The sequence below is a fragment of the Rhopalosiphum padi genome, chromosome 4 (assembly GCF_020882245.1).
Source record: "Rhopalosiphum padi isolate XX-2018 chromosome 4, ASM2088224v1, whole genome shotgun sequence".
In the NCBI taxonomy this organism is placed as follows: domain Eukaryota; kingdom Metazoa; phylum Arthropoda; class Insecta; order Hemiptera; family Aphididae; genus Rhopalosiphum; species Rhopalosiphum padi.
Genome location: NC_083600.1, coordinates 46,031,247 through 46,149,944, shown reverse-complemented (window position 1 = coordinate 46,149,944; position 118,698 = coordinate 46,031,247). Strand labels below are relative to the sequence as shown.

The 118,698-nt window shown below is 27.2% G+C and overlaps 16 protein-coding genes and 1 long non-coding RNA gene across 25 annotated transcripts; 8 read left to right on the top strand and 9 right to left on the bottom strand.

Annotated features, from left to right (window-relative positions):
* Positions 1-22,981: 22,981 nt before the first annotated feature.
* On the top strand, positions 22,982-27,527 carry LOC132929961 (uncharacterized). Its single transcript, XR_009662180.1, has 2 exons — positions 22,982-23,143; positions 26,345-27,527. It is a non-coding gene; the product is annotated as an uncharacterized LOC132929961 (long non-coding RNA).
* Positions 27,528-35,433: 7,906 nt separating this feature from the next.
* On the bottom strand, positions 35,434-36,269 carry LOC132929959 (acyl-CoA-binding domain-containing protein 6). The gene has a single exon (XM_060995617.1). It carries the CDS (start codon positions 36,267-36,269, stop codon positions 35,580-35,582), a length of 690 nt encoding a protein of 229 aa, XP_060851600.1. The 3' UTR covers positions 35,434-35,579.
* A 22-nt stretch (positions 36,270-36,291) lies between these two features.
* On the bottom strand, positions 36,292-36,720 carry LOC132929960 (SRA stem-loop-interacting RNA-binding protein, mitochondrial-like). Its single transcript, XM_060995618.1, has one exon. It carries the CDS (start codon positions 36,595-36,597, stop codon positions 36,346-36,348), a length of 252 nt encoding a protein of 83 aa, XP_060851601.1. The 5' UTR covers positions 36,598-36,720; the 3' UTR covers positions 36,292-36,345.
* Positions 36,721-43,509: 6,789 nt separating this feature from the next.
* Positions 43,510-47,262, bottom strand: LOC132929958 (ras suppressor protein 1). Its single transcript, XM_060995615.1, has 7 exons — positions 47,071-47,262; positions 45,780-45,830; positions 45,399-45,519; positions 45,199-45,317; positions 45,036-45,118; positions 44,604-44,851; positions 43,510-44,226 (listed from the first exon to the last, which is right to left on the bottom strand). The coding sequence occupies exons 1-7, from the start codon at positions 47,216-47,218 to the stop codon at positions 44,133-44,135; spliced, it is 864 nt and encodes a 287-aa protein (XP_060851598.1). The 5' UTR covers positions 47,219-47,262; the 3' UTR covers positions 43,510-44,132.
* A 3,266-nt stretch (positions 47,263-50,528) lies between these two features.
* On the top strand, positions 50,529-53,534 carry LOC132930544 (cytoplasmic polyadenylation element-binding protein 1). 2 transcript variants are annotated; one of them, XM_060996476.1, is made up of 9 exons: positions 50,529-50,827; positions 50,956-51,085; positions 51,161-51,267; positions 51,486-51,803; positions 51,876-52,182; positions 52,371-52,862; positions 52,926-53,053; positions 53,113-53,366; positions 53,431-53,534. In XM_060996476.1, the coding sequence occupies exons 1-9, from the start codon at positions 50,810-50,812 to the stop codon at positions 53,447-53,449; spliced, it is 1,773 nt and encodes a 590-aa protein (XP_060852459.1). In that variant the 5' UTR covers positions 50,529-50,809; the 3' UTR covers positions 53,450-53,534. The 2 variants fall into 2 exon arrangements, with proteins under 2 accessions (XP_060852459.1, XP_060852458.1); XM_060996475.1 differs by having other exon boundaries at positions 50,543-50,827; positions 51,480-51,803.
* A 706-nt stretch (positions 53,535-54,240) lies between these two features.
* Positions 54,241-59,500, bottom strand: LOC132930260 (cell division cycle protein 16 homolog). The gene is made up of 10 exons (XM_060996028.1): positions 59,316-59,500; positions 59,094-59,246; positions 58,842-59,003; positions 58,615-58,774; positions 56,607-56,918; positions 56,451-56,540; positions 56,224-56,380; positions 55,983-56,135; positions 55,013-55,172; positions 54,241-54,942 (listed from the first exon to the last, which is right to left on the bottom strand). Exons 1-10 carry the CDS (start codon positions 59,379-59,381, stop codon positions 54,367-54,369), a joined length of 1,989 nt encoding a protein of 662 aa, XP_060852011.1. The 5' UTR covers positions 59,382-59,500; the 3' UTR covers positions 54,241-54,366.
* Positions 59,501-61,931: 2,431 nt separating this feature from the next.
* On the top strand, positions 61,932-65,639 carry LOC132929921 (DCN1-like protein 1). Its single transcript, XM_060995563.1, has 5 exons — positions 61,932-62,172; positions 62,364-62,592; positions 62,818-62,986; positions 64,117-64,330; positions 64,445-65,639. Exons 1-5 carry the CDS (start codon positions 62,170-62,172, stop codon positions 64,640-64,642), a joined length of 813 nt encoding a protein of 270 aa, XP_060851546.1. The 5' UTR covers positions 61,932-62,169; the 3' UTR covers positions 64,643-65,639.
* A 4,262-nt stretch (positions 65,640-69,901) lies between these two features.
* On the top strand, positions 69,902-80,158 carry LOC132931069 (AN1-type zinc finger protein 6). 2 transcript variants are annotated; one of them, XM_060997270.1, is made up of 6 exons: positions 69,902-70,414; positions 72,076-72,132; positions 74,580-74,702; positions 77,488-77,814; positions 77,900-78,035; positions 79,010-80,158. In XM_060997270.1, exons 4-6 carry the CDS (start codon positions 77,557-77,559, stop codon positions 79,156-79,158), a joined length of 543 nt encoding a protein of 180 aa, XP_060853253.1. In that variant the 5' UTR covers positions 69,902-70,414; positions 72,076-72,132; positions 74,580-74,702; positions 77,488-77,556; the 3' UTR covers positions 79,159-80,158. The 2 variants fall into 2 exon arrangements, with proteins under 2 accessions (XP_060853253.1, XP_060853254.1); XM_060997271.1 differs by lacking the exon at positions 72,076-72,132.
* Positions 80,159-80,223: 65 nt separating this feature from the next.
* On the bottom strand, positions 80,224-81,730 carry LOC132930014 (uncharacterized). The gene is made up of 3 exons (XM_060995673.1): positions 81,014-81,730; positions 80,669-80,914; positions 80,224-80,254 (listed from the first exon to the last, which is right to left on the bottom strand). The coding sequence occupies exons 1-3, from the start codon at positions 81,634-81,636 to the stop codon at positions 80,224-80,226; spliced, it is 900 nt and encodes a 299-aa protein (XP_060851656.1). The 5' UTR covers positions 81,637-81,730.
* A 1,819-nt stretch (positions 81,731-83,549) lies between these two features.
* Positions 83,550-87,576, bottom strand: LOC132931068 (uncharacterized). Its single transcript, XM_060997269.1, has 8 exons — positions 87,068-87,576; positions 86,792-86,992; positions 86,522-86,721; positions 86,318-86,429; positions 86,013-86,240; positions 85,803-85,935; positions 84,087-84,951; positions 83,550-84,023 (listed from the first exon to the last, which is right to left on the bottom strand). Exons 1-8 carry the CDS (start codon positions 87,128-87,130, stop codon positions 83,825-83,827), a joined length of 2,001 nt encoding a protein of 666 aa, XP_060853252.1. The 5' UTR covers positions 87,131-87,576; the 3' UTR covers positions 83,550-83,824.
* Positions 87,577-87,738: 162 nt separating this feature from the next.
* LOC132931070 (transmembrane protein 256-like) lies at positions 87,739-90,063 on the top strand. Of its 4 annotated transcripts, none has more exons than XM_060997273.1 (5): positions 87,741-88,001; positions 88,111-88,184; positions 88,934-89,093; positions 89,627-89,742; positions 89,811-90,063. In XM_060997273.1, exons 2-5 carry the CDS (start codon positions 88,182-88,184, stop codon positions 89,952-89,954), a joined length of 423 nt encoding a protein of 140 aa, XP_060853256.1. In that variant the 5' UTR covers positions 87,741-88,001; positions 88,111-88,181; the 3' UTR covers positions 89,955-90,063. The 4 variants fall into 4 exon arrangements, with proteins under 4 accessions (XP_060853258.1, XP_060853257.1, XP_060853256.1 ...); XM_060997272.1 differs by having other exon boundaries at positions 88,085-88,184; XM_060997275.1 differs by lacking the exon at positions 88,111-88,184 and having other exon boundaries at positions 87,739-87,921.
* A 1,796-nt stretch (positions 90,064-91,859) lies between these two features.
* On the top strand, positions 91,860-93,665 carry LOC132928488 (uncharacterized). Its single transcript, XM_060993189.1, has 4 exons — positions 91,860-92,155; positions 92,498-92,751; positions 92,978-93,148; positions 93,465-93,665. The coding sequence occupies exons 1-4, from the start codon at positions 92,026-92,028 to the stop codon at positions 93,654-93,656; spliced, it is 747 nt and encodes a 248-aa protein (XP_060849172.1). The 5' UTR covers positions 91,860-92,025; the 3' UTR covers positions 93,657-93,665.
* LOC132928485 (FAST kinase domain-containing protein 4) lies at positions 93,652-99,068 on the bottom strand. 2 transcript variants are annotated; one of them, XM_060993185.1, is made up of 9 exons: positions 98,784-99,068; positions 96,754-97,055; positions 96,253-96,471; positions 95,927-96,191; positions 95,562-95,692; positions 95,323-95,476; positions 95,007-95,075; positions 94,636-94,797; positions 93,652-94,010 (listed from the first exon to the last, which is right to left on the bottom strand). In XM_060993185.1, exons 2-9 carry the CDS (start codon positions 97,027-97,029, stop codon positions 93,721-93,723), a joined length of 1,566 nt encoding a protein of 521 aa, XP_060849168.1. In that variant the 5' UTR covers positions 97,030-97,055; positions 98,784-99,068; the 3' UTR covers positions 93,652-93,720. The 2 variants fall into 2 exon arrangements, with proteins under 2 accessions (XP_060849168.1, XP_060849167.1); XM_060993184.1 differs by lacking the exon at positions 98,784-99,068 and adding an exon at positions 97,393-97,599.
* A 38-nt stretch (positions 99,069-99,106) lies between these two features.
* LOC132928487 (MICOS complex subunit Mic27) lies at positions 99,107-102,518 on the top strand. Its single transcript, XM_060993187.1, has 6 exons — positions 99,107-99,267; positions 99,344-99,483; positions 99,560-99,705; positions 100,857-101,090; positions 101,802-101,980; positions 102,039-102,518. Exons 1-6 carry the CDS (start codon positions 99,238-99,240, stop codon positions 102,060-102,062), a joined length of 753 nt encoding a protein of 250 aa, XP_060849170.1. The 5' UTR covers positions 99,107-99,237; the 3' UTR covers positions 102,063-102,518.
* On the bottom strand, positions 102,076-104,611 carry LOC132928486 (probable glutamate--tRNA ligase, mitochondrial). Its single transcript, XM_060993186.1, has 9 exons — positions 104,310-104,611; positions 103,912-104,146; positions 103,664-103,853; positions 103,385-103,599; positions 103,075-103,300; positions 102,855-103,015; positions 102,541-102,701; positions 102,305-102,456; positions 102,076-102,236 (listed from the first exon to the last, which is right to left on the bottom strand). Exons 1-9 carry the CDS (start codon positions 104,428-104,430, stop codon positions 102,150-102,152), a joined length of 1,548 nt encoding a protein of 515 aa, XP_060849169.1. The 5' UTR covers positions 104,431-104,611; the 3' UTR covers positions 102,076-102,149.
* A 1,802-nt stretch (positions 104,612-106,413) lies between these two features.
* Positions 106,414-108,699, bottom strand: LOC132930753 (nudC domain-containing protein 2-like). Of its 2 annotated transcripts, XM_060996786.1 has the most exons (4): positions 108,261-108,699; positions 107,987-108,196; positions 107,430-107,479; positions 106,414-106,595 (listed from the first exon to the last, which is right to left on the bottom strand). In XM_060996786.1, the coding sequence occupies exons 1-3, from the start codon at positions 108,450-108,452 to the stop codon at positions 107,471-107,473; spliced, it is 411 nt and encodes a 136-aa protein (XP_060852769.1). In that variant the 5' UTR covers positions 108,453-108,699; the 3' UTR covers positions 106,414-106,595; positions 107,430-107,470. The 2 variants fall into 2 exon arrangements, with proteins under 2 accessions (XP_060852769.1, XP_060852768.1); XM_060996785.1 differs by lacking the exon at positions 107,430-107,479 and having other exon boundaries at positions 108,261-108,691.
* Positions 108,700-108,817: 118 nt separating this feature from the next.
* On the top strand, positions 108,818-114,533 carry LOC132928484 (protein zwilch homolog). Of its 2 annotated transcripts, none has more exons than XM_060993183.1 (13): positions 108,818-109,079; positions 109,581-109,757; positions 109,830-109,914; positions 109,984-110,098; positions 110,343-110,574; positions 110,655-110,810; positions 111,912-112,061; positions 112,120-112,327; positions 112,387-112,466; positions 112,536-112,738; positions 112,799-113,071; positions 113,158-113,276; positions 114,171-114,533. In XM_060993183.1, exons 2-13 carry the CDS (start codon positions 109,608-109,610, stop codon positions 114,275-114,277), a joined length of 1,878 nt encoding a protein of 625 aa, XP_060849166.1. In that variant the 5' UTR covers positions 108,818-109,079; positions 109,581-109,607; the 3' UTR covers positions 114,278-114,533. The 2 variants fall into 2 exon arrangements, with proteins under 2 accessions (XP_060849166.1, XP_060849165.1); XM_060993182.1 differs by having other exon boundaries at positions 109,578-109,757.
* The last annotated feature ends 4,165 nt before the right edge of the window (positions 114,534-118,698 follow it).

The following is a 118,698-nucleotide window of genomic DNA, read 5'->3' as shown; positions in this document are numbered from 1 at the left end:
AAACTGACCACGACGACTACGTTGCCGCGTTGACCTCGTGACCGTGTTGTGCACATTAAACGCACCCGGATATACGCGTGCACCCTCGGCTGTAAATAATATTATATAGTGCTATGTACCGCGATATACTTAGGTATATAACGCGCGTACGATGTACCTGTGTAACACGTACGTCTGCAGATCTCGTACGCGTGCATAATATGCATATAATGTTATAATATATATACCATACTGATGCATTGAACGAGTGTGTGTGTGACGTGTATACAGGGTGATTCTTTTATCGTGAACCACTCATTATTTCAAAAAGTATTTATGTTTTTGAAAACAATTTTCTACATTGTTTCAAGTTGTTAAAAAATCAAAGTTTTTATTAAAAAATTATATTTTTAAATATTTTTTATCCTTATATTTTTTTTAAGTTTTTTACTTTTTTGAATGACACCATAGTTTTAATTTCATATTCCAAAGCATAATAATTTTTTGAGTATTTTGATACATACAAATCGAATTTAGGGCGAGTAGTTTATGAGTTATTTAAAGTTTAGACAACAAGAGTAGTGATGGACAAACATTTTGTGGGGTAACCCCCGTACCACTCCACTCCGCTCAACAAAACTTTAAATACTTATAACTTATAAATAGGGCTATGAGTTTGTAGAAAAGTGCATTTCTTTTTGGTAATTGTTAAATGTAGCTTTGTTAGTCCATAATTTGAATTATGTAATAACAAATCCATTTATGAAACTTTTATTTTGCATTTTTTTTGCCTTTTTAGATCATATTTTCCTTTTTAAGTTCATTTTTCAGTATTTTTAATTAAATTTCGTCAATTAACAACTTTAAAAACCTTTAAAAAAAATGTTTAGCTGTTTCAGGCGAATAGCATTATTAAAGAATCAATCAACTTCAAACTCAAAATTATAATTTTTTTTTTCTATTAATAAATACATTTTTATGCATATAATACACTAATCACTATAAATTTTAAATTCAAAACCATCTTAAATACATTTTATACCATAATTTTTGGCATTTTTTGCATTTTAAGTGCATTAAATTCACAGCTCTACTTATAAACTACTCGCCCTAAATTAAATTTTTATGTATCAAAATATTTTGCTTTGGAATATAAAATTAAAACTATGTTGTCATTCAAAAAAGTAAAAAACTTAAAAAAAATATAAGGATAAAAAATATTTAAAAATATAATTTTTTAAAGAAACGTTGATTTTTTAACAACTTGAAACAATGTAAAAAAATATTTTCAAAAACATGAATATTTTTTGAAATAATGAGTAATTACTGATTCATGATAAAAGAATCACCCTGTATTTATATTATTATGTGCAGTATTGTGTGGGTATTGGGGGTACACGACGATTATATTATTATCGTTTATGTGCCGCGTTTTGCTGATAATTATTTATTATTATTATTAGGTGCATACCTATTACGATGATATATATTATTACGCGTGCGGTGTTCGTTCCAGAGCGATAAAAAGAACCGACAAAATATGTGCGCGCATACTTCATAATATATTATTATAGAGACGTCGCAAGCACAGCTGTCTGCGAGCGCGTACCAATTTGAATGTGGGTAACGCATATAGCACACAACAGCAGCCGTATCGTATTTTAGCAAATTATCGTAATATATACAGGTACTATCTTACTTTAATTATACTGGATATTTTAGTGTTTTTTTTTTCGTTTTTGCGCGGAGCCTGCACCTCCGTCGCACACCGTGCCTAAAATAGGAACACGACTTGAGCAGATAGAATAGATTTTATTGATAATTAATAACGGGATCATCGTTATTATTGCACATCGTATATTAATATTCAATTTAATTTCGCTGTTGAGTTGTTGTATGTATACACACTTCCGTACACCGAAAAATAGTTAGCATTCGTTATACTTCATACACAATTAGGTATAGGTACATTATCTCCTTTGTCTGTACAACTGATTATTACTTATATATTATATATTATTTAGATACTTTTTCGTAAGTTAAATTATTTGAAAATACTTTTAGAGGTAAAATCATGAGATTACGAAAAATTTAAATACGATATCTTTAAGGTTAACATTTAATAAACTTGAAACTATGCGAGGTGCCGAGGTACAAAGTTATTTTTCTGCACACTTGTATGACTTAAATGAACCCAAAAGAAAGCTTATAATAATATATTTAGGTTAAACTTACACACTCTGTACATAAATAATATAATATATGTAAAGAAACAAATAAACAACTGTAAAAATGTTAATACTGACTGAGAAGCGTTTTGAACATTATATAATATATAGGTACTCCGGTACTCGAACATCTATTCTATTCTATGGAAAACAAAGCATATGTATGTATGTTAAACATAATATCTGTTTTCATGTAATAATGTATAGTACCAAGCTTTGAACAGTTTGAACATTGCAATATTCTAACATTTATAAACAGGTAATCATTACATTTATCTATGACACATTTCTTTAACATATCTAAAAGTATAACTGTAATCTGCATTTAATATTGTCGATAATTGTCATTTGTACCTACATAATATAAAAAATGTTTAAGGATAAAAATGTAAAATAATTTAAACAAATAAATTAATTGTAATGTATAATTTGTATAAGTAATTGATTTAACATTTTTTAAATTATATAATATACAAATGACAAATTATAATTATTTTAAATTATTTTATCAATATATTATAAATCATAACAGGTGAGCGAAGACGTAAAAAATTATAAATATTCTAATCGTTTTAATTTAATTATGTCTAATAAATCTACAACCTACACAATATATAATAAGCTATATAGAAAATACTTTAAGTACTATATACATTATACATTATAATTTATATACATAATATTACGAACGCGTGTGTTGTGTACGTCATAAAAAATAGATAATCATACGCGTGTAATTCTAGATCTGCGCAAATGCGTAATGTGTGTAGTACGTCCATACATACATACATATAATTTAGATCATTTTATATATACGCGGATTTAACATCGAAATACGTAGAAAAACTGACCGAATTACCGTGATTTAACGCGATTTCGTTTTGAAGCGCGCATTAGTTGGACATTTTTTTTCTCCTCTAAATTCCGCCCGACAGGTTTTGCCGCAGCGGAGCCTCATGACCAGTAGTATATATTTTTATAATATATAAGCCGAGGTGTAGGTATAATATATTATGGTGTGCGTAGTAGCCTAGCGACCTTGACCCACAAACTCCTGCCAAAAAATCGTCATCCTTCTCGTGCGGTGTACACACTAACACACTGTCGACAAACACAATAATAACAAAAATAATAATATTATTATTATTGTAAATACGACGAATGACAAGTGACGACGACCCCGTGACATTTGTCAGAATGTCAGCTGTATATGATGTAAATATATAATACAATGTTTATGTCGGTAAATTAATTGGTTGAGATGACTTGTGTGTCGAGTGTCTTAGTTAGTTGCCGTATAACTGCGAGTTACTTTGCAAGTTTCGTAAAAATCATCAACAAATGCAATACGTAAATTCAAATGTTTGGTAATAGTATTGACAATTATTGACATTGTGATTATGATTAATTGTTTCTTGCACTATTTGCTATATAACGATCGTTTTTCTTTTTTTTTTTTATTTTACAGCATCGACGAGGGTAATCGATTTATTATTATTTATACGAGCCACTGCTGCAGCATTTATCTAATATCCACCACACGCCCACACACATAGTGACACAGAAAAAAAAATAATTAATGACAATTTAACAATATTATATGTATACACTGGTATTACTGCCTTCATTTCAGATATTATTCGCCACAACTATAATTGCCGATTTGCATGAAAAAATGGTTAATTTTATGGTTCACTAACATTTAATAGACACAGAAATCATTTTTATTAAGAGGATGTCAGCGCTCTATTTGTTTTCAATCTTGCGCAAAAAAATCCAAAGTAAGATTTACCCCATCACAAGCATTGCTTAAAGGGACAAAATGGATAAATTAATTCTAATACATTGTAAATTATAATTTTTTATAATTTGTTATATATATTTGAGTAAGACAATAAAAAAAAAAAAGATCACAGATAATATCTTAATTTTAAGTTTGATAATAATTCAATTCTCTCTAATATTATAAACTATAATTGTAACAACAGAGTTGGTTTTGCTGAACCACAAATCTGCTGTATGCCCGTGGGTCAGAGAAAGACAACAAACAGTACATTGAAATTTTCTTAAGTACATCACCTCACTATTACAAATTTATTAAATGTTTAGTGAATGCTCGTGCAACCCGTATACATATACTGTGTAGGTACTATGTACCCGGGGTTGATTTGAAAATAACAATTAATGCTTACCCGAGTTTCATAAATAATCAGCATTTACTTTTTATTATTATTTTAAAAATAATTTTAAATTTAATTAGAATAATGCGTATTACAGTAAAATATGTTGACAGTCCAATTTTCTGTCTTCCATGACAAAGGCACAACTAGGGGGGATTCAAAATTAACAAAAATCCAAGCCATAATTCTTATTTTCTTATTTTTCAAAATCGTTTTTTATCATTTATATTCTAAAATATTTTTTTTTTTTTTTTAGATTAGGTAATTGTAAAATAGTTTGATAACAATTACCTATCACCAAGGTGGATATATATATATCCACCTTACCTACCACAGTTAATAATATCATATCATTGGTATTGTGTTTGGGAATACCATACAAAAAGAGCCTTTTCCTGACTTGTATAAATTGTTATCGTAATTCCACTAAATTTTGCAACACTCAACCACAGTTTTTCAATGATAATATCTAAATTAATTTGTAATATAGGGAAAAATATACCAAAAATGTATAAAAATAAATAATAGTCATTCAACTTCATATATAATTTAAACATTACCAAAAAGAACTTTAGGGCTGAGATGATGATTAATTGATTGGATATAAGTTTATTTAATTGATTGATTGCTATATTTGAGTGTGTTCACAATTTTCATAACCCCTCCACCTCCTCCAAAAAAATATATATAGGTCTACGCGTATAGGATTGCGCCTATAATATGTTCTGTGGTCCGCCAATTGTCAACTCCAATAATTTAAATATTTAACCCAATAACTCAAGACAGTCGTTTTAAGAATTAAGTAACTTGAAGAGCCAAAGCACATTATTAAGCGTTCCTTATATAGAAACTGAAAATGTATAGTCAATAAACTATATTCACCACTAAAATGTTTCTACTTTTAAACATTTCGGTAGGGAGGGGGTCTGGATGACTGGATCCCTTGACCCTCCCCCCGTTACGGTCTTGCAAATATATTCTTGTTTAAATAAACGAATTTATCGGTTCATCGTTCATAAGTATTAGTCATATATTTTAGGTTTTTTAGCGTCGGTTCAACAATTTGTAGGAAGTGTGAAATTAATTATGTAAAATACTAAAGCAATTATTAAATATAATTAAATCTTCAAATATTTAAGTATTTTATCATTTCACTTGTATATGTGTTTTCTCTAGTTTTATTTATGTATAAATACTTATTATTTTTTATTACGATGAAATATTATCGGCTATATAGTGTCCATTGGAGCAACAATAATATTATTTAACAAATTTTAAGCTTAAACTAAAATATATAAAAATAAAGTGGTATTTGACTATTGACTGAAGAAGATAGGTAGGGATTAAGAATTTTTAGTTTTCTAATTTCTCTTTCTATTTGGAAATTTTTAGTATTTATAAGAATTGTAGTACAAAATATATTAGTTTAATAATATCGAAATGGTATACGTTAAATAAATGTGTCACCGTTACAAGGAAAATAAAAATTTTAATTTCGAAATTTGATGTACAGACAAAACACAATTAATTAATTCAAATTTTCTTTCTTATGTTATTCTTATCCCCGTTATTTTTTAATGAAATATTATATCTTTCGATATCAAAAAATAACTGTTATAATAAATTTAAATAAGCGTCTAAGGATAGTAATTTAATGGTACAAATTAATTCAATAATTGTATTTTAATAATAATAATTATTATTTTTTATTGATGGTTAATACGTGACTATTTTCTTTTTTTCGTAGAAACAATGTTAGTTACAGCCCACCGGCATAAAGATCTGTATTAAAAAAAAAATAATCTGATTTACAGATCACTAGGTCATGCTACTCATGCTGTATATTATTTCGTAAGATTTTAACAGTTTGTGCGTCCAGAAGGCAGAAAGCATTATTTTCTGTGTACAGACCTAATATATATATATATATATGTATATTATATATCTACAAATTACAATGCCTGCGCGTGTATATATACCTTAAGAATTAATATATTTTTGTCGGTGCACGCCTATAATAATGTACCACAGATGCATATGAAATAGTTTCTAGTGAAACTGTATCCTTAATGTTATCTTTTTTAGAAAATTGTACACATTTATATATTATATCTGTCGAGGGCGCTGACCTCTTCAAACCGTACACGAGAACAAAACATGTGGCTAGGTCCGGTCAATTAAAGTACACGATTCCAAAAGTAAGAGTTGTCGAGACTAGTTTTGTACGGAGTCCCGAGGAATGTGAAAATCCAATAAGCCACAACCTTCGAAAAAAAATTTAAAAAAAAAACCGTAAACACTTAATAATTGAGTTTCGATATAACAACGGCCGAATTCCGACAAAGGTCAGACGCGTGCCGCGTATTTTACCTGTACGCGTTTATACAGCTCATGTACACTAATCTATTTTTAGAACCGTTCATATCCCGACGATCGTTATGAACCGTCTACAATTTCTTCGTATTATGTGTTTCGTACTTTCGTGAATGTAATCCTTTTTAATTTTAATACATGTATTATTAATATGTACAATTACTGTACACACCGACACAACACACTAGTACAGTTTACGGGACTATATAGAAAAAAAATGACATGGATATATTATGACATATACGTATTTTAGTTGTATGTATACTGGCTGCTGGCTGTAATAATATTATGTTTGCGAAAATTATTATACATATATTTGTATGTAAAATACTACAGTTCTAAAAACCGTTGTGGGGTCCGCTATTTTTGTCTCGTATTTTATGTACATTATTTAATATTTTTTGTATAACTACGTGTAGGTACCTTTATACCGTTCACGTGTTGTACATACCATACGCACCTCGTGGTCACCTCGCTAAGGGTCATTTCAAAAAAATTATCGTGTTATAATACATATATGTATATCATATATGATAAAATATGGACGGTGGTAAAAAATAAAACCGTCTAGACTTGTGTGAAGTACGCGTGCATGACGACGGTGCTGATCGTGGTTTTGGGGGTGTCGGCGTGGGGAGGAGGTCGGTTATTGTACCCGAAATACTTGGACCGGCAAAATATCCTTGGGCGAAAAAACGTCCAACAACTGCAGTTGCTGTCTACATGTAAATATGTAATATTGATATATTGTGTTATGTACACGTGTTTGTGTGTGCAAGTACTTTCAGTAAACTCCATAATAATATGACTTGGCCACTTAGGGCATTTGTAGGGTATAACGTATTTAATATTTATATACTTATTAGCCAAACATAAATATAGATGATAAACGGAGTAGTCGTTAAACGTGGTATGCCAGCAAATTTAATAATGTTAAATATAACATATATAATATAAATATTGTATTATAAACGAGTGTCCAATATTTATGTCATAAATAATATGAAATAATATATGTTTCGTCTAACTTACTCAGAATGTATTTTATTTATTTTTTTACTTGAACGTGTCATTGTTTTTAAGAGGTTTAAATACATCGTTTGGTTTAATGATGCGACCCACACAATATTATATTGTACAGTAATTAAACGTCGACATTTTATTTATGGAAAAACTAATTTGCCTTTTTTTCGATTATCAAAAATGCAAATTTTCATGATAAATTTAAACGCCCGAGTGTATATAAAATATAATAGTGTCAAATCACAATGCCACATTCTATACTGGTACCTAATTGATTAGTTACAACTTGAACATTTGTGGCAGTTTGTTACACTATTTGAGCCTTGGCTCTTGGGGTAAGTATACTTTATGCAGCTTGGTGAATCACTGTACAATGTACATGCATGTTATATGCATATATAATGCATATTATATATTTATATGATATATACATATTACATATATATAAATGATCACTTTATCAGCTTATTTAACTATCGTCAAAAAAATAATATATTTATAATATATGTGTATTTACTTATATAACAATAATTAAAATAATATATTTAAAAAAAAATCAATAATTATAATTTTTATCTCAGTTTGATTTAATATTATGACCAACCTTTTCTAAAAATTCTTTAATGGTAATTTAATTTTTATCTAGTCTTAGGCATAAATTAAGCAGTCGGATATATGTTGAATTTTGTTTTTTTTTTGTACCGACTCACCCCCGGGATAGAAGGTCTGAAGAATGAAATAAACACCGATATAGTCTTATAAGTTATAATACTTGTTTTCCATTTTAGTTTCTCTCAATTTTATAAATAAAATTGATTTATTATAGTATATGGGACGAACAAGATAAAAAATAAATGAGGTATAGTCATAGTAATAATAAAACAAAATTTGATCGGATTTTCATAATTAGAAAACATTATTATAATAATAATAATTAAATCTAGTTTTAATTTACTGTTGAAATATAAAAACTAAGGTATTAAATGACGAATAATGGGAAAAAATGGAATGTAGGTGAAATAATGTATTAAAATACCTATCTAAAGAATGGTCTAAAAAAAAAAATACAGGATTCTCGGAATGAACAGGTACATATAGAATTCATAAATCACTCATCTTAAACAGGTCCTTATATTATAATAACGTTGGTTTATAACTGAATTAATTTCTATATATTACTATATTCAGTTTGTTTTGAATAACTTCAATAATTTTACTCTACACCGATTAAATCTAAATACCTAATTGTTTTGTGTATTTCTTTTGTCTTCTGTCTTAAAACATATACGATATAATTTTATAGTAGTTTAAATTCTATAAACTGTTTATTGTTTTATTTATAAACCGCTTATACATCAATATAAATGCTATTTATTATTACTATATATGAAATATCTAAACATTCAAAACATGCATGAATACATCAAAGTTCTAATTTTATTTTATAAATTATTTATGTCAATTGTAACCAATCTGAAAAACTGGAATTACAGATTATTTATTATTATTACGATGGAATAAGTTATCTTGTCTTATGAATTAATTTATTTATTTTAAAAGAATACCTAGTAATAAAATATTATATTATAAAGAAAAAGCAACCTCACAGGTGAATTCTGCCAATACTCGAAAATATGAATATAAAAATATGAAACAGTACCTGAATTATATGATTTATGAACTTTTTTTTACCTTATGATTTGAAATCGATGTCCATTTTCAGATTTTGGTGAACCTTTCACTAGTACACAAATGTTTCACCTGAAAAAACAGCATCCTTTCATGTTTGAAAATTACAAATCTGAGAACTGAGACTTATTTCTTTAAACTAACTGCTAAGTTACAGATTTTTACTACTATAACTATATCACTCCTATATAAAATTTCAGAGATTGAATTTATTAAGGATGATTATGTGGATTTTAAGATATTTATTAAATTGCACTTAAGTTTTTCTTAAATTTATTTAAAGTGTCGTTTATATATAATTATAAATATCAAAAGTTAAGAGTTATTTTTGATAAAATATAATTACTTAGGCAGATATTTTTAAGTAAATAATAATTATCATAACTCATAAGTCTGATTAATAAATAATAAATATATATTTTAGTATATATTCAAATTTTACTAAGGTTTTTTTTTTAAGTATTTTCTATAAATTACAGTGATATGGAACATTTTCCACATAATAAATACAGTGTTATGAAAATGTAATTAAATCGAATTATTAAAGTATAGAAAAAAATAAATTGCAAAATAAAAAGAAAATATAAGACAAATGTTCTATAAATATATCTAGCCGAATGTATTAAGAAATGTCAAGAAATATACATTTGTCATCCACTCATACGTTATACGCTGCAGACTGCCGCGCACGGAGAAGTGTGCATTTTTCACACGAATATTACATGTAATTTTATTGTGTTATTTCTATAGTGAAATGGCATCGTACAATTATTTCATAAATAGAGTATAAACAATAGTGTAATGTTTATTGTGTAAATGCGTTACGGTTAGGCTAGTCAGTCGTGTGTAATCTACGCAAATACATACAATACTCAAGCACGCGTGGTTCCAGGGTTCCAGCCGTTCCAAGGGAAGGTAAGAAATCCATAAATTAAAAATATAAATAAAATGTTTTATATTGTTATCAAATCTTATCGATAATGATATATTAGATCTATAATCTATTGCGTTCTAAAATTAAATTTGTATTTTTCAGAAAAAAATATAGGCCTTCACCCTCTATTTCAAATTTCTTAATCCACACCTGCAGACAATACCTGTATAGTGTATTGTGTATACCTACGTATATAACCGTATAACTGATGTTCGAATATTTTCAATAATTCCATATAAAATGGCAATTTACCAATGGCATATATTCATCATTTATTATCATATTTATATTGTATTATATCATGACAACTGTATACACACACCAAAACACTATAACAAGCATAACACACCCATCATCCGGTGAAAGGCTTCGTGATAAATAAAAGTTCTATACACTCTTAAACAGTCGTATAAAATAATCTATATACTATATTAAATCTCTTTAATTCTTAAACAAAATTTAATTTTTATAAATCAAAATACTCCGTTAAATATTCTGCTTCGGAATATTAAATTGAAAAAGTGTGTTGTTTTTCAAAAAAGTAACAAATGATAAGTGGTAGCGATAAAACAATATTTTCTGCAACGACTTAAAATGATGTAAAATAAATATTTTCAAAAATGTTGTTTTTTTTAGAAATATTATGGGTATCATGGGTTAAATGGATCACTCGATTTAATATGACGATGCCTTCCGCTATTATAGTAAGTTTAACATAATATTATTATTATAAAAACACTATTTATTTCTATTATAATATTATATTTCTGTGGTAAAGTACAAATTTCAATATACATGCTTATAATAATATAATGTATTATTTATTATTTATAAATTATTATAATAATATCATATGCTTTTCCTCGGCATCGGTTTCAATTGTTTCAAAACCAATTATTGCCTACCGCAAACAGAAAACGAACGTACCTATCGAGCGCCATAATCCATATCATAATATACGTGTATAAAATAATACACTTTTAATTTATATACACTATACAGTATACACACACGTGCGTGTGTGAATTTTTTTTTCTTCGAAACCCGTTTGCTGGCGTGCTTGGCCCACTTCCGGCACGACACCCGTTCAGTTCGCGTCACACCGAAAACGAACAAATGAACGAAACGTACCAATATGTACCTAAAGGCTATATTATTATAATAATACATCAATACATATATTTAATATTCACCGACTCGAGATTGCCGATTATTGACACGAACGTGATATATATATATATATACATATATATATTATATACATAGGTACTTGAACCGACGGATGAGGTAAATAATACACGCATTGATTTATAATATAAATTTTATATGATACACTCCTGGACACCTGTATTTATACATATTGTACGACATACGTATCTGTAGTATATCACATAAACTATATATACATACTGCCGATTATACTTAGTGTAGTCGTTGTATAAATGCCGATCGCCAGCGGAGGTACTCGGTCGCAGCTAAGATCCGACATCTGAATTTCTCGAAAAATTCCGATACATTTTAAACGTTCTAATATCTTTACTTGTATACTACGTAATTTATACATACCTATATCCGACTATATACAGTAAATGCTAGCAAATTACTATAGTATTTTATTATAATAAACCGCTGCGTAAGAGTATAATGTATTATTATTTATTATATACTATAGTATAATATCTTTGCAGCAGTATAGGTGGAAAATTATTAAAATACATTATAATAACACGAAATGTCGTTATCGCTAAACTAGTACATAATATACTTTTTTCGGTCCACTATCGGAGTTTAAAAGTATAACGTCCGTTGATAATATATATGTAGCATTTATAATGGCGTGTAACACAATGTCCTGCGAGAAATTATATTTATTCCACGAGCGTTATTTTCGAAGGGAAACATTTTCCGCAACCGTCTGCCACAGCCCAATAAATCGTTTGCGCGTGAGTTTCATTTTGTTTTTCTCTTTCTCTTACTCACTCACCACTCTCTTTCTCTCTCTTACTCTCTTTTAACCAGTAGTGACCGCGACCTCCCTTCACTATAGGACCCTTTCCCCGCGCACGCTGTCTCTCAAAGTACGTCCACGCGGCCTAACCTTGACTCCTCCTCTCTCTGATTCTGTCTCTCTCACCGATCCGATCAGATCCGTCGGAACTGGTTTACTCGCGATATATACAACGGACGCACACACAACTCGTACTTCTTCGAGGCATATATATTTTTTATATATTAATGTGTCAACTGTCAAATATATATATATATATTATATATTACAATATACCTAACATAACACCATAACGTAGGCATAAATTGGTACCCACAGGCCACAAGTACAATGTTGTGGTACGCATACATGAAATAAACTGTTTAAATGTATAGATGATATACGGCTGGTTCCTGCACGTATAAAATATAATATTATAAAAAATAATACGAAATAATATTATTAAAATATGTGTATCTAATAACTATTCAAGAGAAATAAATTTTGGTGTATAATTCATAAATTATTTAAGTATATTAGATAATAGCTGATATCGGCGATATTGCTAATATTTGACTACTCAAAAACGATTAATACCCTATTTTTTAAGTCAGATTAAACTTTCTATACATTATTATTTATTAATTATGTATGTAATATCATAGGCGTAAATTTGCCTTGTTAGAAAGGGGGCTAAAGTTATAAACATAGAACAGGTCCATGGAGGGTTTCACCCCGTACCCCTACATATAAATTTTACAATTTTATTGTAACTTTTATTATATAAGATGTATATAAAAACTTCAAAATTATTTACTTAATGGCGCGTAATACATAACTTTTTATCGTTGTCATTATAAAATATTATAACGTATAGCTCAATCATTTTAATTTTATTATAAATTTACAATTCAAAATTCATACATGAAGCTTAAATGTTCACATATAACACATACCTATCGGATATCCTGATTAGGAATTACGTTTTACATTTTATAATTTTCTCTAATAAATAACCTTAAATTTCTTGAAAAACTTTAAAAAATGTAGGAGGACTAAGCCCCCCTAAGTCCCCCCAAATTTACGCCTATCTATAATATTACACCGGCTAGTGCACGTACTGTATTATGACTTATGAACAATGAAAAAAATATTATATAAACATTAAACAGATGAGTTGAAGAACTCTGTCATATGTATAAATATTATTATATACATATTATATCGCTGCTCTGTATAATATATACACCGCTATGCCGCCAACATTGTTCAGTTTTTTTTCGTTCTTCTTTGAATTTAATTTCCGGCGTGTTTGACTTTTTTTCTCGACCCGGTCAAAATAATTCGTGAACGTTTCTTTCTTTCTAACTCGTCATCGTATAACATTATACTGTACATACTATACATATACACACACGGACATTATATTATAATAATATTGTATTCCGGACGAGTGGTACCACGGCAGTGTTATATTCTAATGGACCGCGTCTAGTTTGGCCCACTAGCCCACTGATCCACTTACCTAATGACTCGGACTTGCACTGCACCGGCCCAAACTTAAACCATAGGTACAAATAACATCACAATTTATTTAGAACATGATATATTTCTTTCTCTCTCGTTCACTCTACATTTATATTTATATATATATATTATACATGCATACTGATATATACGCTTTGTGAGAAACTCAAGACGATTGTATCGTCTGTATCGAAAAATAATAGTGGACAATAATAATAATAATGATCACTAAAGTAAAAAATAGGTTTTCCGATAGTATTCGAATCACGTTGTGTCCGTTTCGGCGAAACGATATTATACATCCATGTTATAAACATTATTATGCGCACAGCTATAGGCTGCAACAACAGGTTGATATATAGAATACGTATACACACAAATGCACGACAATATTCGAACGTGCTTAAGGATACGGAAAGAAAGAAAAAATACCATAATATCGTCGACGAACAAAAGTGAAAATTCATACATAAATCTTATAATAGCCTGGAACTATGCGTGTGTGTGTGATGTGTTAGGTATAATAATAACGCATAGGTAGGATTTGTGAGTGTGTGTGAATGTGAATGGAATCGTGTCATCAACTTCACTTTTACTCTTGAAACTATGAAATAATTGAAGATATATATATTATAAAGACTTCGTGTGCAGTATGTTTATATGGTCATAAAATGTTTGATGCTTTGGCAGTCCATTGTTTACAGCGTATATGTTCAATAATCTACTGTGAGACATTCAGTATAACATGTTTTCATAAATATTGAAATACAATCAATAATAATAAATAGTATAATATTATGATTCATAAGGTTATGTAAAAACGGATAACGAGTATGCAAAACTACAAGTGAAACGATATAAAGTACGAGATATTTCAGAATAAAGTTCTGTCGGAATCGTCTAGGTTATTCAGAATGAATCAAGAATTATATTTGAATAAAGAAAAATAATTGAATGAAAGCTTATTTTATGTTGTATCCACGACTCTATATTTTATTTGAGTGAGAGTCGACCCCGATAACTCAGTAGCCGAGTGCTCTAACTGTTCGTACTTGAACAAATATACATATTCGTTCAAAAAAAATATATTCGTATAAAACTAACAATGTCATGCGATGTATACCATATATATATTATGTAAGTATAGTAATGTCTTAAAAATTACTACTTCACGAGTAGTATAAAAGAGGTCACACATCTTATAATATTATAATTTTTTTTTTAAACAAATGAATAATGATTAATAATTCATTAGTAAAAAAAAAAAAAGTACACATTATGTATATAATAATAATTTCAAATACAAAATTGGGTCAATAGGTATACATGATAAAAACATAATAATGTATAGTGTTTTAAACGTTATAATTTCGTTATATTTATATTTAAGTATGTTTCTTTTGCTCGAACAAGGTTGGTGTATAATTATTACAAGATGCATTCTATATATTAGTTAATTACACATGTATGTTCATTTATTGCATTTTTGACCGAAGGTCGACTCAAGTTATAATAATACAATTCAATTATTTAACTAAAATCGTGCTAAGTAAAGGAAGTGTTGTAAGAAGTAGATAACGTAATTTATTAAAATTTGAAACGAAAAAATATTTTCATAAGAATACTATAGTAATTCTATAATATGTTATTCAAACAAAACAATAACCAATTATTCCGGGGCTAGGCAGTATAATTTATGAACACACGCAATATTATATTATAATTATCTTAGCTTATCTGAATTATGTAATTTGGAAGACGAAAAGATCTTTAGCATTTTTAATTAGATATAACTATTTGTAAATTGTAAATCATATAAATTACGATATTTTATAAGGTATACGAGTAGGTACAATGATAATAAATTATAACACAATCTCCCATGGTATAATATAGAAACAATTTTAAACAAGAAGCGATTTGCGTATTTCATCATATCGTTTACATGAATACGTCGCATAATAAACGTCATAAACTCGTAAATCACACATTTGTTTCGTGGTGAACCGTGAACATGATATATACATGCACAGTACCATGATTGACCGCAGAAATTTTATCAAAGAAAGGCATAATAAAATCAAACACCAAAAAGTGAATAAAAAAAAAAAAAAATTTATACTAAGTCAAAGTATTAATGAAATATTTATTTAAACAATATAATAAAGATTACAATTTTCAAAATTATATTAGGTTAGGTTCATTGGGAAAGATAGTAGAGGAGCACAGATACTTTCAAATCGCGCGTGTATATGTAGATCGAAAGTTGTGAATGCGTTTTCCTCGTGAGTTCGTATACAGAGCTGATTAATATTATAATTTATTCGGGGATGTGATGTCAACCGACAACGGCGATTTAGAGTTCAAACTTGCCGGTCGATTATTACATACATTTACATTTGTTAAATACAGTATGATATGTACAAGCGTATAAAATTTATCGTTTGCAACATTGTTAGTTGTTACACTTACTCGGCATAATAGAATATAATTGTATTGTTAAAGTTCAGCAAATAAATTCGCAAGTTCAGAACATTGTAAATTTATATTATGTATTATTATTATTGTTGGTTTCTTCAATTATTTTTCTAGTGTTAAATCCTAACTATTTTGGGGTTTTTGCATATTAAAATAAAATTCGAACAACTATTAATTCTCAGGAACCATCGGGAAAAAAACAAGTCGTTTATACGTCTTTAATTATTCATTTAGAACTTATAATGTAACGTTAAACTATGTACCTATTAATTATTATATACTTTTCATTCGACTGCAATATAATATTTTATCGGTGCGTAATCTTTTGTATAATAATAATAATAATAATAATGTGTTAGACATATATTCCGGCCAAATTACTAATCACGCCGATAGTCTGGAAAATATAGCTCGCGATAATATAATAGTATTTATACATACCGAACGGCGAACACACACACACACACACACACACACACACATATATAATATTTAGTAGTAGATAATACAAGTATACCCGTTTCCGCAACGGCTTGTTGATTGGTATTTACTATTTTTTTTTTTATACTACGAACGGTTTCGGCTCCCGACCTAGTAAAAACAGACATACTATAATACGACTCCCCAGCCTACACCACGTCACCATGTGTATATTTAATAAGTAATTTGTATGCGGCGCGATGATGTGCTTATCTATACTCATCTAAGCGTACGTATACATTATGTGTAAGTAATTTAAGTTTATTGTAACTTATAAGTATTCTAACTATATAATAACGAGCATAGCTCGAACTGTCGAATAGGCGAGGGTGTGAGACTGAGAATTTATAGGTGTGTATACTGTATAGTGTATACCCGGTATACATACCTCATCTTAACTATAATATCTATATAAATAACGTTTAAAACTCATCAGGTCTTAAAACGTTTTGTATAAGTTTCTGATGTTTTCATTTGGCGCTTCTAATATCATACATATCTCGTATATTATACTATTTATACTCGCATGTGTATATACATTACATCTATAATATCAGTACCCGTTTTTCAATTTCCCACCCCTATATAACGGGGGCACTAATTAGTAATATATGTACTGCGCAATTATATTTCTAATATTAAGTGTAATATATTACCAATTCAATGATATTTTTCATATACTCCTATTATTTTGCTGTACCTACATAACAGACTAACGCGATGAGTGTGGCAGTCCTTCCATTGTTCAACGTTAGCTACAGCGATGTATATAAATCAAAATTTGAACGAGTAATTTCTGAGTTATTAAAATGTTTATACTACATAAACATAAGGATAATAGTCTTTAAAATTGAATTTAGAAAATTATCAAACATAGATATCCATATCTTTTAAACCAATAATTATCATGGATCAACTATTATCCTTAGTATAGATACACAATACACAAAGTTAAATAGCTCAAAAATAGTCAAAATTACTCTCTCAATCTCAAATATCGATTTATGTACATGAAATTTTTTTTTTAAAAAGTCGTCTGATCAACTATTTACTGCAAGGAAAACAGGGTAATTATTAAAGTTGAAAACGTGGTCCTCGAGTACACTAAATAATTCCGGTAATCAGAGTATGAATAAATTCATTATTAAACGAAAAAAAAGGTATTGAACTGTGAATCACACTTGCTCCGTGAATCACCCCGCATGATATTTTTATTATTCTCATTACGAGTTTCGTATAGTACCGCGATTTTTGAGTTCCTACCTACCTATATAATAATGCGTATAGCAAGTTTAATTGCCGCCGAAATGCCGAATTATGTGGAACGGCAAGAGTCTGCCTGCAGCCAGCAACATACAGCAATAATAGGTACACGCATTAATATTATACTTTATAATAATAATAATATGACGTGTGTATTATAATATATATATTATTATTATCGTTCGCGCGTGTCCCGTCACCGCAGGACAGTGACCCTTGAGTCGCGCGACTCCCCCTTATATTATATACCTCTATTTTTAAAACATCGCGGCCCGGAAGTGACGGCGGCGGCGACGGACTTCCGATATCTCGACGCACTATCTATTTCGTTTCGACGACGACCTCTCCTGTGCACCTATATATATATATACTCGCGTATATTATAGATGTATAATATTATAATATCTATTATACATAATACGTAGGTATAACATTATTGTTGTTGTTCTATAGTGAAATCTCTACGCGCGGTGCGGAGGTGCCCTGGCCGTGGTGCGTGAGGTGCCTATAGCCGTGCAGAGGAGGTGGAGGAGTAGGCGTCCTCGTGAGACACGTTTTCGCTGGCTCGCGCCGAGAGACGATTACGATCGCATGTGTGCACAACGCAGTGGATACATATATATATATGTATAACAACAATATAATATACGCGACGAACCACCGTCCACCGTCCACCGTCGTCGTCGTCGTGACTGTCGATCGCGCGCGCGCTCCGGTGTCCTCTCTCTTTCTCATTAGCACACATATCGCGCGCAGTGGCCGCGGGGCAGAGGGCCTCGATACGTTTTCGCGATTTCGGTAGCGGACGGCCCCCGCGCTGGACGCCCGCCCCCACCCGGCGCGTTATGTAGGCGCCTCCGGCCCGCCGCGCGCCGTCCACCGTCATATTATATTAATATTATACGGGTATATATGTGCTATATATAATATGCGTTCACTCGCTCTCCTCATCTTCGTCGTAGCCGTCCCACTCTTTATCGCCACCGCCGCCGCCGTTAACGGAGCCGAGAAGATTTTTTTTTTATTATTATTTTCGTGGTCCGCGTACACCGCTCTTACACACATTACACGCGCGTCAGCTAACGCACAAACACGCGCGCGCGCACCGCTCACCGGCCAGCCACTATAGATCTCTCGATCGCTCGCTGCCGCCCTCCAGATCGTCGTCGTCGTCGTCGTATAAGACCGCGGTACTCGCGCGCGACATGCCAATACGGCCGACCGCCTGCACTGCTACCGTCGTCGACCACCATCACAGACACAACTGTACCGTTGTCGTTGAGTCGAAAATATTATAATAATTTAATATATTTTATTGTAAAATATATAAGAGGTCCGAGTGTTGCCGAATCAAATAAAAAAAAAAGGCGCAAATCGGTTTTGTGTGTATAATTTAAATACTACAAACGAAACGACCGGGGTACATCATCATCTCTAAGCGACTGCAGCAACACCGGATCTGGTCACGCGTATGTACAACTGGGTCACGTGCACGACAAACAAAAAAAAAATCGTCTGTACACAATAACATCGTTTTGTGTCCGCGCGTTTCCCGTCACGTAACGCCCGAAAACGTTGATTGCAACCGTTCGTGGTGGTATATTTTCCGTTTTTAGACGCGAGCGCGCGCGCATCTACACCACTGTATCGTACAAGCCGTCGTCACCGCGCGATTCGGAACTGGTTCATCACCGATGACAACGGTTTGACGTCACCCGATCCAATAACACTCATCCACACAACGCGTCCTGCACGATCGTACAAATGGTGAGTAAAAACCAAGAACTGCGAATATCACAAAATAAATAAGAATTATATTTAATGTATATATATTAGCGTATTTATATAAAATCCAATGTTAATGTGATTAGGCCACATCTTCTATTGTTCTTAAATTTGTCGGCCCGAAAATCCGATAAATTCTAGACAAGGTTTGTGATTTGTGGCCTACGCATAAAATTAATCGTACAAAGTTCAACAAAATTGAAAATAATGCTCAATAAATAGTTATAAGTATTTGGCCTAATTCTTTAATGTTTTTGTTTTGATTTTCTAATGCGTGACAAAAATTAAATAATGTAATTTCGGCGTGAAATTGCCAAATCAAAAATCAAAAATTAAAATTAAAATTGTTATCGGTTCTGGTATTTTGTTTTCAGTACTTATGTGCGCACTATAATTCTCTATAGTTAATTGCTTTAAAAACGTTTTAATGTTATAATTTCTACATTATTCTGAGAATATAATAATAATTAAACGTGTATTAATAAAAGCCTTGTCACTTAAACACGACTGATGCGGATTACGCGCATTAAACTTTACACGTAAACGCGTATTATATACGGATACGCGTTAAAAACTGATGAAAAACATAGGCTGTGCATGAGGAAAGTAGATATAGGCAGGTGAGTAAGCACTTTCGTAGTCTCGTTTAAAATCCTTGGCCCGATTCGTGCTGTTGCTCTGACGGTGTAAACGAATAACTTGTCGCACGTTTATATAATTATTTATCGAAACCGTCATAATATTTAATAAAATATTATAATATTATGTAGAATCAAGGAATGAAAATATGGTTTAGATATGATATATATATATCACAACCGTAAACCACATAATAATAGTAGGCATCGTAGCATAATAATTAAAAACATCGTATAGGTACGCTCAAAACGTTTTACGATGACCTTATTCGTCATACGTGTATACCTACATTATATATTATAATATATGCTCTGAACGATTTGCGTCGGGTGATTTTCGTTTGTGTATTATATGGTGCATGTTATAATAGAATTAGATACAGTATGATTAAGCATGCTCACCCCCAATTTTTCTATATAATAATGAATTTATTCAAATTCTGGCTTAGATATTTCAAGTATAATAATTAAGAAGTAGGGACCTTGTCCTTATCAATTGTTATATAATTTTTATACCCAGCGATACAAACTTCGTTTTGTCAAATATAAACCAATCTCTTTAACAGAAAATTGTTAAAGTATGTTTTCTTTGAAAATGTTAATGAATCTAAATCAAAATTTGAATAAGTATATGTTATATTACTATAGGATTCTTATGAAATAGTATAAAAATCTGAATAGTCTTAAAACATATTAGGCATATTCCTTAAGGTAAGAAGATATATACCTACTTAAAAATCTTCAAACATCAAAATTTGAATCAATTAATTGGTAAAATTAAAAAGGGGGGGGGAGGGTGATCGCATTTGTTAAATCACCTTTTATACACTTATAATATATATATAGTATAACGCACTCAATACCGACTACCCATAAAACGGTTTCTACGGCCAATCGTAAAGAAAGCCGTTTTTTTTTTAAATTTATTGCTTAAATCCTGTTTGGAATACAGTTTGGACCACGTTGTTGTTACCTACCAAAATATCTGTCACTAGACGCTAGAGTGTTTATCCGTTGATTATTAACAAAACGAAAATTATTATTACTTATTGTTCGTGAACGCGTGTCTCGGTCACTGCGCGGCGATTATAAATACTCGGTAAAATATAATAATAATATACTAATAATATACCTTTCCGGTCGTCCCCGCGTGTCGGTCGCGAGCTGTACAAATAGACGCACACGCACACACTTCTACGCACACATACCTATATACTTAAACGTGTACAGGACGACGAGATTTATAAACGCCCCAGGGGCGTTTGATCGTGCCGTTTATATATATATCGTATATTGTATTTATACGTTGTGTACCGCGATGATGGCTTTCTCCGTCGCGCGGGGTCAAAAACACTGTTTTGTATTTGAGCAAAAACAAACGGGTCGGCTTTCGTTTGCGGCACATTCGCGCCCATAGGTTCGTGATATATAAATTATTATAATACTACTATGCTGATTGGCCGAAATGTGCGTCCGAAAAAAACTACGCTTCTTTTAATGGTGTGCAGAGATTATTATCATATTCGGGTAAGGTTTTTCTGTGTTTCGTCGTATATTTTAATGTACCATTTTTTTTTTATCGAAGATAAGAAAAACAATCTGTATACGCGTGTACAATAAGTTATTATGATATTATAAAAGTATTATACATTCGTAGAATCGTTTTATAGGGAAAATCACCCTCAAGGATACAATTTAATGGTATAGTATTCGATGTAAGTTTTGTATGAAATTCTTATAGGTTTAACGTAGTTTTGCAGTTTTTATTTGTAGGCGGAGTGTGAAGGCGACTTGTTAGTCACATTATATTATACCAGAGGGCACAAGTAATAGTATAAGTACGAAACGTCGAAACGTTATATTTTGAAACGTTTGAATAATGTTAGAGGGTTTAGCCGGTTGCACATCTGAATACTATAGGACCGATATTATGATATCCCAACGTAGGATAATTCAATGTAACAGTAAAGTCCTGATAATATTATGATATAATAATATGCACACCGCGCACGAATTCGATCGAGTTAGTATATATAGTAACTATACCTATTATACGCTGGTTTGCAGCGCGATATACATACATAGGCGTTTCATTAGCCACGTTTATTGATTGTTTTCGTTATGTCTTGTTTGCGAATATAGATATCCAAAGGTTCGCCCAAGACCAGGGTGCCGGACGGTTCGCCGACCCGGTCGACGGGTGGTGACGTGAACAACAACGGTCCCACCAAGTGCCTGAATGGTGCGTGCGGCGGTTACGGTCCGTCGTCGGCCGGCAGCGGGGGCGGAGGTGCTGGCGACGGTCCGGCAGCGCAGCCACGACGAGTCCAGGTCACCGCCAAAATACTGTTCGGCTCGGTGAACGCCATATCGACGATGAAGCAGAACGACAAGCTGCACAGGAAGAAATCGCAATGACCGTCGTGCGCGCCGCTGCGGCATGAGCAGCGACGACGACGACGACGACCTGTAGCGCACCATCACCGTCCGCCGCCACAGCCGCCGACTTGGGTCCAACGACGGAGGCAGCACACCACAGCGGCCCGCGACGCGGTTTCCGGCGGCGGGGCGACCATGAGGTTTGATATTTTCGTTTGTCTATATAAAAAAAAAAAAATCATGCCATAACCCTAGATGTACTATATGTATATTAATATATTTTATACAATTTATTTTAATAATTTTTCATATGCAATAATAATATGGAAAAACCTCTAGCTTATATTATTGCTACCGTTGATTTATTATTTTAACGTGGTTCCGATCAGTCTCAGTCGACTGCGTTGTTGTGTGCGGGTACCTACGTGTTCTATGCTCCCAAAAACATATAAGACGGCGTTTTGTATAGGCATTTTATGTACATCTGTGAGTTCCAATGACTCATACTAGTATCAATGATGATAATACTTACAGTGCTCTGAGAAACCGAATTGATTCAAAAATATTAGATTTTTTAGCGTTAGGTTAGGTTAGGCAGTACAAGGAACTTATTAATATTGATATATATATATTTTTTTTTAGTTCATGAATTTGTTTTTAGAAAATAAATAGATTTCATCAGTACGTACTCGTCGTGTATAATATGTTCGTTCTATAAATATTATAGATTTTTCCACCGTCAAAAATTTGTTGAAACTAAAAAAAGTCTCACGCCAAATTAAATCTGAAACAATACAATGGTGAAAAATAAACATTTCTTTTTCTAACCAATTAAATATACATTTCTTTTCGGGTTATTTCACAACAAATAGTATAAAACATTTACTATAGTTTTGACTTTTTGAGTGTTTAAATTTCTATGTATGTATTATTTGGTTTTCACACATTAAATGAATATCGTAAAGATATTATTGTTAATTGCGAAAAACTCAATGGCGAGTAGGTACCTACACCTAATGACGTTATGTATAATGCACACACACACACACACACACACACACAAATACAAATATTATTTGGTATAATATGCTTTAATGAGTATTTATATATATTGAATAACGACGGTCGTTAAGAGAAAAAGAAAAAATTGTTTCTACGGGTTAATATTACGAGTGAAAGGCAATTACAACCGTCTTTTCTATATTGACGGGAAAATCCAACACGGAAAACCGACAGAAAATTCGTCGTTGTCTACAACAGCAGTCGCACGTTTACAATATATATATATATATATATAATATTATCCCGAACAACCGGATGATGGTGGCCGTCTATATAAATAACACGCGTGCACGCGTATAATAGAAAGTTACGATATAATAATGTCACCGTTAAATGATTTTTAGATCATTTATATTTCGTGCATGCATCCGCCACCCGTCGTCATCAAAACGATTTGAACGCGCGCTGGTTAACGATTTCAACTTTCACGGCTCATTTGAATATCAATTAAAAATCTCGCGAATGTCACGCCTCGAGAGCGCATATCGCGCGCGGCGCCGGTACGTTTGCCGTTTGGCTGCTGCAGTGTCTATACAATATATAATAGTATGCATGTATATATAAAACGTATATATACGGTTATTATTTATTCGTCAACTGGAGCGTATATCATATAGACACATGCGTACCTGCCTGCCTACCAATACGTAAACACAGTTGCGGTGAGAGAAAGTCCGCCATCGTTATCGGGCAAGTTTAAAAAATAAATAAAATTCCCACAGTAATAATATGCGCAGGTACATGACATAATCCGTAGAGGATGCAATGCTGCTTGGCCGTTTTTCTTTTTCCTTTTTTTTATTTGAAATCGTTTCTCTTTCGTCTTCAACTCGAGGAGAGAATATAATACAAATATAGATGTGTATTATACGTAGGTATTAACGCGTATTATATATAAGTATATATACTTAGTACTATAAAGTACTTAAGTACATAACTACATAAGTACCTATATCTACTATCTGTTAAATTCTTTAATATAAGGACACCCCTGCACCCTAAATATAAGTAGTCCATAACACTGTGTCACTGTCTATATTCAAACCTCATATGCGTGATGGGAAATTAATAATATTCACATAATAGAAAGATGTGTATTAAGATAATATAACTGAAGTTACATATGTATACATATAAAAAATCGGATTATTCGGAATATCATTCGAATAAGAGTATATTATAGTTCTATAAACATCATCATTATGCGTATTGCGTATAGACATTGTACACGCTGTTTTTTTTTTAGTTAAGCACATTAATGGTGTATTTCGAATGACATAAACAATAACTGAACATTTAATGAATGAATAGTAAATTCACATATAGTCCATTAGGTATCTAAAACATGAATTAGTGGCCCATGATTGGTCCATTAAGTTTAAGTGAACCGTTTTAAGTTAACCAATTTTTTATGCAACTGCATAACATTATATTTAAAAATACAAGTACATCATATATGTGAAACCGTTTCAAATCGTCAAAATCTGTAGTTTCCATAGAATTCTGCGTCTCTATTTACATAGTATCATTGTTATTATAGTGCTGCAGTATTATACTCGATATAAAACCATAGTTCTAAGAAAACGTATAAAAGGTATTAGATTTTCATCTCGGCCGCGTTCTATTGACTTTCTCTGCCAACTATATTTCTACCTGCACAATATTATATTTAAAACACTACGTCAACGTGCTACGTATTTTGTGTGATCTGTTCCGTGGGTAGGCAGTACGCGTGTGTGTGCGTGCAGTATTTGTCTTAAGTTCTTTGGGTTCGCATTTACCATATATATCAGATTATCATAGTGAAATCAGAAGCGCGCACTTTTTTCAATGTTTACGCATTGGTGTGCACTATGTGATATAATGTATCCATTAATTTTCTTTCTTGTCTCTCCCTCTCTCTCTCTCCTCTCTTCTTTTCGTGTCTTGACGGGTGTGAAATTTGACGTTTCACGATTTCTCTGCTTTCTTCCGTCATCGCTCGTTAAAACGAAAGACGACAAATAAGAAAATAATGAGGAAAAAAATGCGTATACAAAATTAGCATGTATATAAAACACCAGCGGGTGGGTTTGCCATCGCATTCAGTCGTCATCATTCATCGACGCTGCGGCGGTTACGGCAGCTGCTCAGTCGAGATTAGTATATATTGTCCTAATTATCATTTATAATAATAACAATAAATGGTTATTGGACGAAAATACTAATTAAACTAAATAATAATATATTGTCTACTGCAGATACTGGTCGCGAACTCACGGTGTGAATTTTTTATAGTCATTATAAAAAAAGTGTTTTGAGTTTTATGTGTGTTGTTAAATGTTGATTTTGTTTTACAGTTTTGAAACGCCCTGAAAATCGCAACAGTCTCGCTAAGTCCTTTCGCTGTACACTACTACATGGACCAAATGGGATTTTCATATATTTTCAAAAACAAACATAACTCATTTTATTTCTTAATAAATTGTTCAAATAATATAATATATATATGATGTATATAATATGGACATCATATGAAGGTATGTAACATTTCGCTCTTATATCGATTATCATCGATTTATATATGACGAGGTACTGCAGTTCAACATTACTTCGTACAAAAAAAAAATAGTCAGCAACTACGATCTTTTCGATAGCTAATTCTACGATATTGTAAATAACTTATTTATTCGGTTAATATTTTTAGTTAATCAATTAATTACGAATTTAAAAATATAAAAATAAATTATTTTAAATTATGTAACGAAATTTTACTATATTTAAACATAATATATAATTTATATCAAAAACGCGTAGCTATATTGTATCTTACATCACTTTCTAAGGTGCACATGTAGATAAATTATTGTTTTTTTTTTTTTAAACATGGCTGTGATAAAATAATTTTTTGCGATCCCTATACTTTTTCCCCTCGGTTTTTATCTAAAATGTTGTCAACAAATACCGTGGGACTTAAAACTACAGGGCCAGCAATTAACTTTTTATTGGAAAAAATGCATAGTTGAAATATAAATTTATTGTTTTTCAATATACTATAATTATTTCCTATTTATACTATTAAACTACTACAGCATATTATGCAAACATTCAACTTAACTTTACTAACAAAAATGAATTTTCTTTGAAACTGTACTAAAATATTATAGTGAACTATAAATATACAATAAATAACTTTTACGTGTGCTTAATACATGAACTTATACTATGATAATACATGAACCATACGGATTTTTAGTTTAGAAAAACGTATCTATTAACATAACTGGACATAGCAGATACATTAATTTACTTTACACGTACTTGCTGTATAAATCACTATATGTTTTTTTAAATTGTTGTGTTGACAATTTTTAATACTTACTGTTACTGAAAATTGTCTATATAGATTAATTTATACAAATAAACTCAATTTTTTATACATATACAACTTATATGACTATACGTGACTTTATGACTATTATATTATATACTATTATTACTACTGTACTACTGTAAAATATATTATCAATATACATACTATAATTTATTATATTTTACTTCTATACATATTGTATGACAATTGACGATGTCAATAGTTTTACATGACTATAGTATTAGATTTAAAACCATATTGTACCTACCAATTTAACTCTAAATACAACAATTCAAATGTAAGTCTCAATTTAAACATATAGGTAATATGGTGACAATCTATATATAAACACAAACTTGAGTACTCGACATATACCTACGCTCGAATTAAATTGAAAAATATAACTTCACATATCACATTACCTAGGTACTGCTAATATACGTTATATAAAATAGCCATAATAATTGATCACAACAATTATTTTATGGATATTTATTTATATTCTATTTATATTCAACGTTTAACCTTTAACCTGTACACAGAATCAACGACTACGTTCAGAACTCTTTTGAAAATGATTTATAACGTACATTTACTAAACTAACGATGAAATGTATACAATTTACTACATAATTTACATGCACTTCTACGTATACCTATACAAATATGGATGATCTGTATGACGGCTACACTTAACAAGTTTACATTAATATAATTTATATTTATAATCACTATGTAATCATATATATTTGTTATAATTAGTATAAGATATGACCACGATAAATTGTAATAGCATTATTGCACACTTTTACAGTAAGTTTATTCTATATGTACGTGCGATTTGTCCCGAAAAGGATGATTCATCAAGCAATAAGCATGAATGCATGATCATCTCCATTTACTATCTTTCCTTATAGTAATTCATTTATTTAAATATTCTACTATAATATGTCTATATTTATCTATAACATTATGGCTTTACATATAGTAATGTAGAATTCGGTAGTTCATATACACACGCATCAATGTTAATTTACTGACTTTGAAATTTCACTTTGGGCTTTCACTTAGATCCCAGTTCCCCCTTCCGACCGGGTACAGAACGCAAAAATGAAAACTTAGATAGAAAGTGGGTCGCAAGGTCATTAACATGTGCAAGTAAATTTCCACATAAGCCATTTTTATCAATTTAAAACATGCCTATATACTATATGGTATAATACATACCTATATTGCATATATAAAAATTAATATACATTTCGCGTATCTAACCTATTATAATATTTCAATGAGTCGATTTTTCAACTCATTGTACCTAATATTATATTGTCTGATCGGACTTTCCCGTCATAGTAAGTATCATATATAGTCGGGCGTTATTCATAAGTTCACTCAGACAATGTGTTATTAAGTTTATTGATTATTCGTTGTCTATAATATAAATTTCGCTTAAACAATTTGTAATTTTAGGAATTTCGTACAAATGAAAACCACCCTAATATGCGCATATATTATAAATATTATAATCTTTAAAAAATAATATTATATTATGCTGTACCTAGGGTTGGAATACGTCTCGATTTGGCGGGACATTCCGATTTCAATTTTTAGAGGGACGCGTATGTCACGATACATAATTTATTATTTTTTAGTGTCCCATTATCCCGATTTTTTTACAATATTACATTTCAAAAAATTGTGTCCCGCGAGTTAAAAAAAAAAAAAAATCCTGTAGCATAATTAATAAAACAATATTGCTTGAACAACATTTACAAGAAAATTGCCAAATCAACAATGTTCATTAATTTATTCAATATTATTCGAAGTTGCAAAGATACTATCGTCAAATTGGTACAAAATTACAAAAATCTTGTTGGCTCTATATCAACAAGATTATTTTAAATCCAACATAGTTTTTTATCAATATGATTGTGTTTTTTCGGTGTAACCTGTTTTAGACATTCACCACGCAGACACCGAACGGAAGAATACAAACGCGTATACCAGGTACATTATACTTATATACGACTTAACTATGCAAGTTCTTTGACTATTGCACAGCAACATAAACTGAACGAAATAAACGCACATATCACATCCAATTATTTCTAGTTTTAACATTTACAACTGATTTTACGACTAACGGCGATTACCTATGTTACATTTATGTAAATCATAAAATACAAATATATACAGGAACATTTTGACTCGTTCGACATTAAACACTCATTTCACATTTGTGTCGAAAATATATTGTTTTTGGCAATAATATTCTTCACAAATTTGAGGTAATTTCAAAACTGTTGATAGTTTTCAAGCTAATGAATGTTTACTGATAAAATAATTTATGCATCACCCTGTAAATTATTATATTTATATATATATTATATTTGTATATCACACGTCGTACTGGACACGCAAACACGGCTACATATATAACTTACATTTAAACATTTTATAACATAAACAAAAAACAAAACATTACTATTTACTAATAAATAATGATATATCAATAGGTATATTATGATATAATTTATATAGTTGAATAAATAGATACTTACATAATTTTTATTTTATATACCTATAGACACTATAATTATACTTATAAATCTGGATATTTACTATCTGACAGTGAGATCTGAATAATACCACTAAAACTGCTACTGTTACTAAATTAAATCAAAAACAATCTAGGTACATAATATTGTGTCTAATATTGAAAAAATTATATCGATTAATTTTTTAATTATTATTGTTATTGGTAGGTACCTACATAGTTACTACATTTTTAAGTTTTCTATAAATTATTTTTATTTTATAATATATAATTACTATAATTTAACTTGACTACTCAACGATAATTTGACATATATAAATAAAAAACATACGACACTCAACTATATTTAAATACTTTACAACAAACTTTTTACTTTACAAAAATACAACAATTTATTGTTTATTACTTTACAAACTGTTAAGTAGGTATTCTACAAGACTATAAATTAACAACCTGAAAAAATAAACACAATAAAACACATATCTTTAATATACGTATAGGTACTTATTAACTTATTATAATATTACTTATATTAGGTATCTAAAGTCTAAACATAACATTTTAACTTTAATCGACTAACGAGGACAAACGGTTCAACATGCTATATTACCCTTTAGTCATTATAATAGTATCTTTCTAAAAGCAATTTTTAAATTAAATTGTTTTTCCTTTTTGTATTTTCAAATCAATACAATATGCCTAATGCAAAATATTATGTAGGTACTTAGTACCTATGCATATAAAATATAAATACCTATAAAAAATCTATAAAGCACTTTTAATTGTGTTTACAATTCGTGAAAATGTATAAATGATTTGGTAACTATTGAACTATTTAAACTACTAATACTAGTACCTACTTAATTGCTCCAGACAAGTGAAACGTCTGTATACTGTTAGAAGTAGTCAAGTAGGTACTAACTACTAACAAGTAACAACAAACATCATCATTTATTATTTGGAATTTAGATACATATATGATTATACTATACCAGACAATTATAAATTATTAAGTTGACACCTACTACTACCTAGTGCCTACCTAACAACCAACATAATATTAACTATACTATTGACTAACCAACCCATGCAGCTAAAAGTTATAGTACTTACCTGCGTTCAATTTATAGTAGGTACCTACTACACTTATGCAAATGGGCAGTATCGAATTATTTAGAAACGCTTAAGAATAAAATCAAATACAAAAATCATAACATATTTTTAAACAATACTCATGTATGATGTATTGAAGTATGACAGAAATTTCGTCTATTACAGTTATATAGGTAGGTACTTAGCTATATGTACCTACAGATTTTAGAGTCGGAATCTTTTAATGGCAACCCAAATTGAATTCTTATTAATACAGTCGATTCAAAGTAAGACATAAAATATACTCAACAACTAAATTTACAGCTGCAACATAGAAACATAACATTAAAAAAACGGTTACTGATTTTAATAATTATAAGTTACCTACCTGTTATGTTATAAAATGTAAATGTATGTAGGTAGGTTATAACTGGTAACGGTTATAGAATAATTAGTGTTAATCTAAGTCCAAAGATAATACTTAATTACACAACAGATGTTTTATCTTGTACAAGAATATACGTTCTATTATATATGTAAATACAAGACATACCTTCCTAATATTACCATACCTAAATACTACAGTCTACACTTATACTATGCCTATTACCTATACCTACCTAATAAACGGCTAAAATGCTAAATTATACGTGTAAAACAAATATTTTAACTATCTGTACCTACCTATGGTACAATTATTACACTTTATATTTATACTTGAATTAACAAATAAACATAACACAATTTGTATAAGTATCTACTGACTACAGTAATATATTACAGAACTTACAACAGACATTTTTATTTTAACTGGAAATTAAATACAATTTAGGTATAGATGCAAATAAGAATAATACACTTTTAATGAGTAATTTACCTACTACCTATGTTTGCTGAATTCACATAAGTACAAACACTACAAACTACAAAATAGTATTGACTAGTCCTAAAAGGAAATAAAGGAAGTATTGGGTTCTAAAAAAATAAAACATACAACTTGACTATTAAACGCATTCACAATTAACAGACACTCAACTCAACTGAAAAACTAACAAATTCATACTTTTTATGTTTCTATCTACCAAGTCTATTAATAAGTAAATTAGTTGAGTAGCATAGACTAAGTACATACCTACTTCAGCCTACAAATTAAACTTAACATTTAACGATAACTATAAACAATATAAATCAAATATAACTTACTATAAACAATTTTTTTTAAATTAAATTTAGCAATTTAATTAAAATTGTTTATTTGTTATATAAGTTAGTAAATAATACAAATCACAAATAGCTACTTAAAAAGTATACCATAAGCATCAAATAGTTAATATTATTTATTATATTTTTGTTTAAATAATAACTTAAATAAATAGGAATAATAATGAGTTAACAATGACTAGATAGATATTAAGATAGTAAGATACCAAGTATAGCATACATTGCTACAAACAAACAAGCATATATTATTATATAATATATACACATACTTACAAACAAATATAAACATACATAGACAAACAATATATACATACAAATAAATATATATAATATATAATATATAATTATTAAGTACATATGTATATTTGAAGAATTTATACCTATAAATATCCATACATACACACAAGCAAACATAATATATATATTATATTATATCTACATAATACATACATAACTACTTACAACCATATTTACTACAAAAATACATACATACATACATACATACATACATACATACAAACAAGCAAACATAAATACATACATATATACTTATATATTTTATATATATTTATATAATAAGAAAATACATTAATTCATATATAACTACTTACAAGTTACAACCATATATACATACATACATACATACATAATATATACATTAGTAAAAATAAAGATACTTATATACATAGTACATACATGCAAATTCTACGTATTATAATTTATTATATAATACAAGTAGGTGCTTATAACCTAACTAAAAAAAGATAGGAACTCTTAACTTGACTACTTATGTATAATGAGATAATAATATTTACAATGAAACTACTTTAATACTTAGTTTATACTATATACAAGATACAATAACTAACATGCCTACTGAGTCAAAAATATATTTTGATTAATATGTCTATGCTATAACCTTAGTCAGTATATATTTCTATAATGCAAATACCATTATAAATAATACAATTGTAAGAATTTGTAATATTTTAACAAACTTTGACGGTAGTAAAAAAAAATTTACATAAACTATATATATATTGTTTGATAGAATATTTTACATTACAAATCTAAAAAACAAATTTCTAGTTCTGTCAAACAATATTACTTTAACAATGTCTATTGACTATACATACCTTTACGATATCATTATTTCAGAATCATTTATTGACGTAAAAAAAAACATAATAGGCACAAACATACAAGGTTTGTAATACAACGTTACTTTTTTTCATTTTAAACTGACAGCAAGGAAATCTATGTTTAATCCCTACAACTCGATCTTGACAACCTAACTTCATAAAACAACTAACAATACTATTATTACTTATATTTTATTGAAAACTATGTACATTGGATACATTGATAGGTATATACCTAATATACTTTGACTAAATACATATACATTAGTACAACTGTACAATTACTACATTACAATACATCAAGATAGGTACTTGAATAACTAAAACATTACATTGGAAAGAAACACGGTGATTGTATAATATATTTTAATATCAATCACAACTTGTACTTTTTTATATAACTATAAAATATTATTCAAAACATCTGAAATAATAAAAATTATAAAAAACAAAATATTAAAACCTACTTACCATTATTATTTACAAAATTAATATTGTGACCTCTAAATCATAACAAACACTGCCTTGTGACTATAATACCTACCCATTGACATTTAAACACGAATTCCCTACATTATTAACATTAATAATATTATTTCAGATTTAAATATTTAATACATCATTTTAAATTAACTATCACAACACATAATTTTAAATTTAATTTATTTCAAACAGTCATGTACCTACTACCTACCTAACATAACTTTATTTCACATTGTTGTATGAAACAATCCCAAGTTGTAGGTACTCGATAATTTAGTACATATTTTGTTTTATGTCCAATATTAAAATATATTATACTATGTGGTTTATTATAAATTTAATTAAAGCTTTAATAAATATTTTTGGTTAGGTAAAACCACAGAGTAATAATATAAAACAAATACAGTTTATATTTAATAGTTGTAATCATTGGACATGGCTATTTTACTGAAACACAATTCATATTTAATTGAACAATAACTAACTTTTACCGTATACAGACTTATTAAATAAGGAATTTTATTTTGTAATTATATCAAACAGATAAAAATGTATATAATTCTAACAAAAATAATCCAGATAACAAACAATACAAAACAATGACCACAACACTTCATTTCACAAAGTTAGTGATTTAACTCAACTTGGTAGGTACATTTCTCAGAGCCGTGCAAAGCGGGGGCAATTAGGGCAAATGCCCTAGGGCAGCAAAAAGCCCTTAAGCCCCCCATACCGCCTATGATTAGGGGCACCAAATATAATTGCCCTGCAGATCACTAATGGTTAGCACGGCACTGACACTTCTATATATTTTTTGCCAATTTATATTGGATAATTTAATACCACCTATAATCTATATGATATATCCAATCCAATTACAACCTACCTATGTATTACAATTAACAAATTTACAAATAAAAGTTAAAATGCTGGCCATTAATATAGAACAATTAATTTTTTTGTTAACAAAAATTTTGTTTGTAAATGTTTAACTAGTTTTAAACATTAACTTGATTGATTAGCAAAATACTAACAAATATACCTACTTAATATTACTCAATGTAAATGTTTATATTTATTTAGATTATAATATAATATTTGCCTAAATTTTTACTGCCTATTTTATATAAACTTTTTTTTTTTTTAAACAGAAAATGGAAAAATTATTTTTAAGTTTAATTTGTAAGCAAATACATACTTACTGATTCAAACAAAATTAAGATTTAAACAATAAGATTTTAGTTTATTGTCTATTGTAAACCTATATAATAAATTGTGAATTTTTATAAGTATTATTCATATAATTTTTTTTTTAATCTCACTTTCAGGATATTATTGTCAAATAAAAACATTGAAACCTAATATTATAATCATTTAAAATATAGGTAATAATGTAAAATACCTAAAAAATGGAAAGTGGTGTGGTTTGTACCAACATTGTGTATTTTAACTAATTTTTTTATTATTATATGAAAGGTCAATTAACCTTTTTATATATTCTTATATTGAGGTTATCATTTTTTGAAATTATTTATTATGTATTGTTATTTATTTGATGAAAATAAAAAAAAACATTTAAAATATAAATAAAATTATTTTAATTTATTTATTTTAAAAAACATTATACAGTACACACTACATTTTATTCTTACTTGACATTATTTTTAACTTGATTTTAACATTTTGAAATATAATTATATACAATAATTCGTGTATAAACATAAGATTTAATTTATTTTTAATAGTAATTTTAATTTTTCATCCGTACACATTTCTAGTGGAGTAATTCCATCCTCATCTTCAATATTTATTCTTGCGCCCTTACTAACCAAATATTTGCAAATCTCTTCATGTCCACAAGAAGCAGCATAATGTAAAGCTGTTTGGCGTGTATTGTCTTGAAAATTAACATCAGCTGAATGATTTTCCACCAAAAATTTCAAAATATCAAAATCTCCACGATCTGCAGCCCAATGGATTGGTGCCATTCCCATACTATCATTAACATTTATGTTACCTATAAAAGCCTTTATTTTGTTTAAGTCTCCATCTTTAACCCAATCACTAATGGTTTTTTCGTTTTCTGAAAGTGGTTTTTCATCATTGGCAAATGTACTAACTGTTACCCATCCAGTTTTTTCTGTTTCAAAGTTTGGATTAATAGATGTTACTAAATTTATGTATGATGTCATAGCTTCTTCTTTGGTCATCGTACCCAATTCAGACCAAGCATACCATTTTTTACGACCTTTTAGGTCAAATATCGAAGGTTTTGGTTGTGTACATGTACCTACCAATGCTTGCTTATAAAACCCATACAATTTAAGCTGCATGTCAACATCAGATAAATTAGATCCGGAAATATATGAGACAGCTTTATCAAACCGAGTAGATAAATTTTCAGAATTAAAATCCATTACTTAAACTATATTATATTCTAATAGGTCTATTATACAAAAAAAAAAAAAACAGGAATTTTACTTTAGACAACAATTATTGAGAACCAGCTGTTTTGAGAACCAATGTTTGCCCGTCTAATTCATGTTTATTATTGTTTAAAACATTCTCGTATCCACCTGGTGTAGAAAACTGAACAAATCCGTAACCCTTTGACAAACCAGTAGAATGATCGAACAAGACGTCTGCGGAAGCAACGTGGCCGAATGATGCAAAATATTTACGGAGTTCTCGGCTACTAACTGTCCACGGCAAATTTCCAACGAAAAATTTGGTCAATTTTGACATTTTATGTAAAAAAATTAACTTAAAACGATGAATAAGCTTTGCAAAAACTGTTTTTGCTAAAAAGAGCACGTTTTTTTTACCTCAAGGTAATCAAGCGATACGCCGATGCGATAGTGCAGTAAATAATAGCCATACTTCGGCGATAAAATCTAGTCTTTGATGATAACAAAATAATAACATCTGTTTCTGAAACGCAAAGAGGTTACATAAAAAAAAAAATGTATAATTCAAATTCACATTCACAACATAACATAAAACGTTTATAGAGGTACCTAAAGTCCTAAAATCACGTATTTAGACTTGTAAACACTATACCAAGCCCGTATACGGTGGTGGGGAGTTCAAACCCTCACCAGAAAATTTTAAAGGAATCATTTTTTATCATTAAAATAATAATAAAATAATGTATTTTTAATTCATGTACCTATTATAAATATTTTAACCCTCCTCGAAAATTGATCTTAAATACGTGCTTACACTAGTTTCACTATCATCTCATAGAGTAATACTCTATGTCTCTACGATACATCTATATAGTATTAGTATAGGTTAATATAATCGTCCTATTAACTGAATTAACTCTTGTCAGTGGTCTCTTTGTATTTAATAACATATTATATTTTACTGACATTGTAAACTAGTACTAATGTCTAATACTGACATACTGTACTAATTATTAGAATCATTAGGTCACGAATTAAGATTTATATAACTTGAAAATCAAAAGTTAAGATATAATTAAATCCTGCTCTAAGTTTTATATCTATGAAAATAGTACGCTTTTAAATTATTACTTATTAGTATTACACTAAATCTTCAGTTATTAATAGCAGTATATATTGTACTCTAATTTCAGATGAAAAGTCTGAACTTATTTAACTTTTTTATGATCAAGAGTAATACAATATAAAAATACAAATCATTTTTGATCTACTTATATTAAGAGATTTTAAATCCTCATGATCAAAAATGATTATCTAACCTGTTTAATATTAACGATTTTTATTATTTTAATATGGACGATATCGATATGGTTCAAAAAAATATTAGTTGTAGACATTTGAAACATTCCAGTATTCCACTATTACTTAAATTATTATTATTTAAATTTAAAACAAGATTCCTCGTGTTGTACTTAATAGGCAATTTAAAATGGTCCAAAAACATCATTTTTTTTTTTTATAAACGTTTGAAGTTCAAATTATGACATTTTTCTTTGGTTTTAATTTCATATTTTTTATCATCACCTTGGAATTTCCCAGACCTTTATATAGAATAATTTTGAATAAATATTTTTAATGAATTCGCATTATATTTTGTAACATAATTTGTCATTTATAAGTGATAAATGACAATATGAGTATAATATGAAATATGAAATATTTACCAATAAGATAATTAGTATTCAACAATCCTTATATTATCAGTGCTTTTATAAAAACTACTTAGTTATTACAAATCCTATAATTATTATTTATTACATTTAGGTACGAGTACGACACAACATCGATGATTGTATAATATTATTTACAAAATTGCACCTGCGGAAATTTAACAAAATTAATTATACATGTGCAATTAAATAATATATACCTACTATTTGCTTGATATATTATAATATAGGTTATAGGTATATTGTATAATTCGGTTAATGGATCATCTTTTCATTTGAACAATTACTTTAATGATTATGATATCTCAGAAAACCATGTTTAATATTTGTTATTTAATAAGATATAGTAGATTAGTAGATATACCGTCTACACTACAATATAGATAATACAATATATACCTAAATACCTACTTATACATAATATTATGATCAACGGTTTATTCCTGGAAACGTCGTACACAACGGGTACAGTAATGCAGTGGTTAGATTGTATTGTAGATATCTCTCTTTGGCCACCAGAAACAACAGTTCCAGGCGCGTTTACTCGTTTACATTGTTTAAAAGAATTGAAGGAATATAAAAGAGATACCCCATAATATCTATAGTTCAATGACATTAAACCCGCATTTTCGTACAGCTTTTGTTTGTCATAAGCAAAACTTTCGTTCGCCATCCCAAGAATATCAAACTTATTAATTGAATTCAAACTCTTACTAAGGATTAGAAATTAAAAATTTCGGTTTAAGACGAAAAATACTCACTTTTATAGTTGTCTATTAAACTATTAAACATTTATACTTGCATAGTTATATAATGTTATATTATAATGATAGCATTTTAAGGCAAGCATACACACGCACGCACAAGCCATGTAAATGCCTTAACTTAACACGCCACATATTTTTAAATGCGCCGATTTCTATGTACCTACTATTCTTGTAGTATAATATTCATAACAATACGAACAATTCATCCAACCGCTATTTTCCATGACAATAGTGTTTCTAAAAAATAAAGAGCAATCGTATTCGATAATTCGAGCTCAATACTCATTTATTAGGATATCTGGATATGTCATATTATATTACGTGCATGTATATAGCTCTTTCCTAATGTATATAAATTTTAAAATAATATGTAGATTAATTAATAATAGTACATGTGCAATTACCTAGTAAGTACTAGGTACGGAAAATCTACTCGGTACTCACATCAAAATAATATTTAAGTTAATATAATACAGTGAAACCTTTGAGGCTTTGAATAGTGGACACTCTCGGTCACCGAAATTCAGAGGGGGAAATTGTTGGAATTGATAAAAGATAAATGAGTTAAAGGAAAAAATATGCACATTCATATAGATTTAATTAGTGTTTTAACAATATTGACAAATTAATTAAATTATATATAAACGAATAAAATTGTAAATATTTAAAATATAATATAATATCAATAATACAACACCCAATTTCCATTTAAAAAAATTTAAAGGTAAAATATCTAGACGGGCATGTGTCGACTGTCGAGTAGAGTCTACTCAGTAGACCATTGTAATGGATATGTTGAATTTAAATTCATTGTTATAAATGTTATAATGTTATATCATTTTATATGAAATTTTAGAAAATGAACAACTTACAAAGGATCTTATATTCTATTTTCAAGTATCCAAAAAAATGTTTAAAGAATATAGATAAAAATCCCAAATTTCTATAAATAGCTAAAGAAAATAATTAATAAATTATTTCATATGTTGGAAATGCTAACATAAGTATTTTGTGAACATTTCAAATAGGTATATACGGTTATTTGTGTTTAAGTATAAAACTAAAAAAATAAAATCAATTTTGTTGAACACTGATTTCGCGTTATTAAAATTTCCATTATTCCTGATTTTTATTTTTTTTTAAATAGGCGTCTGTTATTCATAGAGTGCTATTCGGAAAATTTTACATTGAAAAGTAATGAAAATGTCCCTGTCCCCAAGAAATCATCCGCTATTGGGAGGTGTCCGTTAAGGAAGGTTTCACTGTTTATATACAAATATTAATAATAAGCCAAGTAGGCTATTATAAATACAACCGTGGATCTTGCATGTGTTTTGAAAGATATATGTAAATAAATACGGATATATAACAGCAGTCGCGATCTTTGCAAGTAGATCCTCTAAGGTAAGTACTGCTGGTACAAGGTAATTATCAAGTATTACAAGTATAAAAATTATTTTATTTTACATATTCTGAATGATATAAATATAATATAATGAATATTAATAATTTCAATATTAAAATATAATATGAAAGTTTAAGATAAAATATACCTATTGGTATAATTATTAATTATACAGTATGTTATTAATTATTAATATAATAAAGGTATTTTTGTAGGTATTACTGGCATTGATTGTACATATATTATAAATTATAATAATTACCTATTATTAGTATTTTTAAATTAACTAGCTATATATTATAAAGGAATTAAGAGTTTTTTTATTTTTCCTTTAGTTAAAAAAATATAAATAAATGATTTGAAATAAATAATAATAAACTTTTTCTGATTTCGTTCAAACATTGCTTATTGCAATAAAGGTATCATATTATAAACTTGTGGAAGATAAGATTTTACTTAGATAAGTCTATAATATACATATAGTAAACGTAAACCATTTAATATAAAATTGTGCTTTTATATTTTTGAACTTCAATAGTTCTCATAGGTAATTCCATATCGGTTTACCCACGAGCCACGATAAAAATACTTGGAGTGAAATATTATTTTTAACGTGCATTTATCTACTTAGGTATATAAAGTAAATCTTTTAAAAATAATAATGGTTATAACAATTAAAATAGATCAAGCGCATAAAATCGCTAATATATCCATTAAAAAACTTGCCTTTTATTCGTAAGCGTTATTTAAAATCAAATACTTTAAAGAGTTTAGAGTGTGGCTAAAATTAGAAAGCGCTGTAATATCTATAATAATATATATTTAAATGGTTTTTACAGTCTTCTAGTAGAAAAAAAATATTATCATTAACAATATTTAATATTATTTTTGTTTTTTCATTAGCTTTTAACAAATAATTATATATAATTATAGTCAACAATTTAACTTATTTTAATTTTGATTTAAAAAAATTTATCGTTCATAACGTTCAGTCACCTAAAAGTAATGGTGTACTTTTTTCAGTGGAAGAATTTTGGTGTTTGGTGAGTTACATAATAATATAATAGTACCATATAATAACCAGTTTAAACTTAAAAGTTCAAGACCTACTTAATTTATCAGTAACATAAAATTACAAGCAAAGGTGTATTCGCATAAATAAATAATGGTGGAGAGGCACAAAAAAACTAAATAATTATAAGCATTTGATAAAATAAATATATTATAGATAGGGCCAACCTCTCTCCCCTCAACGATTACTAGTGTAGTAGTATACTTTTTACCTAACCGTCCCTAGTGAGTATCCAGAGTATCTATTATTCTATTATATTTAGTCAGTATCGCACTAATATTATAATCGTAACATAATATATAGACTAACTAGACTTATACTAAACCAAGTTGAATATTGATTCATGCGGTGACTCCTCAATATTAAATTATAATATTAGTGTTGTACAATTTTTTGAGTAAGAGTAAAGTATTTACTTATTCACTTTTTTGCTTTTATTGATATTAAAGGAACATATTTATATTTTATAGTGGTAATTCAATATAATTATTATTATTTATTAGATGACTAATGGCCATATTATGATTTTTTAGGTATGGATGATGAATGAATATGGTGAACAAATAATATTTAAAAATTAAGTATAAATATGAAAAAAACCAAAATAATTGAATTCTTTAATTAAATCTTGCAGGTATACTTTGTAGTTTATATACGTATATATATAAGATTATTATGCCATATATTTTGCACAATAGCATGTCTAATAATTAAATTATTTCAATTTAAAACAATTATTCTTATTCTTAATTCTTATCAACATCGATTGGGTTTCCAATGTTTCCATTATAATTATATAACTTTATTGTTTTAATTAATATATAGTCCGATGTAAGAACTGATTTGTTTTCTCATTTGTGCTTAAGTATTTTATTTATTTCACAAAATAGCCCATAGGTAATTTAACATTAAAATTGATTATTAATTAACAACAACTATAATATAGAAATGAATACTGTACACAAACTAAGTTGTGTATTATTACATGTTTATAATCAATAAAAAAAAAAATCAACCTATTTTCACTCATCATAAAATAATATTATTATACCAAAAAATAAACGAAATTTATTTCATATCATTTCATTTATTCTGATTATACAATTTAAAATTTCCTCTTAGATAAACAACAACAAAAAAAAAACCCCAAAGAAAATCGAAATTGAGAGAATAAAAATACGCCAATAATAATAAAATATTTTTTCCTGGTTGTATCATAATAATATATAAGTATAATAAATAATTAATTAATAGTTTTGTTCACTACGCATTTTCGCTAGTTTTTTTTCGCACAGAGACTATGAGATTATGATTATTAAATAAAAGGTGATCGTCAACAATAAACATGGGTTATGATTAGCACGATATTATAACATGATATTTCACCACAGCTAGCACGTATAACGTTTTCGCGTTTATCGGAATTCAGTAAAATCAATCATTTATAATTTCGTTATTGTCCATCGGTATTATTTTGACAGTATTCATAATATTATGCAGTTACCATTGCGAATTCGAACCCGCCCGCATGCACATATATCGAGACATTACTATACATGTATTACAGCCTACAGGGTGGTATTGTGATTCCACTGCGGCCTACCGCCGTTCGTGCCGCAAAGCATAACAACCCTTCGCAGAAACAACGAGCTCGTGTCGAACGCGATTTTGTAGGTAAACGGAATATCATAATAAATATTATCATTTGATCGCCGACAACAATTATCGCGAATGAATCGATCTCGTGAATGGGACCGGTTCGTGAAAATCCATCAGGCCAGACGCACACGTGTCGACGACAACAAAAGTGCTGCCGGCACGTGTGCCATCCGCGGCGGGAAATTCGCAGACATCGTACCGGAGTTTTCCAGAAGTGCTCTATTTGTGTTCGCGTTTTCGGGCACGTGCCGGAAGGAATACGTAGCGGCTGCCTCGGCCGGGCCAGACAGCGTTTCGTTGAATTTCCGTCGCGACACACAGCTTTCCGAGCACTGTGGTCTATGCGATAATGACGATTACACGAACTACAGGAAAATAATTATAACGTTATGACGTCTAATCGACGAACTGTTTCTATTTCCCGAAAACGTGTAACTGTGGTTTATATTAGTCTCTTCATTTTTTTTTTTTTTTTTATTAAAGTTATGGTCATATTATCAGTTATAGTCGCGACAAAAAAAGAAAAAATACCACCTAATCATCATTACAAATTACAATACTTATAGTACTCACCGCATGACGTGACCAATGCACATATTAATATATTATACAAATCTGTAGCTCATAAATGTGTACTATTTTATTTCAAAATAATAATAATAACACGAATTTTACAACGTTAAACATTAACAGTTAAATTCTAAAAATAAATTATATAAAAGAGTGTAATAACAATATAAACCTTTTTCAAAAATATATTATAATATAAGAATAAACATTTAAATGGATGACTTTTTTTGTTAAAATAATTAATACTGGTCTTCCTAAAATATTACATTGACATTAAAAAAAATATAATATGTATTTAGATAATATTGTTAATCAAAAACTTAAAAAAACATCGATCAATGATTAGATATGTTAAGAACAAGCTCCGAAATGTTTAACTCCAGTCCCTTATATAAACACTAGACAGTGTATTCATTATAATTAATTCCGCAATGACCAAAAAAATTGACATTACAAAATTGGATGACATAATTTAAAAAAATGAATTGTGCGAAAATTATATTTTAGTATTGGTGTATGAAGAAAGTTTTACTTAAATTGCACGATGTATAGTTTTCATAATCCTATAGGCTATAATTATTTTAGGAAGGGCGATTGTTTTGTCATTTCGGATATTACATGCCAGTTAAGACTTAAGTTAATTTTGATCATTTCAATTTACAAAATAAGTTAACTATATTGACGGTTCCTTGAAATCTTACGTGTTTTATCATTAAGTTTTGGCGGAGGTGGTCCCCTAGCAGCAATATGGCGATTGTAAAGACTAAAAAAAATAAAATATTATTACTATACTTTATATGGCGTAAATAATGAGTTATTTATTCCATTTTAGAACTAAACATTATGTAATAAATTAACTTTTAATTAATTCCTGGAAAACCTAAAAAGAAATAACCAAGACTACCCCGATTAGAATAAAATAATTAATTATATAATAATTATAGAATAGTGTTACGGCCAATCTCCATATTATATTTTAATAGTTTTAAGCACTATAATTTTGTATGTATAACCATAATATTATCAATTAATTTTATTATTAATTTAATATTTTAATGTCTTTAATGTAATTTTGGTTTTTTAAGTCTTGGTTGTTTTTTCATTGGTTTATTCCCATAGATGTATTTTTGAAATACTTACTATCTGTATGTTTCCGATCTAATATAATCAATTACATGTGATACTCCAACTTGAAGTTGGTCAGCAATTGGAGCAACCCAAGGATTAAATTCCATTCTTAATACAGATTTATTTCCAAATAGATCTAAATTTCCCAATTCTGGTGGCAAAACTGTAAGTCGATTAGCTTGAATATGTAACTCACGTAATCTGGGTAAATAGCCAATTTCTTTTGGTATATCGATTAAATCATTTTCTCGTAAAACTAGCTGTAAAAAAAAAAATATTAATTTATTGAAATATTTTAAAAATATATAAATATTATATTTTTGTAATTACAAACATTTATATTGAAAATTAATTCTTAATGAATTTTAAGAATGCTTATAACAATGAAAATATATTAAAAACATGTTAAATTAAATGTAATACTTAATAGAGTATTAAACTTACAATCTGAAGATTTTTTAACTGTCCAATTTCAGGTGGTATAGTCTCAAAATCATTATCACCCAAGTATAATGCACGTAAAGTTTCTAAAATTTTTAAGAAATTTATTAAAAAAAATAATTTCTAATTTAAGAATTGGTATAACTTTATTAAGATATAATATTACCCAACATAAAGAAATTTCCTGGCAAACTGGATTCGCTTAAATTATTATATGTTAAATCCAATACTTCAAGAACTGCAAATGCTCCAAAACCTCGTGGTAACGAATCCAAACGATTCATTCTAGAAAAACAGTAGTTAATAGATCTATTATATTATGCTTTAATTTTAAGTTTTATTTGTTAACAAATTAATCAAACTTACCCAACATTTAAAATACGCAATTTTGGCATTGATGAAAGAGAAACTGGCAATTCTTCAATATGATTGTTAAATAAATTTAACATTTCTAATTGGGTTAAATTTGCAATTCCAGGTGGTACTTCTACAAATTAATACACAAGAATTTAAAATTATATTTTATATTGACATTTTATAACAATAATTTTCAGTGTATTGAATGCAAACAGCCAATGCTAATATTTTACTAACCTGTCTAATATCAGTTTATAAAATAAAACGTGTTTAGTTATAGTAATATAAATTTAACAGACTTTAAAGGCTGTCAAATGACTCAAATGTAAATGCAGTAATTTTAGTCAGCAGTTTCAATTATGTAAATTAAATTAAGCAATTAATACGTACTTTGTATTTTATTGTGACTCAATGTGATACGAGTAATATTATGCATATCAACTGAAATCAAAAAATAATAATATAACAAATATACAAAAAACAAAAATAATTTATTTTAAACTTTTTTATCATGAGTTCCAAATTATTTATATGAGTAGCAGATTTCCTTTCATAAATTATACCTATTCTTATTACAGCAATTTTTTCCCCATAGATACTTGAAAAGTTTTTTTTAATATTTAAATATTACTGTTTATTTTTATAGTTTATTGTAATACTTGCACTGAGCAATAACAACCCCTTAGATGGAAGAGGGGTCAAACAGTATATCTCCAATGACATTTTTTCAATATTTATAATTATAATAATATTAAGGGTTGTTATGACAATACCCGGTTAAGCGTTAACGGACACTTAAACAGACATTGTAAGAATGGCCCTAGATATTATTGATATTTTTATAAAGAAAATAATCTGAGTAATATTTTTATTTTATTTTTTATAATCTGATAAAATATGAATGACCTATTCACAATTCACAATTTGCGTGATAAATATTTCTTATTTTTTTTATTATATTAACAATAACTCTCATCGAACTATAGAGGTAGATAAATATTGTACATTGTACTTATTATAATATATGCTGTACAAAAAAATATTTATAACAGTTTAAAGTGTTTAAACATAAAACATTAAAGAATAATCAATAACTTTTTAGGTTTTTTGTTATTTATTATATTATAATTAAATTAAAAATATGTTTATATGTTAATTTAAAAATTTTAATATTTATTAATTCTATAGTTATGATGTTCTAGTCATCTCAATAGCTTGGCTAAAATAGGCACGTATTATTTAACATTAACAATTCAACAATTTGAAATTCATAAGCAATATGAATGAATAATAAAAAAACTATATGGTTCAATATTTCTAAATGCAATTAAAATAAATTATCTAACAATAATAAAGACAATTACATTTTTGAAAAAAATTTAATAATCTAAGTTTTGAGGTTGAACTAGTCCCCCTTATCAATGAATTCTTTAGAGTATGGAAAACAATTGTGAAAAACAATATTTTATCCATTCAACATATTAATATATAATATATTATTTTGATACATTAAATTTATTATAAATGGGAGTAAAAGCCTAGTAGTACACCTATAAGTTAAATAAAATGCACTATAATAAGTAGGCCACTTTGTAATGAATGATAGAGATGTCCTTATAAGGTGCTAGTAAATAAGAAACAAGTTTCCATAAAAGGAAATGTTTAAATTTAGTACACTTACTGAGTCCTGGCATCTCCTCAAAGGAGACTACCCCTTTATCCGCTAAATCCAGCTCTGGATTTTGATTTTCCAGTGCTTCTTCGATAACTTTCTTCGCTTTCGACATTTTTGGGGTTGTTGGTAAACAAGAAACTGGTCCATTTTCCATGATTGGCGGGGAGTGGTACTTACGTAAAAATGAAATAATAATACTGATAATATTATCAAAAGATATTGTCAGTGTGACCATTTCACATATTTGGTATAAATAATAAAAATATTATAGCACTATAATATAGTGAACTTCGTCATAAATTTATTATTTTCATGTATTAAAATTGCATACTTAAAGTGCCGTAAATCATCAATAACATAATATATTAGATTTATGTATTGTTGGATACTAGATATTACTCTTAGATGAGTAAACGAGTAAAGTACCTATTAAAGTTTGCAATCGTTGTTATTTTCTTTTTTTTTTAAACAAATTGACTGGAAAATTATAATAATAATTGCATTTTATTTTTTTTAAATCATTTATAAGTCAGTATTTTGATAATGAGATTGTTTTAATGATTATTTATAATTTACAGTAAGTAGGTATTATAATATAAAAGTGATATATGTTAACTAACATAAAAACTAGTTCAAGTAAGTATAAACAAAGAATTTTATAATTAATTATTAAATTTATTCATAAAAAACGTAAAGGTCTGAATTCTACTCTACATATCTATATATATATTACCTATAGGTAGTACATATATATATACTTATTTATGAATTATAAAGGTTAACAAAAAACAAATATATGTATTTATGTTAGGTTTAGTTAGATGTATATATATCTAAATATTATTATTACTTTATATAATTAAGTCTTCAAGTACCAATAACGCTATAACTGTATATTAATATGTAAATTATTAATTAATATAACATGCAATAAAAATTATGCATTAATTATACATAAGTTTGTAGCCAATACTCCAAATATTTCCATAAACTACACATAGGTATACCACTATTGTAATAGTAGCGTACCAGTATCAGTAAGTCGTTTACAGTAGTTTCCCAAAAATAAATTTCCAAATTTGTTAGTACACTATAGACAAAAATACGGTTCAAGGAGGGGTGTATACAGACACTCAAAACACCCCTCTTGTACCACTGGTACCTATTTATCCATATGGCATATAATATAATATATATGTACTATAACTATTATTAGATATATATATATAGGTATTATTTCTTATGTATATTTACATATATGCTGTATTGTATATATACATATATTTCTTTAATAACACAAAAGAATTATTGTAAAAGAATAGATGTGGCGGAGCTATTATCGAGAGTCAAGACTATACATCGGAGACTATTAGGTCCGCCTTAAATCTTAATAAGTACATTATATAGGTACCAATATGTGTTTATTATGAATTAATTCACTAATAATAAAATCTAACCTATTGGTATAAGCATATATTTGGGTGGAATAATATTAAATACATAACCAAGATGACACAATATAACCTGCAGTAACTCGAAAGTGTTATTGTCTCCGTATCTTATTACAAACAAATAAACAAACAAATAAATTGTAACAAATTACAACAAAAAAAATTTACGTTCCGTATTAGAACCGATTTTTTGCAGTTATTATAGTTTAATTACAATATATATATATATAAAAATACATTTTCCTTTTATCAAAACTAAAGGTAAGAACATTATCAGTTGAGCTTAAGCATTGGTTTTTTTTTGAGATTTTTTAAGTATTGTAAATATTTATATCTATATCTATCACTATAGTTTAAAAACTAAAATATCAAAAAAGACCTGTTAAACACAGATAATGTTTTTACCTTTAAATTTGATAATATATAATAGTTCAACTATTCAGTATTTTATATTAAAGCTAACAATAGTAGTAACTAGTAGTAATAACAATACAGAGTTTGATTCTAGTGGTTCTACTAAAAGCTAATTTGCCATATTATATGTTTGTAAAATGAAAACTATATAGTTGTGCATGTATACATATGCGGGTTAAGTGTTTTCTATTAATTCTATTTTTTTAAATAATATATTTATTCATGCAGTTATCTATAATATAAATAAAGATTATATAATATGAAGAAACAAAACCTACAGAGCTTCGGATCCTCCAAATAAGTTAACCAACTACCAAGTCCCGCTTATATGTTATAATTATATTATTATAATACTTATTATATCTTTATGATTTGAATATTATATATATATATATATATTAAAAATTATGATAACTATGTAGCTGATAAGTAATTGTAATAAGTATATACTATAATTAGTAATTATTGTAACAACCAATGTATATATAGTTCATAGAAATGTATGATTGCGACATTTCGTATGTCAAATAAAAGTATTATACAATTATTTTTGTGTATAATATATTAGAAGAATATGGTATAAAATATACTTACGGGGACCTGGAAGTGCTTAGCTTATAATTCATGTCAATGTATATTATACTTTTATTATGTAAATTGTAAATCACAAATAGGTACGTATAATTTGTATGATGTATAACATATAAATTATAGAATTTAATAAGGCCATAGTTTGTTTTCAAACAAATTTCAGGGGTCAAGATTCTTTTAATATACATATACCTATACTGGACAGTGAACACTCATCATTTTTGTGTAAAAATATAAGACTTGTAAAATAAATTTATTTAGGACATCTTTTGGATCTACTTCAATACTTCTGTGAACACTTATATAAATTTTATAATATATTAAAATGATAAATTTTATCTTATTTTAATTACTGTTTTAAAGAAAATATAAAATTATTCTTATTTTAAAACAATTATATATAGCTAATATAAACTATATTCACCACTAAAATGTTTTTACTTTTCAGTGAAGAGGGGGGGTGTTGTCTGTACCCCCCTGTTACACTTACGGCAATGTAATATAATATCTATATGAATTCAAGTATATCTACACTTAGCTTCCGTTCCTAAAATATAAATTATTAAAAATGTAAAAGTTTATTATTTGTAGTTTTACGAAGACCTGATCACCGCAATATATATATCACCTATATATCAATGTTTGCGGTTATTGTTACAATTACAATTTTTACTCAAATATATACCTACGTGATGACGCAGAGTAAATATATATAAGTATACGACCATAATTTGCTATATCTATTATATAGGTAAATACCTAGTACGTAGTAGGTATACAGGTTTGCCTATTCCTATAGTATCTTTGTGTTTCGTTTAAAAATATAGATGGTAAAGTTGTGAACGGCGATGTTTTGTATTTATTAATTTTTATTATTGTGTACTTACCGCATGAAAAAATTAAATATTTCTATAAATAAAATATATATAGAAAATTAAATAGGTACGTGGAATTTCAAAGAGGTGTAGCATAATCCTAGAAAAACATTAAAGAGGTGTATTGTATTCTGTAATACCTTCTGATTGGCCGACACGAAATGTTGTCAACCAATCAGAGACCGCCGCCCAAAGCGCTGCGCACGAACATTGCGCAGTAATTTTACAGTTCGAATAGACCGTGCCCGCGAGAAATTCAAGTTAGTTCGTCGCCGAGTGTCGAGTCGGTCTTACCAATTTTAAGACCCGCGGTTTTTAATTATTCGTAATTAGGTTTTATTTTCATCTCCTTTATTCCATATATTCTTAATTCTCTATATTCTAATTTATTATTCAAATTTTCAAATTACAAACATGTCTACATTTAGAAGAGTAAGTTATTCATTTTATTTTATTTTTTCTGATAATTAAAAAAAAAATTCAAATTAATTTTACTTAATTATAAATTATTTTTTTATTTTTTTTTTTTTGAAAGCTAAAAATAACTTAATTAATTTTAGGGATCAATTTTTCAAAACCAAGACGTGCCGGAAATTACTTCTCCTTCCGTGGGTCAAGATAGAAGCAGTAGAGACTACAATAGTTTCTTTTCTTCACCTGAACAAAGCCTAAGTCCAACTAGGAATTCTGGTAAGTATACCTACCCGCTTCATTATTTTTAATTTTTAATATTTTTTTTTTTTAATTCGCATTTTATATTTTTAGGTGATTCGTTGAACTCTTCGGAATATTTTTCTATAAATAAACTTCGTAGTTCAATGGTTGGTCGGCAATCTGTTCCTAATTATTCAACACGACAATATACAGCACAGGTGAGTTGATTACTTTTATATTTTTTTGAACATAAAATAATATCACACATCTATGGCTAACGTAATTTCATTAAACTCTCTGACATTGATTTTAACAATAATCGTTGCCATGTATATTTTTTTTTACGTACGTTATTGATTGTTTTTTTTTTTATGTGATTTAATTATTGAATTTTAAATAAACCTAATTACGTATTTGTCATTTTTATTAGGAGCAGTTGGCAAACTTAAGACGTAACTCGCTCCATTTGCCATATCTTCCAGATCGAAGTGTGACTAATATGACAGACTTTGGAAGTGTTAGTCCATCTGAAGATGTCGGGGACATCGGGCGTAAAAATTTGCGACGACCTAAATTGGATTTATCGTTTGCCTCCTACGGTGGTTATCAGATTCCGCAACAACAATATCGTGTTTCACCTACATTTAGTGATGGTAGCGATCCACTTATTTCACATCTCATGCTTGGGTCTAGATCTAATACTCCAGATGATTCGGATATATCAAACAGCCCGGAAGCTGTAGCTGATTTAATAGTATGTTTATACATATTTTTTTACTATTTATTTAATATTTTAATTTATAACTAATTATTATTATTTTTTTAGAATCAAGTTAATATTAATCCTTATGGTTCGTCTCCATTGACCGAACAAGATTTAGCTAATATGCAACGCATATCGAGTGGGAGATTGTCTGCTGGTGAAAATATACATCATCAAACTCAGAATTTACTAAGTACGTTATTGGCTAACCAAAGTCAATATCCCACCCGATATGGTTCTCCGGCTGCTGGTCAGTCTCCGGTCTATGAGAAGAGATCTCCTCCTCCATTTTGGTCACCTACTAGGCCAAAGAATGATAGCAATAATAATAACCAAGTTGAAAATCGGACTTTTAATCGTAATGTGTACAGTAAGTATTAAATCTTATATTTTATATTCATTAAGCCCGTATTTAAGTAAATACCTATATTATTTTTTTATTTCATGTAATTATGTATATTATGAGATTGTATTTTTAATTTATGTATAAATGAAAGTTTTGCATTAACATGTCGATGTACCTACCTATAAATACATATTTAATTTTTTTTTTTCTAGGTGCCTTGCATAAAGACCCAGTATTTACTTGGAGTGGTCAACTTCCTAAAATTGTACATAGTTCTCCAAATTATTCATGCAAAGTATTTTTGGGAGGTGTACCATGGGACATAACTGAAGATGGATTAACTATAGCTTTTAGTCAATTTGGATCTATTAAAATTGAATGGCCTGGCACATCAACTAACATAAATCAGCCGAAAGGTTATGTTTATGTAATAATGCAATCTGATCAAATGGTGAAACAATTGTTAGAATCTTGTACCAAAGGGTCAAATGGAAACTATTATTTCAAAATATCGTCTCGAAAAATGAAAGGCAAAGAAGTGCAAGTAATTCCATGGCTAATAAATGACAGTAATTGTGTTAAACATCCTTCTCAAAAGTTGGACCCAACCAGGACAGTATTTGTAGGTGCCTTGCATGGTATGATGAATGCTCAAGGATTATTTAGAATTATGGATGATTTGTTTGGCAACGTTTCATATGCAGGTATTTATTTGAACTAAAAAAATCAATTTTCAGTAGTTTTTAATATTTTTTTTTATTTCATAGGAATTGATACTGACAAGTATAAGTATCCAATTGGTTCAGGCAGAGTAACTTTCAGTACTTACCAATCATACACTAAAGCTGTGGCTGCATCATTTGTAGAAGTTAAGACTCCTAAGTTTTGTAAAATAGTAAGTTAATTACAATTAATTTTACTTTTGTTAAATGTTATTAATTTAAATTTTTTTAGATTCAGGTTGATCCATACTTGGAAGACAGTGCTTGTAGTGTTTGTAATATTCAACTTGGACCATATTTCTGTAGAGATCAATTGTGCTATCGTTACTATTGCCGTGGATGTTGGAATTGGAAACATACAAGTACTACATTAAGTACACATCGTCCATTGATGCGCAATTCTAAACACACTCCAACTAGCATAAGTTCACCACCAAGATTTACATCTCCCAACAACAACAGTTTTTCTTCACCCACGCATAATCAGTAAGTTTGGAAATTGCTTGAATTTAATATTTAATTTGTTTACTAATATGTTTATTTGTTATAGGTTTGAAGTGGAACAATGAATATGAAAAATTAACTTCTTATTTTTATTGTTATGTTTTTGAGAAATTTATTATTATGTATTAAGAGTACAATTTTGTTAAAATATTTGTTAAATTAGTGTTCATTTTTTTTTTTTTTTTTATGATGGGCAATCAAAAAGATTATAATATTACTGAGGTTTTTACAAACAACAGTATCTTTTTATTTGTCACATTGATATTACTATTCTTGAATTTTGTATTTAATTACAAAAACTATATGCATGATATCCTTATTTAATTTTGTGAAATATAGTTTATTTATTTTTACTATAATTGATTGAGTTGTTTTCTCTTTACCCCTTTACCTTTCATCTAGTTTATAATTGAATGAACATTTCAGAAGAAATGAATATACTGCATAATTAGCATTAAAAGTATTATAAAGGTATTTTGTAGGTGTGCCAATATTGTCTTAAGATTATTATTTTACATTTAACTATTTAAGTTAGCCTTAAAGTTGGCCGTAAAATATTAACTTTGATAGCTAAAGGTATACAATAATTTAACTATGAGAACAATAACATATGTTAAGCAATTATAGTGCACATATATATTAGTTTTAAATACCATATGTTAAATAAAGTTTGAAAACTCACTACCTACTATAAATTTATGATATAAAGAATTTAAAAATGAGTTTTATTATATTTACTAGTCTAATTACTATTTCCAAACTTATTGAACATTCTTCATTATGAAAAAGTATCACTTCACCTTCATTACTTGGTCTATATTTATATTTAGTAAAAATAAAATAAATCAAACAGTAATCAAAATTATATCTATATTTATTTTGTAATATTAAATATTTAGTAAATTATATATACTTTAAAATTCAATATTTTTCAAGGTAAGAATAGATATAAGAATGTATCCATTTAATTTTTTAAATAATATTACTTAAAACTATCAGAATTTCCAGACATATTTGTTGACAAGTCCATATTAACACTAGAATTATCTGCGGCAGAACTTGAATCTATAACCATTGCACTACTAGTATCACCTACATGAGTACTACTGGTTTCTTCTATATTAGTATTACTACTGGTATCTTCTATAGGACTGTCAGGAGAGGGAGGGATATCTTCTATAAGATCAAGGAAATTGGTTGTTTCTTCAGTTTTCTTTTTTAACCTTCTATTCCAGAGTCTTAAATTAGGGTTCCTGAATGGTAGTACAACATCATTATCGTCATTCATTTTTAATAATCTGTTGGTTTTTGGAAGTTTTTTGCTTAGTTCAAGTTTCAATGACTCAGTTGCCTCATCTGAATAATCGTTAAATAAAGGGGGATCTTCAATGCAAATATCCAAAACACATGTTAACATAGTACTACTAAATGTATCTTCTCGCTTTTGGCCTAAAGCTTTATGAAATGTATCTACAGCATCTCTAAAATTGGTATTGAGTGATTGAACAAATCCAATACACGTTAATGTAGATGTGTTCATAGGAGATATAACTAATGCCTAAAAAACAATCAAAGTTTAAATTAAAATGTGAAAAATCAACAACTTAATTTTGTGTGATGTGTCTTACTTGTTTATGATACTCAAGAGCTTTGTCATAATTTTTCATTTTTCGATAAACATGTCCCAAATTATTAAATAGTGATTCCCATTTATTAGCTATTATAGGTTGTTTTATCTGTTTAATTCTTTCAAGCGCTTCAAGAAATTTTGATTCAGCTTCTTTATACCTTAAAATATGATTCATTTATTACTTAAATAATATAATTTATAATACTAATTGTACTATTACTCTTAGTAGTATGGTGCAAAAAAAAAATATTAATTAATGTAAATTTAATAATTAATACAATTTGGTTTAATTGAATGTTACAACAATTCTACATCCTATAATATAATCATCTTTCAAATTATGTTTAAAATGTACCTTATAATAATTTATACAGAAACACCTACCCTTGGCCAGTAAATTTTGTATAATAAAGTAGTATTTTGCATGCATTGGACTAGAAGAGAACTATCATTCATAAAAAATATAACATCATAAATAAATATATTACTTCATCAATATATAAAATTTCTACTTCAGTTTTCATTAGAATTTAATAATCAAAATATATGGGAAATATTTTGTTTTAGTTATCATAATTATTTATTTTATAATAAATTATATAATATAATAAATTTTCTTTGTTAAACATTGAAAAAAAATAAGAGATTAAGGAGCTTTAATAGAAATCCAATATAACAGATGAAAAATAAGTAAGAGGTCAAATTACAAATATTAATTTGTTTGGCTCTTATAAATAGCTATAGCAGAGTGGTGTACTAAGGATAAACCAACACTGATAACTATTGATAAATAATTATTATGGTTTACTATTGATAAATGTTATAAGACTCTGGCAAGGTGTTACTAAACAACCATTACCCTAACTTAAAAAGTTATAAACAATGTATATTTAAAAATAATTTATAGTTCATTAAACTTTGCAGCATCTTTAAATACATATTAATACAAATATAAACATTTAACATACCTATGACTTTGAAAAGCAATAACTCCTAATTCATGTAACACAAATGGATCATTTGGAGCAATTTCCAAAGCTTCTTTTAAATACTTTTGAGCCATAATAATGTTATTTGTCAATGAGCACTCTAAACCAATATATAGAAGAGGCAAATGACATCTATAAATAAACATATAAAAAAAATTAATTTGTAATAATATTGTGTTAAAAAAGTATTATTTATGATTAAAATTTAAAAAATATTAACCCTTTCAAAAGTTGTGATGCTTTAAAATAAGCTGCCATTGCCTGGTCATGTTCATTTTCAACGGCAAATGAATGACCATAAGCTAACCAAGCTGGTCCAAAAGTGTTATCAAGGTTAGTAGCTTTTCCTAAATATCTTCTACTCTGATCACGTTTTCCTATAATTAAATACAATATAAAACCAATTGTTTCATAAATTAATTTAATAAACTAATAACTATTAAATACCTATGAGATAATAATAACATCCAACAGCAAACCATGCAATTGCTTGATCAGGTTGAAGATCCACCAATTTATGTGCTAAATAAAATAATTCTAAAAAAAAACCAAAATTTAGGATAAATTAATTAAATATTCAACATTTGTATCTCATATCCATACCGTTTGATTTTTCCAATTCCACTAAACAAGCAATGTGTATAGGTAAACAGTCAGGATGATATGGGTCTTGTTTCAAAATACTTTCTGTAATTTGAAAACAATCTTTGTATGCACAAGCATAGTAATGTCGTTCAGCTTCAGCCTCTTGAATATCCAGATTATCCATTATTAATTCAACAGGTATATCAAATTGTGAAAACGGACCAGTTAATTTTGGTTCTTGGTATTTTTTTAACAGTACTTCATACAAAGGTTTTGTAATGCAATCATTTGGATGATTGCTCCATGGTAATGACTGAATTAACATTTGTTCTGAAAGTAATATTGAATAACATAACCATTAGATATTAATGATATTATATACATTTATATTAGAGGAGAGTTTCAACAGTTCAAAGTTTAATAAATTGAATTCAGCTTTAAATTATTGTATTTATTCAAAAGTTAAACTTAAATAGTAAATTAACTAAACCAAACTAAAATAAAGAGTTCATCATTAAGATGATTCTATGTAAGAAATTTTTTAATTTTAAAAATTAAGAAAACCATTTTAGTCACAGAAATATAGTATTGGATCTATTCTTTGTCGCTCTCTTCCATTTTTCGTTTTTCAGTGTTTTGATCTATTCAATATGATTTCTTATAATATTAATAAATAATAATTTATAGTAATTTAATAATATAATTACGTTGAAGCTGGTCAAACATTTACTTCTTACCCAGCTCATCCGTCTACAAGCATACCTATGCTTATTGGATACGCTTGCAATCCTGTAGCTATAATGTATTGTTTTAATTATTATTTTGTTTGTTTGTTTGTAAAATAAATATATTATTATTTTAATTTTCAAAATAATTTGTAGTTTAAAACAAATTTTATTTTTATTGTTTGATATTATAGAATTGACGGTCTTTAAATGTACATAAATGATCAAAATATCAAATTATAAAATTAAAATGAATTCATGATGGAATTTTTAACGACTTATTTTTAGATAACATGACAAATGTATAGATAAAATTAGTAAAATTAAACAAATAAATGGATATGATAATTAAGATAAATAGTCAACAAATTAAACAAGTAATAAGATATATAAAATATAGGTAAAAACTAAAAAGGTTATATTAGATATAATAAATTATAATAACATCAATACTAATAACAAGAGAAAACACAAATGTATATTCAACCTATTTTATAGCTGTTGGTCTGCTCTCATGTAGTTTTGTTAATCCTTCTTCAGAACTAACAATTAAGTAATAATAATAGTGTTAATTATTATGTAAGTAACTAGTAATGATTCTAAATTTGAAATGTTATGTATGGCTAAAACCCAGAACCATGCCATATCTGGAAAGTTGTTTTCAAATCTACAAAATCAGCATTGATTAACTACATAGACCAAGAAAAAAGTGATTGAGAAGCTAGTTCGAAAACAACTATATAATAATAAAATTCTAGACCATAGATAAAAAACTAAATTATAAACTGTATGCTTTAAGTTATTTAAAAAAAAAACTTATTAAATTAGTTCCATGTTATTGACACTGGACAGCCCTATTCTTTATTTTAACAACCATGTGTAGGTATCAAGACAGCACTAAAACATTAACTATTTTATTATTAAATATTATGCAGTAAAATTATAAACAATATAATAGCTTCATAAAGTTCTAATATTTATAGAGTCTATAACATCATCTAACAGACATTAACTTTATTTATATTTGAAGTAAATTCATAATTATTTATAATTATAAATATTAAATTAGACCATATTATTTTTATGAAAATTAAAGATCATATGATAATAATTGATAATAGTTTCAATAGCATTAATTAAAATAAAAAAGTCAAAGTAATAGTAGCTAGCTTTGGTTGTACTCAAATGTATATAAATTATAATTTTTATAAGAATACATAATTAGTCTGGTATAATCTGCCTAGCTTCACAGTATATAGTATGTAAAAATGGATAATTATAATTTATAAATCTCAACTAACCTTCAAATGAAGTCAACATTTGATGTTGTATAAGAGCTTGAAATGCATCATAACAATGTACATCATTTCTCAAAGCTTCTCTATAACAATCTGTAGCAAAATTTCTGTTATCCAGTGCTTCATAGATTTTTCCTTTAATACAAAATAATGCACTTTGAACCTAAAAAAATTACTTATGTTTGAATTTTCATTCTTAGTTATTAAGATTATTATAATTGTATACTGACATTAAAATGAGTCAATCCATCATGAGACTTCATATCTTGTTGTTGAAGTGATACATTACATGATGTAGGATTTATTTCTGAATTAATAATATTAGCTGCTTCTGTATAGTCTTTGGCTTCTACCAAACATCTTAAGACCATGTAGTAACATAACATATCAGTCTTAAAAATAAAAAAATTGTTATTAAAAGTTCTAAAAATAAATTAGTTATAAATGATTATTTATTTAATAGTTAACTTGATTGTTCTTACTTTATCCAATCCTTTATTCTTTATCAGTACAACTGCTCTCTGGTATTGTTTTAACAAGAACATGCAACTAGCTAGTTGATACACATCTCTTGGATCAAAATGACTTAGTGTAGCTGCTTTATCAGCCCAAAATAATGCAGATGAAAATAATTGCTAAAAATATATGAGATAATATTAACTATTTAAAATATAACTGTATGGGAAGTCAGTAAACAATAATACCAAATCAAGATGTGTGCGAACTAGTTTTCTGCATTTTTCCAGATGAGGATTATTACTCTGCTTCATATTTAAATTTTTGAAGTGATTATTAACACATCCGACGTGAATCCATAAATTTCAAACTAAACAGACAACAGTAAATACTAAATAGTAACAGGACGCAGATTTTTATACAAAACAGCATCTATATTATATTCTTATATGAGTTTAATATCAACGATATCAATAAACAATGATATTTTGAGTTTTCAAATATTTCATTGATAATAAGAAACGGTATACCAGTGTTGCCAGAAAAGAAATTTTGATTTTATAATTAAAAAAAATTAAATTAAATTTGTTTGTCGTTGGTTTGAATTTTGTCATCGATCAATCCGTCGGATAATTTTATATTATCCATAAACGGCATAAACATATACGATAAACATTTATAAATAATGTTTTCTCACTAGTCACTAATGATGTTAATATTGTTCATAATCTCAATTCTCTATAGGTACTCCTTTGGCGCTGCACATAAAAACTTGTACGAGCGATCGTGATGCTGTGATGTGATAGTTTGCCTGATTTGGCTCAAACTTCCATAAGCTTTTTTTTAAAAAAGAGTAACTTAATACCATTGATTTTATGATATCAATGTTAATACATAATTACTAAATACTAAACGCACAGGCCAGTGACGCAACAATCTAGGTGGATGGCGATGCCTAACGTTGGGGTCCCAATGCGGCAATGCCACATCAATTATAGGCTATAGGCTATGTCCTGTGATGAAGTATCTAGATATTCCATGAGTAGTTTAATATAAATGGCCAGAAGCACTCGACGAAAGGAGCTGCTTCATAATAAAATTTAATGCAGGATCCTAAATTCCTAACGACCTCCATATGGGCGGATAGGCCTACCGGGAAACCGGGCATTTCCCGGTGGGCCCCCCTTCTTATTTCGGTAATGGGGCCCTTTTTAAAATTTCTGCTAGGCCAAAAATGGCCTATCCGCCTATGCACCTCCGTGACACTAGCCAGTAACCGATCGATCCCAGGTAGATTTAAAACATAGTTTTGGAAATAGCACCAAAATATATTCACAAAGTAATCATGAGGAACTGATGAAGACGGAAAAGCGTGGAACTGCTGGAACGATTGGCCCATGTGCCCCCTTCTGGATACGCCACTGCATAATATAGAAAAAATGCTTAGATCTTGAACTTTGAGAGTGGTTTCTCGGTTTCTGTTAAAAACTGTTGAATCTATTGGTATACCTAATTTAAAAAGATCAAAATAGAAAATTCCATGTATTTTTTAAAATAATTAGGTAATATAAAAATAAAATTAAAGAATTACGAGAAATCGTACACACAACCTTTTTTTTGACAAAATCGAATTTGTTTTATTTGTAAAATTAAAAAACGAATAACCATAATCTATTTTAATAAGTATCTAATTTAATTTCTTACCAAATATCATTTATGATATTGCTTTCTTATTCTCTATGCATGATAAATTTTTTTAAAGATTTTGTCGCTTTTTAAGTTATATTTTTAAACATTTCGTATTTTATTAATTGTATTTAATTTTTTTCTATAAATATCGATAACAATTTTCGAATTTGAAATAATTAGGACTAATAGGTCTGAAGTCGGATAAATGCCTCACTTGGAATATCCATATATATCTGTATCTAAAGACTTACCAACGCTCGTCTCTGCAGGTTACGAACATTACTTATAAAGTTATAAACAATAAACACTCCAGTTTAAAAATTAATGTTCGTAGTAATGTAGTATGTATAAAACATTACTTAAACCACTATGGACCTGTCAAAAAAACTTCGGTCTGCAATTATATACGATAATACTGCAAAAGTTTCCATTGTTTCCAATTCTAATAAAATCTAACAATTCCAGAATATACCCCCTAGGAAAAATACGAATGCTCCATCTTTCGTATTTAATTAAACATTACATAGAGATCTTTTAACGAAGACTCAGAGCCCGCCACTTAGATAATATTAGCCTGGGACAATATAATTTTTGGGGCTTTTAATATTCGTTAAATGTAATTTAAAAAAGACAGTGAATATTAGAATAACATGATTGCACTAGTGTACACAATTTTTATTTATAGAACACAAATTAATTTTTAATACTTGTTTAAAATGTACCTATCATTTTTAATTAATCTTACATTCTATAGTATCCTCTATAGATCGTTTTGATGAATGGTAAATATTGGTAAATATTTAAATAATAAAGATACGAATAACATGAAATTTACATTAGTTACATAGAGTAATTACTCTATAATCAGATATTAGAATATACTGAATATAGTGATATTTCTATATATTCTATTTCTAATAAGTCATTATTCATTAGATGATCTAATTTAGATCATAAATGATAATTCATAATATAAAAATTATATAGTTAGGTACAATTAGAGAGCCTTGTACAATCTTATTATTCTTATTTAGGAAGTCTTACACAACTTCACAGGTTAACAATATTTCCAACGTAAATGTCATAGAAAATTATGTGATACATTTGCCAACACTGTTATGAACGATTATAATTACAGATTATCACTCGAACTGTTAAAATTTGTTCGTAAAAAATATTTTTTGTTTTCTTTTGTTACTATTTAGTAATTTTGTCATAAATTTGCAAATATTTGTAAGACACAATAATTTGAAATATTTATCAATGTATCGTTTAATATCATTATAAATTCCGATGGTAACTAATAACAAAAGTATGTCTCAACGCGAGTTAAAAATATCGGATTCTTACAATTTTTCGTCAATTTTTCGTTGCAAAATATAACTTTAATTTATAATCTAAAATTATTTCGAAATGGTAAGCGACCTTTGTAACTAATAATAGATTATGTTGTTCATATGAGACCATTTAAACTCATTTATTATTTTTATTTTCATTTATAATCCTATTTACAATAGTATTTGTTAATGCTGATGTTTATTTATTTGTATCCATATTTAAGTAATATAATCTATTTATTATCTTGTTGTAACTTGTTTAATTTTCAGAACAAATTAAAATCATCTCAAAAGGATAAAGTGAAAAAATTTATGACATTCACACAAACATCTGAAAGTGTTGCAATTTTCTGTTTAGCCAAAAATGACTGGAAATTAGAGCAAGCGTCTGATAACTTTTTTCAAAATCCACAAGAATATGAAACTGTAAAAATCAACACCCAATTAGGTTTTATAGTTGATAAAAGAAAGCTGGAGGCTATGTATGCTAAATATCGTGGTAAAATTGTTTTTTATTAAAATGTATTATTTAGGATTTTAAGCATTAGTTTTCTAAAATTGTATAAAATTTATTTCAGTATATAATTTTATTTAACATCACACATTAATGGTTTTTGTTTATAAATAGCTATTTTAGTATTTTACAGTAAAATTTATTACATAAGACTATTTTGATAAGTATATTTTGTTTATTAATCTAAGCATCATTTTTGTATTGTTTTAGATCCAGCTGAACCAAACAAAATTAATGTTGAAGGTGTTATGCGTTTGCTAGATGAACTCAAATTACCTCCAGACTCAATATTAGTGCTCATAATTGCTTGGAAATGTCAAGCAGCAGCTCAATGTGAATTCACTAAACAAGAATTTTTAAGTGGAATGAGTAAAATGGGGTAAATAAATATTTATGTTTATTAATAATTAATGTGTATATTATGAATATAATTAACTATATTAAAACTGGATAGTATTTTTAAACTATTTTTATTAATTAAATCTTGAATGCCATTTTTTAAATCCAAAACATAATCTTTCAGTGACCACTTATGAAGTAAGACATTTTGCACACAAAGACAAACCTATTTTTTCTTACTCTAAGGGGTTAAAAGTTAATTTTTGTACAAAACATGAGTAATTAGTAGCATTAATATTACCATTACTTCTACTAAGTAAAATTATATTCTCTTAAGTTTAAATTAACTTAAGTGTAGGTAAACAAATTAATAAATTCATTATTATTATTATTAAAACATTTAATCGGAACATATATTATGTTTTATGAAAAATAAAAATTCAAATTGAAAAATAATAATGTATTATAATTCTGTTTTTTATTCTTTTATCAAAGATTATTAAATATAATATATATTAAGAAGTGTATAAATGTAATTTATTATGAATTTCATATGATAATTTAATTTTTTCTTACAACATCTTTATATTAGGAAAGCTACAAATATTTTTTAGTTGCAACGTTTCTATAAATACGTTTAAATCAATTGTTATTCCTTTTATCGTTCAAAAGACTTCATAATAACATTAATAAATCATAATTTATAACTTTCATGTCAGTATATGATATGCAGAGTTGTGATTCAATGAGATTTGAAGTATAAGATGGCAACAGTATGACTATGGCTAACCTGATATTGATGCCACTACATAATGTTTGCATTTGATTTTAGGTATTCTTATGTATGAATGACACCTATTTAAAAATATGAGATTTTTAATTTTTGTTCTTGTATGATTTATAATTTATATTTTGTTTCAATAATAAAAGTTTAAAATACGTTTTTTTAATAAAATTGTTAAATTTATTTCAAATTTTCTTCTATCCCTGGGAAGACTAGGTTTATCTGTCTCATGTATAATGTATTAAATATAAATTAAGATGTGAACAATTATTTGTTTAGCAATAAGTACAATAATGGTATTGAAATTGATTTATTAATAGAATAAGTCTAACATATTACTTTCTAACAAAATAAAACTACATGATTTGTTTTATAATTTTTATTAGGTCTGATTCAATAGACAAATTAAAAATTAGATTACCAATTTTAGAGAGAGAACTTTCAGATCCATCAAAATTCAAAGATTTTTACTATTTTACATTCAATTATGCTAAGAATATAGGTCAAAAAGGTCTAGACCTTGATATGGCTATTACTTACTGGAACATTATTTTTGTGGGCCGATTCAGGTTCCTTGATCTATGGTGCCAGTTTCTTAGAGTAAGTATTTTAAATTTAAATTAAAACTGAATAATTTAAACTTTTAATAATGATGAATAATGATTGATTCCTGTTTCATTATTTTTTAAATTTATGAATTACTTTTTCTTATAGGAACACCATAATAAATCAATACCTAGAGATACGTGGAATCTTTTATTAGAATTTGCTTGTGTCATTGATGAAGAAATGACAGATTATGACCAAGAAGGAGCATGGCCAGTTCTAATAGATGAATTTGTAGAATGGGCTAGACCTATAGTCTGTCGTAATAAATCAACCCATATTATAAGTGAGACCCGATTATTGTAAAAATTAATGAACACCATCATATACATATGTTTATAAATTATAATATTGAAAATGTTGATTCTCTGTTTTAAATTTGTTCGAGGGAGAATAATGTATGACTGCTCTGCTAAAATATATACCATGGGAATATTTTTAAAACATGTTATTTAATTTTTATAGCCTAAATTATATTAACATTGTATTCTTTATCTCTTACAAAATTTGGAATTTAATAATTAATTATGTTATTAAAGCTTTAATGAACGAAGTATTTAGGTCTCATTGTTTTTTAATATAGATTTTAACATTATAGATTGTTTGTATAAGTTTAAATAATGTACATTTTTGGTTCTGGCTTTCAACAATTATAACTTACTTGTAAATTATCTTATTAATATAATATAGTTTGAATAAATAGAATATCTACCTCTTTGAACACATTTATTTGAAATGAATTAAATTAATAATATCAATAAAAAATATTAAACATTTTTAATGAAAATCAATTAAAAAACATATTGTTAAAAGCCATATATTTTTACTAATGTCATTATTTCAATAAACATTAATTAAATATGTAGTGTATACCCTGTCTCAAAAGAGAATAATCAGTCAGTCGACCGATTGTTGTTCATTTCTGCGCATTTCCCATCAACGACCTGTACTATCGGGCAGTCCCCAAATTAAATATAATAATATGTATTGCTAATTAGGAATATTAGTCATAAATGTCTGTACGTTGTCTTAAAAAAATATCGGTTACTAAGAGGGGGGGAATTTGGGCTCACCACTGCCAGAGCAATAAGTCGGTATGCACGAAAAATAATTATTTTCTTTTGATACAGGATATATGTACAAAGAATTAATAAAATGCAATATATATATTTGCTATAAAATAATTATTATGTTCAAAATTGTCATAACTTATTAAGATTACTATTGCTATTATTGTACATTTTATTATTTTATATAGTATATAAATTCCATTGCAGAATACACACAAGAAATCAACATAATACTGTAGGGTGAATTAATATATTCAAATATCAAACATTTTTCTTAGCATAAATAGTCAACAATCTCAAGTTTTATTAAAACACTATTACTTAATTAAATTAAAATCTAAACATGATTGACCGGGGCGGTTATTATCATATTAAAATTTGTCTCATTCTTAGAGAAAATGTAACGAAGAAATAAAACATTTTAGGTAACTTCCTTACTGAGTATACTATTAAATTATCATATACTCATGTAGAATTATCAATTATCAACTCAAACATAAATTTTTTTTAATTTACATAAGTAAACTTAAAGTATACTTTACACATGATTTAATTGAGATCATGACTCATTTATCTTTTCTTATCCATTGACTATATTTTTCTTTTAGAGATGACATTTTATAATTTATATTATCTTTATTTTAAACCTTAATTTTCCCTTTACATCTACCGTCCAATTACATAATATTTTTCTGAATGATAAAATTATCATTTGGCCACTCCTTAATTTCTAGTTTATATTTTTGATAAAGCTATATATTTCTTATATGACTATTATGACATCTTGACACTGCTGTAATCGTCAAGTTCAATATAATTGTATTTTCATTAAAATATGAAAAATGACACGACATTCAAAATTATTTAATTATTAATTTCCGTTACAGATGTTGATGTTATGAATAATTATGTAAAATATAATAATGTACATATTATTATACATTTATAATTTATTATTATTGTTATTCTTATACCTTATAGATTCATTTATTTGCTAATTTTCTATTATTTAGACAATTTAAATTTAACTATTTTTGCTATTGTAACTTGTAACTTGTAAGGTAATAATATATAAACACTTATATTGATTGTTAAAAATTATTAGGCATTTATGATATCCCTATACCTCTCAACACATTTGATTTATATATTGAGGAATTCACAGAACATTTAACTACAAATATTTGCAGTCTTCAATAAAGTAAAAACTTAAGAATGTTCATAACATTAATAATTTATAATATAATCATAAATGTGTTATACACTACTCTTATAATATCTTAAAATAATTACTCAGTATCTGGTGGCTGGTATACTACACTATAACGACAACAATAGTTGGCTAATTACTAGTAATGTACTTGACTTTATAGGCTTATAGTAAATGTAGGTGTAACTAAAATAGCTACTACAGTCTATATTAATCTATTTATGGTTCGCGTGCGCAATGGAAAAAATGCACAACCAAAGTGGTTGAAGTGGAACGCAATATAGATTAGTTCCCCTATCTCTAACTGAGGGTGTTATTCGAAATACTTTTTATTCCTTTTAAAATAGGTAATAATTAGTTATTTTCGACATTTTATAGTTTTAGATTTAGATAATACCAAGTACAATTTTTAGCTTGCAAAAATGTATTGGCCGATTGCCTCGTAATCCACGCATAATACTCCGTAGTATAATATTTTGTGTTTAGGCTATTACATAATTATAAACTATTATTGTATGCAATGAAATCCTAACGGAAATGTAATTAATATTTCTATGACATTGATGTCGCTGACATTAAAGAAGGCAATGTAATTTTCGAGGAAGCGATAATTTCTTGTAATATGCTAATATCCTATATATCTGTATAATAATTTATTGGTAAGCGGAAAAAACAAAAAAAAAAACAACTAGAAAAGATTCATGATTTGTTTAATTTTAATTTTCTAACCAATAACCACAGATTTAGATCAATAATCCAACTGATCGGGTGGTTGTATTTAAATATAAATATTCGTACATACTATTTAAAAGTTAAAATTACTAAATAATAGATAAATAAGTTCAATAAAGACCCGATTATACAATTGTATAAAAGTATAGTATAAATGTATAATACATTTTTTTAAATTATGTTCTTTAATTAGATTTTTTTGTTAAATTCCGTGGACTTAATAGTTAATAAAGTTATCGATACCTAATAGCTAATCGTATAAAAAATGTTAGTTAAAAAGTTTTCCATATATCATAAAAATGTTGATATAATTTTTAACTTCATTTACGTTCTACAGAAACAATACTTTTCTAACAAGAAAAATCAACTCGGACTACTCCCAAAATATAGGGAAGTATTAAATAACATTAATAAAAAGAAAAATGTAATAAAAAAGATAAAAACAGTTTTTATATTTTGGTTTTTTAATTATTTAAATGCCACTTTAGATACATAAATACGTAATATATTTTTACAAATAAGTTTAACTCATCGTTAACATTAATATTTAAAAAAAAACTCGTTTTTCCGGAAGTTTGTATAATATTATGGTCAATCTAAGTAGGTAATCCGGATAATTGAATTACAAAACAACACCAACCCAACGGAGAAGAATGTGGTACTATAATGCTACTATAGTGTCAAGTGTACTACATTTTTTACAACTATGCAGGTCATTAATTTAAAGTTTTCAGAGTTGAATTCTAATTCTGCATTCGAATTTTTCTGTTTAATGTATTTTTAGGGTTTAGGACCATGTCGCAATTTGAGTTTTAAATTATTTTTTTGGGGGGAGGGGCTATTATAAATTGCATGCATGTACCGTGTGTATGCTCCCTGAGATATATAAAGGCGGAAGGGTAACCATTGGGGGGGGGGGGCTTAGCCCTCTCAAATCGTGCTTATGTTTAGGTTGGGGTGTATGGATTTCATCGTCCGGTATCGAACAAAAACTGTTGAACAATTATAAAAACGGAGGTACGTCCTTGTTCGACGGAAAAATGGTAATTCTACGACGAATATTATTTAAAAAGGCGTACATCGCACGTGTGTGAACAAGGGAACAATAAAATATTCATTTATAAAAAAAACAAAAAAATCGAATCGCGATGTAGGAAAATAGCGACGTATGTACATAAAACGACGCAATATTTCCGTTTGTACGCGGACTACGGGTCATTTATCATTCGTTCGCGGTTTTCGTCGTGACGAAATTTTTTATAAATTATGTTCATCTCGCCGGAGTGACGCGATCGTGACGATGACCGCCGAACACGGTCGTTTTATTTTTAAAAACACCGAAGCCACAGCCACCAAACGACGAATGCACGTCGACGGCTGCGACGTAGACACGTAGTCGTCCAACCGCCACTGCGCATCGGCGCACGTTTCCGCAGTTCGCAGCACTTCGCCCCAGCCTGATGCGCGCCCTTGCCCTTCACACACACACGCGAGCGCAAAATTGCGAATCGGAATCGTGTGACGTCACAACCCGCGACTGGGCAAAAAACCGGACGAGATCAGCAGTGGTATCAGGAAAAGACAAAACTATGTATATTATTATTATATACTGCAACGGTATACGTGTGTGTGTGTACCGCGGAAACGATCTCGCGCGGGTTATATATGGCCATATGGGTATAGTAGTACTACTACTACTACTACAACAATAACAACAACAAACGAACACAAAGCCGTCGTGTGACGTCGCGAGTAATACGAACAATGATGTCACGTGTGCATAGTGCACATTATATATATATATTATTATAAATATTTATATCATATTTTTTATGATAAATCGATACGTCGCGATTCGTGACCGTTGACATGACGTTTATGCTCGAACGCGAGTTGGAAATCAATGGATTTATTGGACGTAGTGTTTTTTTTTTTCGCGATTGGGGTTCACGCCGTCTGGGTCGAGACGAAAATATTGTTAAAAAAATTGATATTTTTTGTTTTAATCATGCACGCGGTGCTTATTAGTTTTTTTTTTTTTATTTTCCGTCACAATTGACGTGCGAGTAGAAAGTTGGGGGAAACCGTTCCGATATGGCGTAAGCGGTTTTTTTGGATTTCACGCGATCGCTCGGCCCTCGAAACAAACGAGAACGTCACGACGAAAATAATTAACCAAAACGCCTCGTTGGCAACGCGATTGTTTTCACACACTCGTATGCGTCGACACAACGTGCACGCTCAGCTTTAATCATAAATATTAATGTAAAGGCCACATCAGTTTATCATCTCCTCCAAGGTTACTTCCCGTCCCATTTATTTATTTCTAGCCATTTCATTAATAGTCGTCGTTGCAAGTTGTGTGGATTGCAGTTAACAATGAAAAATAAATGGTTAGCGTAGTAGACAATGCCGTTCTCCAGTTCTCCTCCCAAAATACCCAAGCAACGTCGACACCGCACGTCCACACAACCGCGGACCACGGGCATAAAGGCACCAGCCACCAGTACACCACCACTCACCGACCAGTCATCAGTTCGCAACACCATGTGTGGTGTGTACAAATCGACGGCGCCGCAGCCCGCGTTTTATTCCCCGTCCGCGGCCGCACTGGCGGCACGCTCACCGCTCCCCACCCCGGAAAACGACGAGTCATCGTGCGTGTGCGCATGCCCGGACGAGCATCCATCTATTGTGCGTACTGTGCAAGTCGTCGTCGTCCCGTCCGCCGTTCACCACCACTGATATCATACGCGTTTCTGATTTGTCGTCATTTCGCCCGACGAGTTCGACGAGTGTTGCGTGGCTCCGCGGTGATATATATATATATGTATACATAGTTTTTTCTCCGCTCCCCGTTCGACGCTACAGTGCTATACGTATCGCCGCGTTACTCTCCGCCGTGCGCACTCGCTCCGAACAGTCGTTTCGGCAGGCGGAATCGTCGCAAGTGTCTATTTTTTTTTTTGTTTTTGTTTCCATCATAAAATAAATTTACTCGGCGTCGAGCGAGAACAGTGCAAAAACGTTTTACGTCGGACGGACTTGGTGAACAGGACGATATCGGTGAGTACACGTACGCGCACGGCGCCGCGCTGGCGGACATATTTAATTTTTTTTCTCCCGGTTGTCGTCGCCATTTTAACGCTGCGCACGCCTCCGCCGTCGTAGTCTCCCGATCCTTTGGATCGTGGTTTTTTTCCGTGGAAAATTCGACGTTTTTCAGATGTTTCGCCTATCCGCGACGGGTACGGCGATGACGGAGGAGGCGGCGGCGGCGGCGGCGAGGCCAACTCGCTACGCCACACGTCCTTGACGATCTACATAAATAAATCCATTGTCGCTGCACTCGTTATTGTTGTTTGTCCTGCTCTGCCCATAAGATTATCAGGTGTCTCGTCAGTGGTTTTTCCATATCTCGGTTCGATCGGAACCCATTTTTTACTGTCGGGGAAAACTGAGGAAATTTCTCCTCCAGCTCCCCCTCCCCCCCGCACTGCCACAGCCCCTTCACCGCGGCGCCCACTCTTGGCTGCGGGTAGGTTGTTGACGGTGTTGATGCTATGCAAATTAGGTTAAAAGCGCCCGATGGCTACGGACTGCGTAGTCACCATCGTGGATGTCCACTATTATCATAGCGTCGAACCGTTTTTGTTTTCGGCGATTTTTTAGCGGAGCCGTTGGCCGTCCGCGTACCCCGTAGGCCGTTCTTCGTTCGCACCGGACACCTGCCTATCGCAGTAATATATTGTTGTTAAAATAATAATAATAATATTAATTATTATTATTATTATTATATTAATCGCAACTAGGAAGTGCGTTTCGACTGCCGCCGTTTGGGTATACTCAATTGGCTCGCGCCTACTTCCTCTCTCCGAGCCGACGTCGCAATTGCTTTGTTGTGTATTTTAAGACGCGTCAAAGTCGCCGCAGTCCACTGCGTTTATATGCGTACGTTCTGTTTATTCGATTTTTAATGTCGCCGTTGTGATTACTTACGGTGGTCTGTTGGACCCGATCGACGACGTTGATAATAATATTTTCGAATGTTTGCTACGTATGATTGGTGGGGTCGGCTTGTCTAATCTTCTCTATTGAAGACTATCGGGTCGGGTAATAGTCTCTAAACGATACAAAATTTTGGTTTTCCAATCGATTATATCCCGTTAATGACCTCCGCGCGCGCGTGTGTGTGAATGGCTAGTGACCAATGACAGATGGAAACAAAGAACACACGTTGTGCGTGTGTGGTAATCTAGTCGATTGCATAAAGGTTATTATGAACGTGCGTAATAAATGGTTATTGTTCCATACCGTCGAGAATAAATTGCACAGGCTTATCTCGAGATTTTCGTTCGATGAAATTCGGCTTTTTATTTTTCTTCGACAATAGACCATTTAAGTCGGTTCAGTCGAGGTTTTATTCGTTTCGTTAAGAACTGCACTAAATCTTGTGTTTCAAAACATAATATTTAAACAGTTTCATAACAACTGATACACTGGTAGTTTGTCTTAAAAATAATAATATGTTATAATATTATCCTTGGTGTGGGTATTGTGTGTGTAGAATACATTATTCTAATAGTGTGTTATCTTATTGTTTATATCAAAACAATATTAGTTATGGATTTTTTTTGTATTTCTGTGTCACTTAGGCCTTCCCTATCTAATTAATAAGTTTGAATAAAGAAAAAATATGTTCAAAGGGCAATTTATTATTTTTTCAGATAATAATTCTTACTACGTCATCAGTGATATTTTGATTGATTTGAACTTTTAAGAGAGTAAGTATTAACAATATTTACCTTTAATGTTTTTATAATATTATATGAACTGTCTTTGTATGCATTAAATCCCCTTTTATATTTGAAGGCTAATGTCATTTTTATATACTCAAAAATACAGTATGGAAATAAAGATCCTGACTTGTAGAATCAAATAAATTTGATTAATTATTATTTTAATAATCGTGGGAAATATTTTGTTGTCCTTATTGAATGCAGTTTTTTATTATTTCATATCATTCTTTGGAATAAATTAAAAAATTCAATGTTGACAATAGTTTTTCTTTTTTAATATAAAAAAGAACTAAATCAGATAATTAATTCCGTGAGTCATGGTAGTTTTTCCTGTTAAGTAATTTTATAATATACCATACTAACTCCTCCTTCCTCCATTGCCCTAAATATGTATATAGCAGTAGGTTAGTGAAAAAGTACTATAATTAGATGGTAAACTAAAATATTAAATATAGTTTTGAGATTATAGAATTGATGAAAATTTGAAAATTTGGCCTTTAATGATACTTTTATTATTGTGCACATCACTAAGTTTTTTCTTTGAGTATTAATGTTCATAATAAAAAGCTTCATAAATTACTGAGATAAGTTATTGCGCAGTTGGTGAGTAGTGGGTAGGTGTAACCTATCACTTTCCAGAAGATTGTTCAGTTATATAATTAATTTCAAATATATTATGTGCTATTAAATCATAATTTAAATTTCTATATCATATTTTAGTGTTCAATATAATCTTTTTTTATTTAAAAATTTGTAATATCCTATTTTGGACAATAGTGTAATATCTCAGTGTTTATGGGCAGAATCCTTTTATAGAAATTATACATATGTGAAAATACAATTTTAGACCAGTGGTGTAACCATAAATTTTAAAGACTGGAGGGTCATCAAGAACTATAAAATCTATTAGTATACTATACTAAGTATTTAAGAAAAGAAAATATTGCTAACTAAATTTAAAACAATTTTTAATACAAAAATCTAATTAAAAAATTCTGTTTTTTGACTTTTGATACACTTTGAAGAAAGGGTTAGTCAAGACAAGATGATTTTGAATATCTACTGTGAAATGTTTTATTTTTTAATACATTTATTAATTTACATAAAATAGTTGAATAATAAATTTAGTTTGTCAGATAGCTTAAGTAAAATTCAGAGTTGATGGCTACATATCAATTTGTATATAATGACTGATAAGTTTCATGTTTTTTATTCATTCAATATTTCTCACTACTTTTGTTTTTAATAATCCCATGTGTTGTGCATTATGTGTCAAGTCTGTAATAATTATTATCAAATACTAATTTTTATATACTTCGAATTCTTAAAATTAATTTTTTAATGTGGATTATTTTGCAAGTAAATTTAAAATTATATTATGTTTTTTGAAGTAGAACCTAAGTAAAGAAAAAAATAAAGTATTGAATATTGATAATTTGATAGTGACATAAATCAAGTCTTGTTATTTAATATAATACTTCTATTTTACATCCTAAAATATTCTATGATATAGTCTATATCTGCATTGATTATTATTAAATATTTAAAAAAACTAAATAATATACAATAAAAATTGTAATATTATTAATACATTTTGTTTACTAATTTAATTATCAATATCCTAGTAGTATTTTTAAGTATGTTTTGGTATTTTTCATTAGGCTCTTAGGAATTGGGCCATAATTTACCTGTTTTTTCTAAAAGGATATAATATGGTAATTGGATCACCATTAAATTTTAAATTTTTATCAAAAAATATTTAATATAAGTTTTATTGGGAGCTTATCAAAAGTTTATATTAAAATTAGAAGCGTAGGAACATTAAAAGCCAGGAAATGATCTTTAATTTGAAAAATTATATTCTTAATGTAATTAAAAAATACAAAGGAGGAAACAAAAACAGAAAATATATATCATATTATTTTAAAAAAATAATTGTATCTTTGTGTAAAAATAAGTTAATAAATGTTATTTACTGGTACCTTTGTACTATACCTAGTACCTAGTATTTTTGTTTTAAACAAAAACTTTGTGTATTTATGGCCCAATCTCCAGATACACTTTAAAACTATATATTTAATTTGTGGCCCAAACTTAAGGTAGTAAATTAATATTTTATATGAAGCAGGTAGATAAAATATAGCCCATAAAGTCAGAATTCACATATCATTAGGAGAGTTGAGAATTTCTGGAGGGATACACTCGGTTTTAAACTATTTATAATATATATTTAAAGGCTTAATAAATATGTGTTTGCTGTTAAGGCCTATTAATAACTAATGAGTATATATAAAGTACCTACTCTCTTTACATTTTTTATTATTATTAATATTAATATATAATTTACATACAATTTTGTTTTATTTTTATACTTAAATACTGTAATTTTATGAAACAAAGCCAATACCTAACAATGTTTTTATTTTTTTCAGATGTTCTTCATCAAAGAACCAATGTTTTCGTGACATTCATTTCAAAGTAATAATGCAATATTATTCGTCTGTTTCACAACCTGTGATAAATCAATCAGAAATTACACTTGCGTGACGTTTAAGGTATTTCTTAACTGTTATAATTTTGTATGATAATTATTATGTAAATAAATAAAATCATCCAATTTATATTATATTTATTATAATATTCATAGTTTATACCCTATACATTATTATTATATATTATTGGCTGAACAACTTAAATTTAAATTTTAAATTTATTCAATCAATTTGGATGACAAAATATCAAATATAAACCAAACTAAAGTATTATAATATTGTTCTAAAATTTATAGTAGCATCCATGATGAATACAATAAAAAAACTAAACTAAGTATGGTTCCTAAAAACCGTTATTGGCTGCACTGCTGCGTTTTATTTGTTATTAATGATTATTAGGTAAATAATTAAATTTAACTATGCTTCACTGTGTCATTTCTTTTTATTAATACTAAATATAGTAAAAGACAATATTATTCATAGATCTTACATAATGTAAACTGTACTATTGTACCTATTAGTAATTTAAATGTTGATTGTTTCAAATATAATATATACTATGTTAATAACTTGATAATATTTATACAGGATAATGGGATATAATTATTTACACATTTATTATACAAAAATTAAAATTTGAATGCATAATTATACAATGTATACAATTTATAAACTGCTGGTGGTTCCATTTAACTTAAAACAGAAAATTACTATTTTCTTATACACTACCACTGGTTGATGTAGTAACTCTTACTGCTGCCTATGGTTGTTTTATTGTTGTTCACTCTTGGGCAGTTGACTCGTTTTTCATGTGTCTAGCCCTCCGTCTTTAGGTAATTTATTTTAATTTTCATATAAATCATTTGATTTAAATTTATAACAGGACCTTTATTCAATAAATTAATTATCATAAATCAATTAGATACTTATGATATTTTTTAGTATTAGATTTCAATAATTAAACGATTAATCGATTAAGGTGTTGTGACTATAATAGGGCACAAATTAACAATCCATTGTTATAATCAACAGTTGAGCGTATTTTCTAGTTTCATTTTAATGGATATATTTAGTATTCTCATAACAATTTTATTAAAACTGGCGAGAAAAAAACCCCTGGTTTTAAATTATAAATTATCTTGAGAAATATTTTGGAATATATTATTATTTTTATCCTATATCAAGTTTTTCTTTTTATTGATTAATAATAAATTATCAACGTGTTTTATAAACATTGCGTCTTATCTAGGATACACAAAAGTTGTATACTATACTATATTTACTATAATTTTGGTATAACCCGAATAAAACTGATAATATCTGTGTTTCTAATTCTAGTATAATATACTAAGATTTTTTGACTAGGTACTATTTTGAATTTATAGTCCCGTATTTTGATTTTACCTACTTGAATTTTTAAAGATAACATCAGACATTGTAAACTTGGTATTGCACACTTTTTTGAATAATTCAAATCTGTTTTCAGAATTCTTATTTACTAAATTAATTATTACCTACATTAAAAATAGAATAAATACTTATCTAAATTGCCATATTCTACGTTTATTAGACAAAGACAAAAAATAGCCACTTTCAATTTTCACGAATGTATTGCATTATCTAGTAGGACGCTGTTCTTTGTGAACATAATATTATATACATTTCTAAATACGTAATAAAAGTATATCATACGTTTCTGTAAATACGTAATAAAAATGTGTAATACGTTTCTCTAGAATTTGTTATCTTTGTCTTCACGTAATCACGTGGCATCGTTAATTTGTGTAAAGTTTGAGTACTGCGTACAAATTGAATATTTGAATAGACTAATATACCATTTAGTTTTAATTTAAAAAATAAGTTATTCATTTTTATCTAAATTAAAATTTTCAAAATAGCGGCGGCACCGTTTTTCTTTTTTCTAAATTTTATACTAAGACGTTACCTAATTTGTTATAGTATTTATAATTGTACACGAATTAACTATTATTTATTTAATGACTAACAAATAGTACAACAAATGTAATGTAATATTTATCAATTTATATCTTGAAATATTTGAGTAAATTAAGTTTTGAGTCTAGGGTTAAAACTAAAAGTGTACAACGTCCACACCATTTATCGATTTTAATAATATCATTAAATGAATATTTTATAGATAGAGCCAGTAGCGTATTTTAAGTTCGACCGAGAGGTGGAGGGGCAATTAAAAAATGTGATTGGATTTTGATTCGACTCACTAGTTGTATTTTAAGGTAATAGGAAATATAATTCTCATTTTGTATCACTAGTGAGTCAAATGCGAATTAAAAAGTGTGATAATTGATAAATGATTGAATTGTTTTTGTTTATCTATAATTTTATATTATTTATTCAGGTATTCTCAAATTAATTAAATATAAAAATTGAAAAAATTTTATTTTGATTACTATACATCCATAAAATAGTATGTACTAATAAAATGTATACAAGTGGCCATTAATAATTAATATATTATAAATTTTCATCAAGTATTTAAAGTAATATTTATTGAGATGTTTTGTTTACTCTTATTTAAATATTATTTTTAAACAAATTTTGGAACTAGTTTCTATAAAATTGTTTTTATTACTAATAACTAAAAAATTTTAAATATTTAAAATATGATATTAATTGTTATTTCTTTCGTTTAAAGATACCCACTTACCCATACTAATAGTACATTTTTGAAAATGTTATTTGAAATTTTTATTTCCTTGGTAATTTTTAATGTTATTAAATTAGTACAGAGCACTAAAATTATTTATTGTTTACTTGGTAACTAATGTTTACAAATTTTTATTAATTTTTTTTTTTTTTTTTTTTGTAGATAATTTCTGTTGGCTATCAAAAGCCGTTCAGATTATCATTAAACGGTAAAAAACAATTTCTTAATACAATGGAGCGAGAATCCAATTCCATGCAGGCTTTGTGTCGTGGTGGATGTGGCTTCTATGGTAACCCATCTACAGATGGTCTTTGTTCTTTGTGCTATAAAGAAGCACTGAAGAAGAAACAGACACCTCCACAAACCGCTCCATCGCCACCTTCAGTCTCCGCTCAGAATATGATGGAGACTGCTATACCTACCATACCAGTGCTGCAGATTCCACCTGTATCAGCCTCACCAATTTTGCCCACAGACTCAAAAAAAGATGTAAATTCTATTTACTAATAAATTATTTAATACTTGTTATAATATTTGTAGGTAATATATTATTATTTTTTTTTTTTTTTTAAAGATGGACAATGGTTTGGCATGCAGTTCTAATGACAGCAGTCTTATGGACGATGGTAAAAAAGATGACGATGATGATAAAGACAAGTCTAAAAAGAAAAACCGATGTGCCATGTGCCGCAAAAAAGTCGGTCTTACAGGTAGAGATAAAGATTAAATTCAACTTATTACATTCTTATATATACATATATATAATATATTTATTATATCTATTATATATAAGTATTGGATTTTTTGTTTCAGTGAAAATATAATTGGTATGGAAACTAAAAATAATAAATTAACAGATGACAGTTAAAAGTGGGGGTTGGTGAGCAGTGAGAGCAGGGGACAAAGCCCCTAGTATGATATAAATATGCATCATGTCATAAAATTAAATCACCAGAATGACAGCAGATTAGTAAATTACTAGGGGCGACAGGTGTAAAGTTTGAAAAAAAAGTATACCATTATATTTTGTCCAGAGGAAACATATTTTGAGGCCTGATAAAAATCTTAACTTTTGTCCATCTTCATATGACATCCTATCATTGTGGTATTGGTCACAATGACCGGGCGTCATGTGGAAATGTGCATGTTTTCTTGCTTTATAGCAAAGGTTTCCAACCTTTTTTGACTCCTGTCATCCTTAATCATTTTCTAAAAATCTGGTGGCACCCTATGCATTATGGCCTATAGACTAAAAATATATTTCAAATAATTTTGTGGAACCCTGGTTGGGAATCTATGCTTTATAGAGTAGATTTGACATATTATTTTAGAAAAAAAGAACCCCCGTTAATCCAAAAAATTTCTTTTGAAACGTATCGGTTAATTTGCTTACATTTTTTGTATTTTAAAAGTTTCTCAAATTATTAGGAATTTAAAAACAATTATCAAATTAATTTGTTTTCATATAACTGACATATACTAAGGGTTATTAAATTATTTCTTTCTTTTCCTCACACACTAATTATCCTGATATTTACATTATTTATCTCAGTATTCTAAGTATTGTCCTAATGATATCCTTTAAACTAAATTTGATCATTTAGCTTATAAACATGTTGATTAGTAGTTATATGAAATTTTTTAAATTAATTTACCAAACATATAACATTGTTCTATTTTTTAGGTTTTGAATGCCGTTGTGGTGGCTTGTTTTGCGGCATCCATAGATACTCTGACAAGCACAATTGTTCATTTGACTACAGGGAGCTAGGAGCACAAGAAATCAGGCGCAATAATCCAGTAGTTGTTGGAGAAAAAATTCAGAAGATTTAATACATAAATAATGATTGAATTTAACACTTAAGCGCATGAAAATAATGAATGTACCAATATAATACAATATATGCATCTATATATATATATATTTAAAATATAAATAAACTTCCACTGTAGTTTTATAACAACATAAAGTGTACATTCTTAATTAAAGGTATAGTAATTTTATTTTTCTAATGCTGATTTTTGAAGCCTTACCTGTTTTCAAAGTCACAATTGACACATTTTTTTCCATTTGTCAAAGGAGGAGAACATTACAAATTTTTATTAACACTTTCGAAGAGCGTAGTCGCTGTGCAATAGATAAATGTATATAAATCAATGTTTTTTTCTTTTTATTTTCGTGGATTTAGTTGGTTAGTTTTATGAAAAATTTATATCCTTTAAACATTGTAAGATTTTTTTTTCACTTGTTAATTTTTTTTTTTTGCTTCCCATAGTTTTCAAGAATTGTTGTAAGTCGTGCTCATCATGTTTTTATATATAGTTGGTTATTAGCTATTTTAGAAATGATTTTATGTTCTTATTCATTATCTTTAATTATAAAAAATAAAACAAAATATTAATCGTTTTAAAAAAAAAAAACTAATTTAGTTGGAACCACTTAAGTATGAAATTATTTTCGATTTACTTATTATTATTATTATTATTATTATGATTATTATTATTATATAAAAATATATTTACGCGAACTATATTATATTTTTCTCTGTAATTTAGATGATGATGTTCTGTAAATTAAGGAGATTTTTGAGCAAAATAATCTTGTGTAAATATATTTACAAGACATGTTTAGATAGTACACAAAGATTTTTAAGCTATGTAAATAAAGTAATGGATTGAGTGTTGAGATATATTATCCTCTTTACTTTCTGTAATATTATGCTTTTATTAATATTTTTATGTTAATGATTTAATACATCATAATATCAATGTATGAAAAATTAAAAGGAAAAAAAAAAGAGAAAAATAGATCAGCAATGGTTATGACATAATATTGAGCTGTTTTTATTTACTTATAATTTCATCGTATCGGATACATAAATCACAAAAATATGTATTTCATTGTATTAAAACATTTTCTATTTGAACGCTGAAATACAAAACTGAATGATTAATAAATGATTATTCTAGTTCTTGGGCACTTTATTCAGTAATAGATGCTTATTTATCTAAAACTGGAAAAAAAACCATGGTAAAATAACATTTAGTTACCAAAATACACACCTCATTAAATATTAAAATTCTTAAGGTTTAAGTCTTCACTATTTTTTGCCATTATCTATAATTCTGCTTCAACTAAGGATTGACATCAAACATTAAAAGCATACTTTATATTTTAGATTAGTTTGTTTATTTATTTGATCAGTAATACATACATAGATACAAGTATACAATTATAAATGGTATTTAGGAGACAATTTGTTTTGGAAACTTAAAATATAATTTTAACTTTTGGAATCTGACCTTTAATTTATTGTATTTACATTAAGCTACACAATTTAACAATATTTTAAGTAAAAAAGTGTCATAGCTACCTTTTTCAGAATGTTCTACTTTAATATTTGGTTTAATATCCAGAAGCTGTTCCGTTAAGCTTCTGCTATCTTCTTCGTCATCTTTTCCAAAAATAGGCCATTCTCTATCAGAACAAATTAACCCTCTTTGTTCTAATAGTGAACTTAAATGATCCAAAACATATGCTCCATCAACAGACAACTCTGAAGTTAAACTACCAGAAGTTTTACAATCTCTACAAAAGTCATATAATATACATTTTTTTAATAAAATACACTAATTAATATTGATCACATTGTTTTATTTAATTATTTTTAATTGAATATGTTTTTACCTAGGATTATTTTCTGTAATTTGTTCTAAGGCATCTTTATCCAAACTATTAATCTCGACTCTGGGAGACTCCAAGCAAATGTTCCGCATTTCTTGTGCCTTCTCTGTATAATAATCGGCAAGCTTATATAGCTTATCTAACAAACCGATGTATTGAGGCGAACTTAAAGCCTGGTCTCGACTAATATCGCTCAGATTACTATCCAAGCACTTCGATATATAATTTAAAATATCTTTGTGATATTCCAAATTGGCTTTGGATATTTCCAAAATACTTTGTTCTAGTTGAATACCAGAATTTGATGATACTGAAAGATTATCTATTTCGTTAGGCGACATTTTTAATAAATTACAGATGTATCTCATCAATTCCATATTAATCCAATTGTTATTATTGTTTGATTTACTCTTTTTTTGTTTTTTATCCCTCACATATTCCTCTAACACTTTAAGTGTACTATTATAAAATGAATTTGGTAGTCCTACATAGTTAATACTTTCTTTTGACAGGTCTCTGAATGTATCACTCTTATTGTTCATCGATTTTATATCGTTTATAGATGCTTGGTTTGTATAAATGTCTTCAAACAATCTACGTTTCTTCTTTTTAATCCAGCTTAACATTTCATTTATATTCTCCAATGGACGTTGTAGAGGAGATTCACTTTTCCTATTGCCTTTGTATTGACGCACAAATTGTTTTTGACATGTGCAAGATTGACCTAAATAAATTTCAAATTTAAAAAGAAAATTGAATGAATATTATATCATACATATATAATAAAGTCAACAAAATGCTCAGATTCCAAAAGTTAAATTATTTTAATTTTTATATGCCACACAGTTTGTAATATAGACAATTTGGTTTAAATACTTATTTATTTCTTCAAAACTTGATTAAACTTAATTCATCGAACAGATACAACATTAATAAGTGCATGTCTCGCCTATGTAAAAACACAATATAACAATTAATTAAAAAATGACAACACTTACGGAGCCTCTACTCTTCTCCAGAATTTGTATTCTTTGTTTATCTCCCACATAATATAGGAACAAAGATATTCCGTATTTCCACAATTACGACTTTGGTTGAGTTTAGGACAAAGGCACTTCATATATTTATTTTTTAAAATAAAAATAAGATAGATTGTTAATATTTACATTTTTGATTAAATTATTAATGATTAAAAATGATCAACATTATTTTAAACTAAAACATGCTTATATTTGTAAAAAATGTAAATATTAAAATTCAATCAGGTCAGTAATACTCAGGGAATATTCTTCTTTATATAATATAATTAGTGCCTTTTCCCTAAACTGAACTAGAGTCGTAATAATGAAAATATGGAATATCTTTGTTCTTATGTTATGTGGGATAGACAGAGAAAACAAATGTTGGTGTGACGGACCCTTAATAATTATATATGTAACATAACTATATTATAAGTATAAATTGAAGTGTTATGATATTTTAAAATTTTTTTAGATTGATATTAATCCAATATCACTATATTATCGGAAAAATACATATAGTTATGTAGTTCTTCTATCAGCACATTTTTTACATTAAATTTGTTATTTATAATTACAGAAGTATAATAATTGGTACCCAATTATAATCAAAGCTTTATATATGCATTCAAAAAGAAAATGAATCCGTTATAGAGAAACTCACATAATTGGAAATTTATCTAAAAGTAGCATAACACAAATTTTTTTTATCAAATAGATAACTTTTACATGTGTAAAATAGGTAATTATAGCATTAAATCACTGCCATTGAGGAAATGCCTCTTTTTTGTAAATTCCTAATAAGTAATGTGTATAATGCGTGTAGAAATATAATATTGATACTATTTTTCTTGGAATTGAATACACTTTTAAAATAAAATAACTTAGTTTTTGTATTTTGTGTTCTTTTAAATACCTGTTTATTTTCAGTAATGTTAGTTAAAAGTTATTCAAAAAAATGTTGATGTCATAATGTTACTACCTGTGAAATGCACAACAATTTTTAAAACGACTAACTAATAAAAATAAATTAAACATATTTTATTTCCAAACAATAATGTTGTTATATTGCGATAAATATTTTGTTAACTCATTGTTAAGTATTTATAATAATAATAATAATAGTAATAACAATATATAACAATTTTTTTTATTATTTTACATTATAAATCATTTGATTTTAAATAATTTCCTTTACAACAATGCCAAATCCAAGATAATTTGTTTCTATGGAAAGGAAGCCATGATTATATAAAATAAATGCTTGATGATTAAAAATAAAATTGGAGAAGAATTCAGAAAAATATCTTGAATACAGCTACAAATCATAATGTGAAGCAAGAAAGTATAATATAAATATATAATAATATAAACATTTAAATCATTGTGTAGGATAATCACTAAAATAAATTATTTCTAAATAATAAATTTTAATTTAAAAGTAATTATTATACATTTATTAAATACTTATGATAAAATAATTACAATTTAAAAGATTTTAAAAGTAATAATTTTAAATATGAATATAAAAATTTTTAGGCACATAGTTTCAACTGAAAAAATTGTCGTTTGAGTAATATTTTAAAACATATAATACAATTAAATCAGTAGTTAGTAATATTGTTAATAATTAAAAATATTTGTGATCACATTTATTATTAATTGGTTTAGTATGCTTAGAAATTAATACACGTTCCACAAATAAACAATTTTAAATTGATAAAAAATATAAAAATAATTACCTTAACATTTTTTTAAACTATCAGTTATTTAAAAATATGTTTCACCTATCATATTATGATTTACATGGATGTATATCTAAAAGTTGATCAGTTAAACTTCTATCATCATCATCATCATCATCAATATGTTTGAATACCGGCCACTCTTTGTCAGAATTAATAATCCCTTTTTGTAGTAATAGTTTATTTAAATTTGCTAATATATATTCTCCATCAACTGATGAGTCGGAAGATAAATTGATAGAATTATTTCTAAAAACAAATTTTAACAATTATTGATTACAACATAATAATAAGCAAATAATTATAACTCACTCTTCAATAGTATTAGCATCAGCCTCTAAAGTTTTTTCATTTAATTTATCATTTAAAATTTGAGAAGGTTCATCACAGATATTTTTCATTTCATGTGTTTTTTCTACATAATAATTTGTTAATTGTTGAAGTCTATTTAATAAATTTATATTTTTGGGCGAACTAAACACTGTGTCTTGATTTATATCAGAAATATCTAAATTTAAGCATTTTGATATACAGTTCAACATTTTGCAGTAATATTCTGTATCTTTTTCTGACTGCTGTAAAATACTTTCCTCCAATTTAACGCTTGAACAAGACGAAATTGATAAGTTATCTACATCTGAAGGTGACATTTTTAATAATGCATTTATGTATGACATAAGATTTTCATTTATTGATGGATGGCTTTTGGGATTAAGACATTCCAAATTTTTTTTTGATATCTGTTCTTTCAATATATCAAGTTGACCATTGTAAAATGAATCTGGAAGTTGAGCATAATTCACTGGAATTTCCTTTCGTAAATCGTCACCAGCACAAGTTCTTTTGTGTAAAGGCGAATTTTTAGAAATTGTAGTAACTGTCTTCTTTTTTTTGATTTCAGCACCAGTTTTTATACTACTACCAGCAGTTATCTCCTTTACCAGAAGTTGTTTTTTGTTTTTTATTCGTTGCAATGTATTATTTATATTTTGCAAAGGTTTTCCAGAAGTAAATTTTTCTTTATAATTTAACTTTGTACTTGGTTGTTGAATCTTCTTTTTGCTTTCTTTTTCAAAATGAATGGTTTTTTTTGTAGGTTGCTCATAACTCGTACTGGTTGATGTGGATGATGATATACATATAGATGTGGACGTATTTGAATCATTAAGTCTTATTTCTAAAATATAAAAAACAACTAAATATTTTAATATATTAACACAAAATTAATAAAGGGGAACTTGCTATTTAGGTTAAGAGAGTATAACTTAAATTTGGGTAGGTTATTGAAATAGATATGTTAAATTTGAAGTTAATTAATTTCAACTGTGGTATACAATTATTTTGAGTAAAGAATATTAGTAATGGGTAAAAATGTATTTGTATTTATATATTATATACATGATCATACCACTTGATGAAATCGGTTTACATCATCAATTTTGTTTCAGATAATTGGCTGTTGCCAAAAACTTACTTTCCTGTATTAGTCCAAACAAAATATAAGCTAGGTGATTGATAGAATTATAAAGTGATATTTCCTAGAGTCAAGTACTCGGAGTGCATTATCCATACCTTTTGCTGGCAGCCATGCGAAGAAGCCCACAACTAGAGATAACTCTTGTATGAGACAAAGTATTCAAATAATAATTTATCAATATATAATTGAGTGTTTCTAGCTAGTGCACATTTACTAAAATTACAAAGCGCACATTTTTACAACTGGTTTCCAAACAGATTATTTTTCATACAGTTCATTCAGTCATTCGCGCAAAGATTATAAACAACATACATTCCAATATCAAAATGTCTTTAGAAAGCTTTGGCACCATTTGGTTCAGACCCATTTGGGTCCTTCAATAGGTTGATTCACTTTAATTTTTAATCTAACGGAACTAAACGTTATCTGCTGAGCATAAATTTGCTATGTTACGTACTTGTAAGATGGAGACAACACATGCAGGTGTTGCGGCCTCTTAAATAGGACATTTTGAAATGTGTCATAACTAGTTATAGCTATATACTACTCACCAGTTATCTGTTTTTTAGTTTCATGTAACTTAGTTTTTCCATTAGATATTTGTTTTTTTCTACTAATTTCTTTTGGTTGAGTTTTTTCTTGAGACTCTGAAGGTACATTATTTTGACATGTTATAGGTACATCCTTAAAATATAAATATGAAACAATTAAACATAATGTATATTTATATATATTGCACACAATATATTATAATAACTTACTTTCAAGTTATACGGAAATAATTTGTTTCTTATGTTTTGTTCTTCAGCAGATAATTTATTTAATTCTAAGACTAATGTTTCGTAAGTTTTCAAATCTGTTTCTAACTTTGAAAATTTAGATATGTTTTTTTCATTTTCTTTATTTTCATCACATGTGGTTGTTTGTTGTAATTTTTTAAGTTGATTTTCTTTAGAACTAACAATCATTGACCAAGGTTTAGAAGATTTCTACAACAAAATAATTTTAATCAGTAAATTTGTAATTAAATAATTAAAATTAAATATTTGGTTTTTTTTTTCATTACTTTATTACAATTCATGTTCTTAATATTTGATTCATTCAGAGTTACTTGACTTGGAATTAGGAAACATTCATTGTGTTCTTTAATATTACATTTATGAGTATTATCATTATCACTGTAATCATTTATAACAATTGTTATTAAAATAAATTAATAATTACTTAGAACTAAAATATATTTATTATTAGATTAATATTTAGTATTTACACATTTTGTACGCTTGTAATTAGTTTTGATCGAATTTTTTCAACAGTTTTATTGAAATGTATTCTTCTATCTCTCATGTCTTTGTCCATCTGTTGTTCTTCTTGGATCCGTTGTTGTCGTTTTTCTGCTTCAGCACCTCTTGATATTGCTTTACAACGATCTATCAATCGTTTCTCGGCCAAAACTACACTTGGATCATGCTAAACGTCATATAATAAAATAAGAAACTAAGTCAAACTCATTTGGATTTGTAATTTATTATTATCTTACTTGAATTGATGCAACGGAGTAACCATTGCCAACATCTTGTATCAAATAATTAAAATCACTTTTCAACTTGTTCAATGCTAGCGATTTATATTTATGTTCTGTTATATTTCTTGCTGTTTCGCGTTGTTCCTGCTGACTTTCAGCAGCCCCATGGACACGGTCGCGTATTGTTTTAGCTAATGCTTTAGATTGATCTCTAACCTGCCATTTATTATTACATATATTTATATAATTTAGTAAGTTGGACGTTATAATATGATTATCGTGTATAATTACCTGGGCTAGTCGTATTTTTCTTCTTCTTTCCCAGTCTGCGCGATGCACACTATTAATGTCCATTGTTCAATAAACGAACTTACAACATGTACATGACCAATAAAAATAAAGATAAGATGAATTGATGTACGAATGACGATTAACGACTAACGAGATACTATAAGAAGTTAATTTTAAACTTTTTTTTGGGAAAACGGTTGTGTAACAAAAATAATATAATGGTGCTTTAGTCTATAGACAATATTATTATTATTTATTACCATGTGGTTCCGTATTCAAGTTTAATTTCTACAAAACATGGGTATTGGGTACCTATTTAACTAATTCGCATTTCACTTTTCCCTTTTCCGTTATTACAATTGACAGTATGGTTAGAATTTAGCAAGTTTGTACATGCAAACTAGTAAAGCCGTTCCCATTATAATAAATATTAAATGTTAAATGGTAATTTATTTTTATATTTAATTAATAATTAATAATTATAGATAATTTTACTGGACATTTGAACATTTCGTTATTTCATATTTTCCATTTTATTATCTATACGAAATCAGCCAACAGGTTGTAAACAGTTAAATTATTTAATTCATAAATGTAACTTTTTATTTTGGTTCCACTGTTTGACTAAATATTTAAAATGATAAACAATCTTTGATAATAAAATAACTAAACACAATTTATAATAACAAAAACAATAAATAGAATGTAAGAATTTAATTTAATTGTGTTCTAGTGGCTAGTTGTTCTACAACTCCTTCCATCGTTTGAGAATAAATTAAATATTTGCATTACTGATATACAGGGCACAACTACGTTATCAGTTTTTTTGATTGCCAATTTTGTATGATTTTATAGTACGTTTATAAGTCAACTCAAATTTGATTGTCAAGAACTATTTTTTTGCTTTTGCTTCCAAACTTCTTATTTGTGATTTGTAAGTTAAATAAATATAAAAAAAAAAAAAATTGTAAATTAAATTATTATTATTGATTCAACGAGCATTAATTGTTTACTCAGGTTGTAAATTATGATTTCTGATTCAGTTCAAGGAGCTGTTAAATGGCTTACATATACAAATCCAGTCGTTACTAACTCAGTACAAGGGTTTAATTCAATGGCAAGTAAACATTGATGAAATTAATGCATAAGAGATCTTTTCACTCTGATTTTAAGAAATGTCTATTATTGAGAATATTTTTATTGGTTTTACATACTTAGATACTGTGAAATTTTCCCACCTTACATATAAATTCATTTGTTTTTTATCGCTTAAACTGCATACATTTTTTTGTTATTGAGAAAACTATATATTCAAAATATCTTAATAGTTGTAATCAACTACACTTTAAATTTGTTTTATATTTATAAAAATACAGACATTTTGCATTAAAAATGTATTGATCATTTAAAATAATTTAAAGCTTAATAAATGAGAATGATCATGTAAATAATAAAGATATAATTTGGTTAAGTAATGTTGATAATTTTATGAATAATGAGTGACATACATTAAAATAATCATTGTGTTTATTATTTATACAGGAAACATTAATTAAACATTAGTTGATCATTTTTTTTTCTGTTGATTAAAAACAGTTGAATTCATTTTGTATTGAAACTAAATGATATACTTTCTTTTTTTTCAATTCAACAAAATTGTTAACTGATTTATAAATTTCATAAAATTTGATTTTTCTTACCTAAAAATGCTTGTTGAATATACCTAATTTATTTTTCATTTAAATTAATAATTTTTTATTTGACCTTTGTGTTCCAAGATAAATAAAATTAATTTTTGTTCAAAGCTAAAGGGCATTTGAATATTTTGTTTTTATACATAATTTTATAATTGATATAATTTTGTAGCTAAATTGGATGGGAGTGGCAAGTTCAAGTGAAAAACAAAACATTATAAAGATGGAGAGTCGCAATTTATTGCAAATGCTTGGTAAAAATATTTATTTCTATAAAATGGCTGGCCTTTTAGGAGCTTCTGCTGTTATATTAGGAGCTTATGGTGCGCATGGTAAGTAAAAACTAAAATTTAAACTATCATTATTAAAATTGTAAATTGTTAATATTTTGATAGGTATGATGAAAACAATTTGGATAAAATTACATATTTAAACTATGAATAATCATCTTTTTTGGTGATGTAGACTGATAGACAGTCTACTTACCTGTCTGTATTTATGTTAGATAATAGATATCTACTAATAATTATTTCTGAAATAATTTTTTTTTTTTAAGTACTTAAACTTAAAAATAAATAAATAAAATTAAACAACATTATTATTTTAAAAATATAATAAAATATATTTAATTGCTCAAGTTGAGAAACTCAGTCGGTGGCTACAGTTGTCATCTGACAAGGGTCAGATCTGATGGCAATAGTGCAACACCCATTTGTCCTTTCCAGTAGCTCAACCATTAATACACTTTCCGTGCAGTTTAATCATGGTCTTGGGTACTAGTTGGCCGCCGACTGTATTTCTTAACTTGAGTAGAATATTGGCAACTATTGTATCTAATACTTTTTTAAATTGTATATATTTTTAGTTGTGTCTCATAAAGCTAATCCAGAAGAAGCTAGAAATTTTGAAACAGCAAATCGGTATCATTTTTACCATACTTTTGCATTATTAGGTGTACCATTTTGTCGTTTTCCTAGAGTTGTAAGTTTAATTTGAATGTTTTTAAGTTTTGAATATGTTATGCGTTATTAAAATGTTATTAATTTCAGACTGGAGCACTGTTTATTAGTGGAACTTTAATATTTTGTGGTACATGCTACTACAACGGACTGACTGCAGATAAAACATTCAATAAATATACACCCACTGGGGGTATGTTATTAATTGCTGCTTGGATGTCAATGATACTTTAAAAAATAAATAAATAAATAAATGTATTATTATTTTCATTTGGATATATAGTTAATAAAGAAATATACATTTGATAAAAATATTGTGTAATATAGTTAATAATGATTGATCCATGGGTGTATTTTTTTTGTTGTTTGTACTTATTTAAATTTAAAATAATATATTTATATAGAAATAACTGGCTTAAATTTAGTACAACAAATTTGATTACAGCAAGTTCGGTGAACTAAATAGGACTGGTAGTATATTTAATATGATGCATTATTTTCATTTTCTAACATATTTATGTAAGTATGAACTAATGAAAAATATCTTAATTGGTGCAGACACAAACCTAAAATAATAGATTTGGATAAACTACGATTAAATTTTTTTAAATACTTTTAACCTTACAAAATATAAAGAATGCAATAGTACTAACAGTAGTACAGCTAGGTATAAGCTTTAATTGATTACAATTTTATATCCTAAATCCAAACTTTTAAGAAAATTGGTTTTATCAATGCAATCAGAGTATCAGTCTTATATGTTAATTATGGATGACTGGGCATTATTTTGACATGTTACGTCCACATAATAATACATTAAAAAAAAAAAAATGATGTCAAGAATATTCTATTAATGTAATTAGTTTATACATAAAGAAATAAAATAAATAACTTAAAGAAGTGATCAGCGTTATGAAGGTGGATAGTGGGGATTAGTCCCCACAGACAATTTTAATTGTCTTTATAGTTTTAATTTTCTCCTCTTACTGGTTAAAATAAAAATCCTCACATAAAAAAAAAATTGTTATGGGTTAAACGTGTAAAATAATTAATATGTATATTATATTAGATTATCTATCACTTAATGTATAAGGATTATGAAGAATCAAAATTCACATTTCACATCAGGTCAACTGTGGTCTGTGACCCAAACAGATTCAATGATCTGGCTATAATTAGTATAATTAATAAATATTGAAAGATAATTATAGATAATAATATTATTTATATAAACGTTTTCAATGTTTTCATCTAAATATAAGCATATAAATGTCATAAAGATGTATAAAATATACATGTTACTTAACACTTAATAGTTAATACTTTTTGTTATTTTATTATTGAGTTTTATTTCAGAAATGACGAGGGGGAATGGTTTATTTTCGAGTTAGGTTTTCTATGATTTACTATTAAATTCTAGTTACACACTGGAATGCAATGCAAATGCTGTTAAATAGTTAACTTAATCTGTAGGCTGTATAGGTCTAAATAGTACATAGCGAAATAAATTCTATAGATTTATTCTATTTTGTCATTTCTGTATAGACTCAATTAGACGTGACACGTATATATTAAAGCATTGCAGTGTAAATTATACTGTCAAACACTGAAACACGTACCTCAGATTAAAATAATGAAACATTTAATCATTGTTTAATTTAATCTGAACTCGTACTATTATAATATTGTATTGCTGTTAACTATAATATATGTTATGAATTTATGATGTCATATATCAGTTATTGTCTTAAATCATAATATTGGTTGACAAAATACGGGTATGGGGGTACCTATCCTATACTGGATTGTGGATTTGCAAACATTTTGCATTAACATTAGTTGATGTACATAATAATATTATTTTCTGGTACATATTGCCAAAAACATTGAAATTTTTTTGAAGAACATTACATAATTGAGAATAAACTCGACTGTTGTGTTAAACGATTTAATAATCCTAAAATAATTTGTGGTTTCTGAGCCTGGAGAGTCAATATATCGTTTTCGAATAGGGACCCCGGACGGTAAATACTCATCCCCTCGGCCCCCCCCCACATCAGTTAAATCGTCAACTGAAATTTAAGGAACATGTACAATTTTAAATCGTTTATTTATATTGTTTTAGTTCCAATTATCTTAAACCAACAAATTAATTAATTACAATTACACAGTGTGTTTATTTAATCTATCATTCAATATTTCTATTGACTACACAAAAGTATAAAATAATACTTAAAACAAATAAACAAAACACTCTAAATAATAAATTTACAGAAAACTTTTATCAAAATCGTTAAACACTAAAATGACATATGGTGTATGTCAATACAACACAGAAAATTCGGAAAATTTTAAATTTGTAAACAAACATGGCATACACATCATGTGGTACCCCGCTACATTTTCACAATCAAGACTGGGAAATAACAATTCAAGTACAGTATTGTGTAATACATATTAACCATTTAAAAATAATGACAATTCTAAAAAAGAATAGCAGATATTATAATAAATATTAAGCTTGAGTTATTAAATCTAGATGTGTTAAATGTTAGTATATAACATGGGGGGTCACAACTCACAGATTTATTTTTGCGCTTCTCCATCATAACAATTTCCATGCATAAAAAATGTTTAAATTACTGAACAGTTTTTATAATATTGAACTTATATATTTATGTATGAAAATAGATAGGTATTAAATTCGGAAATATTTGTATTGTTATTTATAAATTTACAATAAACGTTTAACAAACTTACAATTTATCTATCCATAGAAGGGAGTAATGCGTGTACTATTATAGCACTACTCATGGCTACAAACATAAATAAATCAAACATTCGTGTCAATTGTTTGTTCACCTCATCGGCCAAAGACAGTCTCACTGAATTGTTCTCAGACGCAATACTAAACGGTAATGCAATCCACCAAAATTTGTTCAAAAACAGTTGCTCATCGCAAAATACAAACTTAACTGTGCCAGAAGCAATGAAAGCAGGAGAATCAGCACTGGGAACCATGGCTGAATGGGTTAAAATAAAAACATTTATGCCAGGTTTCATAAAAAATCGATTCTTGTAATGATTCACTAAAATTTAACGCATCAATCAGAAATCACTTTGAGGAACCATTAGCTTATTGTTGATTCATTATATGGTTGATTATTTATGAAACTTGGAATTATACATTTTTCAAACCATTATTGAAGAATGTAGCCGTGTTACCCAATTAAAGATTTATGTATTGCTCATTTCAGAAAAGTTCAGTTTATTTTAACAACATGGAAATTAATTTGTATGCAGAGATGAACCGGTATATAATAGAATGGTATACAAACCCTCCGTGTTGTCAACCAAACAATCTTTACATAATTCTTATTGCTCACAACAAAGCAATTTTAATAGTAATACAATTGGACACAAACTCAGTAAGTATTCAATTACATTTTGTTTTAAAATTTATTTAATTATATACTTTATTACTTTAAGAATTAAAATTGTTTGTTAAGCTGTCTATATTCAATCTATATTATTGTTATTTATTATTAATAAACTTAGATTTTAAAAATGACTATGATAAATTAATTTAAACTTTAAAGCTGTTGTTGATAAATTTGCTTTTAATGCATTTAGGTCAACAAGCAGACTATATTCAATACTTAATTATTTTCCAATAATTTGACATTTTTTAAATGGATAATATTAATATAAAATTCTGTTAATAAAAATATTGTATTTAAATAGGTATTACTTATTGATTCTCATCAACATTCATCACACGGAGCTTTGATATGTAAATCTCGAATATCAAAATTGGAAAACCTTTGTTTGTGGTATTCAAGAATGTTGTGTAATTCAGCCGGGTCGAACCCTGATGCATACGAATTAAGTTTTTTATATTTTAGATGTAAAAAACGTAACAATAAAAACATGTGATTTTAAATATATCAATTTAATTAAGATACAAACAATAAAACATACAAATACAGAACTATTTATACTAGGGCTCACTTAACAAATTTTTAAGACTTTCTTTTAGGTATTGAACACTGTTGACTAATGTATCTCGAGTGCTTAGTTCTGTGTAGGGAACAGCTAGTACCTTGTAGCCAAGAGAGCGAACTAGCCGCGTGTTAAGTGCTGAAATTCCATTAGGTTCATTGTGACAGCCACGGCAGGTATCATGAAATCCAGTCAACATAAAAGCTATTAAATGTGTTTCTGGATTTTTCATCTTGGAACTATCAAGTGGTATAGGGTTTAATTTTGAATCAACAGCACATTCTGCATCTAAAAGAACAAATTATAGTTTGATTACCATATATTATTGAGAGCTTATAATTTGCAAACAGACCTATTACAGTATTTATCATTAAAATTATGCTTAATATTTTTTAATATAATAAGTAAACATAATACATAATAAAAGATATATTATGCAAAAAAAAAAAAAAAAAAATAAATTAAGTAAAATTAAAAAATCTCAAAAGGTATCACATTGTTACATTTTTTTTTATTATTATTATTTATATTATGTTTTTTTCTATCTTAAAAAAATAATACTAATCATTTTTAAAAAGAATATTGTCTTAACACATTGGCATTAAGCAGAGAAATAGAAATAAATAGTATACTTATATATTTTTATCTATTTTTAATGGTTGGTTTACTGTTTATTACTATTTAAATAGATATTGTGAAAGTCTATTTTAAATCAATTATATTTATTTGATCAATATAATATATTATCACTATTTATTTTAATTTTGTTTAACATCACCATAAATTTGAGTAGAATTAGTCAACAATACAAATATAATTTATCATAAGAAATAATTGTCTATAAATAGGTAAGTTCCGACTTAGATATTCCATAAAAAATTATAGATTTGAAGTTAAAAATTCAAAAACTTACCAATAATAAACCCAAAATCAGTTTTAACATCAGTTCTCACAAAATTTTCTGATGGAAACATGATTGATAAAGAGTCTATCAATGTTGTCATTAAGACTTGTTTGTCTTTTGATCTCGCTAGTTCAAATTTTAAAAACTCAAAATTCAAATCTAGTAATGGTCCTATATTTTAAACAAAGCAAATTGTTATTAGTTTATATTTATTTTCAATTTAAAACAATTTTTTTTTAATACTCATTAGCTTTAGTTGAAACTAAAGAGTTTTGAATTTAAAAATATTACATCCTATTAAAAAACAATTATTTAATCTTATATTATTTTTTAAAATAACCTTGAATACTATTAAAATTTAAATACTGAACTCATAATACCTTTATAATCTAATTTGGTTTTAGCATATCCATTTATATTGAGTAATTTTATCGATACAACTCTGTTACCTAAAAACATAAAATACATTTTTATTAAATAATAAATATCCATAGGTAATTTTATCATTTTTAACTATTATACAAATATTTACAACACTGATTATTTTGGGTTAAATGTTTTTAAATATTGTTTTATTACATAAAATATCTGTATGAAGTTTAACTATTATTATTAATATTTAGGGTTTAAATATATTCTATCTCAATATTTGGCCATAAGGCAATATTAATAGTGAATTATCCTCGTTTTATTTACCTTTTAGTTTCATAAGGTTAGAAATAAAATCAGGTGATAAAACCGAAGCTAAATGTTCATTGTCTGCTTTTTCTAATACTACTAAGCTCCAAATAACATCTAGCCATGTGTTTAAATTGCCAACATCTTGATATTGCTTTGTACTTTTGAACACCTAAAAATAATCTTGATTAATTAATATAAAAATTATACCTGTACGGCTATACCATTAATGACCTATAAAATCAACAAAGAATTACTTGAATTATGTTATCCATATTATTAGGCTTGTAATTAACATATGCTAATGTTAATAAATATGAAATTAGTATATGCTGTTTACATTCATGTATGTGTTTTTCCAACCATGTTGATAAGGATTCCAGTAAATCTATAAAAATAAATTTAATTTAATTGTTTTAACTAAAAACATAAAAGACATGAGTGTTGAAAAAAAAATGTACAACATATATACATATATAATGTATATTCTACAACATTTAAAACTTATAATGCTGTAGATAATTTCATATAACATATTTATAATGAAATAAAAAATGTAACTATCAATGTTATATTTTAACTATTATAGTTTTAAAATATAGTATTGTATTATCAAAATTACCTGGATCTCGGTATCGTAAAATTCCAATACTTGTTACTATAGATCCAATAACCGAAAGCCGATCAGTTGTAGACATATTACTACGTATATCTGCATTCACTTTTTCTAAAAGTACTTCATCAGGAAAATTAAGTATAGCTAAAGCATAAAGCACATCAGCGCATTGTTTAATATCCATCTTTTCAGAACATCTTCCAATATTAAATGCTAGTGATCGCAATAAAGTTGTTGAACGTTTTTTCTTAGCACCAATAGTGGATAATACCTTTAAATTTATTAGTTATAAATAATTATTTTTTCATTTAAATTATTCTATAAATATTTACTTTGACCATTTGTGGCAAACTAATTGAAGAGATTAATTTAGCAGCTTCATCATCTCCTGTAATGCCAAGGACTGTAGACAGATCACTAAACAAATATTCTTTTTCTTTTGTGTTTTCTTTCCCCAACATTCTGCATAACTTTAGAAATCTTATATCAGTTTCAAATTCAGATAATTTTACTCGACCAGAACTAGCCCATTCAGCTAAAGTAGATACAGCCTATTAACAGAATGAAATAATGTTAGGTTATCAAAATAGAGTATTAAGCATATTATAAATCAAAAACTAAATTTTAATTGACATTTCAAGTATAAAATAAGTTTATTTTGGTTATACTCAGATACTGAGTAAATTATAAAATGTCAACATCTGATAAATTAAATATAAATGTAAAAAGATACTTTTTTCTGTACAAAACCATAAACTTATACAATAAATAAAATCATACAAATTATTATGAACACCTTATAATATACAAAAATTCATGAATGTTATATTTACTTTTAGCGCATGTTGTTTAGAAACAAATCCTATTTCAGATATTGCCAATATTTCTTCGACTGTGGTAGCATTATCAATTTTATTATTAATAATATAGAAGGATGATTTTTTTGATTTAACATTATCAATTTCTTTTAATGATTCAAAAGCTGCTGCTACAATATTATTGTTAACTTTTGATTCATCAAGACGAACTAGTTTGGTAGTAGTTATACTGGAAGACTGCATTCGTACAACAGACATAAAGTGTCTTGGCATTCTTGACCACCTCATCATAATGTATATTGAATTGAAGTGATCACCTGAAAATTAAGTATGATTTTGCTTTAGATGGTTATTATAATTTATTAAAAAAAGGACTAAAAATATTTAAAAAAAAATACTTATAACAGCAAAATAATAATAACATAGTATTTAAATTATAAGTTTTACTATTATAGATAATCATTTTTTGTTAAATTGCAGATAATTAGTACAAATCAATTTATTGATTGCTACATTACATTTTAATATTTTACGAACTTAAATTCATCAACAAGCATTCCAAGTTATAATTTTAAAAGGCAGAAAACGAAGATTATTTATAATTTTTAACTATATTAAATAGTAATATTGATTTTTTATTTTTATGAAACTCACAATTTTTTCTTCACAAAATATGAATTTGCATGTGTTTTTAGTTCAATATTATGTACAATATATACAAGTGAATTGTTTTTTTACAAATTATAATTAGATGTACCTATATTACAATTATTGTGAAATAAGAAAAAAAACTCGCGCTAATAGTTAAATTAGGATATTATAGTTATTAAAATTAAAATTCAACTACACAAGGGTTAGTTTATAGGTTCATGTGATTAAATTATGCTTGTATTGATAGCTGATAAGACGATAACACCGTCGACCAAAGAGATAGCAACCATGTTTCATAGTTTTCAAAAACATTAAGCAGCTGGCAAATATTTTATTTTTTATTCTGTTATTTTGTTAACTGGAAAATTTTTTTGGTAAAAAGTAAATCAAAATAATAAATCTATATATAATAGATATATAGTTATGAGGTAAAATGTTGTCTATATCATGGTAAAAAGCTAAATATTTCAATAGCACTATGATAAAAAGTCAAAAATTATATTTTTTTATTACACAAATAGCAAATGTTAATACTGTTTATAATATTACCATAAGGCATAAAGTAGGGCTTTAGTGCTTAATATGTTTTAAAATTTTATAATTATTTACAACTCAAAGTTATTTTTAATAATTATATAAGTTTCATAATTCTCAGCCAGTCTAAAAAACGATTACTAATAAATAATAAGTAATCATTACATTAACATTTTGATGTACGTTCGTTATTGTGTAAAATTATTATTATAGTATACATACAGATAATGTGAATTCATTTAAATTCAAAAAATGTATTAGATGTATAATAAATAATAGTCATCTAAGTAACTAATTAAACGTGTCACATAACTGGTAGACAACGTTTTAAGTGTTATCTATAAAGTTGTAAAAATAAACTTTTTAACTTGTAACTCTAGTAAGAATTGAAAGATGTTAAGGTCATTAAAGGATACGTTGATCGGTATCAACTAAAAGATTGAAAAATAGAAGTTACAATGAATTATAAATATAATATAATAGTTATATTGATTGTATATTTGTATTTATAACATAATGTATAGTTATGTGAGATGTTCAAAATATACGAAATATATAAACTGTGAATTATGTGTGACCTAATGCATTTGTCATTTTAGTTTTTCACTTTGAAATTTATGATAAAACCAAATTGATTTTCAAAATTATTTAAATTAGGAACTTATTTATTTACTATTTAGATTTTAGTTGTTCCACGGTTATCTTAAAGTAGGCATATTCAATTTTATATTTAACACATTGACTACAAATTACGATAATGTTGTGGGCTGCCGCCGGTATTGTTACAGATAGATATTATTGAAGACAATATTTTAATAATTATATTTATTTATGTGAAGTATGAATTACGGAATACTCACTGTACCAACTTGTTTTGTCTTTCAGTTACAAATTAAATTAACCCGTTATAATAAATTCAACCATATTTATCATTCAATGAATACAAATTTTATACTTTGACATATTAATTATTAAATTATTAAATATTAGTACAAATTGTGAATTCATGATAAATTATTAAAAATTTTATTTTAGAATACTATAAAATGATACATGAATACATGATTGATGATTTAAATTTTTAAGGCCGTGAGCACGATTTAAGATATAATTCGTGGATCTTAAATCGTGGCCGTGCGGTAGCTTATCAACAACTGTACTTATTTATTCTTATCAAAAGTCACTCAAAAAAATATTATCAATAATTATTTTTCTGCATCTACACCTACTTGTTCAATGTTCTTCGCGCTCGTCTTTTAGTTGTAAAATTTGTCTACTTGTTTGTTGTTTTCCATTGGCGATTTAAATAAAATAATGAAGTTCAATAGCATTATTAAAAATAGAGTAAGTGTATTGACGTTATATATAAAATTGACACGGTTTCATCACAATTGTTTTATAAATTTCTATTTAATATTAGACTGCGAAAAATGGAATTTTATTAACGGCCTATGCTTATACAGCAATGCCAGTGGTATTAGCCAAAGATGAACAAGAACCCAAACTTGTCAGACCTAAAGATTTATCAATATATCCTGACGAATCCAAAGAAAAGAAAATGTGAGTATATAATAATTGTGTGATAATACAATGAATAAATATTAAGTAATAAGTATGTTGATAATTTAAATTACAGTGAAAAAGAAAATGATTGGCAACCAACATTAGCATTAGGGTCAATTCAAAAAGTTAGAGAAGAAATTGTCAATCTAAATCAACAATGGTCCAAACTCAAAGATAGAGTATATATTTTCATTCAGACTGGGGCCAGCCACACAGAATGTAAATAATTAAATTAACTTCTTTAAGGTTAATATAAAAAATATACAAATATAATTATATATTCTGGTTAATGTCTAACTAAATGTTATAAAAGATTATTGCTAACACAAATATAATAAAGTCAATAATTTTTGTTTTTACCAGTATCAAATTTCATAGATTTTTGGCATCAAAAACAATAAGTTTTGTACTAAGGTCAAGTAATCATGTATGTTACATATTGGTGTGGGAATACTATAAACTGAACTAAACATCTTACCTGAAAGATTTAGCATGTCATATTGTCTACTTATGGATTACCTAACTGCTACGACTCCCTCCACTGTTTTAAGAGAAGTTTTGTGTGGATAGTATATACCTAGTTGTGTCACAGGTGTCAATGAATATTCAATAATTTTACCAATATGCTCATTACAGAAAAACACATTGGGATTAAAATGTATTGCCTTCTATTTTCTCAAATAATAAATAGGATTAGAAAAATCTCTAATTTGTATGTTATAATAATTGTGGATAATTATTAAAAATTATAAACTTATAGGTATTTATTTTATAAATACATTTAAAAAAAATACTGAAATCTTTTTATTTTAAATTATTCAATCATGAAGGCATTATCATTTTTTATTTTATAAATTTGTGTAAATTAGATTTTTGTAAGATTATTTTATTTTTCTTAATTAACAAAACAATATTATTGCACATTTTATTTTACTATTACGTATTGCTAGAACTTGATAATTGATACCTTTATATGTTCTATCATCATATTTAATATATACACTCATAACCTAGTAAATTTACATTTAGTATAATGAAAATAATTTAGCCATTTTTAATATTAGATTATATTTGTTTATCGTCAAATTTAAATAAAAGCATTTTAGATAATAATTATATTATTTAGTTGTTAATTATTTTTATTAAATATTTTTATGCAACCATTTTAAAATATAATATAATGTTTAAAAAAACACTAATAAAATAGTAAATAATTTAATCTAATATTAAAAACAACAACATTTTATTGATTACATCAAATTTAAATTTTCTAGCTTATTCTAAAATAAGATTAATATCACATCATATAAGAATTGAAGTTCTTATTATGTATATTTTTATGTAATTAATTATTTATTTTGAATTTTAAGCTTTTGTGAATGATTTGAGGCAAGAAAATAATTCTACTCTTCGAGCTGGATTTGTGGCTGGAAGTGGCTTAGCTGGCTTATTAATAGCAGCTAGAAAAGGAAAGTTTAAAAAACTCGTTTATGCCACAACTGGAGCATCAGCTGCATTTTATGTTGGTTATCCAAAAGAATCTGAAGAAGCTACTAAAATCATTAAACGTTATTCCATTGTTTCCTATCATTTGATAAATAATGGTTGGTAATAAACATAAAAATTATATTTATATTATATTTACCTACCATTTTATACTTAAAAGTTAAAATTATAAATTTATGATGCATATTATGTGTTTTGAGATTTTTAAGTATACTTAAATAAATCTTTTTTTTTTTTTGTTATTAAAAGAAACTTTGTAAACAATTAGCTTCGGAAAAAAAAAAAAAAAATAAATCTTATTAGAAATCTTTACTATTTAAGGAGTGTTTAATAGTTAACTTTTTAAATTTTAACCACACTTCTTTACTGTAAAATATTAAGTAAATAATTTTTAATTGTTTATGCATGTAAATTGAACAAGTAGTCTCTGTCTGAATTATTAATGTTTATGTACTATAATGATTTGAGAATTATATTAATACGTTTAATAAAATGTTATAATAAGTAAAAATATTCATGTATAAAATTACTTAGTATATAAATGTTAATAATTAATTCACACTGCTCATATGAATTTTAAATTAGATGCGTAAACATTAAAAAAAAATTGTTTTACTATAACACACTAATTAAAAGGTAAAAACATCTAAATATTTGAAAATACAGTCTTTCAGTACTTTTAAAAATTCCAAAATATTATAAAATTCATTATTAAAGGATAAAAGAAGGGTGAACCATGTTTGATGAATCTTCCTGTGTATCTTAATTATCTATTGAATGTTTAAACTGATTTCTAATTTCTATTCTAGTAACCAAGGATTTAACTGGTTTTGAGTTGCCACCATTACCATTACCAAAAGCCGAATCCCAATCAGACAATTCTGAAGAAACCAGCAAACCTGATTGGACAGAACTATTCGTTTCATTGTTTGACTATGTGAAAGAACCATTGGAATCTTTAAAACAAATGGTTTTTAATGAAAAAAATGTAAATTTAAAAGAAAATTAGTTATTAAATACATTACAAATTTTATTTTTGTTTATAGGGAACAGATGACAAGGGCAAATAACTACTCAAAAAAGTCTATACATAATATTATATTTGCTAGTACATAGTTGTTACAATAAACATATTTAGCAGTGAAATGAGATATTGTTCAGCCTTTCAAACAGGCTTTATTTAATCTAGCAATCACTTCTTCTTTGCCAAGTATTACCATTATTTCACTAACACCTGGACCTTGCTGCAAATAAGAATGTATAAATAATTTAAATAATTAAAAATAAATAATCCAATTATAAATTTACTAACCTTCAATCCACTGATAAGGTTGCGTAGCATTTTCATCAAATTACTATACATAATATTGTTTGATTTTGAAAATTCTTTTAATACCATTCCTAAATTATCAATAGTGAAATCATCTATGTTTATTAAAAGATTTTTTAATTTGATTACTATGTCTATAAGAACAAAATCATAGTTAACTGTGTGTTATTTCTTAAATAAATAATTGTTTATGTTATATTGTAAAATTATTTTGTTACCTATATCATAATCCATAGATTTAATAGCCAATTCTGATGGTTTTAACCAAATAAACTTATAATTTTCATGAATAAGTTCATTAATATTTGTTATTCTATTAATACTCCACTTAAGTATTTTGTTTAAATGTTTCTCAGATAAATCTAATTCCACTGATTTACTAAAAATAATAAGTACATTATTTAACTTCTAAGTTATAACAATATAAAGTACATAAATTAAAATATATTTTTAAGTTTCCATAAATCCTAATTGACAAAACCATCAGTAACCATGAATTTACGTATTATAAAGCAATGAAAATAAATCTTACTCTTTAGCAAATGTATTTTGAACAATATTTTTTAATTCTTCAGTTGTTCGTTTTCTTCCTAAATCTGTATTTAATTCAATTTTTAACTGAGCTTGATTGAAATATCCCAGTTTATCCAGAGGGACTTGACATGAATTTGAATTTAGTAAACTTATGTCAAACTAAAAAGATTACAACAATTAAAAACATTTTTAACTTTGTTTCTATATTTCATACCCACTTTAGAAACAAGTTCTGATAGAGGTCTTATGTAAACATTTCTTTCATTATTTTGAACAAATCCTCCACCACAACTAATAACAAAATTTAAAAGTGCTTCAGGATAAATTCCTTTAAGACGATATGAATTGATAGTTATGTCATTTTGACGCTTGGAGAGTTTTGTACCATCTTTATTGATCAATAATGGTAAGTGTCCAAAGTTTGGTGGATTCCAACCAAATGCTCTAGAATATATAAATTGTAATATGATCAAATTGTCAGAAATGTGTAAATCATAAATTTTTATTTTGAATTGTTGAATTACTAACTTATAAAGTAAAATATGTTTAGAAGTTGATGGTTGCCATTCGACACCTCTAAGAACATGTGTAATTTTCATATCATGATCATCAACGACATTAGCTAAATGATAAGTAGGAAACCCATCAGATTTTAGTATTATCGGGTCTCCTTCAACAGCTGCCACATTTCTCGCGATGCGACCATATACTAGATCATCGAAAAAACCGTCACTTTGGTTCAACTAAATATTAATTTCTTGTATATTAGATATAAATATAAATTAAATTTAAAAATCAAAATTATACCTTGAATCTTATACAATATTTTTTCCCTTCATTGTGACCTAACTCTTCATCATCTAAACTTCTACATTTATTATCATAGCGGGGAATAGTTCTAGTACGTAATGCATCTCTTCTTAAAAGCTCTAGTCTTTTTTCAGAACAATAACATTTGTATGCATGTCCACTACTTAACAGTTGTTGTGTTCTTTTCCTAAAAACAACGCAAACATGAATTTTACAAGTTACAAAATATCAGATTTAATTTATACTGGTAATTTTCTAGGCGCTCAGATTGAATATATGGACCATAAGGTTCACTATTACTAGGTCCTTCATCAAATTCAATTCCCAGCCATTTCAAATCTTCTTGAAGTTGTTCTACTGCATTGGGCACTACTCTTGTACGATCAGTATCCTCAATTCTTAAAATGTATTTACCACCTTTTGATTTAGCGAACAAATAGTTGTATAGTGCAGTACGAAATCCACCTAAATGTAACTGCCCTAAATAAATAACCACGAAAATTAATACACCTTAAGAGATATCATTTATATTTTAATAAATATAATTTGAATATAAAATATTATAAAACTATTCAAAAGATATAATTTATGTTTAACTTTAAATATATTTAATATGACTGAGCAATGGTAATTAAATGTATACCAGTAGGACTGGGAGCAAATCGTACTCTGACTGCAGAATCCGAGTAGAATCGTATATTCAAATACTGGATGTGTTTAATATTCCGAGAACGTCTTACATTAAACACCCAGTTATTCATCATTTCATAGTTATTCGATCAAGAATTAAACACGATTATTGGTTTAAAAACGAATGTCTATAATCATATAATCTATAGTTTATGGTATGAACTATAAATACCAATACATAATATATTTTTAAAATTTTAGAATGACAGAAATGAGAAAATCGGTAAAATAGATGTTCTTTAGAATATTATCATTAATAATTATTTTTTAGCCGCGATAAAAAATATAATTGATAAGAAATTTATATAACCTTAAATTAATAATCTAATTTCAGTTTTTAACTGAAATACTGAATTCTCTGAATTCTCAGTTCTCACCGTAGTACCGTACCTACTTAGTACTTCACTACTTCATTAAATCGCTAATTTGTGGGGACTGAAAATTAAAATTAGAAATTATTTAATATTTTACTTTGGTTTCAATAGATCGATTTATAAACTATAAAAAATGAAATTTTTTTTACTTAAACTTTTAACCGCAGGTCAAATCCAAGAAATATGTAATTGGAAACTATTAGAATATTTTTTAACTCAGTAAACTGTATAATTATATATTTATTTGAATGAGACATATTACATATATTTACCCTATATTTTATAGTATTATAATTTATAACTCTTGTGTATTATAATGTTAATTTATTTTTCTTAGGCTTACGAAAGATTTTTTTTTGTATTTTGTTGAATAATAAATAATTTTATTGTAAAGATTTAAATATACCTACTCAAAAGCCTTTTTCTGTTTTTTTTTTGTGGTCAGGTACTCAGGTGGATAGAAAATATTAGAGTATCTACACTGAACAATTTCAAATTCATCATGTCATTGCTGCTTCTAATATATATACATTAATTAAAAGTATAAACCCCAGTATCAACTCCCCTCACTAATAGGCAATAGTGAGCTAATGGTCCTTTAAATATGACTTAGTGGCCCATGATCGGTCAAATTTTAGATAACTATTAAATTATTCAACTTTGTATATAACTCACTCAGTGTGAAACTACTAAATATATGGTAAAATATATTACAATTTTTATCAATAATGAAACTGTGTGAAAATCATTGATCCTATTGTATATTCTCTAAACATCAAAGTATGAACTGGATAATGATATACTAAATCTATGAACTAAATATACCAATTTATGATTTATCTATTAAAATTTCAAGTATAATTATTTAAAATTATATAAATCATAATACCCACATCATCATACAGTATAAAATAATTAAATTGTTAATAACAATATTAGTTGTCATATTAGTATGGTCATCGAGTTATTTACGGGCATAAAGTCTGATAGGTTATATTATTTTAAACAATATAAATATTTAGGTACTGTTGTTCTATTGATAATAAAACAAAATGTTCATTGACATTTTTCAAAAATATTATACTAAAAAATATTACAATCACTAATCATCTATATTTTTTACATACAGTAATAAGACAAGACATTTATAGGGTTAAACATTTTTAATTGTTTTGTCATGACAATTTAAAGTATATATATTAAAAAAAAAAATTAATCATTGCATAGATTAATTAATGTAATATACAATTTTTATATGTTCATAGTCAATATTTATTAATAGTATGTATAAATGTTTGATAATTAAGACACGCATAAAATTGTTTACCAAAATCAAATTTCTTAAATAAGACAATATTTACTTGTTGTTACATTTTGTAGATAATACAAAATATACGTATAAACCATAGATTAAGAAATTATTTTAGTCAGTATTCAGTAATATAAACAATAAATGTTTCATGTAAAATATTAATATAAATATCTATATACCAATAGTAAAATAAAACACTCTTAGTTATAATGATTTTAATATTACAAATTAGGAATTTTAAAATTTTATATTATCATTTTTAGTGATAGGCATGAAACTAATAATGAATGTATTAATTAAAATGATAGGTATGATAGGATTGTTTAATTATATATTAAGATGAATAAACATAAGTAATTGTCATTATCAAATTCAATTCTAAACATACAGTTATTTTTATTATTTACATTTTTGTAGTTTAAAAATAACAATTTAATTATTCAAATATAGTCTAGAATGTAGGTATACTAATCTATAATTCAGTGCCGCCGAGTCCTGGTATAGAATCGTAATTTTTCTGAAGCTCTGATTTACTGAAGTCCATTCCTGGGTACTAAAACATAATTCAATAACCCAATAAATTAAAAAATTATTAATTTTTATTGTTATGAAAATATTATTACTTATTAAATAATCAATATACAAAACCATAATTAAATAACAATAATACATAATAGTTATAAAACTAGCATATTAAATAAAAGACTGAATAAGCTGATTGTCAATGTAAGACTTTTTGAGTGTATGAATTTATCAAAACAAATATTAGTTTAATCTGTTTAAGTTGGGAAAAAAATTTAAAATATTCAATTAACATGTCCTTATAATTAGTAAAATTAATAAAAATATTATGATGTACAATTTGAATACACATATTATAATAATGTATTTATTGACACCTGGTAGATACAATAGATAAAACAAATAGAAAATATTTATTACTAATTAATATTTTGGTTCCCATTTTAAAAGCAGTTTGTGCTGAATTGGGAGTTCGATATAACTTATAATACAGATATTAAATTATTAAAATTCAGAAATGAGTTCTTCAAAAAACAACTTTATAAGATTATTTTTATTTTTAGTACTAAAAAGTTTTTTTTTTTTTTACAAATTGCTGTGTTTAATAATCAAAGTTTACAAATACCAACAAATACTTTATACATATTATGATACTATATCTAGTATATTAATGTATAAAACGTTAATATTTAGTGGTATTAAAAATATATATTTTTTAAACATTAAAGTTATAAATCGTTAGTTCCATTTTTAAATTTGGCATATAATTATTAAATAAAACTTGTTAATTTGTGTGTATATTCAATATTCATGCAAGGTAAATATTAAAAAAAAGGTATAATTGCTTTTAAAAAATCCTGATTACCTATTTTTTCAATAATTATAAAGAATATTCAAATTTAAGGATTACAGAATCTGAAAAGAAAATACAAGATTTAATAAATTTGATTAATTAAATAAAAAATAATAATATAAAACCTTGGGATTGACAATAGTGAATTTAATTGATTTTTTTTCTTTGACTCAAAGTTAAAATTGTCCTTTATAATTTAAATTGTGTTATAATTATATACGTAATTTAAAATTGAATAGTCATGAATGATAAGGATTGTATTTTAATAATAAAGAAATTATACTAAATATAAATTGATTAAATATTTATATCTACAATTATTGTGAATTTATATTATTCAAATCCATTTGAAACATACAAATAATTAATAAAAAATGAATTAAATTTTATCATAAATTTGTTTCCATATAAAATCAAATAAAAATATTGACAATTCAACTGATTATATAATTAAGAAGTATCTATCCAAGATCTAAGAAATATATTTTTATTTATTTTTGTAAAATGTATAGCATATTAACATATTATTTTTACTTTAATTATTTCAAATGTTAAGTTACTTTACATACCTTAATTTGAAGCTTTTCTAAATCCATTTTTTTTGACATTTCAATATATGTTAAAGGATCTGCTTTAAATGATCCATCCTTCATTATAGCTTCCCAAACAATTTCTTTCTCTGAAAAATCTGCTTTTGTTAATACAATGTTTAACAAAGTACCATTGTCCTCTAATGTCCATAAAGTGTCGTCACTACGAATTTTTCCAAACAAATTGCCCTGAAAGACAAAGACAGTAAATAATACAATACAATGACATGTGAAACAATAGTTGAAAACTAACAGAAAATAAAGTTTTTCCTAAAATTTGACAAGTAATACTTGAGTTAGTGACATTGACTTTGACATCTTTGGATTTGGTATTAACTGGAAGTGTTACTTCAATATGTAATTCATCCACAGTTTGCCACCATCTACCCCATTCTGTATTACATGGTACAATACCACTTTTTTCATCAAAATGGCTAATATCCATATTTATTAAAATTTCTGCAGGTATCACACCTAATGCTGTTTAAGCACTTATTAGTTTAATTAACTAATAATGGCTGTTACTATAATTTTTAGTAAATACAATTAGTACTTAGTTAAAGTAAAATGTAAATAATTTTATTATGTATTCACTATTTACATACATTTAATATTATTTAAATTTAATTTTAAATAAATTTGCTATAAATTATAAATTTTAGTATCTTGAACTATAAAAAGATTATTTTTTAATAAGATAATAAGATATTGGATTTAGCGCTTTCACTATCACTTATAAAATATTATATTATTATCAATATTAACCTCTAATTGATTTTCCCGCCAATTTATTTCATTGAACAATAATGTAGTATTTTGATAGTTTCGAGTTTGATTATAATTTATAAATTCAGTAAATAGTAAATTCATAAAATTGAAACTGAAAGTATTTAGTAATAACAATTTTTAAGGAGTCAGGGCCTAGCATTCAGGATACTGTTTGATATTTATTGATCACTTGATACTGATACTTAGATAATTTATGTGGTTTAAACGTAGAAGCAGACATATAATATAATATAATTAGAAGAATTATTTTTCTAGTAAAAGATTTTTTATTTCAAAACTGAATGTAAGTACCTATACCATAGCTACTACCTACCTATGCTGATTTATCAATGTATGTATTTTGTTAGATTTTATATTTTCCAACGTATTTTGGTAGGTATTTTATTTTTCCAAAAAAGAATGAATTATAAATTTATATTCATTTATTATTATTTCTCCGAAGGACAATATGTCAGTGTCATGTATTTATAGATACCTATGTACTTTAAATTACTAATATATTGTTAATATTTAATTACTAATATCATTTGATACGCATAGCACCATTTAAAACTTAATTTATGAAAAATATAACATAATATGCAGTTCATATGCAGTTGTATTGTTCTCAATATAATTGTAGTCTCTTAAAAGGCATTATAATCAATTTCTATAGTAGGTAAATTTGTAATTACTACATTTTATGAAATAGGTAACAAAAACATAGTACATATTACCTTTGTTTCATATTTTAAAATGTAAAAATGATTTGCAATATTTATTCTTTTATGTATGATTTCAGTAGCTAATCTTCATTATTATTAAAATATAAATGGATCTTAATAATTTTCTTAAAAGTTGCCACGGAAGAGTGAATTTACACCCCGACTTTGTTCTGAATCAATGTGATCCTAATACTATCTCTTATATCCGGCCATTTTGTCCAAGTGGTGTTGAAAACCCAATAGTTGGTTACATTCATGTAAGTATAATCATTGTATATACCTACTAAATAAATTTTTAAATTAATAAATAATAAATTTTGATTTTTTAGAAAAAACATGCTCAAAAAGTTGTGAACTCTATTGTTAAATCTTTTTCAAGTTCTGATGAAGAAGAAGAAGAAGATGATGAATTTGGTACCTAAGATTAAATTTTAGATATGCAGGAAATCACAGTTGTATTGATTTGTTATTATTTGTTGATAGAATTGACTGGAAATCCGTTAGAATGTCCTTTCAGTCCAATAAAAGCTCAAAAAGTTCAAGTAGAAATAAACAAACCGGAAGACAGTCATATTCCTTTAAATTTGCTTCATGCAAGGTAAACTAGTTGAGTCAAACCTAATTGTTTAAATATTATAACAATTGAATAATTATTATTAATGTATATACCATTTTTCAGTTGTGATGATTGTTAATTGTTGTCATTGTCATTTTTAAATTTTATAATTTTATAACTACTCTTATTAAAATGATGTAATAACATTTTTTTGGTACCAAGGGGTGCAAGAAAAGACGAGTCTTCTATCAATACTTAGTTAATACTTGAAATTTTTATATTTTAGGCAATTAGTATACTTAAAATTAAAGGATGAACAGTTTTTAAGTATACCATTATTTATATTATGTGATGGATTGAAAAACAATACAATTTTATTGGGTGGTGATGTTTATAAAGGATGGCATTCTCGTTATTGGGGCGAGTATAAAGGACGTAATGATGTGGAACATGATGAGCTTTCTGTACAAAATATGATAGAAACGCATAAGAAATTTCCTCAAGTTTCATCAATGATTGTAAATAAATTATAGCTTAATTGAAATTTTATAAAATTTTTTGCATTTTAAAAAATATTAATTATTTTTGACAAATCTAGTTAGAGTCAAAAGTATCGGCAGTTATAAATTTGACTTCAGCTACTAATACTGAAGAGTTTACATTTATTGAAAATGGTCCAGGCATGGTTATACTTAATCTTAGCTGGCGACGACCATCTCTTTTTGCTCCTCTTATGACAACAGAATCGTTTATTGTAAGTATAAGTATATGATATAATAATATCAAATTCTTTTAAAAACTAGATTTTATTAAATAATTTAGTTGTATTATTTTTTTTCTTTTATGGTAATTAAATGTAATAATTTAATACTATATAATTATTAATATATTCAGTATATATTTTGTTTAACATAATGTTGTTTTAATCATTCAGTGGCGACTTGTGATGTTCCAATAGGATGGTGTACAAAGTACTTGGGTAGAAATTGGAAAGTACTATTTGGGTCTAATCCCCTTGAATTTTCAATAGCTTAAGACATCTGAAAAGTAGTCATGGTATGATTTAAAATATCTGAGTGTAGTATAATTTGAATAATTTTTGTCTTCTAAAAATTCAAATAACTTTCCAACAATGCAATTCAAATAATTAACAAGACAAGTACAAAGTATAATGTAATAACTAAGCAGTATTTTAATGGCAATGTTTACCTTAATGAGTAAGATATAAATAAATAAATAATAATTAATGGTTTAGTGGTCCGTTTGCGAAAATTAATTTATTTAAAAAAAAAATACATAATATGTTTATTACCATTTACCAATTGTGGATTACAATTATTAATAACAAAATAATATGTGTGGATAGAAAATATTTTTTGTCCATTTTAACAACATAACATTCTGTTTTATTAAGGGTTGTATAATTTACAATTTACTGGACGTACAAATGTTATTTTGTTTTTAAACTGGTTCCACTTGTTAAATTTTAACTAGAAAGTCACTGGTTCTAAAGTAATTTTCAATACAATTTAGGTTTCTGTACTATTAGTGATCCATCTTTGACAAGTTTTACCGTATTTGCATAAAATATCTGTGCTCAAATTATATAAATACAACATGTTCTTATAATAAATGATGTTACTTATTATTATGAAAATATTATTTGAAAGCTTGATTAAAAATATGAAAGTTTGAGTAAATATTATATAATATATGATGTGTCCGAATTAATGCATCTAATCATGAGCTGTCACTTTACTAAAAATTCCAAGTGCTCTCAGTGTACTGCATGTCATGTTTATGATAGAAAATATTAATAATAATTATTCATTTTTCATAAATATTTTGTTTACAGAATGTCCAGTGTACATTAGGCCATGAAACTAGTCCATTACACCCATTGTGGCACCAATTACTGTTCTTGGAGGATCTAATAGAACAATTAACATATTTGAAAGATGAATGTTTAACAAATAGGCATAACATTGTATTTCCTCAATTTCAAGTAAATATTCTCTAACCACTATTTTATTTTAATATATAACTTGTGTTGAATTTGAAAGGGTGATATAAGAGGTGGTGCTAATGGACAAATTGTTGAAAAGTTTCCTGCTATGTTGCAAAGCATATCTTCTACATTGTACAAACGAGGCAAGTTTGGAGGCCAAGAAGATAATGATCAAAAACTATTTTGTCAATGTGTCAGGGATGTTATTGCTGCAGAATGTATTCAACAAGAATTTACTGATAAGCTTTGGACCTATTTGTTGGGTGAGTATAGAAGAAATATTTTTAAAATTAACAATTAATTTAATTTAAATATTATTTAGAATGCAAATCATATAATGATTTAATTGAATGTTTCAAACACTTGTATAAAGCTGTAAGAAATGAAACTTTCAAACCATTGGTATGTATTACTTTAAAGAACGATAATGAACCATTGATTATTATATTATTACATTATGTCATTAAATAGATTAAATCATCAAATGGTACGCGATTAGCTCAAATATTAAAATCTTTACCAGGAAACACAGCGTCTAATCCAGAAAAACTTTATGACCCCGTTCAGTTATTAATTGAAATCGGAATTGAAAAACTTAAAAATGATTATACCCAAGCATTTTTAATTTCTAAAATAGCTTTAGCGGATCATTTAAAACTAGAATATAATAAAAAGTTAGTATTGTACATATACTTAATATTGTATATTTTAAATTTATATTATCTTTCTTTTAGATTTTGTAATATTGAATATTCAGAATGGTGGTCAACATTAAACTCATGGATGATTTGGTTATGTAGAGTTCATACAGTTTTAGATTTAGCTTCTGTCACTGAATCTATGTTAAATATAACTACACAAAGTATGATGCCTGTAGTAACAAATGCTTTGCGTTATTATCTTGGAGATTCATCTCCTATAAAAACAATTACTTCTGTGAAAACATTACCACCCCAGGTTTTGCAATCATCAATCAATACACATTTTATCGAACATCATATACCAAAGTATTATATTTAGTATTAATATATAAACATATTGATAAATGTTTGAATGATTCACATTGTCTATTTATTTAATAATTTTATTTCAGAGCTTTTACTTATGACAATTGGACATTACAATTAACATCACAAAATAGTAATCGACGTGTTATTAGTACATTTCATCGCAATTCTGAAAATATTTTGCCTAAACAAATATCATACCAAGGTCTGTAAATAAGTTTAAAACGATTATTTTAAAAATTTTATTTCAGTAATTAGTAATAATTATTTTATTATCTTATAAGTTAAGCAATTAATTTATAGATTAGTTAATTTTTCTGTTTTAAATGTTTATATTAAAGATAATAGTCCTCAAAAACCTAACCTTAAAAACGGTTTTGCAAAATTATAAAATAGATTTAGATTGAATTTAATATTTAACAGAAGTTTGTTTTTCTGTTGGAAATGTCTTTTGTATTATAAAAAACACCAAGACTGATAGTATGGTCTTTATATTATAGATTTGAAAGTTCCAAGTATCAGGTTTTGAATAACTAAAAAAGTAAAGAAAAAGAAAAGGGAGGGGGGTGAGCTTGGTTGGTGAATATTTGATAAACATACATAATTTGAAATTTATGAAATATTGATTTTTATTTTATTGTTATAATTGTTTATGTGATAGGTACCTATTAAAAAATAGTTTTCCTTGTGTAAGTTAATGTGATTAAAGTGGATTTTTTATATGGTTTCCACTGATTGTTTTAGTTAATTTTAAAGGTAATAGGATATAGTACTGTTGTTTAATACTATTGCTTTTAGGAATTAAAGTAATTTTTTATACAATCTGATATATTACAGTTATAAAAGATATTATTTTCGCCTATTTTCCAAAAAGTAAGTTTACTTACTCTTGTATTTATTTTTGTTTTACAAATGTGTATAAAATAACACATATTTTTTTCTTTTTTTTTTAAAATACATTGTTTTACCTTCCTCCGATATTTCCAATATTGAGTATTAGTTGTGTTATTTTTAGCCATTAATTATAATTATACATGATTTAAATATTTTAATTTCCACCTTACAACTTATGCATATTTAAATTTATGTTTATTAATAGATGTTACTAACGGCGAAACCAAGGAAAAATTAATGGACCAAACAACTGTACCCCTAGAAACTTATTACTGCATTAACTTCCATGTATTGTCAGACCATTTAAATTAGATGAGTATTGGTAGTAATGTTTTTCTAATTTTAATTATTTTTAAATGTATCTATGATATGTATGTTTACTGCTTAAAATTTTACAATATATATGTTTAGTGAAAGTTGTATACTTGTATAACAGTATAATAAACGGACTCTGATTTGTTATAAAATTAAAACAAATTTTGTATTAAAATATTTTTTTATATTAGTTATTAATTTATGTATACTAAAACTTAAAATAATTAAAATATAATTCAATTTTTAACCTGCATTCTTTGAATATTTGTTTTACATGTGTCATTGGTGGATGATCTTTCCTTTTTAGAAAGAGATACGTAGCAAGAGTGTTTCAATTCTTATTCTTGTGATAGCAATATCTTTCTGTCGGTTGAGGTCTGGAGGTGCATACCATTGTTTCACTGAACTTTTGATGGATTAAAGTTTATTGGTAGGAGATACGGAGTCCCAGTAGTGTTGCCATGACAATTGACAAGATAATTTTATTTTTAATTGATATGGATATATCGTTGATGGATATGTTTTCGATAGGGTTGTTTGGTATATTTTTGCTTAGTAGAAAAGCTGCTTCTGCCATTTAATTTTCTTTTATTATTACATGGGAAGGTATCCAGAAATGTATTTAGGAGTTTTGCGCCCCAAGTAAGAAAAACCTAGGTACCGTATTGTATCAAAATACTCTCCAAAATTCAAAATTTACTGTCCGGAGCCCAAGCCCCCTGCCCCCCTAAATACCTCTCTAAAGGTATCCACATATAGACAATATATTTTTATAAGAGATGATTATTTCGGATTGGATTTTTTGAGTCAAAATGTGGTTTGTACGGGCGAGTATTTATTTTACAAAAAATACTGTTTTGAGTATTAGTATGAACAGATTTATAAGTAAATTGATTTATATATTCTACAGTGATGTACATTGTCAATTGCAAAAATAAAAATATTAAAATTAAATCTCATACGTATAATATTCATAATGATTGATAATAGAGTCTATACTCTTCGTATTCAACTTAAAAAATTATATTGTAAATTATAATATAGGTACCATTGTCGTAATAACCAAAATCCATACATCACTTGTAAAGGAAAAATAATATTATTTCACTCACTCAAACGAAAAGCTGCTTTACAACAGAGCAAGTGGGTGACTAATATCACGTTTATTTTTTTTATATTATTCGTTGACTTTAAAGAAAATGGGTTAGAGACCTGTTAAAATAAATTACGAAAGAAAAATTTAGGTAAAACTTAAGTTCTGTTATTGAGTGGTTTCTTCTTCGTGTGGTTTATGTTGTTGCCCGTTGTAGTGCTTAATTTTTTCATTCATGTTGTTATAACTGTAAATATATTTTATTGAAAAAAATATGAACTTTAATCTAAAAATATAATGATTTATAGACATCATTATATCAATATTACCTACTAAGCTAGTAAGCTATACACTTCTTTCTTTAGTATCTATTTATTTTGTTATAATATAATTGAAATAATTAATAAATAAATGGTGTTTTCGATGATTTTAATATTCTTTTGACCTCATTTTTAAAAGGAGGCTATATTCGATGTTTTTAGAAAAAAATTCTAAAAGTGAATAATATTTTCTGTATCGTCTGATACAATAAATACGTGTTTTAAGGGATAAAAGGCAACAAGATATGTGCCACAAACCATTTTCAAAAAAAGTTATTATAATTTTTCAATTTTTAAAAAATACTTATTAGTTTTTATTAGTTTATTATAAATCGTGACTAATTTTTTGGTGTTTTTTCGTACATTTGATTACTAGACCGTCTAGATCCCGAAGCAGAGCGGTGTTTGACAGTTGGATTATTGGATATTATTTGAAAATGAAACCTGCTACATAAGCGCAATTTGAGTGGGACTAAACCCCCTCAAAATCAATCATAGCTCCCCCCAAAATGGTTTGTATATACTATATATCCCTTTCCACATTTATATATTTCAGGGAGCATACACATAGTATATACTTGTATATGCAAATTATAATAGCCCCCCAAATTTAAAACTCAAATTGCGCTTATGTACTTACATATACTTTACTGGATTTGGGCTTTATCAGGTAGGTAACATTTTAATAATATGTTGAACGGTATTTTTCAGTAATTCAAATGAAATAAATTTAAACATTGGGACTTTTTTGATTTTTCTTCTCTTTGTTATCGACAAACAATATATTTTGTATTATGTGGATAATGGACATCTTCTGGTTAACTATTTTATGATATTGATAATAATTAAAAAAAAATATTAACAACAATTTAAAATAGATACACAATAATGTTTCTTAATATACTCAAAGTTTTAATTGTGTTTGTCGACAGCCGATAATGGTACTAGTGGTACTACACGTAAATTGTATTTTTAAAATACAGTGTAAAAGCTTTTATTTTATTCAAAAATATCAAATTCAATTATTCATTCTCATTTGAATACATTGACATAATTACATCAATATATGCTTGTTCGATTTATTTTCAAAGATTTTAATCCGCGTCTACAACTACAAACATTTTCAAAAGAATATATTTTTGGTTTGTAAATACACATACATTCAAGCCTTAGGTAGCGATTATAAACACATTTTAAAAACTAAAAAGTATTTTATTCACAGTTCATACATCAGAAACCACCAAGCCACGAAAACATATTTTTTAGTCGAAACGATGTTCGCCACAATACGTACCTATAGGTAATATTAACGAATGTTTGTATTATTATACTATTTATTAATTGTAGGTAAGCACCTGATATTTGTTGTGTACTCGTGGCGTGATTATCTACTTAGAAATGACCTAAAGGCTTATATACCTACCTAGTGTGTATTGGTCAAGGAAGTCTTACACGTACACATTATTTATGTAACGACTTCAGTCAACCGAAATGGAACAAGAAAATTTTTGTTTTATAACTGTGCCACGTTGACCACGCTTATTAATTCCACCAAACAAAATTTAATAATACTTGTCAAAAATAGCAAGTACACACGGGATCACATGGAAATATTGTGTAAAATTAATTACCTACTATATACGCATTATGTGCGTACGCTTACTCGCTGCACCAGTGGTACGGCACGACTCGTAGGTAGGTACCTACAGAAAAATATTATTTTTGTTTTTTCAACAAACGAACAATTATACTTTTAAAAGTAAAACATTTTTAAACGTATTACGCCCGTATGTAGGTATATTTCATATGTTTATTTAATATATTTTTAAATAGTGTGTATTATATTATATACTTATCATAATTGATAACACGCAGTACTGATATATATATAAATATATAATAATAATAATAATATATGGATAATGAATACCTATTGAGTATACTTATAGGTACGCTACACCAATGTAATATTTTCACTACCTACCCATATTTGTAGTGGTCAAAACATATTTTTCACGATTTACAGTTATGACATTATTTCTGTTTTACAGTTAAAAGCTAAATAATTAAAAAATGTATTGTAATTGCATGTATTTTGTTTTGGTTTACTTTCACTCATTTAAAAAAAAAAAGGAAAATTGGTGGAACCATTTTGCTGTGTTGCAGTAGGTGTCAGTGTACCTAATCGTTGAAGAGTAATTCATTGTAATGAGGCTGTGCGTAAAATTATTTTAATTCAATGATAGATCACATTGGTCATATTGCATATGAAATACGATTCTGAGTGAAGACAGACCATAAATTACTAAATATATTTGATGTTATATATTTATATTGCTATTAAAGTAATTTGTTTTGGTTGAATTATTTTTTTTCTTTTATAAACATTGCATTCGAAGCTGTCATTGTGTGTATAAAATATAGTAATATACTTTCGTTAAAAGTTTTGAATTGGTATCGGAATGAATGATAATAAAACATATATTTACTCAGAATTTAAAATAATGGAGTAGAGTAGTATGAGTTTAGAAGTTTAGGTAGGAAGTGAGTAAAGGAGTAATAGAGTAGGTGGTTGGTAATGAACAGTGCAATTATTGTAGGTATTATGTATTCTGTCAGTTTGGAAATCTAACGAGACGAGACCTCTTTCGATTACCTATAAAGTATAAATATACAATTAAGACTATCACACAGGAGGGCTAATGAAAAATAAGTTAGGGGATGAAATATTATTCGAATGAAAAGAAGTTGGGTGATGATATCCTCCCCAGTCCCCATAATTTTGACCATTGACAAAATATATTTCCTTTTAACTTGAATTAAACGTATAATACACAGAAATTGATGCGTGTACACGGCCTATATGACATCACATTATACTGTAGTACAATATACGTCTCTCCCCATTCGAAATGTCTGCCCACACCACCGATCGTATTCGTGTATAATAGGCACCCACTTTTGCAAGAGCACACCGCACATACGTAGTAAATGGTCAATTGGGT

What these genes read in the sequence shown, in the direction of transcription:
- LOC132929959 (XM_060995617.1), bottom strand. Translation starts at nt 36,269, where the DNA reads ATGGATTTTAATTCTGAAAATTTATCTACTCGGTTTGATAAAGCTGTC.
- LOC132929960 (XM_060995618.1), bottom strand. Translation starts at nt 36,597, where the DNA reads ATGTCAAAATTGACCAAATTTTTCGTTGGAAATTTGCCGTGGACAGTT.
- LOC132929958 (XM_060995615.1), bottom strand. Translation starts at nt 47,218, where the DNA reads ATGGAAAATGGACCAGTTTCTTGTTTACCAACAACCCCAAAAATGTCG. An exon ending in GAGTCACAATAAAATACAAA is followed by an intron (nt 45,520 to 45,779) that starts GTACGTATTAAT and finishes ATTAATTTGTAG; the next exon opens with AAGTACCACCTGGAATTGCA. An exon ending in TTGCGTATTTTAAATGTTGG is followed by an intron (nt 45,318 to 45,398) that starts GTAAGTTTGATT and finishes CTGTTTTTCTAG; the next exon opens with AATGAATCGTTTGGATTCGT.
- LOC132930544 (XM_060996475.1), top strand. An exon ending in CACGACAATATACAGCACAG is followed by an intron (nt 51,268 to 51,479) that starts GTGAGTTGATTA and finishes CATTTTTATTAG; the next exon opens with GAGCAGTTGGCAAACTTAAG. An exon ending in TTTTAATCGTAATGTGTACA is followed by an intron (nt 52,183 to 52,370) that starts GTAAGTATTAAA and finishes TTTTTTTTCTAG; the next exon opens with GTGCCTTGCATAAAGACCCA.
- LOC132930260 (XM_060996028.1), bottom strand. Translation starts at nt 59,381, where the DNA reads ATGAAGCAGAGTAATAATCCTCATCTGGAAAAATGCAGAAAACTAGTT. An exon ending in AGAATAAAGGATTGGATAAA is followed by an intron (nt 59,004 to 59,093) that starts GTAAGAACAATC and finishes TTTATTTTTAAG; the next exon opens with ACTGATATGTTATGTTACTA. An exon ending in CTCTTGAGTATCATAAACAA is followed by an intron (nt 54,943 to 55,012) that starts GTAAGACACATC and finishes ATTGTTTTTTAG; the next exon opens with GCATTAGTTATATCTCCTAT.
- LOC132929921 (XM_060995563.1), top strand. An exon ending in AGTGGAATGAGTAAAATGGG is followed by an intron (nt 62,987 to 64,116) that starts GTAAATAAATAT and finishes AATTTTTATTAG; the next exon opens with GTCTGATTCAATAGACAAAT. An exon ending in TATGGTGCCAGTTTCTTAGA is followed by an intron (nt 64,331 to 64,444) that starts GTAAGTATTTTA and finishes TTTTTCTTATAG; the next exon opens with GAACACCATAATAAATCAAT.
- LOC132931069 (XM_060997271.1), top strand. Translation starts at nt 77,557, where the DNA reads ATGGAGCGAGAATCCAATTCCATGCAGGCTTTGTGTCGTGGTGGATGT. An exon ending in CCACAGACTCAAAAAAAGAT is followed by an intron (nt 77,815 to 77,899) that starts GTAAATTCTATT and finishes TTTTTTTTAAAG; the next exon opens with ATGGACAATGGTTTGGCATG. An exon ending in CAAAAAAGTCGGTCTTACAG is followed by an intron (nt 78,036 to 79,009) that starts GTAGAGATAAAG and finishes TCTATTTTTTAG; the next exon opens with GTTTTGAATGCCGTTGTGGT.
- LOC132930014 (XM_060995673.1), bottom strand. Translation starts at nt 81,636, where the DNA reads ATGTTAAGCTGGATTAAAAAGAAGAAACGTAGATTGTTTGAAGACATT. An exon ending in ATTACAGAAAATAATCCTAG is followed by an intron (nt 80,915 to 81,013) that starts GTAAAAACATAT and finishes TGACTTTTGTAG; the next exon opens with AGATTGTAAAACTTCTGGTA. An exon ending in ACTTTTTTACTTAAAATATT is followed by an intron (nt 80,255 to 80,668) that starts GTTAAATTGTGT and finishes TTTGTATTTCAG; the next exon opens with CGTTCAAATAGAAAATGTTT.
- LOC132931068 (XM_060997269.1), bottom strand. Translation starts at nt 87,130, where the DNA reads ATGGACATTAATAGTGTGCATCGCGCAGACTGGGAAAGAAGAAGAAAA. An exon ending in AACTAAAAAACAGATAACTG is followed by an intron (nt 84,952 to 85,802) that starts GTGAGTAGTATA and finishes TTTATATTTTAG; the next exon opens with AAATAAGACTTAATGATTCA. An exon ending in GATGCTAATACTATTGAAGA is followed by an intron (nt 84,024 to 84,086) that starts GTGAGTTATAAT and finishes ATTTGTTTTTAG; the next exon opens with AAATAATTCTATCAATTTAT.
- LOC132931070 (XM_060997272.1), top strand. Translation starts at nt 88,095, where the DNA reads ATGATTTCTGATTCAGTTCAAGGAGCTGTTAAATGGCTTACATATACA. An exon ending in TACAAGGGTTTAATTCAATG is followed by an intron (nt 88,185 to 88,933) that starts GCAAGTAAACAT and finishes ATAATTTTGTAG; the next exon opens with CTAAATTGGATGGGAGTGGC. An exon ending in TTTGTCGTTTTCCTAGAGTT is followed by an intron (nt 89,743 to 89,810) that starts GTAAGTTTAATT and finishes TATTAATTTCAG; the next exon opens with ACTGGAGCACTGTTTATTAG.
- LOC132928488 (XM_060993189.1), top strand. Translation starts at nt 92,026, where the DNA reads ATGACATATGGTGTATGTCAATACAACACAGAAAATTCGGAAAATTTT. An exon ending in TGGGAACCATGGCTGAATGG is followed by an intron (nt 92,752 to 92,977) that starts GTTAAAATAAAA and finishes TGCTCATTTCAG; the next exon opens with AAAAGTTCAGTTTATTTTAA. An exon ending in TACAATTGGACACAAACTCA is followed by an intron (nt 93,149 to 93,464) that starts GTAAGTATTCAA and finishes GTATTTAAATAG; the next exon opens with GTATTACTTATTGATTCTCA.
- LOC132928485 (XM_060993185.1), bottom strand. Translation starts at nt 97,029, where the DNA reads ATGATGAGGTGGTCAAGAATGCCAAGACACTTTATGTCTGTTGTACGA. An exon ending in GTTTGCCACAAATGGTCAAA is followed by an intron (nt 96,192 to 96,252) that starts GTAAATATTTAT and finishes ATAAATTTAAAG; the next exon opens with GTATTATCCACTATTGGTGC. An exon ending in TAACCTTATGAAACTAAAAG is followed by an intron (nt 95,076 to 95,322) that starts GTAAATAAAACG and finishes TTATGTTTTTAG; the next exon opens with GTAACAGAGTTGTATCGATA.
- LOC132928487 (XM_060993187.1), top strand. Translation starts at nt 99,238, where the DNA reads ATGAAGTTCAATAGCATTATTAAAAATAGA. An exon ending in ATAGCATTATTAAAAATAGA is followed by an intron (nt 99,268 to 99,343) that starts GTAAGTGTATTG and finishes ATTTAATATTAG; the next exon opens with ACTGCGAAAAATGGAATTTT. An exon ending in TGGGGCCAGCCACACAGAAT is followed by an intron (nt 99,706 to 100,856) that starts GTAAATAATTAA and finishes TTGAATTTTAAG; the next exon opens with CTTTTGTGAATGATTTGAGG.
- LOC132928486 (XM_060993186.1), bottom strand. Translation starts at nt 104,430, where the DNA reads ATGATGAATAACTGGGTGTTTAATGTAAGACGTTCTCGGAATATTAAA. An exon ending in TATCAGAACTTGTTTCTAAA is followed by an intron (nt 103,016 to 103,074) that starts GTGGGTATGAAA and finishes TAATCTTTTTAG; the next exon opens with TTTGACATAAGTTTACTAAA. An exon ending in ACCTTATCAGTGGATTGAAG is followed by an intron (nt 102,237 to 102,304) that starts GTTAGTAAATTT and finishes TCTTATTTGCAG; the next exon opens with CAAGGTCCAGGTGTTAGTGA.
- LOC132930753 (XM_060996785.1), bottom strand. Translation starts at nt 108,452, where the DNA reads ATGGATATTAGCCATTTTGATGAAAAAAGTGGTATTGTACCATGTAAT. An exon ending in TAGGAAAAACTTTATTTTCT is followed by an intron (nt 108,197 to 108,260) that starts GTTAGTTTTCAA and finishes TTTGTCTTTCAG; the next exon opens with GGCAATTTGTTTGGAAAAAT. An exon ending in TAGAAAAGCTTCAAATTAAG is followed by an intron (nt 106,596 to 107,986) that starts GTATGTAAAGTA and finishes ATTATGTTTTAG; the next exon opens with TACCCAGGAATGGACTTCAG.
- LOC132928484 (XM_060993183.1), top strand. Translation starts at nt 109,608, where the DNA reads ATGGATCTTAATAATTTTCTTAAAAGTTGCCACGGAAGAGTGAATTTA. An exon ending in TGACAACAGAATCGTTTATT is followed by an intron (nt 110,811 to 111,911) that starts GTAAGTATAAGT and finishes TTTTGTTTACAG; the next exon opens with AATGTCCAGTGTACATTAGG. An exon ending in ATGAAACTTTCAAACCATTG is followed by an intron (nt 112,467 to 112,535) that starts GTATGTATTACT and finishes GTCATTAAATAG; the next exon opens with ATTAAATCATCAAATGGTAC.